Here is a 117,303-nt window from a genome sequence, read left to right as displayed (position 1 = left end):
TGAACAGAGGTATACAGTATTGTTCAAAATAATAGCAGTACAATGTGACTAACCAGAATAATCAAGGTTTTTAGTATATTTTTTATTGCTACGTGGCAAACAAGTTACCAGTAGGTTCAGTAGATTCTCAGAAAACAAATGAGACCCAGCATTCATGATATGCACGCTCTTAAGGCTGTGCAATTGGGCAATTAGTTGAAAGGGGTGTGTTCAAAAAAAATAGCAGTGTCTACCTTTGACTGTACAAACTCAAAACTATTTTGTACAAACATTTTTTTTTTTTTTTTTTGGGATTTAGCAATCCTGTGAATCACTAAACTAATATTTAGTTGTATGACCACAGTTTTTTAAAACTGCTTGACATCTGTGTGGCATGGAGTCAACCAACTTGTGGCACCTCTCAGCTGTTATTCCACTCCATGATTCTTTAACAACATTCCACAATTCATTCACATTTCTTGGTTTTGCTTCAGAAACAGCATTTTTGATATCACCCCACAAGTTCTCAATTGGATTAAGGTCTGGAGATTGGGCTGGCCACTCCATAACATTAATTTTGTTGGTTTGGAACCAAGACTTTGCCCGTTTACTAGTGTGTTTTGGGTCATTGTCTTGTTGAAACAACCATTTCAAGGGCATGTCCTCTTCAGCATAGGGCAACATGACCTCTTCAAGTTTTTTAACATATGCAAACTGATCCATGATCCCTGGTATGCGATAAATAGGCCCAACACCATAGTAGGAGAAACATGCCCATATCATGATGCTTGCACCTCCATGCTTCACTGTCTTCACTGTGTACTGTGGCTTGAATTCAGAGTTTGGGGGTCGTCTCACAAACTGCCTGTGGCCCTTGGACCCAAAAAGAACAATTTTACTCTCATCAGTCCACAAAATGTTCCTCCATTTCTCTTTAGGCCAGTTGATGTGTTCTTTGGCAAATTGTAACCTCTTCTGCACATGCCTTTTTTTTTAACAGAGGGACTCTGCGGGGGATTCTTGAAAATAGATTAGCTTCACACAGACGTCTTCTAACTGTCACAGTACTTACAGGTAACTCCAGACTGTCTTTGATCATCCTGGAGGTGATCATTGGCTGAGCCTTTGCCATTCTGGTTATTCTTCTATCCATTTTGATGGTTGTCTTCCGTTTTCTTCCACGTCTCTCAGGTTTTGCTCTCCATTTTAAGGCATTGGAGATCATTTTAGCTGAACAACCTATCATTTTTTGCACCTCTTTATAGGTTTTCCCCTCTCTAATCAACTTTTTAATCAAAGGACGCTGTTCTTCTGAACAATGTCTTGAACGACCCATTTTCCTCAGCTTTCAAATGCATGTTCAACAAGTGTTGGCTTCATCCTTAAATAGGGGCCACCTGATTCACACCTGTTTCTTCACAAAATTGATGACCTCAGTGATTGAATGCCACACTGCTATTTTTTTGAACACACCCCTTTCAACTAATTCAACTAATTGCCCAATTGCACAGCCTTAAGAGCGTGCATATCATGAATGCTGGGTCTTGTTTGTTTTCTGACAATCTACTGAACCTACTGGTAACTTGTTTGCCACGTAGCAATAAAAAAATATACGAAAAACCTTGATTATTCTGGTTAGTCACATTGTACTGCTATTATTTTGAACAATACTGTATTTTAAAATGCTAATCATTGAAAATCAGAAAAAGCTCTGTAAACACTTGCATTTTTACAACATTATAAATGTGTTGCATCAGGAAATGAACATTTTTGTGCACACTTGTGGTATTCATACTCCTGTGAAAACTTGGGCCAAATACATGAAATTCATCATGTAAGTACATAGACAAGCTCCTAGTTTCTGGGGGCTGAACACCTGAGCTCACACTGTACAAATATATATATATATATATATATATATATATATATATATATATATATATATATATATATATATATATATATATAAACCTTTTCAACTCCAAAGTTGATTAATCACATTTTATTAAAACTATTGTTTTTAATTACAAGTTTTCAGAAATGGTTTTGATAAAATATGCAAATGACCACACACAGATTCATAAGCAATTAATGCAAATAATCACGTTTATTCAAGATTGAAATATACTGATAAAGATTAAAACGCGAACGCACTGAATCCAAAAAGTTTACATTACAACATCAAACATTATAAAAGCAGTATTTAAATTAACTGCAACATGGCAGCTCAATGCAAATCATTTACAAGTCTCAAGCACAACATGGAGACAGAAAAAGGAAACACAGGATGTGACGGAGAAGCACACACACAAACACACTTTTTTATTCACTCATGCATGCCACACAGAAGGTTAGTCTCTCAGCAAAGGGAGCTGATTTCTCCTTTGCTGCAGCCCCACTTGCAGCAGGCGTTGGACAGTCCCACCACTACATCTCGTCCCTTTCTGTCCACGGTACGCAACGCTTCCAGCACCTCCTGTGAAATGAGGGAGCGCGCTGGCCTGCTGAACAAGTCACCTTCCTGTTCACCTTGTGCCAGTGATGGAAGATTTGAGTCAGGGGCATGCTGGGATGACGGGGCAGCACCATACAGAACTGAACTGTCTGCTGGAACATTACTGTCATACGAGCTGAATAAGTCCAGTATTTCATCTGTGAAATAAGACGTGTTGATTCATGTTATAGTTGTTGAACAATACACAAATCATCCAATAATCCTTGTTTTATTTACCACTACAAACAAGTATACATTACAAGTCTGTATATTTTAAAGAATCTCAAATATATAATATATTTTATGTTAAAAGGTTTTGCCGTTAATAAGATTTGTGTTTTTTTTTCATTTATGTGTTCTAAAAACTGTAATATTGTGAAATATCATTACAATTTAAAACAACTGTTTTCTGTTGTAGTGCATTTTAAAAATGTATTAATTTATTAAAATTAAACTATTAATTCCTGTGGTGTTAAAGCTGTATTTTCAGCATCATTCCTCCAGTCTTCAGTGTCACATGACCCTTCAGAAATCATTCTGACTTGCTGATTGGCTGCTCTTGTGTTGCTTCATACTTTTTGTGGAAGCTCAGATTTCTATTCAGGATTATTTGATGAATAGAAAGTTCAAAAGAATTGCATTTATTTGAGATATAATTTTCTGCAACATTATGAATGTGTGTGATCCCGCTTTTGATCAATTTACTGTAACGTGTCTTTGCTGAATAAAAGTATACATTTCTTTCTCTCAACTATTTTTTATAGTAGTGTAGATAATTCCTATACTTCCATTTTGTGTTATTTCATAATTTTAGTCCACAATTTTAAATATAACACTTTATAACACAGTAAAAACAGAGTTATGTGATAGATGGATAATCCAAATGTTTTACTAGCGTATAGGTAATATTGTTGCAACATGGAATTTTTTAATTCATTATGTTAAAATTCTGACTTTAAATGTATTTTGGTGATGAAATCTACTCTAAAATAGATATTAAATAGGTGTATCAAAAATATTTAGCTGCTACTGTATTTCGTAATATTGTTGCAACCAGAATTTTTTATTTACTATATTTTCAAATAAAAGAAAAAAACCCAGAAAGTTTTACAAACCTGCTTTTTAATACTAACCTGTGCTTGTCAAGGAGCGCTTCCATCGAGAGCCTCCGCAGGTGAAGATAACAGCTCGGATGAACTCCCGGCCGCATAATTTGACTCCGTACGAGGGGCCGTCCAGTGCCTGGACTCCAGCCAGCAGCAGACACACTGCAAGCGCGGTGGTTTTCCACATCATGCTGAGAGCAGATATTCACTGACTGCTGAAGATGATGTTCAGAAGCTGCTTTCCTGCTGGGCTCTCTTTGGTTGGGATCTAGGTGCCTGTTTGATGTTGTGTGATTTCTACCAGGTCCCTGTTTCTGCTTATAAAGAGGTGAGGGGCACACATGCAGGCAGGAGTCACAGATAACCCTGTGAGATAGTGGCAGAGACCTTTCCACTAACAAAAGCATGAGCAGGAAAGGTGGATGTGTAATTATGAGGGCATTCTTTGACACTAAACTCTCTTTCTTCATTTGAATTGATGAATCATATTTGCCGTACGACTCATGTCAGGATATTGCAGTGATTGCTCTTTACAAACAGTGATTGAATTAAGATGTCTATCTATTTTTCCATTAAAATCATTGCAGTTATTCTTTTTATTTACTTTTTTATTTTACATTGTTGCATTCAAGACATACATTTGATCATTTCTTGGGAATCAAACTTATGACCATTGGTTCTACTGTTTGAAATGCATCATTTATATAACTTAAAAAGTTACAATTGTATAGGGGATGTATTTTTATTATCACATATTTTAAGGCATGTTATGTCTAAAGTGTGTTTAATTTTAGAAATATATTTTTTGCTATATATCAAAGTTTTATTTATATTAAGATTTTTATCCAAAGCGACTTACATTGCATTTAATATATATATATATATATATATATATATATATATATATATATATAGTTTTAAGCCTACATTGCATATATTATGGTTTTATCCCAAATCTTGCATTGCATTCGAGGTACACATTTTATCAGCATTATAAACTCCCTGGGAATCGAACCCATGTCCATGGTGTTACTATCATGCTCTCTTGTTTGGGCTACAGGAATCCAATCATGTATAATAGGACTGTTAAATATTTCATCATGTGCATGCCAGGTTGTTCTGGATGGTTATTGTCACTTTGCACCTGTTTTATCATACCACATGATATACCACAAAAATTTAAGTTGAATCACATATGAAAGCAACGGCCCATCTCTCAAAAATCTGTCCTGAGTTCACCCGATTACTTGTTTTACCTTCTTTGAATTAGATTTTTTATTTACTCATTTCCCCCTTTTTTTCAGATGATGACTGTGAGGTGTGGAGGTTAAGAGAGAAAGAGGTGAAGCGAGCATGGCATTTTCAAAGTGTGATAACACAGACCATTGCACACGAGTGATCTTTGCAACCACACTGACAAAGGTCACCAATATCCAAAATGACAACAGAATAATTTCTTTTTAATGAATGTGATGATAACAATGACAACAGCATGACATTTCGAAAGACATTAAATAACCACAATATCTGACGTACATCTTTGCGTGTGGGGATGGTGGCCATGGAGAAAAAAAAAAAAACATAAAATATATCTATAGTTAAAATATTTATCATATATAGTTTAATAGCATATAATTCTTATAAAGAAGCACAAATTACAGGTCCATCACATTCATGAATGACACTCATACTTTTCTAAATGCATGCAATTAATACAAAAAATGTATAATAATTGGAATACATCTTCTATTTTGTTATATATCAAAATTGCATATATTTATTAAATGTTGCTTCATTTGGAAGAGCCGGTTGTATCGTGTGTTAAAAGCTCTCTTGGATCAGCTTTCTATCAGTTGTTCTGTAATAGCGAACGTAAACCTCACAACACGACTGATATCAGATCAGTGCCCACGATCTGAGCGCGAGCCTCTGATTGACACACGTCAGACCAATCAGGTGCGGCGCGTCACACTGGCTCCCTGGCTCCACCAATAGGAAGACGCGGCGTTATAGTTATTGTCCTCGGGCCAATCAGAGCAAAGAAAGGGGACGGGAACGCAGCGAGTGGGTAGCAACAGTTGCCTGGGTGAGGACGAAGCGCCATAGCCACGGTAGCCGTGGTGACAAGAACCCAGCAACGAGAATCAACAACAACAACCCGATTCACTGACAAAAAAACATATTAAATCAAAATACGGCTGGAAAAGTCACTCGGAATAAGAGGTGATTCCGTTTCTTATTTTTCATATGAAGCCACACTATGTAGAAAATAGAAACAGGTGCGAGGATGCTGATATTCGTCGCGTCTATCGATGTCCGATAATAATTGTTAGTGAGCGGCTTTGCTAAGCGATCGTGTCGCGCTAGATGACAGGTAACTCTCTCAGGACAGACATTATTAGCTCAAGCTGCTCGTTGTTATGACCATATACGAGATAAGACTGTACAAAATGGCGGGTGTTGTTTGCAATAATCACACACCGCTGGAGACTCGGCACCCGTCCACAGCGTGCTGCTAGCGTTGCTATGGAGCCAGCTGTTACAAACGCTGTTGGCATAGTTACACCGACGACCACGTTGATAAACCTGCAGTTAATGCTGGATAAACCAGATAACTACCCCCTGTTCTTAACCTCCATATAACCACCACCCTGTTCTTAACCTTGGCCGACCAGTCCATGCTTATGGGATATGAAATAATATGATATGTAGTATAATGCGCCGAAATCGCATTCATGTGAGTCAGTGCTTTGTATATTTGCGATGCAAAGCGGCACATTGACTGCGCAGCTCGCACGTCCATGAGTAACGTTAGATTCTTTTGTGCTTTATATATAACGTGACAGAGTAATCCTGAGTTATGTCTTTATTAGAATTATTATGCTATTATATACATATTTATATTCATTTAAGTGCGTTTTTTTGTTTATTTGAACAAGTGATGCATGACAAAACAAGAAGTGCTACAATAAATTCAGTAGATATAAGAACATAAAAGGAAGTTATATGTATACAGGCTTGATGTGGAGATTATAGCATAACTGAATCAAACATTTGACTTATACATGACATTTTGACATTGATATCGATTTTTTTTTTAAATTGGCATTGGTACTTAAAGGTTTTATTAACAATATGATTGGATAGAAAAAAAATCTATTAATTTTGTGTGTGTGTGTGTGTGTCCAAGTCCCAGTTTGTGTTCTTTACAATGGTGTGTGCCCTTATTCATTTGCAAGCAGTCATCAGGTTACTGGTAATAGGACTCCAAACGCTCTGCCCTAACTTTCCCTCCACTTCTTTTTGCAGGCCCAACAATGGTTGTAGTCTTTAGGGCTTTTCTGGAGCCATATGGCTGTGCCAAGGCAGTACTTTACAGAAGTGATTAGTGATAATAACGAAAACCCAACTAACTTTGGTAGTGTTAGCCTATTATCTATGAAAAGCACCTTAATTATTATTGGTCATACTTTTCACCCAGTTCAGATCTCGTCCTACACTATTGGTGATTTGATGGCGATGGTGATTCACTAAACCTAGCGAATGATGATACCATCTTGTGCCTCAAAATCCAAAAGTCCTTGACTGTATTGAAAATGAACTTGGAGAAACCGATTAGATTTTAAAATTGCTTCCACTCAAATCAGTGCTTCATATCAACATAGTTATTTATTTGGTGAAAATCTGTGTAATAATTGGCTTGACTGTGCATTACTACTTCAAATATGCATCTTGTTTGAATTTATTAGCTGGGAACTTTTTTATTTCACAGAAGAATTGAGCTAATAGAATCAACATTTTCGTGTCCATTTAATTAAGTCAAGTCACCTTGTAATAAGTGAGATAATACGCATTGAGCCAGTTGTTATTGCAGAAACCCCCCCCGAAATGGTGATCAGGACCCTGTCGCAAAGTCTTACTGTATATATTGACTTATATTAAAGGCACCTATTGCCGTGGCAATACATCAAAATTCACCTTCTCCAATCATACAGCTGCATTGAAATGTAGTTTTTTAAATTTTCTTTTGTTTATTATATTGTATATATTATCATATGAAGCTCTGATTAATATTGTATTCAGTCCAGGGTTAACCCAATGGCAACTCCAGCATATGTGAGGGAGCTGCAGCAGACCTCCCAGCCTCAGGGAGGCGGTATTGCTCCCACATCAGGCCAGACTTCCACCGTGACGGCAGCTCCCCAACAATTCCTGGCTGAACTTCAGACTACAGGGGCCACGTCTTCAGCGGCCCCACCCACCGGCCAGACCACGTCCCCTCCCTCGCAACCACAGAAGAGCCAGGCAATTGCCCAGGCACCGCCCACACAATCCCCGCCCACTCAGACTCAATATGTCACAGCTGAGATTCAGAGCTCACCTACGCAGTCCAGCAGTCAGAATACACCACAGTACATCGTTGTCACAGTTACAGGTAAGAGTCGGTAAACATCTAAGAATTAATGACATGATATAGTCTCTGCTCAGACAAAATCAGATAAAACATCTTTACCCCCTCTGCTCCTTCCTGTAGAGGGTTCTCTTCATTCCAGTGACTCTGTGTCAGATTCTAGTCCTCCTGCTGCTGTAGTCCAAACTGGAGTTCCCACACAGGTGGTGCAGCAGGTGCAGACTGCCCAACAGGTAACATTAACCCTAAACCCTAAAGCTGCGCTTCCACACACACAGTAAAGCTGCCCGCACCACCACTCACCTAAACAACTTAAGAGTGCAGTGCAATAGGACAAAGGGTTAAATAAAGAAATAAATGAACATTTAGACTACTGTTGTATTCAGCACGGATGCACTGGTCTGATCAAAAGTTACGGCATTATTCAGCTTTGTTATCACATGAATAGGTGTTTAAAAATATAAAAAATGCCGATATTTGAAAAATGCCAAATATCTGCCGATATATCGGCATAGGCGTTATATCGGTCTACCACTATAGAAAAAGTTTTCTGAAGTTTAACAACTGTACATCCACAGGGAGCAACTCTATGTCCAAGTGTAACGCTGAATGATTTTTTTTGTTTTTTTCTTTAACGTGGTCTAACTGATTTAGGTTTCATCAGATCAGAAGAAGTGTTGTTGAAGCTTAGAAAACTGGGAGAGGATTTTTAAACACCCGGGCCTCAGTCAGTCCACAGATGGAGGAAATTCAGATCTGCTTGTTGTTTGAGCATGTTTGAATTTTGTAGAAGAGCAGTTCTTAGAAAAAGGCTTGCCCTGCAGTCCTCAAACGAATGAAACATGATGATTGAGGGATTTTTTACCCTGTACAACACTAGCGTTAATGGGAGGTCACCACAGAGAAAACCACCGCTCTCAAAAAACGTAGGTCATTTTAAATGCGTTAAAAACAAATTGGTAGTGATTTGCTAGAATGTCCCAAAGATTCTGGTAAATATACACAGAGCTAGATAACTAGTGGTCGACCGATATTGGTTTTTTAAGAGCTGATGCCCATATTTTGGAAAGCAGGATGGCTGATGGCCGATATAAAGCTGATAATTTTATTTAATATTCAAGAAATTTGAAATAATTTGAAAATGGATTAAAAAAATAAATGTTGATTATTTTCACTTAGTCGTTTCGACTAAGTTTACAAGATTTTTAAAACTAAATGTTCATTAGTCATTCAAAGATTTGTTTAGAATAGATTATATGAATGCATATTTCCTGAATGCTGATGGCAAATGAGAAAGTGTTATAATGCTTTCCTTTGTATTACTAATAAAATAAAAGCAATCGTTATAATGCTTTTTTTGTATACATTTTAATTTCTTTGTTAACACGGGTGTCAAACTCAATTCCTGGAGGGCTGGAGCCCTGCAGAGTTTTGTTCCAACACTGCTGCAGCACACCCACCATGTAGTTTTCAAATAAGCCTGGAGGACTTGATTAGTTGGATCAGGTATGCTTAATTAGGTTGAAGCTAAACTCTGCAGGGCTGTGGCCCTCCAGAAATTGAGTTTGACACCCCTGCTTTAACAGTTCTATCTGATTATAGACAGACTTCTGTCTGAGGTATGGACAAAACTGTTAACGACGACACTGTGTGTTCAGGTGCTACCGTTCTCAGTGCCATCAAAATAAAAGTCCCGCCACTACCGCATCATTTAAAAAAGAAAAACTTATCGGCCAATGCCAATATTTGAAAAACGGCAAATATCTGGCGATATATTGCCATGGTGATATATTGGTCAACCACTATTTATCGACCGATGCCGATATTTGAAAAATGCCAAATATCTGCCGATATAATATATTATCTATAATAGATATTATCGGCCTTGGCATTATATCGGTCGACCAGTAAAGATAACCTTTTCTGCAAGTTAACAACCGGCCATCCGCAGGGAGCAACTCTATGTCCAAGAGTACTGATGCAGACCTTGTAATGATGCACATCACGCAAAGACATAAGGTTTATTTTCCTTAGATTTAAATAAATTAATTTATTCAGTAAGGATGCATTCGATTTATTAACAAAATAAAAACATATATGTATTATAAAAGATTTCTATTTCAAATGAAAATATGTTTTGAACTTTCTGTTTATCAAAGAATCTGGAAGAAAATTCATTACATTTTTCACAAAAATGGAACTAAAAATGTAGTTTGCTATCACAGGAATAAATTACAGTTTAGTAAACAATAACACATAATTTTTTTTTATTTTAAATTGTAACAATTTTGCAATTTCTACTGTATTTTTGGTCAAATAAAATAGTCTTGGTGAGCATAAGAGATTTAAAAACAGTCTTATTGACTACCGTAATTTTGGAATGGTAGTGCACCTAAAACATACTTCAGGGTTCATTTAGTATTATTGTGCTTGTGTCTTGGTAAGGACGTTTACGCTTACAAATAGCATTAGAGAGGTACCCTATTCACAGCGAGCTGTGGTTTATTTATCCTTAAAGAGAAGGTTCTGAAAACAGGAGGGTTACGGAGGTAAAGCGTATCTGCCCCAAATACATTTTATTAGGCCACTGATTTGACTGAGATGAGTCTTTCTTTTATTTTAAACACAAGTGCTATTAATTTCTTCATACTAATTTGAGTGTCTGAGAAGCTTTGTTCTGTAACTTCCATTATTCTGTGAGAAGCAGCTTGTTCGGCAAGCTAATGTTTTTCATTTTCCCTGTGATCTATTAACAGAGGTCAGTAGTTCAAGCTACATCTCAGACAACGAAAACAGAGCCGGGCACCCAGCTGAATGTCACCAGCCTACAATCTGTGCACCTGACACAGGAGGTGAGCTCTCTCACTCATTTAAATATGTGTTATCATGTTAGTAAAGACTGGCTTTGCAGTTAAATTGATGCCTATGATTTCCAAGTTCTTTCTCTCTCTCTCTAAAATGCATTTTTATGTTACTCACATTTCATTTTCTAATGTTCACAATCACGTCATCTTGAATGTAATGCATTAAAGGAATAGTTCATGCAGAAATGTGGCTTAACTATTCCTTTAATGCCAAATTCATTAAGCAGACAGTCATCTAACCCTCTGACGGTTGCTTTCAGAGCCCTTTTATCACACAGAGAGGAAGTGATGCACAGAGAGAGGGTGAACTGAAGAGAAAGAGACAGATAGACGACTGTTTGGAGCATAGGGCAGCAGTAGTACTACTAGAGAAAAGCACTAACCCGTTTGGAGACAGTTTATCTTATGCATCTATTAATGGAGGTTTGCTGGATTGCTCATCCTGTTTTGCCCCATCTCTACCTGTCACCTTTTCACCCCTCACCTTCTCAGTACCTGTCATGTCAGTGGGCTGGGAGAGAGACAGGGTCTCCTACACCTCTGTTCCTGTGCCAGATGTGCAGTCTTACCTCTATGAGATGCCCTCTGCCCATAGCGTAGGTGACTTTAGTTAAAACACAGTGTTGTAGGTAAAGCTGTGGTCAGTCAGTGAGAGTGAGTTGACTGTTAGATCATTTAGTGCAGTGATTTCCAACCAAGGGTCTGTGGGGAGTCGATATTAAAAACAGTGAATATATAAATATAATAAGCACAAACTTGTTCAAAAGATATTTATTTTATCAGTAATATATTTTTATATTAAATATAAAAGCTAAATAACCTTTTAATAAACTTTTAGCTGTTTTCATCCCATCAAAAATATCCCATCTCAACTGAATCGATATCAAATATGCAGTTTGCTGATACTTAATTTCTCAAAAGTATATTTTTCACCTATTTTTCAGTATTGATTGTTTTTAGTTAAAAAGTTATTTTCCATTATATTAATAATAATATATTTTGTATTGTGTATAAGACTAAAAGGTTGGGAAACACTGATTTAGTGTACTGAATGTTGGGTTTTCTTTTTTTCAGCTTATCTATTATTTTTTATTGCAAATGAAGTTTGTTGCAGAACTGTGATCATGTCAATTGTGCCTTCTTGATTTGTGTATGGGTGTATGTGTGCTACAGGTACAGCAGCAGCTCCAACAGGTGCCAGTCCAGCATGTGTATACTAACCAGGTGCAGTATGTGGATGGAGCAGACGCTAACTACACCACCAGCACCATGTGAGTATTTACTGGAACCAACACTCAGCCCAGGCACTGTGCACATCTGCTGCAAGGCTTTCCGTGCTATACATACTTCCTGAATTAACAGTTCGCTTTTCTTTTTTTAAACCACTGTTAACCATAGGTTAAGCAAAGCTTCACACTTGTATTTTAAGAAAGGATTCGCAATGCTTTTTACTGTAGAATATGAATATCAATTGTGTTACCAAAGATATACAGTGTGAAACAATGTTGTGCTTGTTTAGAAACAGAGAGCCAAACATAAATACATGTTATATATGATTACAATTCAGATTCCTAACCCTTTTTGATATTCCCCCAGTCGTTCCAGCAGTTTCCCATACACCGAGGCCCCTCTGTATACCCAGACCACTGCTGGACAGTACTATGAGACCACCCCTGCCTCTGGGTCTGAGGCCACGTCCCCCGGCACCCCTCTCACCGTCTCTGTGACCACTGGATCCCCCGGCGTGTCCATGTTTGTGGCGGGGACGGGGCAGATCGTGGCCAATCCTACGACGGCGGCAGGGGGCGGAGTCACAGCTGTAGTGGCAACCACTGGGACGGTGGCCAATGGTTCTGGAGACTCCGGCGGCGAGGCTAACGGTAGCAGCGGGAGCTACGTGATTCAGGGCGGCTACATGCTGACCGGTAGCGGGACCGGCAGCAGCGGAAACGGTCACGGTTATCCGCACCCCACCCGTGCCTCTCCAGCCACCGTGAGTATAAACGAAGGCGAGGACAATAGCGTGCCGTCGGCAGACAAAAAGGTATGAGGACAGCAGGGGCGGGGCTTAGTCGTCACTCATCGCCACCCCTATTCCCGCCACCCAAATGAATTTAAACGCATGGTGATCTCATCGCTCTGTTCCACATGTCAGAGAGCACAGTGATACTGCCAAGTCCAAATCATTTCCAGGTTTATTCTATGAAGAAAGCATTCCGTTTTGATGATGACACGATCCGGTTGACATGTAGCCTGTCAGTGGTGCTTGCTAAGGCTTTCACTGTGCTGTCGTATTCATTGGTGAAAACATTTAAATTCAGTCCTAACCATATTCATAATATCCATGAGAGACAGATGGCCTTGTGTTCAACATGGTCCTATATGCAGCAGCCTTCCAGATCTGCTGCACATTTTATTGCAGAATACTTTTAGTTAAGGATTGAGGCATTCATGCATACTTGTCTTGTATGCCACGGCACGCAGAAACAGCTGTCGAGAGGCACACAGAGCTGTGAAAAAATGCAATCTGTATTTTTGCAGATTTATGACAAAAACATGGATGCGTACACTTGTTTGGAGTTTGGAGTCTGTAGAGTTAAAATGTATATGTTATGTCAATTATGTTATTTTAAGAGACTTTCAAAAACATGAAAAAAAAAAACTTGGTTTTCTGCCAACCTGAACATAACTGAAACCTTGAACTCCAAACAAATGCAAGACCAGAAACGTATCATTTTACCTCTAGAATATACGCTAACACAATCTACATACAATATTAAAAAAGACCTGTTCACAGCATTGTATGTTTTCTGAGCTGTCAAAATGACAATATCCATATGTCTACACATTGCTAAATTGTGCCATTTGTTGCAAATTTGAGTACATAATTTCACATTTAAAGTCAACGCAAACCCCCATTTCAGGTCCAAAACTACTACTACTTATCCAGTCAATTCATGATAATAAAATCAAGCACTGTCCAACATAGTTTTCCACTTTTAAATGAAGTAAAATGGGTTAGTGAATGAAGTTTGCTGTTGACTTTAAATGATTTACACCATGCAAGAGTGTATAATTACAGTGTATGCATGCAAAAGCATATGCATGGGTTTGCATTTGGGTGTTTGTCTATCTTAGGGCTTCTTTTAGCTTGTACTCTCTGTCTGAGAGTGTGTGTGTGGCTGTGTGTGTGTCTTATCCCGGCAGCTGTCCTCTGGCCCTCAGGTGCAGTGGTTGTTGGATAATTATGAGACAGCGGAAGGGGTGAGTTTGCCCCGATCTACTCTCTACTGTCACTACCTGCTGCACTGTCAGGAGCAAAAGCTGGAACCCGTCAACGCGGCGTCCTTCGGAAAGCTCATCCGCTCGGTGTTCATGGGGTTAAGGACCAGACGCCTGGGCACACGGTGAGAGAAAGCAGGTCACATGACATGTACTCTCTAACTGGGATGAAATGTATTTTAGCATTTTTGTCCAAGTTAAATAGATTGTCAGATGTTTTATTGATTATATGTTCAAATCATATAGACTGAATCGTAAAATCATTTATAAAATCTTATAAAACCCCTACTGACTCCAAACTTTTGAATGGTAATGTTGAGAATCATATTCATGCATATGTGGTTAGATGCCTCCGTGATCCTCTGGTTCAGGTCACGCAGGTGCATTAAAGCTTTCGTCTGGTGTTTGTTCCAGAGGGAATTCCAAATATCACTACTATGGACTGCGGATCAAAGCGAGCTCATCTCTGCTCCGTCTGATGGAGGACCAGCAACACCTGGCCATGAGGCAGCAGCCCTTCTCCCAGAAACAGAGGTGACACACGTGCTCTCTTTCATATCTTGCTCTGTCCGTCACTCCGGTTCCTGTGTTTCTCAGTCCGTCTGGTTCCGTCTCCCTGCAGGTTGAAGCCAGTACAGAAGGTGGAGGGAATCACGAACGGCATGTCGTCCGGATCGGGACAGCAGCAGCAGCAGCAGCAGAGCTCGGGTCTGTCGGACATCAGCACCCAGGTCCAGCAGTACCAGCAGTTTCTAGGTGAGTCATGACATCAGTGTGACATGTCAGAAGCGTAACCTGAGATGCATGTTCTAAAGGAAACGCTAATGTGGACCATTCAAGTGCGCTTTGTTTGGGACCACAATGCGGGTGCACAACTTATATTATTTGCTGTTATCATTGATGTTTAGATGCGTCCCGCGCTCTCCCAGAATTCCCTGATGTTGACCTGCAGGGTAGAGCTTTACCAGAGGGCATTGAGCTGGAACATCTTAAAAGCTTTCAGTTGCTCTACAGAGAACACTGCGAAGTGAGTCTTCGGCATCACAATGAATATCTGTGTAGAAGCTAAATATCCTTTCAGGTTGATTTTTTTTTACTGGTCTTGTGTTCATCTGCAGGCCATTCTGGATGTGATGGTCAACCTTCAGTTCCCATTGGTGGAGACTCTTTGGAAAACATTTTGGAGGTTCAGTGAGAGTCAGACAGGAGACTCAACAACACTAGCTGTGTATGTTTGCTTGACAGCGCAACAAACTCCTTTAGACCAGCACTACATATCAAGGTTTTCACAGTTTTGTGCTTTCAGGAGGATTTTATTGCTTCTACTGAGCAATAGAGCATCAAGTAAACCTGTAAAGCCTGACATATGAAATAATTGTCCTATATATATTTGTATTTTTTTATTTTTTTATGTAAGAGTTAATTGAACTTCATATGAAAAATTAAGAAATCTAAAAAAGGTGTTTTTTACATAAGCCTTTTTACATAAAATGCATATCAGTATCAGTTGTGTATCAGTATATCTCCCTTAGTAAGATGATATTTAAAGGGGCCATGACGTTTTTTATTTTATTTTGTTCCCTGAGGTGTAATCATAATATTACTATTAAGTTTTTTGGATGAAAAACATTCAAATTTGAGTGATTTATGACCTTTTCCGACTCTTGTTACTCATCCGCTGACTGAAAAAAATCTGTTTTGGGTGTTTTCCCTTTAGGAGGTCAGTGTAGCCACCCACTTTTAGGATTAACATTCATTACCGCCATTACTGTTTTAGAAAAGGTCAGCCAGTATCTTACATACTGCAATTTTTTCTCAACACAGTCAATGGTGAAATGTACTGAACACACATAAATTAGGGGAAACTGAATCCTTTTTTGCAGTATCTACAAACACGAAAATACAAAATAGGCATAGCTGTCTTGCTCTAGAGGTGGTCATATGCAAAGACTGTGCCCAGGTGACATCACCTCGTCCCTCGGATGCAAAACAAGCCGCTTTCTGAGGCTTATTACATAAATGTTTTTTTATTGATGATGAGGACATTTTAAGTGATGAAACTTGCAGGATGTATAAGCAGGAAAGGCCACTTCTGTGTCAAAGGATCAAGAGAAATGTGGTTTCACATGGTTTGATCATGTTGATAAATTAGAGGCCTTATGAATTTGCTTATCAAATATGATAGAGTGGGCTTTATAGGGTTAATGAATAATAAAACAACACACTTGATCTGTTTTCTTTGGCTATCTTAGACATGATGAGTCTGAGAAGCGGCTGCCCAAGTCATGTTTGGTAGTGCTCTGTAAATATGATCCAGTGCTCCGCTGGAGTCGTGACTGCGACAACACACTGTACCAGGGCCTGGTGGAGATGCTCATCCCAGACGTGCTGAGACCTATTCCCAGTGAGTTCTCTCAATACAGATTTACTTATTACTATGCAGCAGTATGTGCCAGAGACCACTGGTGGTGATCCATCAGGCGAGTCACATGTTCCCAAGAGTGGTCTATTTTGGATGTGGGTTAACATTCAGGCTGCTGAGGTGAACCGTCCATATATTTTGCTGAAGTATCTTAATTGTTTCTCCAGGTGCCTTAACACAAGCCATCCGAAACTTTGCGAAAAGTCTTGAGAGCTGGTTGACTAACGCCATGATGAACATTCCCGAAGAGATGGTTCGCGTGAAGGTCAGTGATCGCAACAAATCATTAACGTTTAGCAACGACTGGTTCACCCCAAAATAAAAGTCTGCTGAAAATGTACTCACCCTCAGGCCATCCAAGATGTAGATGAGTTCATCAGAACAGATTTGGAAAAATGTAGCATTTCCACACTTGCTCACAAATGGATCCTCTATGGTGAATGGGTGCCGTCAGAATGAGAGTCCAAACAGCTGATAAAAACATCACAATAATCCACATCAACTGTTTCTTGAGCAGAAAATCAACATATTAGAGGACGGATCATGTGACACTAAATATCCATCACAGGAATAAATTACAATGTAAAAATAATAAAATAATTTATCATTATATATATATATATATATATATATATATATATATATATATATATATATATATATATATATATATATATATATATATATATATATATATATATATATATACAGTGGGGCTCGAAAGTTTGGGCACCCCTTGCAGAATCTGTATGAGTAATATGAAATATGAGTAATTTTCAAAAAATAAGAGAGATCATACTAAATGCATGGTATGTTTTATTTAGTATTGTCCTGAGTAAGATATTGTACATAAAAGATATTAACATTTAGTCCACAAGACAAAAAAAATTGCTGAAATTATTAAAATAACCCCCTCAAAAGTTTGGGAACCCTTGGTTCTTAATACTGTGTTCTGTTACCTGATGATCCTCGACTGTCTTTCTGTTTTGTGATGGTTGTGCATGAGTCCCTTGTTTGTTCTGAACAGTTAAACTGAGCAGCGTTCTTCAGAAAAATCTTTAAGCTCCTGCAGATTCTTCAGTTTTCCAGTATCTTTATATATTTGAACCCTTTCCAGCAGTGACTTTATGATTTTGAGATGCATCTTATCACACTGAGGACATTTGAGGGACTCAAACACAACTATTAAAAAAGATTCAAACATTCACTGATGCTCCAGAAGGAAACAAGATGCATTAAGAGCTGGAAACTTTCAGAATTTGAAGATCAAGGTAAATTGTACCTAATTTGTGTACCGGGAAACATACAAGTATCTTCTTTTGCTTACGAAGGGCAGAACTAAATGGAAAACAATTATATTTCAACAAAATAAGAAAAATTTGGCCATCTTCATCGTGTTCAAAAGTTTTCACCCCCCAGCTCTTAATGCATCTTGTTTCCTTTTGGAGCATCAGTGAATGTTTGAATCTTTTTTAATAGTTGTGTTTGAGTTCCTCAAATGTCCTCAGTGTGATAAGATGTATCTCATAAAGTCACGGCTTGTTACAGTATATTACATCATATCACTGATCAGCCACCTTGAATTCTGGTTATCTACACCATCTGCACTGCATTTTCTACATTACTCAACCACTACAGTCAATACCACAAAACTTCTGTTTTCTGAATGACTAATGATAGTTAGTGCTGACGGAAAGCTAAAAGTGTGCTCGTGACATACAGTCAGGTGCGCAGTACTCAACTAGGGGAGTTTGAGAGTGTTCATAGACTTGAAAACTTTCCCTAATTAATTTTGTTTGGGAAAATGCAAAGGTCACATCATCTGCATTAAGAAAGAAACTTTTTTTACTCCTATCTTTTAAATCAATTTTAATAGCAACACAAAATCCCTAGTTAGATGCATCTTAGAATATTAAAGATTTGAATATTTCATCTACTTCTAATTGCCTCCTTTCTCTGGTCTGTGTTTAGGTGACGTCTGCAAGTGCGTTTGCTCAGACCCTGCGCAGGTACACCTCTCTAAACCATCTGGCCCAGGCAGCTCGTGCTGTACTGCAAAACACGGCACAGATCAACCAGATGCTCAGCGACCTCAACCGAGTGGATTTTGCCAATGTGCAGGTGTGTGTGTGACTGGACGAATCCCTCACATCCCAGTCAGAACACTGCATTAACGAGGGCTGAACTAGAGCTTTCATCTGTCACCCTCTGAGATGAACTCACATTTCAGCATGCATGTAGGTGTTTGTGGTCTGTGCAGCTGTCAGGGGAACGGAAAAACATCTAAGGGTTTAGCATAACCAACAATTTGTTTCCTTGAAAGTCATTTAAAAGTCATACTCATTTATGCTGAGTATGTCAGTAGTCATTTAGTAGATGATAAAGGGGTAGTCCACCCAAAAATAAAAATTTTTTTCACCATTTACTCTCCCTCATGTTGTTCAGACATGTATGACTTTTTGCCTGCACTACATACAAATATTTTTTGAAGAATTTTGGTCCAAAACATTTCTGTTTCCATTGATTTCCCATTGAAAGTCAATTGGAACTGAAACTGTTCGGTTACCAGCATTGATTTACAATATATTTTTTTTCATTTTCCACACTAAAAAGTAATTCATACACAGGTTTGGAACAACATGGGAGTGAGTAAATAATGCTAAAATGATTTTTTCATTTTGGCTGGAATATCCCTGTTTAAAAAGGGAACAATCCTAGGTAAGGTGTCTTAGATTTGGATCAACCCTTGTGGGATTCAAAATATTTTTTGGTTACATTTTAGTCATAGCTTTAACCGCTTTGCCTAACCAAAAAGGGGCCATATTGAGCCATATCTACAGGCCAGAATATCATGAAGATATGAGAGTAATGTCTAGATTATTTTACTGTTTGTTAACCTTTATGTCGTCTTCCAAAAAAATGTTAGGTCTGGTATTGGTCTCAAACTTACTGACTTTGCTCACACGGGGTATAACAGCTTCCCCCTAAAAATGACCAATCACTTCCAAAAAGAAATACAAAACCGGTGCTAGTTGAAAGAAAACAAATGATTAAATCCGAGATTTGGTAATAATGTAGCACAAGCCATTTTTAAAAGGCTGTTGATTTTTGACTGGGGACACTTGATTAGGTAAAGGGTTCTCAGCACAGCACACAGGTTAATGGATATTTGGTTGAGTTGATGTTTGTGAATCCCCATGCACTCTCACTTTAGGAGCAGGCGTCCTGGGTGTGCCGGTGTGAGGATCGGGTGGTGCAGCGGCTGGAGCAGGACTTCAAACTGACCCTCCAGCAGCAGAACTCTCTGGAGCAGTGGGCAGCCTGGCTGGACGGCGTGGTCTCGCAGGTCTTAAAGCCGTACCAGTCTAGCACTGCCTTTCCAAAAGCAGCTAAACTCTTCCTGCTGAAATGGAGCTTTTACAGGTGAGCCTCGAAAGGTCGTACTAACACTAGGTTTGTGGACACCACATGGGATTTGTTCTCTGGGAAAGACTAGAGCATGTTGTGACACAGCAGTCTACAACATCTACTATCTACAGTTGATTCCAGTCTGATCTTAGCATGTCGCTAAGCTAACAACATGATGCATTGCACAATACTGAGTGTTTAGTTAATTTTGCTGTTTGTAACCGTCTTCACATTGCGTGCTAGGTTTTAGAAAAGTTGTAATGACTGATGGAGCCAGTAACTGTAATGTCAAAGATGGTTCTCTCTTTTACTCATCCTTTTCTGCATCTCACCCACCCCACTGCTCTCTTCGTTCTTACACTTCCTGTATCTTTTCTCTGTTCTCTCGTTAGTTCTATGGTGATCAGAGACCTGACTCTCCGCAGTGCTGCAAGCTTCGGCTCATTTCACCTAATCCGGCTGCTTTATGATGAGTACATGTACTATCTGATAGAGCACAGAGTTGCCCAGGCCAAGGGCGAAACTCCCATTGCTGTCATGGGAGAGGTACAAACACACACACACACACACACACACACACACACACACACACACACACAATTCTTTACCTAATCTCAGACACACTTCTCCTTTTAGTGAGTGAGACACACAGACGTGCATCACTCTTCTCATAACAGGATATTAAACTGAGGAACTGTGAAAGATTCTGACTGTAGCGTCTTAAACGTCATAATTCTCTCCTTTGCTCTTTAAGTTTGCAAGTCTTGGTCGGAGTTTGAATCCACTAGATCCTGATAAAGGTAAGTCATTTTGCACACAAACACCAATCACATAATAATGGTTTCTTCTTTATTCAATAAAAAAAAAAAAAAAAAAAAAACTTCCCAAGGCACCCTAGAACCCACATAGGAATGCACTAAAAACTAAGAAAACCACACACAAACAGACGAGAAACTAACCACAATTTAACCAACCAATAAAAAGTTTAAATTAAATTAAATTAAACATTTTTTTATAAATATAAGTAAAACGCATTGAATTTGTAATAATAAAATGTATATGTGTTTAAAATGAATTAATAATTATTTTCAGTAATTTTTTTACTGTAACTTTAAAATAAATAAAAAATCTGAAATGGATTATCAATATTTTTTAAAGAAGATAAAAATATTTATAAAAATACATTTAATTTATAATTTAATAATACAAAATAATAAGTGTATTTAAAATTGTGTTTTTTTTTTACAGAAATTAATAATGTAAGTTCCATTTTAATGTAATTTTAATGTAATAATAAAAAATATCAAATGTATTATCAATATAAAAAAAGATATTGTATACAAAAATACATTGATTTGGTAATAGTAATAAATATATATATTTTTGAAGTAATTATTATTTTCACTAATGTATAATGTCATTTCAAGTTAATGCTCATTTTAAAATAATAAAAAAATATCACTTGGATTATAAATGTGACCAGTGCTGGAAAATGAGTCCGATTGCGCATAGGCTTTTGAGCTACAGGCAAAAAAGTAGATTTTTTTTTACGTTTTTATTTTTATTTTAAGGTTTCTACAAAAATGAGTTCATTGAGCCCTCGTCTAGCAATCCCAATGCTCCAGATAATAATTAGATATAATTAGAATAGATTTTTAATTACCTTTATTTGTACATTTTCTCCACTCGCTCCTCAGACTGTCATCAGATGCGCGTGTGATTCCGATAAATATTCATATATACTTATATAATTTGACTATTCACGCAAACATAATCTGATACATATTAAGTGAACATTTGGGGAACTGTTGGGGAAAAACATCTGATGTGTAACATTATATTAGAAAACTTGATTTTTCTGAAAATTTACTTTGCGGACTCTATCAACTTCAAATGGATGTAGTATAAAAATTAGTTAAACAATTTTTTTTTTTGAAATTTTGCTCATTGTGACTCATTTTGCCAACACAGGTCACAAATGTTGTTTCACTACTGAGAAATCAGTATTTTGTAACCAGTGTTTGGGGTAACGCATTACAAGTAAAGTGAGTTATGTAATCAGATTACTTTTTTCAAGTATTCATTACACTTTTATATTTGCTATAAACAGAACTTCTTATATTAAAAGCAATCAAGCCCTGCTCATATTTAAAAAGTAATGCGAAAGTAACACATTACTTTATGTGTAATGTAACTAAGTAACGTAATTAGTTACTTTTTTAGGTAGTAACGCAATATTGTAATATTGTAAAAGAAACTTTCCTCTACACTGTTTATAACTGACAGTCTCTATTTGTCTCTGTGTCTCAGAAGAGGAAGAGGAGGAGGAAGAAGACAGCGACGATGAGTGTCAGGAGTTGTCTCTGCAGTCTGATGGGGGCGCTATGGGGGATGAATCTCTAGAACCGCCCGCTAAGCTGGCCCGAACCGACCAGAGAGTGCTGTTCACCACAGGAAGCATGGATAACTAAGAACTTAAATACATACACGCACATAAGCACACACACATTTGCACATACAAGCACACACTCCACATAATCCTCATCTGTCATTCATGAACTTAAACCAACACATGCATCTAAAAAACAAGTGCTGCAGCTTACATATGATCACAACATTTCAGATGTTTGTACTGTATGTACATTTCCAAGCCTGTCGACGTCTCAAATGCAGAGATACACAAGTGCTCACTGAAACACAGAGACACAAATAGAGCCGCCCTCGCCCTCACACACTCATATCATATCAAGATCTTTGACTGGGTGCTCTTGGATCTAAATCTGATTCTGTCTCTAATAGCTATTAAGAGTCGTTGGCGATGGACTGAACTCTGATTGGCTACTGAAACCTGAACGAAAATATCAGTCAAGGTTTTTTTTTTTTGACCTAAAAGGGTTGTTAGTGAGAAAAGATGGACTGTAAGTGTGTTTGTTGTGTGTTGATGTATACTTTTCTGCCTATCCGTGTGTTGTTGGTGTGATTGTGAGTGACCTTACCGTTTTTATCTGCTAGCGTGAACGCGTGTGTTTTTGTGCATGTGCGAACGACCGTCTGTGGCTCTCAAGAAGTGTTGATAGTTGTTTTCGTCAGTGGTACCTTTTTTAGTTCTTGATGCCTTCAGCGACTGCCATATCGTTAATTGTTTTAAGCATATTATAGCCCGGCTCTTTAAAACCCTTGAGTCTATAGGTGTACGCAGCTGGGTTGTGTATTGTTGATTTTTAGGGCTAGTCTATACATACCTCTGCAAATGACAGCAGTTTGCCAGAAATAAGAAGGGAGTTTTTTTCCCCAGTATGTTTTTCCTCTCTTTTTTTAAATGGTTTTTATAACATTAATTGACCTATTTTGTTGCACTTTTTCCTCCTGCCAAACGTCGTCCTGAGATTGGTACAAGACATTAAATGTTTCTGTGCTTACATACGTTTTTCTATGGTCACGAAGTGACAATCTTGATGTGTACAGCGTTGTCTCACACTGTTTAGTGTATATTTGATGGTTTGCTGTGTATTTGAGATTTGGGTCAAGATGTTTTACTAGAACCCTTCAGACAAACTTGACACCATTGCCCTTAGTAGCTAGAAGATGTAAAAGGTAGAGAGCGAAACGATCTTTCAGCCATTTCCTTCTCAAGACTCTTTGGTTGAATTAGTTACTTGTGTTTGTGGCGTATTCAATGATCAGTTTGAGAGACCTACAGTACATTAAAACTTAATATCTCAAATATAAACATATATAAACTATGATTATTTCTGCTGTATATCTGAGCATTGCACAAGATGCTGACTGATCTCAGACCAGCATGATGATTTTCTTTCCCACAGGAAACATATCAGAAGATCTGGAGATCCTCTCTTTATGACAGCCATTTTCATAACAAAATGAATTTCCCTGTTCACATTTTTTTGAAATCATTTCCATTTCCTGCTCAAAAAAAAAAAAAAAAAAAAAAAAAAGCAAAACAAAACCAAGTGTGGCAGTGTTTTGAGTAATCTGTCACGAGAATGGTTGTGCCTTTGCAGTTATCAAATAAAATCCAGATGTTTTTAATTTAAAATGAATTAATAAATTAATCATTTCTAAAATTGTGAATTGTTTCAGATATGTAGTTGGATCTAGTTGCATTTGTGTGTGTGTGTGTGTGTGTGTGTGTACTCTTGAAACCTGTGGGGTTTCACACCTCATTGTTATGAGTTGTCAGTGCCATATTAACTGCAGTTTGGTGTGTGACATCCTGTTGAAAAACATCAAAAGTGACGATGAGACAGCGCATGTGGTAATGAGAGGTTTATGCATTTACTTGCCAAGGTACTTTCCTGTCAGACTGTCACATTATGTACCTCTTAGACATTTCTGAGAAAAGCAGCACATCAGTATCGAGAAAAGGCAAAGCCTTTGTACCCTTGATGGTACAAAGAACCGACAAAAGAAAAGTGACTTCCTTTCAGAAATGAACTAAATGTATGTTTTTATATATTTATGAATTACGTATTGCATACTACTACTACTCCAAAAGTTTGGTTGCATTCATTTGATTCAAATTACAGTAAAACAGTAATATTAGGAAGTATTACAATTTAAAATAACTAAATAAAATTTATATTTATATAATATAAATATATATTATATATATTTTAAAATGTAATTTATTCCTGTGATACAAAGCTGAATTTTCAGCATCATTCCTTCAGTCTTCAGTGTGTCACATGATCCTTCAGAAATCAGTCTGATATGCTGATGTGGAGCTCAAGAAACATGATCTTATTTTAAATATTGAAAACAGTTGTGTTGCTTAATATATATATATTTTTTTTCAAGATTCATTGATGAAAAAGAACAAAGATCGAAAGAACAGCATCATCTTTATTTTTTACAGCACTTTATACAACAGAAACAGTTTCTAAGCAGCTTGATGGTATTAAAAAGGAAAGTAACAAAGATGCAACTCAGTTTTCAATGCAAAGGGACTTGTTCCCTCTAGATACCTTTGTGGTTAGCACTGCAGGAATGATTGCAGTAGAGAGAAGTTCAGAAGGTCATGTGGAAACTTTCAGTCAGACCACAAAGAGCTTGCTTTGAAAATCTGCAGTCTTCCCAAAAGTTCACCCTGGCATTAGTGGTTTCCTTCGCTGTTTGCTCGCCTGTATCTTTCCCAGGCCAATCAACTTGATTTTCTTAATAGTTGTTAGGAGGAAGGTGTTCTGAAATCTAAAAACAAATTTTTCATTCACACACGTTTATCACAGGTACTCAGGGGAGCTTCAATGTGCCATCAATAGGGGGCAGAATAATACTGCTTTTTGTTGTGTTTTCAACGTTGGCACGCACATCAACAAGTAGCAGGACATTATTATCAGACATCAGACACCACAGTGAGCTGGTGTATTTAATTTGAATTGTACACTCATAAAAATAAAGGTTCTTTATTGGGATCAATGAAGAACCTTGAACTCTTTTCATTGCACAAATCATTCTTTATAGTCGTCATTTTATTTTATTAAATATTCTTCACACTAAAGTTCCCAATTGAAGCACTATACACTATGCACTTATTCTGTACTATATGTAATCAACCGTCTAGGGTATGAATCAAGCTAAAACAGTTGACTGAAGGGTCCAACATTCCACAATTTGTTTACCCAGTTAAACCCAGGTACATTATCCAGGGATTTGAAGTGCACTTTTTCATTTTGGAATTGTGGAATGGGGATTTTTTATTTATTTATTTGACTTCACTTGGTGCAAAGTGCAACTTCTTTGCATGAGCTTGCGTTTCAGGTCTCCTGTATTCGCATGCATATGAATGCAAGTCCCTGGAATGAAAAGTGTGATGTGGCCAGCCCTTGAGAGTGTACAACAAGTTTAAATAAGTGCACAGATGAAGTATCATCTGGTCTGGCACCTTCAAACAGCTCCAGTGCTTGGCTTGCAGCTGTTCGCACAGATGTTTAATAACATAACTGATTTCTATTCCTCAGGACTGGATGAAAGTGACTGAACTTGAGAAACGTGACACTGACCAACAGTCTCTGTCACAACAGCTGCAGATGTAGATGTTATTCATCTCGAAGAGAACATTTCACCAGACAGCTTCTGAACCAGTGTCTTTAATTATAGCTGTACTTCAGGGTTATTACCAATGACTAAAACGTTAATTTAAATTAAAATGGAATATGTATATATATATATATATATATATCTCAGTATATCAATGATGCTAAAATAACACTGCTGTTCTTCTGAGTGTAATTGTGCTTCTTGCTTCCTAAAACGAACACTGTGGTCACTTTTATTCATTTTCATATGCACCTGTTAACCTGGACGAAAAGTGGTACTGTAGATGCAGCTCAAGAAATGTAAAATGTTGAGGAAAAACAAAGATGATTTGCAGAATAGAGGAAGAGGGCATCGGAGAGAGGAAGGGGCAGGTTTGAGGACGTAAACTGAGCTGCTGTTCAATACTCAGAGACTTCTGCCTATATTTGGACGTCTCCCCTGAGATCTGGTCCGTGCCAAGTTCTCTTCCCCCCTCCTTTTCTCGTTTTCCGTCAATCCCTGACTAATAATACACAAACGAGTTACTAGGAGTGCTACTTGGGTATTGAGAGATGTATTCCTCTGGTGCTCGTCAGCTAGGAGATACAAAATGTTTCCCAAATAAACAATAGTTCTGAAGCACTCACAAGGAATATAAATTAAAAAGCCTTTATTTAAACTTGGCTATCCATTAAAAACATGCCAACAAGGCTCTGTGGCCATCTTCATGGCAAATTCTAAATGGCAGTCTGTAGACTGCATGCTATACAGGTGCTGGTCATATAATTAGAAAAAAAGTTGATTTATTTATTTTAATTTTGATGTTTATAACTGACAACTAATGAAAATCCCAAATTCGGTATCTCAGAAAATTTGAATATTGTGAAAAGGTTCAATATTGAAGACACCTGGTGACACACTCTAATCAGATAATTAACTCAAAACACCTGCAAAGGCCTTTAAATGGTCTCTCAGTCTAGTTCTGTAGGCTACACAATCATGGGAAAGACTGCTGACTTGACAGTTGTCCAAAAGACGAACATTGACACCTTGCACAAGGAGAGCAAGACACAAAAGGTCATTGCAAAAGAGGCTGGCTGTTCACAGAGCTCTGTGTCCAAGCACATTAATAGAGAGGTGAAGGGAAGGAAAAGATGAGGTAGAAAAAAGTGTACAAGCAATAGAGATAACCGCACCCTGGAGAGGATTGTGAAACAAAACCCATTCAAAAATGTGGGGGAGATTCACAAAGAGTGGATTGCAGCTGGAGTCAGAGCTTCAAGAACCACTACACACAGACGTATGCAAGACATGGGTTTCAGCTTCACATTCCTTGTGTCAAGCCACTCTTGAAAAACAGACAGCGTCAGAAGCGTCTCGCTTCAAAAAGGACTGGAGTGCTGTTGAGTTGTCCACTGTTATGTTCTCTGATGAAATTTTGCATTTCCTTTGGAAATCAGGGTCCCAGGGTCTGGGGGAAGAGAGGAGAGGCACACAATCCACGTTGCTTGAGGTCCAGTGTAAAGTTTCCACAGTCAGTGATGGTTTGGGGTGCCATGTCATCTGCTGGTGTTGGTCCACTGTGTTTTCTGAGGTAAAGGTCAACACAGCCGTATACCAGGAAGTTTTAGAGCACTTCATGCTTCCTGCTGCTGACCAACTTTATGGAGATGCAGATTTAATTTTCCAACAGGACTTGGCACCTGCACACAGTGTCAAAGCTACCAGTACCTGGTTTAAGGACCATGGTATCCCTCTTCTTAATTGGCCAGAAACTCGCCTGACCTTAACCCTATAGAAAATCTATGGGGTATTGTGAACAGGAAGATGCGATATGCCAGACCCAACAATGCAGAAGAGCTGAAGGCCACTATCTCTCACAGCCGCCTGGGCTCTCATAACACCTGAGCAGTGCCACAGACTGATCGACTCCATGCCACGCCGCATTGCTGCAGTAATTCAGGCAAAAGGAGCCCCAACTAAGTATTGAGTGCTGTACATGCTCATACTTTTCATTTTTATACTTTTTAGTTGGCCAAGATTTCTAAAAATCCTTTCTTTGTATTGGTCTTAAGTTATATTGTAATTTTCTGAGATACTGAATTTGGGATTTTCCTTAGTTGTCAGTTATAAACATCAAAATTAAAAGAAATAAACATTTGAAATATTAGTCTGTGTGTAATGAATGACTATAATATGCAAGTTTCACTTTTTAATTGGAATTACTGAAACTTTTTGATGATATTCTAATTGTATGTCCAGCACCTGTATATCTGCATGACCTAGAAGCACGGTTGTTCGTCTTCACAGGTATCACCTGACAAAGAGCAATTACAACAAGTTACTTTAGATAAGACAAGTCACATTTTCAATATATTACCAACTTTTCCACATGACGCGGAAGAACACGCGCTTTTCGTGTGCGGATTTCACGTGCACGTGCCTCTCTGCCTCCTCTTGATCTTTCTCCTGTTGGTCCTGTGGGCCCTTCGGTGTTCTGGCATGTGAAACACCTCGGCCAAGTCGTGGAGAGAGAGAGCATATGGCCATCTCTGCCTCTCTCTCTCATTCTCTCATCCCGACATGTGTGTCCTCCTCCGCCCAGCGGCCACCTGCGACTGTGAGTCTTCAAAAAAAATAAAAAAACTGGGTGGTTTTCAGGCGGCAAGGAAGTTGACCGGAAGTTGAAGTCGGCCGGGTGCCGCCATCTTGTAGCAGAACTTCACTTGTGTTAGCATCCCATTGACCGCCCATTCATTTTTGCGTCACTTTGACAGTGAATACCTTTACATCTGAGGCATTTAAAGACTCCATTTGGCCATTATTTATTTCTAAAGATACACGACAATGTATAAAGGGCATAATTACATTATGGCCCCGTAGAAACAGTTTTGTAAAAATAGGCTAACCATTGCATCATAACCACGCGACTCTCTGTCGCATTACCGTACATACAGGAGGAGAAGCTCGCAAGCAATTAACTTAATATGGCGTACTGGCGTTACATTTTAAAATACTATACAAAATAATTAATCAGAATACTTACTCCTGCTCACTCACGACAAAGAACTCCCCGCTCAAGCTCGCCGTCTCTGCAAGATTAACGATGGCAGTGAGGTACTGAAGCAGAGTGCGAATCAGCGTGAAAAACACGAAAGTCGTGGAACAATATTTGATGACTGTTTTACAATTAAAATGTTAAACGGACAGCAGTAATAGCCATGCAAATTTTGCTTACTTAGTAGACTGTGTGTATATATATATATATATATATATATATATATATATATATATATATATATATATATATATATATATATATATACACACAGTCTACTAAATTATCAAAATATATATAAATTAATTATATATATAAATTAAATTAAATTGATGCATTTAGCAGAAGCTTTTATCCAAAGCGACTTACAGTGCATTCAGGCTAACATTTTTTTTTTTTACAGAACATGTGTTCCCTGGGAATTGAACCCACAACCTTGTGCTGCTAACGTAATGATCTACCGCTTGAGCTACAAGAAAAAATTGATATACATATAGCTTGAAAAACAAATAAATAAATATATATATATATATATATATATATATATATATTTTTTTTTTTTTTTCAAGGTTCTTATTGGATATGTCTGCAAAATGCTTATATGTCCAAAATAAGACTTTGCCAGGACTCTATAGTAACAATCCTATAATGGAAAATACATTTAGACATTTAGAAGATATAGTATTCTCTATGGCCATGTTTACTTTATGGGCTTGTATAATTAGGACAGCAAAGTCAGAAGCTGTAGTGAGACAGAGAGGAAGATGAGGACATGAGCCAGGCCTCACAACTGGATCCCATGAACCAACAGACTTTACTGTCCACACCAACAGACGTGATTTTTTTAAAAGGTCTTTTTAGGCCTATATATATATATTTATAGTGTGAAAATATTGTGACAAACAATGTATATTGGCAGTTTAAGCAGTACTATATTTTTGAATTCCATCACTGAATGGTGTGCATTAATTGAGTTTTCTGATTGGTTCAAAACATTTTTTTGTCATAGGACCTTAAATTTGTACATTATGAAAGTTGGTCATGTAACATCAAAAAACCAGTGAGATTTGACCTTAGCTGATGTTTAGAATTTTTGGATCAATTTCATGCTATACTTGTGTCCTTTTTGGAGCTTGATTGTTTTGTACAAAATGTACTTTCGCAATATGGACAAAAGCAGCAGAAACATTCTTCAGAATAACTCCTTTTGTGTTTCTCAGAAGAAAATAAGTCATACAGGTTTTGAATGACATGTGGGTGAGTAAATGATGATATTTTTAATTTAAATTTTTTAATGAATTCTCCATTTAAAGAAAAAAATATGCAATCTTTTTATGCAAGTGTAAATAAGTTATAAAGATATACTTTCTAGGGTATTACAGCTTCAGTAATTCAGTTCAACAACTCAATGAATTGAATTCTACATCCAGGACCAGAATAATGCATGGATGGATGATGTTTGCTTGTACTTATGTGTGTGTGTGTGTGTGTGTGTGTGTGTGTTCATTTGCATAATTCAAAGATGTACGAGCTCTTCTGCCTCTCAACTGTTTGTTTAATACACATTTTTGACCATTATAAAAAGTGAGTCCAACTAGATAAATCCACCCCCTGACCTTTAGCACTGAGAGAAACTCCTATTAGGCTACAGCATTTGAGCTATTGGTAGTAAAACCCAACCTAGATGCTGTACACACAAGTATACGGTCGTAAACAAGATTATAAAGTAAAATTGGTGTCAATGCCAAAAGTATGCAGTTGCATTCGCAGACTATGAAATTGCTATCAATATTATGTCTGGACTTCAAAGAATGGGAGTGGAAATAACCAATCACAGAAAGCCATCTGTTTAAGAAGAGTTATTTAAAGAGAGAGAGAGAAGATGGTCTACTCTAGAGGAAGGGAGAAGGGAGGGAGGAGGGTTAGAGAGAGAGAGAGAGAGTTAGAATAAATCCTTACCACATAATGATTACAGCTCACAAGTCCTGCCTCTGATATGGAGTGCAGAAGGAGCCGGGATTACAACTACAGTAATCTGAGAACCGCAACTGCACTCCACAGCATCAGACGAACACACATCAAACATCAGGGGTCAGGGGAAACAGAAATGAGGAACTTTTGAACAGGATCTTGCTTTACAACTACAGGAGACAAAAATAGTTACAAACTCCAGGGAATAAGAAGCTAAAATATCTGTTGGCTAGCAATCAACAGCCTATCGGCCTGTGCCACCTGTGTGCCCTTCTAACTGCCAGTGTTTTTGGAGTAATCCATTGTGTCTTTTACTGGAGTCAGGACTACACTTGAAGAACGTGTTGCAAATAAGTTAGCAAGGTAAACAAAATCTGTTCTTTGGACTGAAAAGAACTCGGAATGCACCGAAAACTCCATTTCCTGTTTGTTTATTTTGACATGGAACAGCAGAACATTCTAAATTCTATTCCATTCCTGATCTGATTTGGACGCACTGAGATTTTGACCCGTCCAAGGAATGCTGAGACACATGCGGCCCGTAACCTGTGACCATCCTGGACGAGGAGCTCTATGTGCATCTGCACCAGGACACTTGTGGACAGCCGTCTCCTGCGTCTCATTTCTCCTCTAGCATTCGCTCTTCCTCCATCTCTCCACGCCACCTCCTATTTCCACCCCCCTCCCTCCATCCGTCCCCCCCTCCCCTCACGAAGATGATGTGACCTTCTGCCAAACTGCTAGAGACCATGCTACTGTCACAGTGGGCTGTTCTGTCTACACTGAAATAGAATCAAACAAGAGCCACGAGAGAGAGAGAGAGAGAAGAAGGGGGGACGAGGGAAAAAAAAGAAGAAGAAAAAAAATCAGGACGAGTCACGAAGGAGAAAATGTGCTGTCGGGTGTCCGGGCTGGATGTGGTTTGCCAAAGCAGGTAACTGATCACCTTCACTTCTGGCAGGGATGTTGCTGGCACACATACATGCAGATGCACTTTAAACCGTTTTTTTGAACTTGCGCACCTTAACCACGTTAATTTGTGATTTTAGTGAACTGGCAATTCCATTTATGATCTGTGCAGTGTGAAATGAATGCTAGGTGTGTTTGGGTTATGAATCATCTGGAAAGTGCCTTACTGTGGTCGGACAGGGCTGCGAAACTCTCATCTCCAGCCGGTGCACCCACAGGTTGGATGCTTGTTGAAATAATAAAGTTTTCATTCATGTGTGATGGACACCAGAAAACAAACCTGTAGGTTAATGCATGTTGTTGCTGTAGTGTGTCACTCTGAGGTTCCTGGCTTGCAGGTACACCAAAGATCAATCACTTCTCACAGCAGATGGAGCGCGTTTCCCGTTAAAGTCGTTGTCCTGGAATGTTAAAGCGGCATAAATTGAATTCCGTTGAGGGGTGAACTGAGAGATCTTGGAATTGAAGCAATGACAGCTTCCAGTAATTACTGTTGGGAGCAGTTATTATGGAGCACACAGTGACGCATTTGGGATTCGTCCCGCTGAAGCTGTGATAATGTGCCACTTTCGTATTGGGAAGAGGGTGCTTCATAACAACAAGGTGGATAATGGGAAGAGGTGTATGGGATGGCTAGAAAGAGACAAATGCTAGTCTATCAGATCCAATCACAGGTAATCTTGTACAAAATGTTCAGGGAAAGTTATTAAGAAATCAAAGTGGTGGGTGACAGTTTCAAAATTAGAAAGAGCCCAGTTAAATATATACTCCAGGGCAAATTGAGAAACATAATCAATCATAATTATATCTCTTCAGTTTCCAATAATATCAATATGATTTTTGGGAGAACATTTATAATTAGTAAAACAGGAGATGATTAGTAAAAATCAACTGTTGTTTTCAAATATTTTTGTGGAATATAGATAGAAATGTAATTTATGTGAAAAACTGAAAGATTTTGTAGATGACCTGATTGCCCTTGCCTCCTTGTACTCCTCCAGAGCAGTGCTTTCAGAGTAATACCTTTTTTTTTCCTTTTTTTTTTTTAGATATGACCTGATATGATTTTCCTTTTAATAATAAGAATAAATACTCCCCTTGCAGGAATAACGTTTATATTTAAGCTCATTCGATGACGAGTTTCATATGTTGTAGTTATAAACAAACGTAGACAGGATTTAGATGTCTCTGTTAGCATATTTGCTGAGAAATGTAAGGAAGGTCTGTGTAGGGCTGGCACTGCATGTGTAGTGTGTACTATGAAGGACACAGTGTGCGCTCTAGGAGTGTAGGACAGTTACGTCAAAACTACGAGGTGTTCTATCTTCACTCAATTTGTATAGCATTCAAGGGTGAGCCTGTATAGATCAGTTGAGAAATCATGTCTCATTTTTCAGTTTGTCCTTCAACCAATTAAGAAGCACTTATAGGTTACTAGATTTCTCAAGGTTGACCTGGAACCTAGAAGATAACTTTCCAAGTAACAAGCTAAATATACAATTGTCCCCCCTTTCTTTCTTTTTTGAGAGTCATGTTTGATACATCTGGCTTTTATGTAGTATGATATCAATGAGATCTTTATAAGTGTGTATCAGAAAACTTAGAATGCATACAAATATCACTTGTCGCTCTATATCTCCCAATAATGTGCCAGATGATATTTAAATGCTTAGTTTTATCATTTTATTAGTAAGTTTTAGCTCTGCAGTTTTTTTTTTGTGTGTGTGAGGCAAACCATATGAAAATACATGTAATATTGATACAGTAATATTTAAGAAACAAACAAATAAACATTTCTCAAAAGCATCACTTTTGAACATGAAGAAGAAAAAAAAAAAGATTGTATGGATCATTTCAACTGTTTTCAATCCAATAAGTGTTCATCTTAAAATGGCTAACAATATAAAAGAGCCACAACCTGGATTTTTTTTTAAGGAATGACACTAAAAGGCATTTTATTTGCTAAAAAAAAAGTATAAGCCATCAATCAGATGATAGAAGGCATTTAGTAGATGGTGAATAACAAGGTTTTCAGCAAAGTTTTGATCATGCTGATCATACAGAGGCCTTGGAAATCTGTGTATCAAATATTATACAGTAGGCTTCATAATGGTTAAGTATCAGCAATAGTAACAGATAGACACAGATACAAAATAAAATTGTTCTTCCCAAATATGAGTGATGATGAACAGAAGAAGAGATTGGGAAAGTTGAGCCAAGTCATGGAGAGGGTGAGTGTGTGCTGGTTGTCAAATGCCTGTGTGCTCATCTATGTAAGTGTGTGTGTGTGTGTGTGTGTGTGTGTCCACTCTGTTGTGTGGTGAACAAGTCAGTGCAATGTGGAGCCAGCAAACCCTGGGATCAATGCATCTGTTCTCTGCTTACACAGAACACAACCAGCAGAGCTCGCCTTCACCTTATCTGTCAACACTCAATACTCGCAACACAACAGTAATCACATCAGATTCTGTACGCAAAACAAGACTTCATCTGATCACTGATCATACCCTTTCTTACCAAGCTGTTTAATGAGACATACAGTACGTCTGTCTGGTGTGAGAATGTTTTTATTTTATTTTATATGTAAACAATTTGAATTCAGTTTGTATTGAGGTGGCAAACCTGATGCAGAATTCACATTTTCCATTTAAATGTACAATTCACATTTCAAACATTTCAAAACAATTCACATTTAAATGTAAGGAAGTAGAATCTAAATTAATTGAAATTCAAAGAACTTCATGTCACTGATGTTTTTAACTAGAAAAGCATACTTTGTCAAGACAAACATTTCGTTTTTTAAGTTTCATATTAAATGTCAAAAGCCTAGCAATGACTTACAATGAGGGTTATTAACTAAAGCCATAAAGACTTGCATTAAAATTGCTTTAAATTAAATAGGGAGGGATTTTTTCAATGTATTGTAACTATGTATTAAAACTAAAATAAAAAATAAAAAACAGACATAAAAATAATATTTGAATTAATAAAACATTACTAAAATAGCCCTGCTTACACATTAGCATCAAGGTGGCAACGTTTGCATGAATAAGCACCACTTTTTTTTCTTCATAAATTTGTATTTCACATGTAAGATTTGTTTTCAATGCAGCATGGTGTCGACTAGTGCAAATGGGTCAAACTCACATGACTAAACAGATGCAGTCTTAATCCATACTACAGCCAAACATGCACCACATATCCACACCAAACACACACAATATATTATATTCCTCACATTATATATGCACAAAATGTGTTTATTTACATAAAAATGCACCACAGGTGAAAAAACAAAACATATCAACAGTTGATGTGAGGAATTACACTGAACAACAACAACAACAACAACAACGACAATAACAAAAAAACGCAACACTATTGTTTTTGCCTCCATATCTCTCAAGTATTGTTCACAAATCTGTCTAAATCTGTGTTAGTGAGCACTTCTCCTTTGCCGAGATAATCCATCCACCCCACAGGTGTGGCGTATCAGGATGCTGATTAGACAGCTGGCCACAATAAAAGGCCACTCTAATATGTGCAGTTTTATCAGATTTATCAGATTATCTCGGCAAAGGAGAAGTGCTCACTAACACAGATTAGATTGTTGCATTTATAATTTTGTTCAGTGTACATTACATTCATTATGTTGTCTGATATCACCCAGCGCCACAGAACGACGTTCAATCTTTGCACAGAGACACATGGAGTGAATAAATTAGACCGGAGCAGCAATGCTGTTCTTACTGGCAGTTAAATGAATAGACGTGGTTTTATGAAGACGATGCTGAAAGCCATAATGACAGTGCAGTAAATTCAATGACCCCAAATTGCAGGTCTGTCCTCATTTACTCACTCTCATGTAGTTTTAAACCCTTAAGACTTTCTCTCAACTCAATAGGAGATGTTTTACAGAATGTTCACGCTGCTCTTGAGTCTACGCGACTTTATTCAACATATTCCAAATTCATACAATAGCTTTGTTCGAGGAACCAACCGAAACATTCCACAAGAAATAGTGTTCTCAAAGTGTGGATAAAAAGCCATACAGGCTTGGAACGACATGAGGCTGAGTAAATGATGATGTTTTATTTTTAGGTGCGCCGTTCCTTTAAGACTGCTCTTATTGTCCAGTATTTTAGATGAGTGACTGGCACTGCTCACACCGCTTAATGAGATCTATCTCCCAGAAACAACATCCAGCGCTGCATCACACCATACAGGACAATGCCTCGTCAGCAAGTTGGCACATTACGTGTCGCCCAGAGCTGATCGGTTTAATGAAATGTGTGAATGACTTATAGATAGATAGATAGATAGATGAGAGTAGAGAGGTTAATGATGCAAATGAGTTCAACCCAACAATATTACATGACAAGCGTGACACAGCCACTGTGGGACAGATTGCAGGATTGCTCCAAGGTCATATAGGGGAAATTGTACATTTTTTAAGCAACAAGCTCCCATGGCCACATAATTGGAAACGAACATTTCTCCTTTGACTGCAGGTGGAAATATGTTAACGCATGTGTCTTTCTCTCTCTCTCTCTCTCTCTCAAACACACAAAGCTTCGGTAGTGGGGAAGCTCCATTGGCGCGCTCAGGTGTTACTGTCAACAAAACACGTGTTTGCATTTGTATTCAGAATGCAATCCAAGTGCACCTTGGTCACTATAATGTCCTCTGCCAAAGAAGAAGACAGAGCGCTGTAGGATGCAAGGAAAACAACGGCGAACACCAAAGCAAGAATCTCCTCCCCTGCATTGTAGCATAACACTCTTTAAGGGAATATTACGTCTCTAATATGAAATATTTAGGCCATTTTTAAAAATGGATGCCTTTGTAAATGTATTTTTTTACTCTACATATTACAAATGGTTGTTTATTGTTCATACTTGGACAGACCCTAAGTAGCTTGTTGAGAATAGGTCTTCTATTACTTTTAAAAGTGATCAAAATTACTATATTCTCCTAAAAAAAAAAAAAAAAAAAAAATCTATAGCAGGAAATATTTTTTGACTTTAAGTTAATTAATTTAGTGTTACCATATGAAACATTATTTGGTTCAAACATATTCGTAAGCACTCACCTACCAACAATTTTTAACACCTTGGCAACATCACAGTAATGCCCTGGCCACCACCGACATGTATATTTTTACTTTGATGATGATTAAGATGATTAACTTTTTATTTATTTAAGTAATTAATTAATTCTGATTAATTACTAAGTACTGAAGTGATAGTTTAAGAAATTTCTTTCATCATTTACTCACTGTCATGATGTTCCAAACCTGTATGTGTTTCTTTCTTCTGAATATATTTTTATGAAATTTTGGAGAATGTTTTACCTGTCTTTGTCTATATGATGAAAGTCAGATTTTTTTTACCCATTAGCATACACTATTGTTTATAGTTTTAGTATTAATTTTATTTTTAGCAACAATGTCAACACAAGTCAATACCACTGGATCCCAACGATTCACAAAACGGCACAAAAAAAGAAAAGAAACAGAATTTATTTTTGTTCCACAAAAGAAAGTCACACAGGGTTGCATTTCCCAAATGGAACTAAGTGCTGTCACTTACCAGTGAGTAAATCATGGCAGATGTTTTGCTTTTAGGCAAGCTACCACATCATGTATAGTCGTATACAAGTATTTTTGTAAAATCAAGTATTTTTCACACTACAGATGTGACTGTGACAAAGCTGCTTCCCTTCCTTGTGCGGAAGGTCACTGAAAGTTACTACATTTTTCAACACATGGGAGACCGAGGGGCGAATGGGTGTCGATCCACAAGCCAGATTACAAACAAAGTGGTATGTTTATATCCGGATTACTCTGTGAGTGGGTTGGTGGCAGTGCGAGTTAGAAAAAAGCAAGTGTCGTGCGTGAGCAGAGGGAAGCAGATACTCTGCTGTTAAAGCAGCGTAGTGACATCTGGATGAGCGGAGATTCTGTGATGGATGCCACAACCTCAGCTTAAGGCCGTCTTATCATGATCCCGCACTCCAAATAGCCCACACACACATATACATATCTATCCATACATGAAAACCCAGTGGATGCTTTTGCTATGCACCATAACCCAACATGTACTGGAGTTTAGTGTTACCAGCAGTGCCATATATGATATACGGAGTCTACAGCTACATGTGTCAAGTAAAATGTATCATTGCCCCAGCACCACATTTTCAATTCCAATGTAATCTGCTGCCTTTCTGATGTAATTACAGTTAAACAGCCTGGAAACAAATCCTCACTCTCACGCAAAAACATACCAAAAAAAGAAAAAAAAAAAGAAAATCAGCTTGCTGTGCTAAGAAGGCTGACAGTGAGTGAGAAATGTGTTTGGGGGGAAAGATCTTGATGGATGGACTCTTTGCATTCTTTTAGGACTTTTAGGACTGGGTTAATAGAGATCTTTACAGAATGTCCCAGGTGCTAGTACAGGACCAGATCCACGTCCTTTCTAATGGTCAATATTAATGCTGATGAGAGAAAAGCCATGTGAAGAAGGTTATTACCTTGGGTTCCTAAAATGAGAGTTTTGGATAAAATGTATGTATAAGGGGCAAGTTTTAATGGAGTTTTTTCATTCTTTAATATTCAAGATGATAACTTGTGTGAATATATATATTCACACACCTTCTCATTCAAAGAGTTTTCTCTATTTTCATGACTATGAAAATTGGAGAGTCACACTGAACCTTGAACTTGACCTCTTTTTGTAGGGATGCACCAATTTTTTAGCCAATAATCGGTATCTTCAGATAAAAACAATTATTTCCACTCTCAGCCATGGAATGATTTTTTAAAAACAGCTGATGATCAGGGCCAGTTATTTTTTGTCAGTCAAAAGGCAGCGAGATAAAAAAAACATGTCAGACAGACTTGCATTAAAAAAAGAGCCTCTTGTGTTGAATTTAGTGCTGTCCAGGTTTACGCAATAATAATGTATTAACGCAGCACCGTTAACACAGGTCATATTTGACCCTATAGCTCAAGCCAGGGATGCAAGGTCCGAGATTTTCCCTTCACAAAACATTATTTGTGATGAGACTCCAATCCAATTACTTCAAAAAGCTTTGTGGTTTGGTTTGGAAAGGACATGTGGCCAAGTATGGTGTCCCATACTCGGAATTTGAGAACTCTGTCTCAAATCTATTTATATCTTTATATAAATTATAATGGTACATAATAATAGTAACACATTTTTCTTTTACATTTTTTGGTTACTTTTTTTGCATTGTGCAGTTCACTAAATGGTCCTGCGGTGTGACAAATTAATGTTTAAGAGTTCAAATATTCCATGTGGTCTTTCAGTTTACATGAGGTCATAAAAATGCATGCATAATAATTTGAAAATGTTGTTCAGATAGAGTGTAGCATGTAACAACACAGGACAATTCTGTGAATGTCATGTCAAAGTACCCACATAGGAATGAACCAATGATTTATTATTTATTAACCACCCACAATACCTTAGCACTGTGTCTGCATGCACATGCACACAACATACAAATTATGTTAAGATGATGTAAACATTTAGTTGCAGTTACATTTACATACATATCAAGGTCAAACTTCTATTTTAATCAGGATTTATGTGATTGCTGCTGACAAAAGACCTCAGGTTTCTATAAAATAAGAAAGACTGAAAGACTTTAATTTTTATGCATTCAAATGCAGTAAGATTTGGACATGGGAAAGTACTTGAAGGCTGTATAATGTTATAGTCACCTTGTGAGGCGTTTATACCTGCAGCAGCTCTCAGAATCAGTCAGTGTCATGTTAAGCCAGCACGGCTGCTGCATGACTGTGCTGTAATGAGTCTTAATGGCCCTTTAATGGCTCGTTAAGCCACAGTCATGCAGCAGCTTTAATGAGCGCCTTATGAGGAGGTGCACATGCTAAAATACACTGTCAAACACAATACCACAGAGAGAGTCAGCACAACTCTCCAGGCCAGTCATGTGTTGTGGACATTTTGATCTGTGTTTCATTGTTTGTGATCTATCTTGGGTTAGTAATTTACACATGGATCTTTGGGCACCTCAATTTAGGTTTAGCACAGCTAAAGCGTCATATCCCAGGGTTCAAAGTAGCCTTAACCTAGTGTTAAGCATAGTGTGATAAGCTTATAAGAAGATGTAGGGCAACTAGAGAAACCCTTGATATTGAGAGCAATGGTAGTTTGCTGCAATTTTGTTGTTAATTGTTTGTGGATTGAATTAAGGTGGTCATGGTTTGGCAGATTAGCATGGACAGATACCCACTGCCAGTAGATAACTGTAGCTGTGTCTTCACTCTTCTGCATGTAAGAAGCATCTATCTATCTGTCCGTCTGCCCGTATATCCATCTGTCTGTCAGTCCGTGTTTCTGTCTGTCTGTCTGTGCTTCTGTCAGTCTTTCTGTTCATCAGTCTGTCTGTCAGTCTGTCAGTCTGTCTGTTCGTCTATCCAGCTGTCTGTTTGTCAGTCCATGTTTATGTCAGTCTGTCTGTTCGTCTATCCAGCTTTCTGTCAGTATGTGTTTCTGTCTGTTCGTCTATCCGTCTGTCTGTCTTTCTGTCTGTCTGTCTGTCTGTCAGTCCGTGTTTCCGTCAGTCTGTCTGTTCTTCTATCCATCTGTCTGTCAGTCTGTGTTCCTGTCAGTCTGTCTGTTCATCTATCCATCTGTCTGTCAGTCCGTGTTTCTGTCAGTCTGTATGTTCATCTATCTATCTGTCTGTCAGTCCGTGTTTCTGTCAGTCTGTCTGTTCATCTATCCATCAGTCTGTCAGTCTGTGTTCCTGTCAGTCTGTCTGTTCATCTATCCATCTGTCTGTCAGTCTGTGTTCCTGTCAGTCTGTCTGTTCATCTATCCATCTGTCTGTCAGTCCGTGTTTCTGTCAGTCTGTCTGTTCATCTATCCATCAGTCTGTCAGTCTGTGTTCCTGTCAGTCTGTCTGTTCATCTATCCATCTGTCTGTCAGTCTGTGTTTCTGTCAGTCGGTCTGTTCATCTATCCATCTGTCTGTCAGTCCGTGTTTCTGTCAGTCTGTCTGTTCATCTATCCATCTGTCTGTCAGTCTGTGTTTCTGTCAGTCTGTCTGTTCATCTATCCATCTGTCTGTCAGTCTGTGTTTCCATCAGTCTGTCTGTTCATCTATCCATCTGTCTGTCAGTCCGTGTTTCTGTCAGTCTGTCTGTTCTTCTATCCATCTGTCTGTCAGTCCGTGTTTCCGTCAGTCTGTCTGTTCTTCTATCCATCTGTCTGTCAGTCCGTGTTTCCGTCAGTCTGTCTGTTTTTCTATCCATCTATCCATCTCTCTGTCAGTCTGTGTTCCTGTCAGTCTGTCTGTTCATATATCCATCTGTCTGTCAGTCCGTGTTTCTGTCAGTCTGTCTGTTCGTCTATCCATCTGTCTGTCAGTCCGTGTTTCTGTCTGTCTGTCTGTGCTTCTGTCAGTCTTTCTGTTCATCAGTCTGTCTGTCAGTCTGTCAGTCTGTCTGTTCGTCTATCCAGCTGTCTGTTTGTCAGTCCATGTTTATGTCAGTCTGTCTGTTCGTCTATCCAGCTTTCTGTCAGTATGTGTTTCTGTCTGTTCGTCTATCCGTCTGTCTGTCTTTCTGTCTGTCTGTCTGTCTGTCAGTCCGTGTTTCCGTCAGTCTGTCTGTTCTTCTATCCATCTGTCTGTCAGTCTGTGTTCCTGTCAGTCTGTCTGTTCATCTATCCATCTGTCTGTCAGTCCGTGTTTCTGTCAGTCTGTATGTTCATCTATCCATCTGTCTGTCAGTCCGTGTTTCTGTCAGTCTGTCTGTTCTTCTATCCATCTGTCTGTCAGTCTGTGTTCCTGTCAGTCTGTCTGTTCATCTATCCATCTGTCTGTCAGTCCGTGTTTCTGTCAGTCTGTATGTTCATCTATCCATCTGTCTGTCAGTCCGTGTTTCTGTCAGTCTGTCTGTTCATCTATCCATCAGTCTGTCAGTCTGTGTTTCTGTCAGTCTGTCTGTTCTTCTATCCATCTGTCTGTCAGTCCGTGTTTCCGTCAGTCTGTCTGTTTTTCTATCCATCTATCCATCTGTCTGTCAGTCTGTGTTCCTGTCAGTCTGTCTGTTCATATATCCATCTGTCTGTCAGTCCGTGTTTCTGTCAGTCTGTCTGTTCGTCTATCCATCTGTCTGTCAGTCCGTGTTTCTGTCAGTCTGTCTGTTCGTCTATCCATCTGTCTGTCAGTCTGTGTTTCCGTCAGTCTGTCTGTTCTTCTATCCATCTATCCATCTGTCTGTCAGTCCGTGTTTCTGTCAGTCTGTCTGTTCGTCTGTCCAGCTGTCTGTCAGTATGTGTTTCTGTCAGTCTGTCTGTTCTTCTATCTATCTGTCTGTCTGTCTGTCAGGCTGTGTTTCTGTCAGTCTGTCTGTTCTTCTATCTATCTGTCTGTCTGTCTGTCAGTCCGTGTTTCTGTTCGTCTATCCACCTGTCTGTCTGTCTGTCTGTCAGTATGTTTTTCTGTCAGTCTGTCTGTTCATCTATCCGTCTGTGTTTCTGTCAGTCTGTCTGTTCTTCTATCCAGCTGTCTGTCTGTCTGTGTTTCTGTCAGTCTGTCTGTTCTTCTATCCACCTGTCTGTCAGTCCGTGTTTCCGTCAGTCTGTCTGTTCTTCTATCAAGCTGTCTGTCAGTATGTGTTTCTGTCAGTCTGTCTGTTCTTCTATCTATCTGTCTGTCTGTCTGTCAGTCTGTGTTTCTGTCAGTCTGTCTGTCAGTATGTTTTTCTGTCAGTCTGTCTGTTCATCTATCCGTCTGTGTTTCTGTCAGTCTGTCTGTTCTTCTATCCAGCTGTCTGTCAGTCTGTGTTTCTGTCAGTCTGTCTGTTCTTCTATCCAGCTGTCTGTCAGTCCGTGTTTCTGTCAGTCGGTCTGTTCGTCTATCCATCTGTCTGTCTGTCTGTCTGTCAGTCTGTGTTTCTGTCAGTCTGTCTGTTCGTCTATCCAGCTGTCTGTCAGTATGTGTTTCTGTCAGTCTGTCTGTTCTTCTATCCATCTGTCTGTCTGTCTGTCAGTATGTGTTTCTGTCAGTCTGTCTGTTCTTCTATCCATCTGTCTGTCTGTCAGTCTGTGTTTCTGTCAGTCTGTCTGTTCGTCTATCCAGCTTTCTGTCAGTCTGTCTGTTCGTCTATCCGCCTGTCTGTCTGTCTGTCAGTATGTTTCTCTGTCAGTCTGTCTGTTCATCTATCCAGCTGTCAGTCTGTGTTTCTTTCAGTCTGTTTGCTCGTCTATCCGTCTGTCTGTCTGTCTGTATGTGTTTCTGTCAGTCTGTCTGTCCATCTATCCGTCTGTCTTTCTGTCTGTCAGTCTGTGTTGCTGTTAGTCTGTCAGTCTGTCTGTTCGTCTAGTCAGCTGCCTGTAACCTGGAAGCATAATGTGGAGCATGAGAATCGTGATGAATGGCTGCGGGCAGAACAGAGAGGAAAGTATATCTGCGTATTAATGTGACAGCTTGTTACTGATGTTTATCACGAGGCCATAATGACAGGCATCATTTAATCAAGACAACATGAGTAAATATAAACCTGGAGCTTGTCAGGGCCGATGACAGACAGACAGATGTTGACTCACGATAGCTAAGAGGTGAAATCTGATGGCAGGCTGAATGAATGCTGCAGTTTAAACATTCGTCAGCACCACAGTCATGAAGATTCATATTAAAATGGAGTGCTGACCTTGATCTGATGTGACAATAAACGCGCCTGTTTATTGACTAGACTGTTTGTCCAAAAATGAGATCAGTGAAGGTGCGTCTGATTTAATATCCCTTCACATTCACTACAAGTCCATGGGCATTTTATGGGATCAGATTGCTTAGCAAGTTGTGCTGTTTAACCTTATTTTACCCAAACACTTAAACAGGTTTTTTTTTTTTTTTAGGTTATTCAAAGGGTTTTAAAAAATTGTATATGGCAAAGTACCATATTATTATTATTATTATTATTATTATTATTATTATTATTACATTCTTAAATTTTTCTATTTATTTATTTATAAATACTTTATGAAAATTTATGAAGTCACTGAAGTCTTGTGGAAGGCAGATAATGTCATTTATTTCTACTTTATTCAAAGCATTGTAAGTAAATGTAAAAATGCTAAAACATGTATTGTTATATTGTAATATTATAAAGTGTTGATTGTTAGATTAAACTTAATTTATATGTATAACATTTTTTAGAATTTCCAAAGTATTTTATATAAGACTTAACATGGTAGAGCACCATATTATTATTATTATTATTATTTTTATATGCTTATTTTCTATGTACTTATAAATACTGTATAATGTAAACAATATATACTTTTTGCATTACAGTAATGGTAGTGAGTAAGTGGAGTGGTTATTTGACATGAAAATTATTTAATATTTACTATATTATATTATTATAGTATATTTACTTTTTAAATTAAAAATGATGTAAACTGTATAGGCCTATAGTGATTATAATATGTAAAGCTACACAAGAGTCTTTTGGCTCTTGCTTGTAATTTTGCCAGTATGCTGTAATTCTTGTGCAATATTCAGTTTTATCTCATCTGAGCGGTCAAGCAGGAGGAGGAGCTTTTTATTATGTCATAGTATTTCCTTTTTCTTTTAAAGTTTCAATCAAAGCCTGGTTATGTACCTTGGTTATGTTGGGGGTTATGTAAAGGATTGCATCTTTAAATGTCATTGTACCACTATGAGGAATTTTCCAAGGTCAGAGTGTGATGGAACTGAAGTTGGAATGTGATTCCCTTGACATATCAAAGGTTCGGAATGTGATGATTGAATGGGAAAAATTAGCTCAGGGATGGATGGAAATACTTTCCAACAACTATACTTTTTTTTTTTTCAAAATTTGTGAGGACCTCAACTCAGAAACGGGTTGAGCTTACAGTTTTATGTTGGTACTCTTGTTAAAACTGATGAATGGTATCAATAGCAATCAATAAGTACATTGTGATTGTAGCTTTTCCTCTCTCTTTCGTCCACTAGAGGGTGTTGAACACTTCTTTGAGGTTTGAAGCACTGTATTAAGTTCCTGCTGCTAGAGATTTGATCAGACCTGCAAAATACACTCTTAATCTCCAAATATTTTTAACTCAAGACATTGTACAAATGTAAAAAAAAAGAAGAAGAAAAAAAAAGAAAAAGAAAACGAAGAGTGCTGGCAGATAAGGAGCAGAATATGGGAGGAGGATGGTGGGGCGCTTCATGCCAGGCTGGATCTGCAAGCGCTACTTTGATCTAATCTGGTCTGTGTTCTCAGAGGCAGCACTGATTTACACAGAGCCAAATTAGAGAGGTCACTAATCTAAGCAGAGACAAACTTTCTACTGATAGCAGCTCGGGACAATCAAGGACAGTGACACATATTAAATCCATGCAGGAAGTGAGAGAATAAATAGTGTGTGTGTGAGAGAAGAGGGGAAATTAAGTATTAACTATAGACTTGTAGATTGGTAGACTGGATTACAACTCCTAAAGGTGAAGTGTTTTATTAATGTGCCTCTAGAGTCACCAAGGGGAATTGGAAAATAATGACGCTTGTTTATGGATAGTTTATTATCAATTATCTATTTATTTCTATAAATCCTTTAAATATGATATGATTTTGGAAATATTCTATAATTTAAACCTATCTTTTTTTTCATCACAGCAAATACAATAAGAAAGTCAAGTAGTTATTTGTCATTAAAAATAATAACTTATATTTACCTTATTCAAATCTTTTTAAATAAGCTTAAACACTACAAAGCAGTTACCATATTGTTAAATTAATTTTTTTTAAATATAAGCTATTTTTACATTACTCAAAACATTTTAACTAAGATTAGACATGCTAAAACACTGTATTATTATTACATACTTATTTTATATTTATTTAATCATTTATAAATACTGTATAAATAATATAAACTATTACCTTTTACATTTCAGTAATGGCACTTTATATTATATTATATTATATTATATTATATTATATTATATTATATTATATTATATTATATTATATTATATTATATTATATTATATTATATTATATTATAATCTAGCCATGGGGGTCACATTCCAGTGACTTCTGGTCCCAAGCCCGGATAAATAGAGAGGGTTTCGGCAGGAAGGGCATCCGGCATTAAACATTGCCAAATTTAACCATGCGAATCATCAGTACGAATTGCATACCGGATCGGTCGAGGCCCGGGTTAACAACGGCCACCATCGGCGCCGTTGACCTACAGGGTGCTGGTGGAAATTGGGCTACTGTTGGTCGAAAAAGTAGAGGAGGAAGGAGAGTGCATAGACAGAGAGAGAAGAGGAAAGGTAAGAGTGTAAGACTGAGAATAGGAACTCTGAATGTTGGTACAATGACAGGGAAAGGTAGAGAGCTGACTGATATGATGGAGAGAAGGAAGGTGGATATACTGTGTGTACAGGAGATCAGGTGGAAGGGTAGCAAGGTTCGTAGTATAGGAGCAGGATTCAAGCTGTTTTATTATGATGTGGATAGTAAGAGAAATGGGGTAGGTGTGGTCCTTAAGAAGGAGTTTGTGAGGAATTTCCTGGAGGTGAAGAGAGTTTCAGATAGAGTGATGAGTCTGAAGTAAGAGATTGAAGGGTTGAATGTTGTTAGTGGTTATGCCCCACAGGTAGGTTGTGAGTTAGAGGAGAAAGAGAGATTCTGGAATGAATTAGATGAGGTGATGGAGAGTATTCCCACGGGTGAGAGAGTGGTGCTAGGAGAGGATTTTAATGGACATGTTGGTGAGGGGAACAGAGGTGATGGGCAAGTTTGTAGTTAAGGAAAGGAACCTTGAAGGACAGATGGCAGTGGACTTTGCTAAGAGGATGGACATGGCTGTGGTTAACACTTATTTTCAGAAGAGGGAGGAGCATAGAGTCACTTACAAGAGTGGAGCTAGGAGGACACAGGTAGACTACATCCTATGTAGAAGAGGCAATCTAAAAGAGATTAGTGACTGTAAAGTGATAGTGGGAGAGAGTGTAGCCAGACAGCATAGGACGGTGGTGTGTAAGATGACTTTGTTGGTCTGTAAGAAGAGGAGGTCAAAAATAGAGAAGAAAACCAAGTGGTGGAAGCTGAAAAAGGAGGAATGTTGTGAGGAATTTAGACAGAATTTGAGACAGGCTCTGGGTGGTCAAGTAGTGCTGCCAGATGACTGGGAAACTACAACAGAAGTAATCAGGGACATAGGGAGAAAGGTGCAGGGTGTGTCATCTGGAAGGAGGAAAGAAGATAAGGAGACTTGGTGGTGGAATGAAGAAGTTCAGGATAGTACCAGAGGAAGAGGTTAGCCAAGAAGAAGTGGGACATGGACAGGACTGAAGAGAATAGACAGGAATACAAGGAGTTACAGCGCAGAGTGAAGAGGGAGGTGTCTAAGGCCAAGCAGAACGAATATGTACAGGTTAGCAAGGCAGAGGGATCGAGATGGGAAGGATGTGCAGCAAGTTAGAGTTATTAAGGATAGAGATGGAAGGGTGCTCACAAGTGCGGAAAGTGTACAGAGGAGATGGAAGGAGTACTTACAAAAAAAGAGTAGAAGGGGTGAACTCTGTGGAACAGAAAGTAGATAAGATTAGAAGGGATGAAGTCAGGAAGGGTTTGAAGAGGATGAAAAGTGGAAAGGCAGTTGGTCCTGACGTCATCCCGGTGGAGGTCTGGAAGTGACTAGGACAGGTAGCTGTGGAATTTTTGACTAGTTTGTTCAACAGGGTTTTAGAGAGTGAGAGGAATGGAGAAGAAGTGTGTTAGTGCCGATAATTAAGAATAGGGGTGATGTGCAGAGTTGCAGCAACTATAGGAGGATAAAGTTGATGAGCCATACAATGAAGCTATGGGAAAGAGTAGTGGATGCTAGGTTAAGGAAAGTAGTGGAAATTTGTGAGAAGCAGTATGGCTTCATGCCCAGAAAAAGCACAACAGATGCAATTTTTGCTCTGAGAATTTTGATGGAGAAGTATAGGGATGGTCAGAGGGAGTTGCACTGTGTGCTTGTAGACTTGGAGAAAGCGTATGACAGGGTGCCAAGAGAAGAGCTGTGATACTGTATGAGAAAGTCAGGAATAGTAAAGAAGAATGTCAGAGTGGTGCAGAACATGTATGAGAGGAGCAGGACAGTGGTTAGGTGTGCTGTAGGTCAGACAGAGGAGTTCAAAGTGGAGGTGGGACTGCATAAGGGATCTGCTCTGAGCCCCTTCCTGTTTGCTATAGTGATGGACCAGTTGTCAAAGGAGGTCAGTCAGGAGTCTCCTTGGACAGTGATGTTTGCAGATGACATTGTGATCTGTAAGACTGTAAGACTGAGTACATGTGTGTGAATGAAAGGGAGGGAAGTGGAACAGTAAGGTTACAGGGTGAAGAGGTGAAGAAGGTACAGGAATTTAAATACTTGGGGTCAACAGTCCAGAGTAATGGAGAGTGTGCGAAAGAGGTAAAGAAGCGAGTGCAGGCAGGTTGGAATGGGTGGAGAAAGGTGTCGGGAGTTCTGTGTGATAGGAAAATATCAGCGAGAATCAAGGGGAAGGTGTACAGGACAGTGGTGAGACCAGCTATGCTTAGAGACAGTGGCACTGAGGAAGAGACAGGAATCAAAGCTAGAGATAGCGGAGCTGAAAATGTTGAGGTTCTCTTTGGGAGTGACAAGATTGGACAGGTTTAGGAACGAGTACATCAGAGGGACATCTCATGTTGGACAGCTCATGTTTTGGACGTTTGCGGGACAAAGTTAGGGAGGCCAGATTAAGATGGTTTGGACATTAGAGGTAGTGAAGTGCACAACAGATACCACAAAAAGGAACACAAACAGAACAGCTAGGGAAGGCTTCAGGAAACAACTAGCAGAATACTTGGGTAACAGAGAGGGCAGCAAGACCAGGCTGATAGAGAAGGCCACACAAAGCACCACAGAGCAGAGCTCAGAAACTTTTTTACCACGGACCCTGGAGATAGACCAGATGCCTAGCTGGAAGAACCAGGGCAGGACACATGGGGACAGGCCAGGAACTCGAACACAAGGCTAGACCAGACAAAGCTCCATAAAAACACAAGTTAAAATCAGAGATAAAGAATATAAAACAATTAACTAACAAAACTAAAAAAAAAAAAAAAACTATTTAATCAACTTAAGAGAATGATCAAACAAAACCAAGAATCAAGACTAGAAAAACTAAATTACAAATGAAAGAAAAGGGCAAAAACAAACAAATTATTAAAACAAGGAGTAAGACAAGAACATAGAATCACAAGGACCAGACAAAACAAAGGCCCGACACAGACACCGACACCGACACCGACACCGACCGACACCGACACCGACACCGACACCGACACAGACACAGACACAGACACAGACACAGACACAGACACAGACACAGACACCGACACAGACACAGACACAGACACAGACACAGACACAGACACCGACACCGACACCGACACAGACACAGACACAGACACAGACACAGACACCGACACCGACACCGACACCGACACCGACAGTGGTGATGAGAATGACCACGGACCAGCAAACAAAAAGGGTAAGGTGCACTATAAATAGGGAGGAAAGTACATGAGGGACAGGTGAGCACAATTAGATCAACTAGGGTAACAAGAGGGTGTGGTAAAGAGGAAACAAGGAGGAGGGGCTAAAGGAGCACTAGACAGGCCATGTGCTGACACTAGACACAAGAAACAAACATAAAACAGAGTGACAGTGCAAAACCCTGACAGCTCATTATTTGCTCATAAACATTAATCAAGACGTGATGTTTAAAAACCGCTTGATTCTAAACCCTATTAACTCATGTTCTTCACAATTCGCTGTTCGTATGGACTTATGAATAATGCACCGCACCGTCTGCATTCTCATCAGTTACAGTACCAATTTATATTAATAAATTGCTGAACATTCCTCACAGCTGTTATAGCGAACAAGCAAACGCAATCATTCAACCGAGCGGACAAGCTTGTGCATGGAAATTAGCGTGTAGCCAGTGAATTCCAGAGCTATTGGTGAAAAATTAGATTGTGCCTTTTTACTTTTTGGTCCTCTTGATGGATATTTGTGTAAGGGTAACAAGGCCATGCGGACTGTGTGTCGCACGTCTCTTTCCTCTGAGTAAGCATGCATGTGCAATCTGCCAACTGCTGTGTTGAAATCTGTCATTGTCACTGTATAAAATTATCCACATTGCTTTAGATCGCATTTACCAGTAATGTGCTTTAATCAAATTCACCACATGTTTTAATACGGTTCATTTATCTGTTTGACATATACCTGAATTAAATGGCATTATCGACAAAAGAAATGCATTTGATTAGGTCACTGATGAGCCATTTGGCCAATCTGTTACATTTTGCACTTTTCCATATATCAATAATTGCTTGTGCAGCAGAACTTGATTTATATCCCTCACATTTGGTACAGCAAATGTTTTTAAACCGATAGTTAACCTAAAAACAGAATGTTCTGCCATCATTCACAGAAGAAAGAAAGTCATACAGGTTTAAGACAACATGAGGGCGAGTAAATGAAGTACAGTATATATGTATAATACATAAAAACATAAAATGAAAACAAGCAAATAAAAATAATAGAGAACGCTAGAGTTAGAGGGTATTTTTTTAAAATATATGTTTCTTATATTACATTCAGTTTATTAATCTGAACATATTTCTGTTTGTAATAAATGCTGTTCTTTTGAACTTTGTTTTTATCAAAGAATAACAAAATCAAGGTTTCCACATAAATATTAGCTAGCACAACTGTTTTCAACATTGATAATAATAACAAATGTTTATTGAGCATCAAATCAGCATATTAGAATGATTTCTGAAGGATCATGTGACACTGTAGACTGGAGAAATGAGGAAGGTTGGTGCAGGAATATAGTCTTCTCTGCCACACGAGACCGTCGGATGAGGTGATACCATCAGGCCGTGAAGCATGACATGCTAGGGGGGATTACGGAGGATTACATGGTGTCTGGCTCATGAGACACAGTAAATTTGTTCAGCATGTTCAAAGTGGCATCTCCGCAGCACTCGCCTGCAGGCGGCCGGACGGCTAAAGCCATTCAAAGACCCGAATCCCCTTAAAAACAGCGCTGAGTCTGACGGATAACCCCACGTGTCCATACGGATGTTGTTTAAGGATCACTGCTTTGATATTACTGGATATGAGTTTCAGAGCGTGAAAGGAAGATTGGGCGAGTTATAAACGGAAGATGATAAATGAAAGCTGAATTTAACCTCGTTTTATATCTGAGGTTTTTATATCCATATTGGCGGCCTAAAACAATCTTTAAAAGCCAATAATATAACTCAATGTTTGCCTATTGACTTTTTTTTATTTATTGCAGGGATTATGTTAAACACCCTGTAAATAAAAGAAATTAGGGGTAATAAATCCCCATGTTCTGTTTTTTTTTTTTTTTTTTTTTTTTTACGGTGGCCACCATCTGTTGGATGTGGTTTGAGAGTAGGACAGCATCTGGACAACCCAGTGACTCCCGAGCTCTAACTCTAAACGTGCAATCTCTGCATGCAACTCTAATGGCCTTTAGCATTTAATACGGGAATAGTTCTAAATGGTTTGCTGTTAACGCTGACTGGCAACAGAATGAGTCTGAAGTCTGGATTATGAAGTATTATGGCAGTGTTGTGTCATGGATGAAACTGATCTGTTTACAATAGCACACCTTTTTCTCTGTGTGTGCACAACCCTCTGCAGTGTTATAGCCACTGATCTATAATATAGAGATCAGTGGTTTTAGCCATTGGACATTTATTAGATCATGAAATGTGTTAAAAGGTAGAATGAAGAGTAGAGACTTGGAAGTTTTCTTGTTTTAATAAATGATTACAAAGACAAGTGTTTTGTGTACCAGTGAATCATTCACAATTTTTTTATTTTTATTAAATAAGATACTTTTAATATTTAATCACAATGTTAATGTTATCTTTAAGCAGTTGCAGTAGCTGATTTTTTCATTCCTCAACATCATACAGTATATAGAGGCAAATAGTTACTGATTAACTTTTTCTCTGCCATCGACAACAAAGTTTCTATGGATCAATTCTGTGTTAGAAACGTTGCCAAATAATTCATTTTGAAGTCAAACTCCCACATTTGAAACGCTGTTTAAAAATGTTGCTCACAGTAGATATGTTTGCCTGCACAAATTTTCAGCAATCCAAATAAATCCAATCCAAATTCAGATCCTGTTTAAATTAACCCAAAAATTGCAGTCCAATTACATTTTTTATTTAAATGAACAGTTTGTAAGACATAAATAAACATGAATGTACGTAAAACTAAAACATACTATGTGTAAACAGTTATATGAAATACAAAAGGTCTCAGCTAAACCTATGCATCACGGCACTGTGCATGTGCGCAAAAATCTTTTTTCATCCAATAAAAATAGCCAAATTCAAGTGTTTACATGCTTAGATTTATCCTATTGATCAGATCAATTTAAAATGAGTTGTTGTTAAAAAGTTGTTTGAGCCACAATATGATTGCTAATGTATTATTCCGGTGCATGTAAACGTAGTTAATGTCTTGACTTCTATTTTAGGCATTAATTATATGGCTCATCCACCCTTAAACCCCACCATCCCCTCTTACTGACCCCTGGTTGTGTTCTCTTCCATCCAGGCAGTAGGCGACTGAGATGGGCGTTCATCTAGGCTGTCTCAGCGACACACTGTGGCTGCCGTTGCTGCTGCTGCTGTCCGTCTGCTCTGCCCCCCGCTGCCAGTGCCGCCCGTTCGGGATGATTGAGCCCACCGTGAACGTGGCAGTGGTGTTCAGCGGCTCCGCCTACCAGATGGAGATCAAGGGGCGACTGAGCCGGGAGAACTTCCTGGACCTACCGCTGGAGGTGAACCCCATCACTGTGCTGGTGAACAACACCAATCCACGCTCTCTACTGACACGCATCTGCGACACGCTGGCTGCTAACAGGGTGCACGGGGTGGTCTTTGAAGATAACATTGGGTCCGAGGCAGTGGCGCAGATCCTAGACTTCATCTCCACGCAGACGGCCGTGCCCATAGTGGGCATCAGCGGGGGATCCGCCGTCGTCCTGCCTCACAAGGTCAGAGTCAAACGCTGTGCCAGTTTCAAATGTTGCTTGACCTGAATAGTTAAACTCTGATTTTCTGGGTGTTCATGCTGAGATGAGACTCCCACAGAGTTCTTTCACGGTTTGCATCAAAGACTTGTAAGGGATAATGTACACTCAGCAGCACAAATAAACCCTGACAGAGTCATCCGGACCCTGATGAGAAGTAGAGAGGTCCTGAATCTCCCTTATGGGGTTTATTTTTGGTTGACCGAACATTAAATGGCTAATTATGCAAATGCTTACCAATTAAATAAATAAATTGACATGAAATATCGATTTAATGTGAAATAATGTTGTTATGTGGAAATAGAGTGCAAACATGAGAAACATGAAACTAGGAAAGCTATAGGAAACTAATGAAGGCAGTCTGGTTTACAGTTGTAATTGATCTGTGATTTATAATTTAAGTGTAATTATACTAAAATATTTGAACCCGGAATGTAGATCCCCGGACCTCACACTGGCCAACCAAGAATCAAGCATTTACACTAGTATTCATTGCGGCATACACTGTAAAAAAAGACATCAGTAAAATAACAGAAAAGCTACTGCTAGCTCATTACATTATTCATAAATTTTACAGACATTTCCGTTAATGCTAAAACACAGTTCAATCAAGTAAATATTTCAAAATACTGGTGAAACACCTGTAAATAAATACAAAAAAATCCTTGAAATTAAAGGGTCATGAATTAAGAAATCAAAATTTCCTTGATGTTTTGCAATGTAGAGATCATTGTACTATAAAAACTCTCAATCCTCACATGTGAGATAGTTCAAAACCTCCCCATTAGTCCAAAAACAGATTTTATACTATAATACACGATCACTAAAACTAACATGACCTTGCAAAGGATCCTATATGCTAGATCATATCCTAGGAAAGTGAATATTTATTTTTTAACTATGTGTATGTCTAAGTAGAGCATTATTTGATTGTTCAGTTCATTCTTTGGTAAATCAGGTGCAGTTTCGGCACAGGCATGTTTCTTACTTTTTACATTCCAGTAGTTCAAAACAGTAGAGCAAATGTCCTGGGTTTAATTCCCATGGAATGCATGAACTTATAAAATTAAAACCCTGAATAATGTATGTTGCTAAAAAAGTTCATAAAATGCATAAATGTAACTTTAGGCATGAAAGGAGCTGTTGTGGACTAATGTATAGCTTGATTGCAATGTAAGTCGCTTTAGAAAAACTATCTATCAGATGCAAAAATGTAAAAGTTATTTAATGAATACTAGTAACGAACTGTTGGGATTTTCTGTTATTGAAATGTTGTTGCACACGACAGAAAACACTGTTGTGTAAACCTCTCTCTCGACGGTCTCACAGATTCGGGTCCACACCAAAAGCTCTAGTGTGACAGCAGTATTAATTGGGGAATCTGGTTGATTTAATTGTCCATTATGAATTTTCCTGTTCCATAAAAAGCTTTTTAAGTGGGGCTTTGTTAATACGATACGCGTATGACTGAGCAGTATGAGTCCCTGATGAAAAGTAATGAAAAAGTCAAATTAGGCACAAGCAGCAGTCTCTCAGTGCTGAAATATCTTGGGACACAGCATTGAGTTCAGTGTTCATTTCCAGAAACCCTTGTATTTCGGCACAGCACTGGGGAAATAATGGCTAATTAAAGAATCATCATTCATCATTATTTACAAGCTCTATTGATTTTCCCAGCCTGAATATAGTTTACCACTGGATTGGTTTTCCATACTTTTGATGCGCAGTAAACATCATTAGGCATTAATTTGCATCATCTTTTGTGATGTTTAGGGGTGGATGAATATGAAATTGGTAACACATTTTAGACCAGATAGATTGGAAATAAACATTGTTTGTGTGTTTAAGCAACATCATACAGGCAGTCCATAATATAAAATTGCTGTGAACATGTACTAAGAAAATACATACATACAACTTCACTGTATTGTAACCTTAAAGTAATTTTGTAACATAAAGTCTCAACTTGGTGGTATTGCCGGAGTTATTTGTGAAAGAGCCTGGAAATGGATGGGTCATTTAAGAACTATTGTACATGGACAGTATTAACGAAGGCCAGTCTTTCTCTAGATGTGCATCACTGTGTTGTTCAGGCTGCTGAATTGAAGCAGAGATCAGCTGACCTTTGCTTTAGCTCAAAATGGAGCTGCGAGGAACAATAGATTCCTCTCTGTTTTATTGCTATGCAAATCACAATGAACAATGACATACAGCACAATATATTTATTCCACAAATAAATATAGAAAATATGTTTATTTAGAGCACAATATAAAAAGCACAATATGAAAGCTGAAAGGGATTCTGTAGCAGTATTTCAGCATCTGACTGTATTTATATTCAAAACACTCACTCCACTAGAGCAGAATATTTCTTTTCTAATGCTAAATCCATATATCTGGCTATGAAAATCTTTATTTATAATAAGCTGCAGCATGGGAGGATATTGCAGGTTCAGCTTGTGCTATTGCATTTTACAGATGTTCTTTACGATAGATAGATAGATAGATAGATAGATAGATAGATAGATAGATAGATAGATAGATAGATAGATAGATAGATAGATAGATAGATAGATAGATAGATTATCACAGTTTATTCACTATAGTTTAGAAAATGGTAATAAAATATGATAAGAACTCAGAGTTAAACTGTGTCAGAACAAATTAAAATTTATAATGTCAGATGACACTTAAGCAAAACATGGTCAGCTCAAAGTGTCTCGATAATTTTTGGTCCCAATTTTGGTCACAGTTTACTTTATTTTGTTATCCTCACTTACATTAATGAACTATAGTGTCCTGCAGCCACTAGTAAAAACCAATATTAAAATGTATTATTAAAATCTGGTGTCTGAATAGTTTTTTGTGTTGGACTGCAGTGATTGTCAGGATCTAAGGATTACAAAATACTGTAATAAATTCAGAATTTCTGTCAGAGTGAATATGCCACTTGAACCTGGAAACATACCTTAGAAAGTCTTTAATTGTTTCTGAGGTGTTACTTTTGTGCATAATCATCTCAAACTTCATGCACAAAAAGTTGTTAAATAAACAGAGGAAATGGAGCAGAAAGTTTATTTACGGTTGTGATCATCTTTGCTGTTGACGAACAGCAATATTCCGTTTAGAGAGCTTATTGAGATGAATGTGTATGATTTCAAAAAATTCTCTCAATATCTTTAATATTTGTACCACTTTTTTTGTGTGTGTAAAAGATTTTCTACATTGCCAGTTGTTTTGTCTGTGATGTGTTATTAACTTTAGTCTTGTACACTGTCACAGTCATGACAGTGTCGTATTTTTATCATCTTAATGGGATAATCCAACCCAAAATTAAAAGGTTGCCATTAATCACTTACCCCCATGTTATTTCAAACCCCTAAAAGCTTCATTAATCTTCGGAACACAATTTAAGATCTTTTGCATGAAAACCAGGAGGTTTGAGACTGTCCCATAGACTGCCAAGTAAATAACAGTGTCAAGGTCCAGGAAAAGTATGAAAGACATTGTCAGAATAGTTCATCTGCCATCAGTGATTCAACTGTAACGTTATGAAGCAACGAGAATACTTTTTGTATGCGAATAAGTATCCCTTTAAGTCATGCCTATATAAAAACATTAAAAATACATTTTAGAATTTAGTACAACAGACTAGGAAATGCAATAGAATTACATGTGTAATGTGTATTTATTTATTTCTGTAGACATATTGCCCTAGTATGTATAATATGAATCTCAGTATGAGAGTTTTAAAGAAACAGTTCACTCCAAAAAATGAACATTTGCTGAAAATGTACTCACCCTCGGGCCATCCCAGAATATAGGTGAGTTTGTTTCTTTATCAGAATGGATTTGGAGAAATTTGCATTATATCACTTGTTCACCAGTGCATCCAGAGTCCAGACTCATTCTGATGGCACCCATTCACTGCAGAGGGTCCATTGGTGAACAAGTGATGGAATGCTAAATTTCTCCAAATCTGTTCTGAACTATTATTTCATAACTCTTTTAAGTTTTAGGCCCTCATTGGCAGGCTGGTACAGCTGTACCCAGTAGACTTTTGACAGGCATCTCAAGTTGTGACTGATGAATGCCACCGTTACGCCAGATGCCACCCTGCTGCCCACCTTTCCTGCATATACAGTAGTACGACAGAGAAATTGTTGTTTTTGCAGTAGATAATATTTATATGAGGCAAGCGATTCAAATTTCCCTTTTGATATTATTTAAAATGTATTCTCAAAATATTACGATTTTAACTATTCTTGCCATTTTAACGTAATAATTGAACTTAAAGAAAGACTTTTGTATTACGATGATTTCTATCATGATTGGCTAGCATCTTCTTGAAAGTCACTGCCTAAGATGAGTCAGAATCACAAGTGTCATTTGCATTAATTAGTTTATAGATTAGGTCATATTTAATAGTCTGTATGAATAATTTGCAGGGTGTCCACTAAAATAAAGTTCCAAAACAAAAGAATCACATTTAAAACAATTAAACCCAGGATCCAATCAAACAAAACCATTGGCGGGACTGAAAGCACTCAAAACTGCAGGACAAGGTCACAATGAGTATGTTATGTATAAAAGTATGTATAATCAGTGGCTGATTAACAGAAATTAGCTGGTGTTTGTAGCCATAGTAGCCTAAAATACTGCTGTGATAGTGTGGCCAACTTAGGCACAGATACATGAAAATGTACCACTATATACAATATCCATTTCCTGTTACACATCTGCTCCAGCAATAAAACATGGAGGGATATTAGTGTGGAAACTAACTTTGCTCTGAGAGTTTTATAAATTAAAATTATAAATTTATGCATTTAGCAGATGCTAAGCAACTTACAGTGCATTCAGGCTATCAGTTTTTAACTATCATATGTTCCCGGGGAATCGAACCCCCAACCTCTACCAATTGAGCTAAAGGCACACGATTATTTATTTCACTATTAATGCAACACTCTTAAAAATAAAGGTTTAAAAGTTGTTGTTTATTTTCTTCACAGTAATGCCATAGAAGAACCATTCAAGAGTGAATTACATTTAAAACATCTAAAGAAACTTCTCCACTATAAAGAAGCCTTTGTGCTATGGAAGGTTTCTTTGTTTTTAAGAGTGTACATGACAATTCGTCCCCTTGGAATTATAAGGTTCTATCTGCGTTCTGAGTAGTTTTGAGATATTGAGCTTTAAAGTTTTTGTGTTCCATAGACTTCTGTAGATAGAACCTTATTGTTTTTTCAATAAAAAATCCCAAAATGTACACAACTTAAAATAAAACATCACATAATGTAAATAAATTGTCACAGAATAAGAATATGTGAATAACTCAATTTTGACAAAAATGCCAGATAGAACCTTATAATTCCAAGGGGACGAATTGCTGCATGTAAAACTCTTCTGTATTTTATCCAAACATGATCATATGGCTATTTCGGTCATCTGTTACTTAAAAAAACGAAATCAAAAAACCTAAAGACATTCATGGCCATGCCCTTGATCCTACACAATAACAAGAATCCAATTTAGTCAACAAAAATTCATTTATTTGGTCTGTGTTGTTCTTGCGGCCCACGTACAGAATCTAATCTTGTAGGAAGCGAGCGTTCATGCCTCAACCGTACGATGAGAATGAAATCATTGTGTGTTTCCTCTCAGCAGTCAATCGTGGATCAATGTGGCGTTCATGCTGCTTTCGGCTGCGCGAGCGGCACAGACACGAGGAGATCCGGCAGACACCGTTAACTGTTTTTCAGGCATAAGGAAATAGAACAGCAAATGAACACATCCTTCGCCAATATACCCTTATGATTTCTTCTTATTGGATTTCATTGATATTTGCTTTGCCTAGAAGCTCCTCGGAGACACCGAGCAAGAGATTTGCTTTATCTGGCCGAGCACAGAGCCACAGGTCTTTGTGAGTTGAACACATTGGACTCTCTCTCAATCACACATATGGAGAGACACACAGAGAGAAGTTTACTGTGGAGATTAAGCGTATGTAAGCAGCTAAGCCATTATATTGATCTTTTTACTGGACACCTACGTAATGAGCAATATCAAGAGAAAAAAGGATGAAAAGTAAGCATGTATGTGATTCCGGTTTAAAATCATCAATTGCACAATCACTTTTTGCCTTGTGTATTTTGAGAAATTAAACGTCCCTAAAACGCATTCACTAAAAACCACAAACTTTTCACATTCCAACTAGTTTAATTTGTCCGCTAGTGGCTTTTTTTATTTATCTGGCTAAGGATAATATATTTCATGTATCATAAATATGCTCAGTTAAATAATACTTGATAATCTTATAAATAGTGATAAAATAACAATATTATTTGATAATTAAATTTGACAAAATATGATTAGATTACACATAATATATGTATATTGTTGATTTGTATTTTTTTTTGTTTTCCTCACATTACATATACAATTTTTCACAATTTTTTACTGATATCGCTGTCTTTGCTGTTCTTTAGTAAAAAAATATTGCTGATATTGCTGTTCTTTAGTAAAAAAAAAAATTGGGACAGAATTGCTGTATAGGTGTGAATTACACGGGATGGACAGAAATAATTTATTTTCTTTTTTTTATGGATTTCCATAGTTTTACATTATATGTCTGGGTCTAGAATAAGACTAAAATGCTTAAAATAAAATAAAAAAAATGCATTAAATAAATGAAGACACTGTAAAAAAAAAAAAAAAAAAAAAAATTCCAGATTACATAAGGAATTTCTGTTTTGGAAATTTTCCAAAGTAACATCACAAGAATGATCAAAGCAATGCATTTCTGAAGTAATATGAGTGCTGTTGCATGCTAAAGATGTCTTCATGGCTCTAGGATGTTGTGGGTGCTTGCCAGGGTATTACTATGTGCTTGCTAACATAGCTGGAGCTCATTATCATGTGTATTTGGGTAGGTGTTCAACATCTCTTTAGTATTCTGGTCTGTAGATGTAACTTAGGAACCTTCTTCAGTGTGTAAGTCTATTTTTTGCCCCTTTTAAACTCCAACAAATGGAAATTGTAGATCTGAAGTCTTAGAAAAGTACACCTCTTCTTAACAATCCACATGCTGCAAATTGACAAGCTACTTCAACTGCATGTAGAAGTAGTATTCATCCTCATTCAGACCGACATTGTCATGTTCACAGATAATGTGGATAACATAACATTTAAGGTTTGCTGCGTAACGGCATGCAGAAAAAATATATGAACACATTACCATGGTGCAGGATCTTTCGGTGAATTCATCAGTGTTTCTCTGCAGTGTCTGTAATCTTTGAGGGTGGTAATCCTTTCCAAAGCTTTGCATTTAGATACGGCTTGTGATGTCAGCAAAACGAAGCAGAGTCAGTGGTCACCAAGTTTTTGAGTTACAAGCAGTATTTTAAAAAAAAATGCATGCTCACGCTCTTAGCCAATTACACTGCATATGGGTGAGAGCAGAGAGACAGAAAGATTACTTTTAAGATGACATAAGCTTGACATAATCTCCACTGGCAATGCATAATCATCACTACGCAATACATGGTTCCATTGCAGTCTGTTCTCCATTCAGAGGTCCTTTACATAAGAGCGATTGGGAGTGTTGGGTAAATAGTCTTTTGGTAAATAGTAACATGGCATTCATGTTTTTTAACACAAAATGATCTGAGGACATATATTACAGCATCCAGCGCCAAAGCATGAGTGTTTAAGGCTTGCTTCTTGTGTGGATCACCTTTATCCATCCATCCTTTCCTCCATTGTTTTATCTACATGTTTTAAAGTGTTATACGAAGAAATTTGCATGAAATGTTTCTCATCATTTTTTCTCTTTTATGCATCTAACATTATATTCTTTATGCTGTCAATGTTTTATAAAGTACGTTTTCAAATTACAACAGCAATATCACTGTAAAAAATATTGAGTTAAAACATCAAAGATTATTTGAATACGTTTTACAGGAAAATAATATTTCATTCAGTCTTCAGTTAATTGTTAGTTTTACTACCAATTTTTTAGTGATTTCTTTTCCTGCACCAATTTATTTTAGTGAAAAAGGTAGATTTTTAATTTAGCAAACAATGTTTGTTTTCCTTTTTGTGGTTCTTGATACATGAAAACCCCTTGTCATGGTATTATACCTACACAAATCAGACAACTTAATGCAAAAGTGATACATCGAACCTTAAACAATCTGACAGCTTTGGTTGTTTGGCATGCTGCAGGTTTCTTCGATTGAAATGAGCCATATTTGTACCAAGGAGCTTAATTGAGGCGATTTAAAAGTCTTTAAAACAGTATTCAAAAAGCTTATAAATATCTAACCCATTATATTGCTCTAACAGTGCTTGGTCTCACACCTTGTACTTTTTTAAATGCAATACACGTTCAATGAACCCAGCAATCAAGCACTGTGATTTTTAGAGCAGTTAAAGAGGTCAGCGAACAGGTGGAATAGACGGGAACTTCTCCCGTTCCCAGCCTAATAAACAGGCTTACCCTACTTTCCCTGTGTTTTTGTCTGAAGGACATCACTGTAACGCTGAAAGTATCTCTCAGGAAGCTTTTTCAATTTGAAATCCTCTCTTGGTAGCAGTTGGCCTACATCTACAAAATAAAATCTGGGGAGCATACACACAAACAATAGTATTTTGTCATACAATAATGATTAAATTACACGCAATTGATGTTTTTGGTTTTAACAGCTAGAAGCAATATGGAGAAATGATGTCAAGTTCTCACTTTGCTGTCTCTCTGGCAGGGTGACGGTTCTACCTTCCTTCAGCTGGGCTCTTCCATCGAGCAGCAGATCAATGGGATGTTCAAGATGATGGAGGAGTACAACTGGGACAGTTTTGTGGTTGTGACCAGCCTGTACCCGGGCTATGACACCTATGTGGACAAAATCCGCTCCGTTATCGATACGTCTTACTTCCTCTGGGAGTTGCAGGACATCTTGACGTTTGACATGTCAGCCGACGGCATGAACGACTTCCGTGCCCGCCGGTTACTTCAGCAGATCGACGCGCAGGTGCTGCTGGTGTACTGCTCACACGACGAGGCCCAGTACCTCTTCACCATGGCCAGGGAAGTGGGTTTGGTGGGTCCGGGGTACATCTGGCTTATCCCCAGCCTTGCAGTCGGAAACCCCAATATGCCTCCTCCAGACAGCTTCCCCGTGGGATTGATCAGCATTATCACAGATCGCTGGAAGATGAGCTTGAGAAACAGGGTCAGGGATGGTGTAGCCATCGTGGTGAAAGGAGTGGAGAACTTCCGCAAACAGAGAGGGTTTATTCCTGATGGACACATGGACTGTCAGAGTCTGGTGCGGCCATCCACCAATGACACTCTCTACAGGTGGGTTCTGAGGGGTTTCTTTTATTGTGCCACTAGTGGTTGAAAGATGGCTAACATCTATTAAAATAATTAATATATATATTAGTGAGCTTTGGAAGATGGCTGTGGTAATCAGAAATAACGGATACCTATACATTAAAATTTTTAGATTTGGCCAGATAATCAATTTGGTAAAGATATATTGTGTATCCCTATTAAAAACAACTGTAGGGGCTTTGTCCTCACATTCGTTGGTATTTTTGGCATAACAAAGTCCTTTACTGTAATGCAAGGGGTTGTAAGCAATATACTTAAAGTCTATCAGAAATAGGTAATAGAAATTAAGTAATAATACTTCATCAGAAATAAAATGAAATGACATTTCAACAGACTTTGATTTGGGATGCGCTTATCCTAATACCACTTAATATATATTTGGGAAATGTATTGGATGCTGGTTTTGGACAACAGATGGAGGATATTTTAGGAAATCCAATATACAAATGTGCTATGGTATGAAATTTATGATAAGGTTACAAAAACTCCCAAGAACCTTTGAATTTACCTCACCCAACAGGGTCACCTAAGCAAAATGAAGGTGGATGGATATAAAGTGACAGGAAAGTTTGAACTTCTGCCAGCAGTTTTCTGAAGCAGGGCCAAAAACCAGGGTGCTCATTTGCTGCACATTGCCCAGTCTGTGCCATCCAGATTTAGATACAAGGATCAGAGCAAAGATATAACATGTGATGTGCTCCTTCTTGCCAGGGCTGCCCAAAAGAGCAATCTGGTGCCATCTGTGCCAGGGAACACAACAAATCCTATTTCGTCAGAAAATGTTTTAATCATCCATAGGGGAGCAGAGTTTGAGCGGCCGAGGTAGAGAGAGGTGCTCTGGGTTTGGTGCAGCCCAAGGTCACTGGGTTGTAAATCATGTGGAAAATCTGTAAATGTGTGTGTGTGTGTGTGTGTGTGTGTGTGTGTGTGTGTGTGTGCATTGCTCTAAAATACCACAAGTGGTTTTTATACCATTATCAAAAGAGATTATGCTTCCTCATTTTATTCCCAACATGTATACTGTCAACACATACAAATAATTTTAGTATAATCTTTACACAACACTTTTCATTAAAAGTTCATACACATCCAATTTGTTCTAAATATTTTTGTTTCATTTTCCAGTTAAAATATTTAATTGAAACAATATAAATGTGCGCAAGATAATGGTTCAGTCTCTACATGACGGTTAGCATATAGTCTAAGAAAGCTGTTGCCTTAATAGGCAGTGAGGCAGCTCACTAAGTTTTGGAACAGAACTGAACACATTCACATTCCCTTAGTAGCATGACTTTTTGACAATATAATCTTGCTTTTGAAGGGATTTAGTTTCTCATTTCTCATTCAGTTTTGAGATAAAATGCCACTGAAATGATCTCGATCCAGAAGAATCACCCTCATTATTGATGGGCCGTTTTTAATTAAGTATGCGATTAAATCATTTTACCTGTTAATGAGATTACAGCAGATTATCAGTTTATGCTGTCTTTTCACACAGATGACACTCAAGTGTGCCCATAATACTCAGGGGGCTTTCATCACCTCCGCTGGGACGCTGTATGTGTGAGAGAGGTGTATAGATGAGACAAGGCTGTCCAATATCCCACCCACAGCGAGATCAAATTATGCTGCATGATGAATCATGTGGCTGCAGTTATCAGATTTTTTTTAATGCTTTGAGCATAAGATTATACCTTTTCAATAAAATTAGACATGATGCAATGTTCAGTATCAAAAGTGTATCTGACTTTCAAAGCACTAATTGAGTTTGTTCTGACGATGTATTCCACTTGATCTTAAAGGGTTATTTCACCCAATATTCAAAAGTATGTCATTAATAACTCACCCTCATGTCGTTCCCAACCCATAAGACCTCAGTTCATCTTCAGAACACAGTTTAAGATATTTTAGATTTAGTCCGAGAGCTCTCAGTACCTCCATTGAAGCTGTGTGTACGGTCTACTGTCCATGTCCAGAAAGGTAAGAAAACATCAAAGTAGTCCATGTGACATCAGAGGGTATTGTCAATAATCTGACGATACGATACGTATCATGATACAGGGGTTGCGATACGATAAGTTGCGATACATTGCGATACTTCTTATTTTAGGAATAGTATATATTGTAAGGAAAGCTGTCATTAAGAACACCACCATACGCAAACCTTAGCAATAAATAAATAAATAAAAATTGTCTAACCAGAACACAGTGGGATCTGCATTTGCAATAATCAGTCCCTGTAACATTCAACGTTATTGAACCCCTTTTTGTGCAGTACGAGTAAACGGGGATAAATTAAACTGCTTGAAGGATCCTTTAATAAAATAAAACAATATAAAAACAATAAAAGCATAATCTAAAAAACCAAGCCTTGTGCATTATAAAGAATAACATAGTTATTATATCACAGTTGGTTTGATACTTTTATCTCTAACGGTGTCAGAGTTTAATTAATTTAAGTGGGTACAGTTTATAAAACATTTGAAAAATATGGATTCAGTACTGTATATAACAACAATAAAGGCATAATCTGAAAAACTAAGCCTTGTGCATTATACTGAATACTATTCTGTGTATTTTACAGTTGGTTTGATACCTTTAGATCAAATGGTGTTGTCGTTTAATAGATTTATATTAAAGTTGTAAAATTATTATAAAACACATAAAACAGTAAGATGGAACTTTGTGCAATAACATTTATATATTTTAATATATTCTATGTTATTGTTAACAGAAAACTACAAACAACCTAGAACATCAGTGGTTGCTAGGGTGTTCAGGTTGGTTTTTAAGTATGTTTTTAGTATGTTGCAATGTGTTATTTTGGGCGGTTCTCAGTTGCTAGGGTGCTTCAGGTGGTTACTAGTGTGTTGCTTAATGACCACCAACAATATGTATAAAAAGTAAAACCTGAAATGTCTTGTTTTCATTCTTTTATTGTTTTCACAGGCACATGCTGAATGTATCCTGGGAGAACACTGACTTTTCCTTCAACAGTGATGGATATCTGGTCAACCCTTCCATGATCATAATCACCCTGGACCGCGGTAGACTGTGGGATAAGGTACAAATGTTTTTTTGCCTGTAAAACTTTGTAACATTTCATTTTCTTCTGACGTATTCTATTCAAAATGTTGCAACTCCAATAGCATCATAAATTTTAATGCACCTCCACAGGTTTCATTGCCTTCAGGCTAGTTGTGAGTCAAAATGCCATAGATAAATAGCACGTACACCTTATCGTTATTAGTTTGAAAAGCATCAACTTTCACTTTTTATGTTTAGAGAATGGAAATTGGAAACATCCTATTAAACATTTATGTTTTTCCCAGAGCTAAATGACATCATCTGTGTACTGTCTAGTTTCATGAGCAAACCATTCTCAGAAGCACTGCATTTTTATAGTGGTCACCATGAATGATAGCACATTCACACGGTCCATCTTCACACATCAGAGATAGCAGATGATACAAATTGAAACAGGCTGCCTTAATTCATTCATGGAAATGTGCACAAAAAACATTTCCGTGACTACTTTCATGCAACCCCAACACTGTTTACACGGCCAGTGGGAAAGGTGCAAATAAAGACTGTTTTGGTTCAGAGCCTCAAAAAACTGTGTCCAGCAGTCTTTAAGCTATTACTCGCTATTGGTATTTTCTTCATTTTGGACTCGGTTCATTATTGGGTGTGGAATCTTGCCCAAAGCATCCTGGCAGAGGCCACACTTTTTTTTTTTTTTTTTACCTCCAGGTGGAGTGAAGTTATATCAGGAACTGAGAGTGATGCAATGCTGGTCTGGATCACCACTGAGAGAGAAAGCCATAAAAAAATGGAACAAAGCTCAAATGAGGCCATTCCAGTTTGGTGTCTGACCCAGCACAGTCACCACTCTCTGTTGAACACACACAGACTGCTGTAATCTGATGTTTTCTAGTATTTAAAACAAGATGGAATCTCCTCACATTGGGATTCTATTACTTTTTACACTGATAAGAAGTTGATACAGAGCTAGCTAGAGCATGTTTTTCACAACATCAATAATATGTATTTTGGTTTAATTGGTGTACATACACCATTAAATAACATCCTACCAGTGGAAAATTGGAAAGCCTGCTCTTTCATAGCTCAGGAGACTTAGTGAACTTCATACATCAACCTTATATTGAGCATAAGGTCTCACAATTGTGTGATATAAAATCACAATTGCAAGAAAAAAGTCAGAATTTGTGAGTTTATATCATGCAATTGCAAGAAAAAGTCAGTTATTTTTATTCAGCAGCAGTCACGAGCTTCCATACAGAGGCTTCTCAATAGAGATGAAATATTATCTTAGAATAGATCTGAGACATTACAAGAATTTGATGAGGAATATTAGATGTTGCTTTCCATTTAATCTCACTGCTCTCTAGCTCTTTGAAGTGACAGTACACCCAAAAATAAAAACTGTCATTATTTACGCACCTTCATGTCAATCCAAATCCTTATTACTTAATAGTAACACTTTATTTTAAGGACCAATTCTCACTGTTAACTAGTTGATTATTAGCATGCCTATTACTAGCATATTAGCCTTTCATTATTACTTATGAAGCACATATATAATAATGCCTATTAGGACTGTCTAATTGGCAATAGTTAAAAAAAACTAATTGAATTTAGAATATTCGCCGAATTTAAAATAAAAATCCACATCTTCAGAGATTTAATGTCTTTGATTTGCAATTGATTTTACCACAGGCTCAATTGTCAGTTATTTCATTATTTCATAAAGATTATTTTATTTTCTTGATTTTAGGACAAACACAGTGTCTGGAAATTACATTGAAATAACATGACTCTAAATCTAATGCATCCTGAGAGTGTTGATTTGGTCCATAAAACAGTATAAGTTATGCCTAAATGAACCTTAAATCATGATGAAAATATGTCAACTGACCACTTTTGAACTGGTTCGTCTAAATCGGACGTACGGAGCACATAAAAAAAAGACGTCAAAAATGTCATTCTGGCTCCTCAGTGGACGTTTTTTCAATGTCAGCAAAGACATAAAAAAGACGTCCACTGGACGTAACTTTGCCCAGTGGGTATGCCCCCAATTACCATTACAAAAATCTCAATCTTAAACATTTGCTCATTCTGTGTATTTGTGTCGTTAAAGGAAGCTTGATTTCAAATTTTATTACTAACTGAATTGAATTTACAAAAAAATAATAATAATAATAAAAAAATACAAGTACACAGTCAGTAATAAATTTATAAAACAAATGACCTCAATTCACTTTGAGGTATTCAAAAAATATGACCACACTGAATTTTTACAAGCAAAGATTTAAGAGCCATGTACAATATGTTAGGTAAATGGAACATCAGATGGCTTTGACCTGTAATGACTGTGAAATGTAGTGTGCAGACAGTAGACAGGATAATTATATGTGCAAATCAGACAAATATCCCATTGCAAAACATTTCTATCATAAATTTACATTATAAATAAATTAAAGTTCCATTTTTGATTGTTGAAAGACTTTCTTCTGTGGAAAATGAGTAATAGAACCGTGTCAGATATTTCAGTATCGGTATCAAAATATAGATATGTATGATAACACTACCATGTAGTTTATTTCTCCAAGCTCTGAGACATAAATGACGCTGAGCTCCACCTCTGTCTGATCAACTCTTCACCCGCTGCAGCGGTTCAGATATCAGCGATTTGATTGGTCCGTTTATGATCGGATATTTTTATTGGCTACTAAAGTGCTTCAGAAATTTGAATATCAATTCAAATTGTGGGTGTACTCAGTAATGATTTAAAGTAACGAAGTAGATTATTCTGCTTAATTAAACATACAGCTTTAAAAATATACTGAAAAAAGTAAAAGTACCCGAAAAAATTACTTAATTACAAGTGAGTAGTTGTAGTTGTAGTGTAGTGTAGTCATGTAGCCTATTCTAATGCTTTGAATAAACATGCATTAGTAATATTTTGCTCAATGCACCTTCTTGTGGACTCATGAGAGAAGCCAAAAGCTTTTCATCACCCTAACTGAAATTATGCATTTTAAATTTGAATATTATTTGAATATTGATAACATACTGTAGAAGTAAAAAATGTGAATTTAGTTTTTTATCCATTGCCTTATTCTGCAAGGCCACATTTTAGATCCTTTAATCCTACCCCATACATAAACTTAACAAATACCTAACTATAATAATAAGCAGCAAATTAATTAAATTCAAATTTATTTATATAGTGTTTTTCACAGAAAATGAATGTGTCTACATTACAATTTAGAGTGATCTGTTATTTTAGGACTTTAAGACTAAAATTAGGACCTCTTTGAGGGCAAAAGTTGGAGAATTGGTCTCCAAACTAAAGTGTGACCTACTTTTGTTTGTGAAACACAAAAGGAAAAATATTGTAGACTGGGCCATTCACTCATTTCTATTGTGGAACGATCCTTCAAAAAAGGATCATAATTTAGCATGAGGTGTCATTAAAGTAGACTATATGATATGATATGATCAACTGAGACTTTGAAAAAACTATCTTAAAAGAATGATTTGTTCACGTTTTCAGTAAATGATGTTCTTTTTCACACAAAGCTATCATGTGGCTTTAGAAGATATTAGAACTTGTGTGGACAACTTTAATGATCATTTAATGAAGCATTTCCATTTTCATTTTCTGGTTTCCTGTTGCAAGTTCAAGAACATGAGTCTTTTTCCTTTTTGTTGCATTTGGAAGAAAATAAAGTCAAATGGGGTCAGAATGACATGAAGGTGAGAAAATGATGACAGAGTTTTCATTTGTCTGTGAACTCTTCCTTAAACAGATATTTCTCCCTTTGTGTCGCAGTCACTCTGACTTTGTTATCTACTTTCTTTGAGCCTGATAAACAAAAAGTGTGATTTTTTACTTTCTTCAAAGAATGAGGCCTCTTTTATCCTGCTCATGTATTCACAAGTAGTCTTGGTGCATGATGACAGCAGGCATGATGAACTTCTTTTGATGAAATGGATCGTCTCGCTGTGTTGTGCACATGACTCTCTCTGCTCTCATTGACAATCTGTCTCTCACCATTGTCCCTTGCCTCAGGTGGGAAATATACAACTCTTATCTATGGCTGTTTTGAACATCTTTTTCAGTGCCGGGCTGAAAGAGTGCTTTTCCATTCCAGGCCTCTTTGCTTTTCTGATGTAATGTACTGTGCAGGTAATTTATTAGGCAGAAGATTATACTTTTCAAACACAGTGAGGCTGAAAGCCAGTGATAACTCTTTTCTTATGACTTCACTATTGTCATCTTCCAATGACACATTTTTGTCAGAAGCTGCTAAGGTGCCCTTAGGTGGGAGAGGAGAACATTAAGGAGCAGACATCAAAGGTTGGCCTTGCTTCAGTTGCTGAACTGTGATACAGAGTAAAGAATATGCAAATTACATATTATAAAGCAAAGATAAATTGATTGCTCGATCTTCATAGTAAATAAGTTTATGTAATGAATCCCACTTGAGGCGAGTTATAGATGAACCCAAGTGAGGCTTTATTCAATTTAACGAGAAAAAACTAAACTAAACCATGTGAGACTGTGGAGCAGAGGTTCGTGGAGCAGAGTTGGACCTTCATCGTAGAATCGTGGTGGACCTGGACTATGGAGCAGTAACAAGCCTGGTCTATGGAGCAGTGGAGGACCTGGACTCTGGAGCAATGATGGAGCCCATGAACCGTGGAGCAATGGCAGGCCTGGAAGCCAGGGCAGAGCCAAAGATCACCACATGTCAGGAAGCCATGGAGGAGCAGAGGCATGGGCAGATCACCTGGCCTTGATAGAACAGCACAGTAACTTAACAGTTTCAGTGGCAGTAACATGAAAGGCAGAGAGTTTATGAATGTTGGATCAAGGCTCTGGCTGTGATGATCACGACCCAGTGAGACACAGGGAGAGAGAGATCCAAGTGTAGGTATGTTTTTATTAGGGTAATCCAAAACAAGCCAGGGTCAAAACCAGAAAACAGTCCAAACAAACAAACAAAGAAGGAGCAGGAAGGGAACAGGAACAGGAACTCGGAGAGCGAGGAACTCGGGAGACGAGAAGACTGGGTAAGACATGAAATGGAAGGTAAGGACTCCATCAAGACAACAGGAAAAGACTGGTAGTGCCTGCGGGGAAGTGAGACCACTAGTGGACACCCAGGGAAACAAAGACCAGACAGCGTGACATTACCCCTTCCTCCACGGAGCAGCTACCAGATGCTCAACCCGAAACCAAGAAGAGACCAAGGAACACAGAGACAAAGAGATGGGTCTTTAATCTAGATTTAAACTGGAGTGTGTCTGCCTCCCGAACAATGTTAGGTAGGTTATTCCAGAGTTTAGGCGCCAAATAGGAAAAGGATCTGCCGCCCGAAGTTGATTTTGATATTCTAGGTATTATCAAATTGCCTGAGTTTTGAGAACGTAGCGGACGTAGAGTATTATAATGTAAAAGGAGCTCATTCAAATACTGAGGTGCTAAACCATTCAGGGCTTTATAAGTAATAAGCAATATTTTAAAATCTATATGATGTTTGATAGGGAGCCAGTGCAGTGTTGACAGGACCGGGCTAATATGGTCATACTTCCTGTTTCTAGTAAGAACTCTTGCTGCTGCATTTTGGACTAGCTGTAGTTTGTTTACTAAGCGTGCAGAACAACTACCCAATAAAGCATTACAATAATCTAACCTTGAGGTCATAAATGCATGGATTAACATTTCTGCATTTGACATTGAGAGCATAGGCCGTAATTTAGATATATTTTTGAGATGGAAAAATGCAGTTTTACAAATGCTACAAACGTGGCTTTCTAAGGAAAGATTGCAATCAAATAGCACACCTAGGTTCCTAACTGATGACGAAGAATTGACAGAGCAACCATCAAGTCTTAGACAGTGTTCTAGGTTATTACAAGCAGAGTTTTTAGGTCCTATAATTAACACAGTTTTTTCAGAATTTAGCAGTAAGAAATTACTCGTCATCCAGTTTTTTATATCGACTATGCATGTTTCACCAGGCCGAAAAGAAATATAGAGCTGAGTATCATCAGCATAGCAGTGAAAGCTAACACCATGTTTCCTGATGATATCTCCTAAGGGTAACATATAAAGCGTGAAGAGTAGCAGCCCTAGTACTGAGCCTTGAGGTACTCCATACTGCACTTGTGATCGATATGATACATCTTCATTCACTGCTACGAACTGATGGCGGTCATATAAGTACGATTTAAACCATGGCAATGCCCTTCCATTAATGCCAACAAAGTGTTCAAGTCTATGCAAAAGAATGTTGTGGTCAATTGTGTCAAACGCAGCACTAAGATCCAAAAAAACTAATAGAGAGATACAACCACGATCAGATGATAAAAGCAGATCATTTGTAACTCTAAGGAGAGCAGTCTCAGTACTATGATACGGTCTAAATCCTGACTGGAAATCCTAAACATATACCATTTTTCTCTAAGAAGGAATATAATTGTAAGGATACCACCTTTTCTATTATCTTGGACAGAAAAGGGAGATTCGAGATTGGTCTATAATTATCTAGTTCTTTGGGGTCAAGTTGTGTTTTTTTGATGAGAGGCTTAATAACAGCCAGTTTGAAGGTTTTGGGTACATATCCTTATGACAATGAGGAATTAATAATAGTCAGAAGAGGATCTAGGACTTCTGGAAGCACCTCTTTTAGGAGTTTAGATGGTTTAGGGTCTAACATACATGTTGTTGGTTTAGATGATTTAACAAGATTATACAATTCTTCATCTCCTATAGTAGAGAATGAGTGGAACTGTTCCTCAGGGGGTCTATAGTGCACTGTCTGATGTGATACTGTAGCTGACGGCTGAATGGTTGCAATTTATCTCTAATAGTATCGATTTTAGAAGTAAATCGAGAAGTAGTTCATAAAGTCATTACTGCTGTGGTGTTGGGAAATGTCAACACTTGTTGAGGCTTTATTTTTCGTTACCATACTTGTAACAAGAAGTAGAATTTACAATTTTGTCTATATGAAGTTTGCACAAAACTAAATAATGATCTGAGATATAATCACTTGGCTGCATAATTTTAACAATATCAACATCAATTCCATGTGACAGTATTAAATCTAGAGTATGATTTCGACAATGAGTAGGTCCTGAAACGTGATATCTAACCCCAATAGAGTTCAGAATGTCTATAAATGCTTCAAATGAGTTATACTTGAAGCCTGCCCTCTGAGAAATCCTGAAAACGTTGTTATAAATTGAAGCAACACCTCCTCCTTTGCCTTTTAGACGCAGCTCATGTTTATAACAGTAATCTTGGGGGATGGACTCATTTAAAATAATGTAATCATCAGGTTTTAGCCAGGTTTCTGTAAAACGGAGCACATCTAGATCATGATCAGTGATCATATTATTTACAAAAAGTGTTTTCGTAGAAAGGGATCTGATATTCAATAAGCCAAGCTTTATCATTTGTTTATCCATATTGCATCTGTTTTTTATTTGTTGAACCTCAATTAAATTGGTCATCTTAACTTGCTATGGACGTTTTTTTTTGTATTTTCTAGTTCAGGGAACAGACACAGTCTCTATAGTGTGATATCTAGGTTAAAGAGTCTCTATGTGCTGATAATTAGCTGACCTATGTGAAGTGAGGCAGCTAGCAGACGGTCGGTTTAGCCAGTCTGTCTGCTTCCTGACCTGGGCCCCAGTTAGTCAAGTATAAACACTAAGACTAAACCATATTTAACCATAATACTACTACTAATTCTACTACTATCCTAACAAAATACAATGAATTATGGATTGATGAGCTGCTGGGTTCATGAATATTAATCACGTTGTCTGCGTTCGGTCAAACTGATTTGCTGAAATCAAAACAGGGACGGTAATAGAGCATCACAGTCCCGCCCACAGCTGGTGCCGGAAGTAAAAATTCAATGCAATTTCTGCATTGACATTTGGGGTATAAGCCATAAAAACATAACCATACATGGTAGACTTAAAACCAGCTACGGCTGTACTAAGCGATAGTATATGCTCATATAAAGGTAAAAGGATCACGGGGCACTAACCTTGTTTTGATATAAATGCCTTTTATTCGCGATATCTTGGCTAAGTACTTCATTACCCACAATCCTGAGCAATCCCACAATCCCACTGTGTTGCATCTGATTGGTGGAGCCATAGACAGTAGGTGGAGCTCGTGTAACCGTCTGGTTAAACCCCGGGAAGGTCCGTGAAGACTGAAGATCATTAATAAAAAAATAAAATAAAATAAAAACCTGTGTTGCGTTTTTTGCAAGGTAGACTTATCAGTGCAATCATGATCTCCTTGGCTGCCATGAGAGTTTTGCAGGGAGGTTGGTAAGCTGTAGCCTTCATATGGTATGAGTCATATCAAGCATTTTATAATGCCACTGTCAAAACAATATTTAGCCTAGGCATACCTTTTTGTGTATTTACTGAACATTTGTGTAATGGCAACGACATGTGTTGACGACTGAGCGGTGATTGCAGTCAGGTACAAAGCACTGCACCATGTTGCTGACGTTATTGTTAACCACTTTCACACACGCACACAATATGTAAAATACACGATGATAAATATAAAAATCAAAACACAATACCTATATAAAACACTTTATTTAGACGATTGTAAATTCACTACATTCACTATATAAAATAAAATTCACTGGAGGAAAAAGTGATCAGCCGTCATCAGATTTGGAAGTCGCTCAAAAGGCTCGTTGCCTCGTTCGCGGTTGTGGCTTCAGTCGAATTCAATGGGGCGCGGTGGTTTATGGGATGAGTAGTTCCTGCGCTCGAAATGAAAATATGTACACAGTCTTGTACCTTTGACTTTTTTGGGATTTTCTCTTAATTATTTCACTCGAAATTATATGTTATATGCTTATGAGTTCAGCCGTAGCTGGTTATCTTCACACATGCTCTAAAACTCTTTAGATACGGATTTTCCGAAAGTCAATGGGAGAAATGAATGGGAAATTTACTTCCGGCACCAGAGCCCTCTCGGGCTGTGGGCGGGACTGTGATGCTCTATAGATGAGCGCATTAGATTTGCTTATTAGCTCCGCCCACTACCGGAGAAATCGGCATATCTTCTGCTTGTTCTAAAAAATTGAATAAATGAACACCATTCTTTTGACAGGAAAATAAAACAAATAATATAGTTAACATGTAGCGCTTCTATTCAGTGTGGTAAGACTCTCACTCTCTCTCTTTGCATGTGTGAGAAACAGCGCTATCAGTAAAGCGATGATGAATCGTGCGCCTTCAAAGAGTTTACACTTTGACAAATACAGGTGCGCTGTGCTTTACAGATCGCTTGATAGAGAGTGAAACTCTGAAGTGCTCAGTCAGTGTTCAGCGAGGGAAATATATCTGTGCTAATATTATAATAGCCTCGAACACACACACTGGCGAGTAAAATCTAAGAATTTATTAGCAAATGGCTAACGATAGACATCATTTAGTCGCCCAGAGTAAGATTTAGTCGCATATGCGAGTGATTTACTCGCAATGTAGAGGTTTGCCATGATGTAAAAAAGGCTTTGGCTTGGCAGGCATGACGTGAGCAGACTCTGGCGTGGCGGTCGTGGTATTAATAAATCCTGACATGATGGTCGGGGTTTTGTAACACTCTGATGTGGTGGTTACTGTAGGATTGCAGGGTTTCACGTCTGCAATTCCTACAGTAAAATAGTGCAAGGTCAATATATTGAGCCATAGTCCATTGTCAACAGAAAACATGAAATAAAGTGCATGCATCTGTAATAAAACATCCCTTACATGGCTCCGTGGGGTGACTAAAGGCCCCACTGTAGTAAATCCATGCATTTTTGAAAGATAAATATCCAGATTTTAAACATAATAAACACTTTTTTTCTCACATCTGCTGATGCCGAAGGGCCCCTGGAGCCGTGTGAGGGATGTTTTTTTACAGATGCTCGCACTTTATTTCACGTCTTGACTGTTGACAACTAACACCCGCTTACCCCCATCGAAAGGCTTGGACGAGCAAGGACAATTTTTTATATAACGGTGATTGGATTATTCTAAAAGAAGAAAGTCATTTACACCTACTGTAGGATGCTTCGAGGATGAGTAGAAGATGGACAAATTTTCATTCTCGGGTGAACTAACCCTTTAAAACTGCTGCTGTCACTCCCATATTAAAAAAGCAAAATAGTGATTCAAACAATCTCAGTAACTTCCATCCAATTTCTCATCTTCCATTTATTGCTAAAATGGTGGGTGTTGTGTTGTCTTAATTACACAACCATTTAACGGTAAATTTTGAGTCTGAGCCCCTTCAGTCTGGGTTTAGGAAACTGCACAGCACTGAAACAGCCTTGGTTAAAGTTGTTAATGACTTATTCTTAGTTTCTGATTCTAGCGCTCTCTCGGTTCTCATCTTACTCGATTTTAGTTCAGCCTTCGACAATGTTGACCACATACTTTTACTTAATCGACTGGAAACTGACTTTTGAGTATCTAGGACTGTCCTAGATTGGTTTAGGTCATATTTTATGGGTCGCAGTCAATTCGTTTTTATGGATGGTTTCAGATATGGAAGCGTCAGCGCAAGTTCTACTATGAAGACTTAATGCCACGTCACATAACAATTAGATCTAGCCAATCGGCACTCAACATGAGGAATACAAAAGCCCTCTACTCACCCTTCACTGTTTGCAGATACTGCCACTGTCATTTTTCCTCCATCCTCCACACCACCACTAGGTCGGCCCCTTCCATGTGGGGGTAGGCTTCGCGCTGCCTTCGTCTTCGGAATGAATAGCTTCACCTCCTCTTTTGGTACAACTGATGTGGATCCTGTTTGTAGTGGTGTCCCACAGGGTTCAGTTCTTGGTCCCCAGCTTTTTAGCATTAATATTTATCATGTTGGTCAGCTATTAAGATCCCTTGACCTTTGCTACCATTTCTAGCTGATGATTCTCAGATTTATATACATTCTCAACCTGGTCAATTTGTGGATGTCCCTCATCTTTCCAACTGTAAGATTTCTGAGATTAAGTTGTGGATGTCTAAAAATGTTCAGTGTCTGAATAGCTCTAAAACTGAAAAAATTTTGGTTCTTTAGATCTATAAGTTGATGGTGTTGCCCTAGAGCTACAGAGTAAACTAAAAAATCTTGGTGTTATCTTTGACGACACCCTTTCATTCAAGCCTTTTTTTTTTATCTTAGAAATATCACGTATTCGGTCCATGTTGCCCTTTTCTGTTGCTGAAAAATTTATTAATTCTTTTGTTTTCTCACAAATTGATTTATTGCAATGATTTCCTTGTTGGAGTGTCCAAATCCTCTCTTAGCAAATTGCAATACTTGCAGAATTCAGCAGCTAAGATTTTAACTGGGGTTAGGGTTAGTGACCATATAACTCCTGTTTTGAAGACGTTACACTGGCTCCCTGTTAAATACCATATAGATTTTAAAATCCTAATGCTTACATACAAGTCTCTGCATGGTCTTGCTACACAGTATCTGGCAGATCTTTTAACATCTTATATGGCAGTTCTCTTAGTTGTTCCCAAAACACGGTTGCGATCCAGGGGTAAAGAGGGCCTTTTTAACATATGCTCCAAAACTATGGAAATGACTCCCAATTGACGCTAATTCTTTAACTGTTTTTAAAACTTTTCTCAAAACATTCTTTTTCAGAAATGCTTTATTTTATTAGTTTTTATTATATTGTTTTGTGATTTATGTTTTATGTAAGCTTTCATGCACAGAGCCTTGAGAAAGCAACTTTAAGGCGCTAGATAATATAAATTTATTATTATCATTATCATTATTAAGTATTGTATTGTTGACCAAAACTATGTTTGGATATAAGAACTTTAATTTTGCAAAGATTCATGAAGAGCTGTACATTATTTAACTGCTTTTATGAGTTATTTTATGAGTAAGCACACAGTAAGAAAAAAACACACAGATGGGATTCCAGTCAGGGACCGATTTCACACTAGACGAGTAAGTCTGGACAGTCTTTTGCTTAATAAAAACAGAAATTAGTTTCACTCTGTGGTCTTGTGTTTTCCCTGATGAAAGGAGCTAGCCGATATATTACAATTTGTCTATATTGCTAAGCACCATAAAATCTAATTAATATAATTATCACACAGAGATTTGCATCGTCATTTAAATACAGCCTTGCTTTCATTTCCTTGATTAGGTTGAAACAGAAGTCCTCATCATATATATTATATGGCATTTTTTCTCATGGGTCTTGTCTTTGCTTTAACAGGAATAATAATGATCTGTGTTAAACCCGTTTGAGAGGAAATTGACAAAAGCCTCAAATTCTGCACACTGAATACATAACAACCCAAGTGTAAACGGAAAACAGAGAAAAATTAAGATAAATAACAGTCCCTCAAGTCTCTTATTTTGCACATTTGGATACTTAGAATGCTGAAAATATAGGGGAAAAAAATGTTTTATGACAAAGTTTTGGATATCTGCCTTAGCTTTATGAGTGTAAGTTATTTTATTGTAAAACCCCAGGACTAAATTCAACTGCGTTAAACTTTAAGCACGTTAGCATCTCTCTTTCACAGGTGGGGAATTACGAGTCGGGTATCCTTCAGATGAGATACCCTGTCTGGCCACGTTATGGGACCTTCCTGGAGCCTGTGTCTGATAACCGTCACTTGACAGTGGCCACACTGGAGGAAAGGCCTTTTGTGATTGTAGAAGCTGTGGATCCTGTTACTGGCACCTGTCTCAGTAACACCGTCCCCTGCAGACGGCAGTCAAACAAGACTGAAACGTAAGTAATCATGTTTTGGTCTGCTTAAAGAAATTCTGTCATCATTTACTCACCCTCATGTTGTGCCAAACCTGTATAGACTTTATATTTTGAATAATGTTGTGGTCCAAACAAAATGAGATGAAAACATGAATTAAAAAAGTGTGAATTTGCAGAATTACAATTAGATCATACACTAATTGCATCAGATTGCCATTTGCACATTGTTTTTTGCAGTGTAGAGCATTATAACCAATTGCCCATATTTCTGTTGAGCTTATGAATGAAATGTCTAATCAGAAGCATTTAGATTAGTCAGTGCTAAAAAACTGTTTGATTGAGTGCACACATTTACTGACTGAATTATGCATGCTCACAAATTCTCTCAACATAAACAAATGCAGAAAATATGTAATTAAGAAATTAATTTTGCAGCTTCAATGATTATAAAGGGGAGTTTTTGTGTAACATGCACTAAACTACTCAAAACACAACCAAATACAAAAACTGAACGGGCAACACGTGTTGTCAAACTGATGAATGCATTCTTGCAGAATAAACATTAATTTCTTACATATACAGTATATATACCAGTGCTAAGCTGCAGCTGTCATTATCACCCAACTACACAGCACAGTAAACTTCTGACAGCCCTGGATAATTAAGAAGACCGGGGCTAGTCTTAAGAGACAGAGTCTTTATCATATTACTTGCACAATGAGAAAATGTGACTGTATTAACTGTTTTGTTGCTCTTCTGTTGGATATAATTCTGGCTTCAGATGGTCAGGTGTTGCTGTTAATTTGAGATGCCAGATTTTTGCAATAATGAATTAGATAAAACAATGTTAGACAGATGTCAACATGAAAAAAAACAAACAGAAAACAAACAAACAAAGGAAGCAAAAAAGGGGCACTGGTAGCAGGAATGTGTAGCAAATGGTCTTCTATGGCCAGGTTAAAGTAACCACACTCTTCATGGAGTACAGTTAGGGAGTAATAGAAGTACAGATGCTACTTTTGTTTTTCAGTATGTAGCATTGGGAAGTCTGATTAATTTGAGTGAGTAATCATAAAATTATTCATTTTAATTAAAATATATCATGTTATTGGAGCAATCTGAGAATTAAATTATATTGTATTATATTATATTACTGTATAATATTATTGACTTCTAAAACCTATTTTAGTTATGCTTTATTCATCTGCCACAAAAATTTATTTTTGCTACTTTATATTTTCTGCCCCCTCTCACCTTTTTAGCAAAGATTGATATAGTACCAAAAAAAAAAAAAAAAAAAAAAACGGCAACAAAAGGTTTTAAGGCAGTTTTTTTTTTTGCTGTGGTGTGTCAGTAGGAAATATCAGTTTAGATTTAAAAACATTTTTTCATTAACTGTAATAATCCAGTGAGATTTTTGTGTGCAGAAGGAGTCTGACAACAGCTAGTGCTCCACATAGAGATCTTTTCTCATCATAATCTAGTTTATCTGAAACAAAGATTTAGAAAAACTGAGACAACATCTCCAACATGCTTGAAGAAACATTCCTACAAACCTTCAGTATCTGAAAAACTATGCACAAGTGCACCTAGGACAAAAATGTAATAAATAAATAAAATCTGTTTATGAAATTATTTTTGAAAGCATCCTCACTTTACAGCATTTTTTTTATTAAAGTGCCTAAAACTTTTCACATCACTGTAGCCTTGCTGGTAGGTTTCTTCAAGTGTCTTGTAGACGTTGCCACAGTTCTTCTGGACTTATTTTTTATTCATTGACAGCTATCGTTGTAAAGCATTATAATCTGTTGTCTGTTTTTGGTCCTTCACAACCTGGGAACTGCTTGTGTTCAGCTCTTGATGAGGATAGCTGGATAACTCAGAGAACGGAGTGGTAATTAGCAGAGCTTATTAAAGCTGCTCTGGACTCAAACCCCTCACGCTCTGCCTCCCCTCTCCAAACACTCACACAGTGTTGTGGTAGGCCCATTAACATGTTATTTAAGAATCATTCCCTCAGGATGTTCTACTCATTACTTTGAGGCCAAACCACAAGAGCTCCTGGAAACAGATGAACAAAACAAAGCAAATTAACATGGATGGGAAATACTTACTGTAACGGCATACAAACTCCATAATCATGGGAAGAAGGAGGCAGGAACCGGCGAACATTCAAATCAAAACTTTAATAATCAAATAAACATAAAACAGCGCAACAGCCGTGCACAAACAAAACTAAAACACAAAATAAAACCCAGGACTGGTCCTCTCTCGTCCTTCGCTGTAGTCGCTCCTTTTTTGTATCCTTCCAATCTCCTCCGTAGGACTCGAGACCGGTGAGTGGAGCAGGTGTCGCTCATTTCAGGGACAGACAGAAGGCTGTTTAAATGTTGTGATCTTTCCCAATCATTTTAATACAAGAATGTTTTCATAACAACATGAGCCGCTTAAAATGATTAAAGTTATTAACATTACAGATATTCAAAATGGTAAGCAAGAGCTGCTTTGTTTACAACTCGTATATCAGTCCCTCCAGAAAAATGTGATTATGCGATCGCCTGATTTAATGCATAATCAGCAAAAGGCCGCATATTTATGCGGGGTCGCATTTTTTTTTTATATGACGCTCTTTTGCCGCATAAATTGACGATTTCAGAAAGCAAAATATGCGGGGCTAGCATGATTTCATAATTTTCCCCCTATTGCCATGGGAACCTTATGAAGTGACGTAATTACGTGACGTGAACATCATCTGCAAACCCCGCGGTGAAACCAGGGTGAAACTTGAAGCGCGCAAATTATTCTTATTTGCCAACAAAAATAAGCGCAAAAGAACGCGCGAAGCAGTTTTCCGATTTGTTACATGACAGTGGAGCCAAATTATATTGTGAGAACTTGCGGAAACTGCAGTTTGATGAAATAGAGAAAAAAAAGGTGATTCCCCCAACACCCCCTTCTCACTAGGCTACTAACACTGTTGTGGTTTCATTCAGAAGTTGATGCACCTCTACAGTTGTAAGATTGCACTTTTTTGTTACAGAACAGTACCAAAAACTTACAGTTGTAATTATATTAGTAGTATGTAAAATAATTTACGTTGCAGTAAGAGATTGCAACTTAAATATTCTGTGATTTAGCATGCTCACGTATGCGTATAGGAAGTAATAGGAAATTACTCTTTACATTAAGGTAGTAGTAGTAGTAGTCTAGTGTTGGGGGAATCACCTTTTTTTCTCTTTTTCATCAAACCGCAGTTTTTGCAAGTTCACGCAATTTCATCGCATAAAATTGCAAAAATATCCTGCATATTCCATCGCATTTTTTAAAGAAAACGTGCCACAAAATCAAGGATTTTTGCCCGCAACAATCACAAAACAAATCTGCGTTTTTCTGGAGGGACTGGTATAACTGCGTTTATCTTGTATATCTTTGTTTTGGGTTCTTCTTTTGAATGATGAATATATACTATTAATAGCTGCTGATATGAACAGCTCATTCCTCTCAGGCATGCACAGAATGCACGTGTTAGTTTGCTGTCGGCTGCAGTCTGTTCGGTGTCTTCCATCGCAGCTTTTTGGTCCAACGTTGCCGACACGAGGTGACAACACCGTCGGCTTTCGTTGCTGCTAGTTCTTTAAAGTCGGCTTGATGTGTCCCAGCCTAAAACAATAGTTGTTGTGGTTTATAGTGATGATTGTGCTATCATGTGGGTGGGAGTTTATTGTGACTCATTGCCTCTAATCTCCTTTATGCCACACACCATTAGTCAAGAGGTTACATGAAAGGTTAGAGAGCGTAGAGTGTCATTAGAGCACTCTGCATTTTGCATCTCTCTTCCACACTTTTCTTTTTTTCTCTCCTTTATTCATGCTTTTTCCATCTTTATTTATACTGCTTTCTAAGGCATGTGTTTGAACAAAGTCATAAACTTTGGTTTGCACTACAAAGATTAATGTTACCTGAAACGGTTCAGAAATTGACACGATGTAACTTCTTTTGAGAAATGACTTTTGAGGATAGTCTGCGCGGTGGCGCAATAGCTGTCTGGTTTAGGGGTGGGTTTTGTTTCAAAGGGGAGGGCACAGTGGCACAAATGTGTGAATGTTCCCTGAAAAAGAATGTTATCTGTGGGCTACTTACCATGGCAACAAATGGATGATGCACTGAATACCTCAGTAACATACATACGAATTGGTACATATCTGGCTGTAAATGGACCCATGGTAATTCCTGTGTATGGTTAGTTATTCTCCCAGATTGCTCCAAAAATCTGTTGTGTGTACAGGAGTTTACTGGTCCGTATACACCTCTTTTCATGCAGTAATAATACAGGCTAATTTAAAGCAAAAGTAAAAGTATATTTGGGTACACGTAGCCGACCTCTCTCATTCACCACAGATCCAAATGTTTCCATATTCGCAGTGTATTTGAACCAAGGCTAAACTAGGATTTGTACTTCATGCTATTCAAATGTACCACCGTGGTCCTGTGCATACATTGAATGGAACGGATTGTAAAACAGACTATTTAAATTTACTAGTGTAACTTTTTTTTATTTTGATTATTTTATTTTGATAATGAACAGGCTGTGCTGTTTGCATTGAATATACAGTGTGCACATGAGGTGCAACAGCTGAAACATAAAACCTAGCAATCAGAACACTCTAGCAACCACCTAGCAATGCCTTTGCAATCACTCGCATTTTCTTCAAGAAATGTGTTAATCCAGCTCTATACTGCTTATTTTACAAAAACACACACACACCGAAACACACACAGGAGCGTTCATGCTTGCTTTATTGCCTGCAGTCCATGTTAAACCAATATGGAGGCCTGCTATTGTTTTCCAGGGTTGTAATTATAGTTGGCTGAAGGCTGTACTCTTTATTTTTCCTTGGGCACTGTGAAATGAACTGGAGCTCTGAAAACAAATAATGCTCTAGTGTAGAAAGCTGAACCAAAATAATGCTCCTAAAAGCTCACATTTTAGCTCAAATCACAAATGCTCGGGAAACATTTAAAGCGTATCGATTGAATTTCTCTGAGTAAGTGAACCTATTGATGTAGCAGTGAAAGTGTTTTGGATGGCTGTTCTGCCACACGTCTCACTAATGTGAACTGGATGGACATTTCTACTACTTTGTTAATGCATTAACCCACTCCCTGAAACTGATGCTCTTCCTCACTACAACAGCAAGAATCTGCACTTAATATTGATCTTTCTGTAATTACTTTCTGCTTCTTAGAGGGAGGACAGGAAGGGGATGGGATTGGGAAATGTAGGTGTCCGACTCAACTTATGCATTGCTCTCATGAGCACCACAGATCAGAGCACCTGCACATAGAATTTATTCTAGTATCAACATCAGGTTGATCCTGGAATAACATTACTGTCAACCAATAATGTTGTACAGTTTTCTTGTGGGGATGTTTTTTTCCCCCCATGAAACAATGTTTTCTAAAAACAATTCTGCTGTTGCTTGTAATAGCGATACAAATAATATTTGATTTTTAAATACATTCAGCTGCCATCTTGCAGATTGTAGACTTGCACACACCCTTTTAAATAATGAAATAATCGTCGAAATACAGCACTTTCATACACAATGTTTGTAGACTGTGGATAAAATGTTTTGATAAAGTATCTGTGATTAACTGTACATCAATAAATGACACCAATCCCGTGCTATGAACAATGTCATTAATTTTTTTTAATGTGTCTTAATGACATAACATCTCATTATTATGAGAAAATATGTTGTTTAAATGACATAACATCTCATTATAATAACATTGCTTAAGGAAATGAAGCACGTTTTTATTGTATCTCTGAGAAGAGCTGAATGTTCAGAAATGTTTTGATGTCATTTTCTATTCCTCTTACCTCCATATAATGCATATTAAAGTAAGCTGCATCCCAAATTACGTACTATACACTATGTACTCATACTCTATGCACTCAAATATGAACTATGTACTCAACCCTGTAGTGTATGAATTATATAAAGTTATTTTGTCATTCATAATCGGAGTCTGATAGCCCCTCCCCCTTCGATATGTAATTAAATCTGTGACAGTTCAGTCAAGTGTCCAACATTCAATAAATATTTTTTTTTTTAGGTTAAGTGCATCATCTGGGTGTTCAAAGTTCACTTTTTCTTTTTGGAATTTTCAGTGTGAACATTCTACTCACACTATTTTTACTAATAAAAACGTCATAAAATAGTGCATAACATGACTTGGGACGCACTTTCACAGAAGTGTTTTAGTCCGTCTGCTGTTTTTGTTTTGTGCAGGTGTCTTACGTGGTATATTTTCCGAAATCTTAAGTCAGACCATTCTGTTCTTGCTTTAAATCTTGAAATTATACAATCTACACTGTAAAAAGAATCAGTGACATTTACAGTAAAATACCATACTGTGATTTCCAGAAGTTCACCGTAAAAAATATGGTAGCAACATTTTAGGTTTTACAGACTTAAATTCACATACCATATTTCATTAACTGGTTTAATGTTAATAAACCAACATACTGAAGTGTTAATATCTGTTTTGAACCATTGTAATGCACTGATAACCACCAAAAATGGGTGGTGATGAGAAAGTCACATGATGAACCAAAGCTCATGACAAACAGCTTTTCTATGAGCTGAGGAGGCCAATACTTATATATAGAAGGTGCACAGTGTCATTCACACAAACACTAAACCCCATCATGGTGACACACGATACTGAAATAATGCAATAAACATTAATTTAACAACTTCAGATGTAAGATTAAACTATAATGTACAAAACTGATAAGAAAAAAATATGAAGTGTCATTCAGGGAATTCTGGGAGTGTCAATTTATGGTTTTTCACTGTAAGTTATACAATGACTTCCAAAAAAATGTATTTTTAATAGTATTTTACTGTAAAATGTAAAATGTAATTACATTTATTCACCGAATATAGTATGTAAACTTACTGTTAACCAGTTAACAGGTTTTTACTGTAGGATTTTTACAGTATTTTACTGGTAAAATCTTTTTTTTTTTCAACTGTTCATGCTACATGTTGTCTGTTCAACATAAATTAAAAAATACATTTCCTGTTGTACTGAAATCATATCGAACCATGACCCCAAAACCGAGGTATGTACCCAACTGTGACTATTATTGTGTGAAACACTCATTTGTCTATTTGTATTTATATACTTGATTTTATTCTTATTTATTGAATTTATTGTATTATTTTTTATTTACATCGTATGTCACTGTTATGCCTGCAGGTAAATGAAATCCTCTTGTTGCAGCACCTGATCTAATGCGATTGTATTAACAAATTATGTAAATACTATGTGAAATCTGATTTGATCATTCGGACTGAGAAAAAAATTACATAAATCTTAATTGAACAAAGTATCTGAGCCCCAGTTTTATCCTGATGGCAGTATGTACAGTCTCTGTACAGTAACAGCTCTTATCTGATGTGAGCTCAGCCTAGTGATCCTACACGCCGTTTCTCTTCCATCTTTATTTGGTTGTGATTAATTTGAGTTGGATTTGTGTCCTTCCATCTGCCACAGCTACGACGAAACACTAGGACCTGTGGTGATGGCCACTACCCATCCACCCACTCATTGCTGACGTCACACGTCCTCTCACCATGTCTCATCATCAGTGCTCCTGTAATCTTCCCTTGTTTAGTTACTTGCCATTTTTAGGTTCTCCCAGAGGACACTTTCTTGTGTTGTCATGTGTACATTGATGCTATTTAGAGACTATAACCATAAAGGCTCCTTGTTACACATTCAGAATGCAGTGTTATTCCCTGTCTGGCCGTAGAAAAGCACAAACAGCCTTCGCCACTGCCGTTAAACCGTGTGAATGGATTTATTGGAGCTGTCGTTAATCACTCATGATTGGATGTAAGTTTCGACTCGACATTCATAATCGAGGAAACAGGCCAAGACTGAGGAAGCAATGTAATGTTAATGAGGCACAGCCACCACTGAAAGGTTTTTCATTTCAGATATCTGCACAGAAATGGCCCTTTTTGTATTTATTTGTTGGCGGTGGCAAATGGATTGGCACTGAACATAATTACAAAACAAGTCTGAGTAACTAATGACGGATGCAAATAGATTATATACAAGACATTGTTCTTGTATCGTGTCTGACCTATTTAAAACTTCTCACGTACAACAAGCTGCACCTAAAGACTAAACATCCATGTTTGGGTTTGGTCTTAACATTCAGAGATATTTTAAAAGCATTCAGACTGAACCATGTTCACTTACATTGTGAAATTGCCTGTTACAGCTCATGTTCATAAAACACCTCTTATTGAATTGAAACCATCAGCCTTCTTGGATATTTAACCACTAGGCCACACCAGCCAAAAAAGAAACACTTGCAGTTCTCCATCCATCCATTATTGGTGGTGCTTTTTTCACTGATTCATTTTGTGGTGGGGAGATGGTGTGTTACTTTTCAAAGAAATCAGACTTACAATTTTGTGGCGATTCATTGAGATCTGTTTACAGTGTGCTTGTGCTTCTTGAGATTTAGATTCAGATTTGTGAAATGCATCATTTACACCTCATTGACATATTTAAAGGAAGTAATCTGATTATAAAATAATTTGCAAATCGAATACTGCTATGACTGATCAGGAGAGCTTTTGTCGGATTCTTTTAGTTGCAAATATAATAAGTAAAAGTATCAAATTTCTCTTTAATATGCAGTACAGTAGAAGTCAACAGAAGTATATATACTTGAGTAAAGCACCAATATCTTCTACATCACTGGTCCTTGTAGGTTTGGATTTCAAATTCTTGTGAATACTGCCATTGAAAATTACAGTTCTATGTTAATGACGTCTAAATGCGAAGAGAAAACGTTTAACTGATTTTTTCTATTTGTACAGTTTCTGTATTTTTTTTTCAAACTTGATAAAGTTCCCGTTGTGTTCCCACAGGATAGTCGGACACACTGAGCCTTACACCAAACTATGCTGCAAAGGCTTCTGCATAGACATCCTGAAAAAGCTCTCTCGCAACATCAAGTTCTCCTACGACCTCTACCTGGTCACCAACGGCAAACATGGCAAGCTGGTACGAGGGATCTGGAACGGTATGATCGGAGAGGTGAGAAAACTTCATGAAACTAAATTCACCCAATTTACTTTCATAAAACACATGGCTGGTCTTATTTTTAAGGATTCAATGGTCTTCTGCATAATCTTACTTCAATGTCAACATTCCCCCTCCCTCTCATTTTTCAACTCCTCTCCTCCAACTAGTCATTTCAATACCAATTTTTCACCATCCAATCAATTCTTGATGGATAAAATCAAGTGCCATTTTGTTAAATAAAATACTACATTGTACATATAGTAAGTAAAATGGTTTGCAAATGCTTTAAATGTCATTTGCAGATTCTAATGCAAACTAGTTCTATAACTTATTTAGCGTCTTTGATGTCAAGCTAAACAAGAAAACCAAGTCTATATGAGAGAGACACGGTTGACTCCAGAATTTGCTCTAAAAGCTTGTTCATTCCAGCGGACGTGACTGGCATTGAAATGACACAAACAACCTTGTAAATATACATCTCCATCAAGCAAGTCGACGTTTGATGCACAGTGGCATCTAAAGAGTTTCAGACTGTGATGTGTGCTTTTGCTTTGTCCTGCATTTATTGCATTTTTTTTTCTGGGATGCAATAAAACTATTGTGCTCATTCGGGCATTATGGATGATGTGGGTTAACTAGAGAGAGAGAGCCTGGATTGTAAAACACACACACACACACACACACACTCACTCACTCCCATAGTGATTACAGGACTAGCACAGTAACAAAAAAACATGCTTACGGTTATTAAATCCACAATTCACCCAAAAATGAAAATTATGTAATCATTCCAAACCAACATGACTGACTTTCTGCTGTAGATTTGTAGACATTTTTTAATTAACCTCTTTTGGATATACAAAAATAAATAAATATGCATGGTAAAAAAGATACATTTTCACGCAGAAACTGCAATTTTACAATGAATTAAAAACAGCAAGTGACACATTCAATTATGCAGAATGCAGAACTTAAACTCAGTATATATACAGTATATATATTTGCATCTATCTTCTCAGGTGTTTTATAAGCGAGCGGACATGGCCATTGGCTCTCTGACCATAAATGAGGAGCGCTCTGAAATCATCGACTTCTCTGTGCCGTTTGTGGAGACTGGCATCAGTGTGATGGTGGCCAGGAGCAATGGAACCGTGTCTCCGTCAGCCTTCCTGGGTAAGAAATATAAAAAACTAGCACAGCTGATCATGTTTTTACAGCTAAATCATATACCAGTGGAGCATCTACAGTATAACTGAAATGCATTTTTATCCGCCATTTCCTGTGAAGAAATTATTTAGAAATCACACATTACTTAAGAATTGTGCCTAATTGTTTGATATTTTAATATTATTAATATACTATTATATATGATTATATTTATTTATATTTTAATTTTAGTGTAAATTTAGTATTTTAGCCCCCCCCCCCCCCACCCCCACCAAATTTTGTAATTTTTGTTCTTCGACAAACATATTTTAGTTACCAACACCAACATTACTTACTTTCAAGTTTTTAATCTGATATTTCTATTTGATCAGTATTAGTTAATAACAATAAACCTTGTAGTTGTTCTTAACTAACTATAAAAGTACTGGTTTCCAATGTTGACACTATATTATTTTCAGTGATGTAGTCAGTTAGTCATCCCATAAATCCTTTTGCACATTTTTCCATTATATTGCAAACAATAAACTTTCCCAGAAGCCAGAATTCATAGTAAAACACAACAGCATACTGTCATTTCATAAAACAAGATGTAGTTATAAATATTCACAGTGCAGTCTTACTCGTGTGTGTTCCTCTTGTTTAATGGCATATGAATCGTGCGGACTTTAATTTGCACCTCATTTTGCATGCATCATTTACAAATTAAAAATGGTCTCACAGTCCTACTACAATAAAAACCAAGTCGTTTGGGAATACCGTCATTTGCTTGATCTGTGTTTGTCTGTCCCTCTTTCAGAGCCCTACAGCCCAGCGGTGTGGGTGATGATGTTTGTCATGTGTCTTACAGTCGTGGCAGTGACTGTGTTCGTCTTCGAATACTTTAGTCCTGTGGGCTACAACCGCAGTCTGGTCAATGCCAAAGGTCAGTGTTCTGCAAACACTTCAGGAACTGTGACAGATGTCAGGTTTGACAGAATATAAGCAAGGGGAAAAGATAATTCATGTATGAGAGAAACGCTTTATTACTCAGATGGTTATGCTTTTATAGCTCAGGTAAATTTATTGAGCTCTAATTTATGTTTACTTAAACTAATCTTGTTTTTGTTTCATGAATTCCTTGAGTCAATACAAATGAGATAACAGACATTTCAGTATAGATAAGAGTAAGAGATAGTTTGATTTTGGAGGAGCCTGATGAGAAAAGTTTGAGTTCATATTAAGAAATCTGACTTTTGATTGCAATGCAGACTTCGGAATATAAGCACAGTTTGAGATTCTTTTAAAGGTCCCGTTTTTCTTGCTTTTTTGAAGCTTTGATTGTGTTTACAATGTGCAATATGACGTGTTCATGTTTCGCGTGTAAAAAAAAAAAAACAGTATTTTCCACACAATTCACCTATCTGTATACCGCTGTTTTCACTGTCATAAAAACGTGCTGATGACTTCCTTGTTCTATGAAGTCCCTCCTTCAGAAATGCGTAACGAGTTCTGATTGGGACAGCGGTTCCTGTGTTGTGATTCGACAGCAGCTGAGCGCGCGCTGCCCTACTAGAAACGTGATTGTGCTAGTTTTGAGAAGCATGTGGGCAGGATTTGTTTTGAAAACCTGGCAATCCTGATCTGAACCATAGAAAGTATAAGAACGCGCGTGCTGGAGATGTACTTATAATCACAGGAGCGTTTTTACTGACGAGATGCGCATGAAAATCACATTTGATTTTTTTGCACAGCCCTAACATCTAGTTAACAAAGCTAAACAGCGTTGTCCTTTGTGTAATAAGTTACAGAAACTGTTAAACGCTCCAACTTAAATAATAAAATACACTTATCGGTTGTGGTCCATAAACAATGCCTTCTCCAGACAAAGAGGGAACTGCTCCATCTTTCAGGAATAATCTTTGTGCGAATCTGGCATTAAACCGATTGAGATTGAGGTAGCTGTCCTCAGCAAAATGTGCTGCACATAGTTTTACATGTGGATTATAATTTTCGGGAACCGAGTTAAACATAAATTGTAACCATTGATCAGTCCCTCCAGAAATATGCAGATTTTTTTGTGATTGTTGCGGGCAAAAATCCTTGATTTTGCAGCAGGTTTCTTAAAAAATGCGATGGAATATGTGGGATATTTTTGCAATCTTATGCGATGAAATTGCGGGAACTTGCAAAAACTGCGGTTTGATGAAAAGAGAAAAAAAGGTGACCCCCCCCCAACACCCTGTTCTCACTAGGCTACTACCTTACTGCAATGAGTAATTTCTTATGACTTCCTATGATAAGCAAGCATACTAAATCACAGAATATTTAAGTTCTCATTCTGTTTTATTTCAGACCTTAATTAACACATGGCCCAAACTTACAAAACATTCAAACAAGTTCTCTAGCTTTACAAAAGGAATATTCAACAACTTCTGTAAAAATGAATACAAATAAAATATACACACAAATATACAAATGCTGTTTTACAGGAATTGCAAAGTGCAATCTCTTACTGCAACGTAAATTATTTTACATACTACAAATATACTTACAACTGTAAGGTTTTGGTACTATTCTTCGCCATCCTCATCCTCATCCCTCTCTCAAAATAATTTGCCCCCACTGTCATGTAACACACCGGGTAACTGCTTCGCGCGGTCTTTTGTGCTTATTTTTGTTGGGGGATGAGAATGATTTGCATCCTTCACCCTGGTTTTACCGCGGGCTTCACAGATGATGTTCACGTCACGCAATTACGTCACTTCATAAGGTTCCCATTGGGAAATAATGGCGATTTACTTGTGTGAAGTAAACGCAACATTTTTCAACTTTCTGCTAAGATATATGTGACTTTTTTGCAACGAAAATTATTACTATTATGAAATCATGCTCCGCATATTTCGCTTCCTGAAATTGGGATTTTATGCGGCGAAAGTACGGCGTATTTGAAAAAATCTCACCACTGTGTAGGTGAAGCAACTGAGATATTAAGGAGATCGTATTTGTGATTTTTCTTTCCTATGGATTGTCGCTGTCTGTCCTATCCATCTGAAAAACCAAATACATATCTCACAGATACAAGATCTCTCAAAATACAACATATCTAATTTATGTCAATGACCTCGAAAATATTCAAAATAATGTCCTATTATCATTGCAATAAATAGTTATTATTATTCAGTAATTTTAATTAATTCTAAAAATAAATGTACGAATTTATAAAGAATACATTTTATTTGAGTGTTGATTATATTATCTAAAAGAAATAGCAGAATTTCATAGTTTGAACTTTTTAATAGTTTGATGTTAATTATTACCTTTGGTATTATAGTAATGTGCAGTAATAAGTTTCCGTGTATAATTTACAATATTAACAGAGATTTTTAAAACCTTTTTTATCCTTAATTGTTTATTATTATTATTATTATTATTGAATTTATTTAAAGAAAAAATATGTTAAGTTATGTTAAGGTATGTTAAGTAAACCACTGTTCAATAAAATAAATTAATTAATTAATTAACAACCAAGAGTGATGGCAACCAACTTAAATATTCTCCATTTCAGATCCAGGTGGACCGACGTTCACCATTGGGAAGTCGGTCTGGCTGCTGTGGGGGATCGTCTTCAACAACTCAGTGCCCATTGAAAACCCCAAAGGCACCACCAGTAAGATCATGGTGCTGGTGTGGGCTTTCTTTGCCGTGATCTTCCTGGCCAGCTACACAGCCAACCTGGCAGCCTTCATGATCCAGGAGCAGTACATTGACACTGTTTCTGGACTGAGTGACAAGAAGGTAAGAGCTGCCAGCATCTCTCTTAGCCAAATGGCCATTCCAGGGCACGAGTTTTTATCAAAGCTATCACTCTATGGAACTACAAGAGGGTTTTGTGCTGATTATATATATGTACATCGTGAATATGTACACTTTAATGATGAGAGCCTGTACTATATTACTCATTTGTGTTATTTTAATAAGACGTTTATGGACAATTTGTAGCATTAAAATGGTTTTAAATGCTGGCAACATGATAAACATTGTTAATCATGTATTGTAAACTGGGTTTTGGTAAAATAATCTAAGGATTTCATTGCTTTATCACGCTGAAATGTGTCTACTAATAAATTGCATGTTAACCTAAGCTGCCTAGTTAAGTGGTCATCCTATTTAGACAACTCTGTTACACTGTTTTATCGGTTGTGTAGGGACACAACAAGGTGAAGTGATTTACAATGATACTGAAAGCTGTTACAACTGGCGAGCTTCAGAGGGAAACTGTTAAAGAGCAATTTTGAAGACAAAGTGAGACTTCATGCCAAAAGACAGTGATTAAAGAGCCACCCAGGTTGACTACCAGGGAATTAGACACTGACAGCAAGGTGTTTTTGTGATGCATTTGGATTCAGGAGTGTGTCTGAGTGTGTCATTACACGAACAAAATGCCTGAAGGGCAAAATAGCCGGAAGGCAAGAATATCATGTAGAGATGACTTGCTTTCAAACAGCGCAAACTTTGATAGCTGCAGCTTAGGGCACTTGTTTTTGTAGCAAAATTTTTTTTTTATTCATACATTACATTGTTGGCTTAATTTTAGTGTAACAAACATAAAGATGATAAAATACAATTTTAATAAAAAAATGTACTAAGAAAATAAAAAGTAAAATACAACAGAAATATTTTTGAAAGTTCTTTAAGTAACAAAACAGAATTATTTTGCATTTTTATCTTAAAATCATGAAACAAACCAAACATGCTAAATTACGTCAAAGGCTTTTTATGTATATATATATATATATATATATATATATATATATATATATATATATATATATATATATATATATATATATATATACAGTACAGACCAAAAGTTGGGACACACCTTCTAATTCAAAGAGTTTTCTTTATTTTCATGACTATGAAAATTGTAGATCCACACTGAAGGCATCAGAACTATGAATTAACACATGTGGAATTATATATGGAATTATACACATAACAAAAAAGTGTGAAACAACTGAAAATATGTCATATAGTAGGTTCTTCAAAGTAGCACCTTTTGCTTTGATTACTGCTGTGCACACTCTTGGCATTCTCTTGATGAGCTTCAAGAGGTAGTCACCTGAAATGGTCTTCCAACAGTCTGGAAGGAGTTCCCTGAGAGATGCTTAGCACTTGTTGGCCCTTTTGCCTTCTGTCTGCGGTCCAGCTCACCCCTAAACCATCTCGATTGTGTTCAGGTCCAGTGACTGTGGAGGACAGGTCATCTGGCACAGCACCCCATCACTCTCCTTCTTGCTCAAATAGCCCTTGATGCCTTCAGTGTGACTCTACAATTCTCATAGTCATGAAAATAAAGAAAACTCTTTGAATGACAAGGTGTGTCCAAACTTTTGGTCTGTACTAATATATATATATATATATATATATATATATATATATATATATATACACACATATATATATATATATGCAATTCTCTGTTCTACATTAAATTTTTTTTACATTTTGCTGACACTTTTATCCAAAGCTACTTACAATTGCTATATATACGTCAGAGGTTGCACACCTCTGGAGCAACTAGGGTTTAAGTGTCTTGCTCAGGGACACATTGGTGTCTCACAGCAGATTCGAACCCAGGTCACTCACACCAAAGGCATGTGTCTTATCCACTGCGCCAACTCCACCCCATATGTTGTTGTGCCAACACCACCCCAACATTACTTTTTCTTAGTTAGGAGCAAACTTTTTGTGTGGTCAGGGCCACAGGACAGATGAAAGACAACACTTATGCTGTCTTCTTCCATCAGACGACAGTAAACACACTTCGAAGGACGCATTCACTGGCACTGGAGTCCGTCACATGCACTCAGCCGGAATACAATCACATCCACTCGTTCCTTCGAGACTGTTCTCCTTCATTCACACCAGCAAGGTTACCTACATTACAGCACAATGATTCATGGCTTGAGTTCTGAAGTGCTGTCTTAGTGTCTTCATTACATTTATTTGATATGACATTAACAGCAGTTAATGAACATGGCCGGAATCATGTAAAAACGAAACGATGAGAAATTTAGCAAGGGGAAAAGTAATATTGAAATTCCTCAGATGTTTGGTCAGGCAGCTGAGATAATTTCTCATCTTTCTGAGGACAATCTGAGGTTCAAATGTTAGAATTTAAACAGAGGTGCGAATGAATTGACAAAGAAGGGCTTGAGACAGAAAAGAGCATTGATGACCCAGAGGTTCAGTCCAAGTTTTATCACTGCAGCCCTTTCTTCATGAGGATTAATTTCAGTCATATTCTCATTTGGAATTAGATTGTATTTAATGTGGTATTTGCAGATACAGAATCGTGAGAATCCTTGGATGAGGGCAAAGATGAAGGCTGAACCTTGAATAAATTCCCATACAGAAATCCAGCTTAAAGAAAAATCAATCACACTTTCCAGCAGCGTAGCTTTCCCAGCCAAAAGTCATTACTGGCATATCTAGCAGTCCTGGAATCTATTAAAATGCATTAATCCTTAACCAAGGAACTCATCCAGGGATCTATTTTTTCCACTTCTTTAGCACACACTTGGACTGTACGTTGTTCACAAAGTTAAATTTAAACATGCTAACTTGTTAAAATGTTGCCTTTCAGTTCCAGAAACCACAAGACCAATATCCTCCATTCCGGTTTGGGACTGTGCCCAATGGCAGCACAGAACGAAACATAAGGAGCAATTATCCTGAAATGCATTCCCACATGGTTAAGTACAACCAGAAAGGTGTAGAGGATGCGCTCAACAGCCTCAAAACTGGGTGTGCTTACTTTCATTGTCTCTTGAATCTATAAACAAATCTGTCTGCAGTGTAATATCTTTTCTGCTGACATGTATAATTTCTCTACTACTAACAGGAAGCTGGACGCCTTCATATACGATGCAGCTGTGCTTAACTACATGGCTGGTAAAGATGAAGGGTGTAAACTGGTGACAATAGGTAGTGGGAAGGTATTTGCAACAACAGGCTATGGTATCGCCCTTCAGAAAGAATCTCGCTGGAAGCGTCCCATAGACCTAGCTCTTCTCCAGTTCCTTGCTGATGGTAACTTAAACTTACTTTCGTTAGAGGAGCTCTGATTCATAAGTCTGACGGAAATGTATTATGTGTTACAGGTGAAACGCAGAAGCTCCAGACAGTGTGGCTCACTGGTATCTGTCGTAACGAGAGGAAGGAGGTGATGAGCTCCAAGCTCGACATTGACAACATGGCCGGAGTGTTTTACATGCTTTTAGTGGCTATGGGTCTCAGCCTGCTGGTCTTTGCTTGGGAACATCTACTGTACTGGAAGCTACGGCATTCTATCCGCAAGTCTGAGCGCTTGGACTTCCTGCTGGCCATTAGCAGGGTAAAGTTTGTCATAAATACTCTGAAATTAAATTCACTTTTAATCTTTGGTGTCTGTTATGCTTAGAACAAGGTTACAAATCCATAATGTAAAGTAACTCATTTGCCATTTGTATTTTTCTCTTTTTAACCAAAGCAACTTGTAAGAAAATGCAGGTAGAAAATGAGAAATTTACAAAGAAGATGTAAATGTATCTTAGCAGAGAGAAATTGTGGTGAAATTGATGTTCAGGGGAACTCCAGGATGTGAATGAGCACAAAAAGTCAAGAGAAAAGCGGTTAAAATTAAATTAGGGTCTTAGGGTTATGGACATAGCTGCCAAAGTCCAATTTAAGCACATTCTTTAGCTTTACAAACTTAAAGACCTCATTTAAAGGTGGAATATTACTAATGCACAGGCAGTCACTTTTCTATCGAATAATTAGACACTTTCAGAGATAACTATGATTGCTGATAAATAGAGAATCTTATCAGTCACTGCCAGTTCTTGAGGTAATTAACCACCCGCAAAATTAGCTAATATAATTCTGATGTATTTCAAGTGGGTGTGACTTTAATTCATCTAGGTCACTGCAGCAAAATTACATCAATTGAATTTTGTGAGACCTTTGCCATTCATTACTATACTTTGTTTTCCAGTGTTTTAAGACCTTTTCCAGTCAAAACAATAGATACAGTAGCTTTTAAGCTTCAAAATGCCAGCCTCATTTTCCCTTATTTTTTCCCTGAAGGGAATCTACAGCTGCTTCAACGGTGTGGAGGACATGGACCGTAAAGGGAACATGCAGAGCCCAGATGTCACCACCAGTTACACTCAGGCCAACATGCTGAAGATGCTCCAAACCGCAAAGGACATTGTCTCATCTGCAAGAGTTGAAAACTCACTGGACAATGCTACAAAGACCATTGAGAACTGGAGTCGACGTGATCCAGAGTCAGCCAGACCTAGTCTTCCTACCTGCCTCATAGGGACGGACTTCAGCCACAGCCGCCTGCCCTGCATTGCCAGCGTTACAGACAACCACTCACCATACCCTCAAAACATGGACAGCACCACTCAGCACTTGTTGGAGAAGACTCACATGGGAACACGGCCTACCTCACTACGCTACACTCTTCCCGCACGTACCACCCACCACCACATCTATGAACGAACGCTACCCATATCTAGCCTCAGCAGTCCCCATATTGCCATGAGAGATCCACCACCTCCTACAGCCCCGAAACCCCACGTGTACCTTGACCAGTCCTATCACCACCCTACCTCTGGCTACGTCTCTTACCATGACTTTCAGGTACCAGATATCTTTGTGGAACACCAAGAACCTTTGGGAAGCCATAAACAATACATTGCAGGTCTGGGTCGCAAAAAGAGGTCCCACAGCTACGTAGCAGCATCTCCGGAAACTAGACGAAGGGACGACTATGATGTTCCCCAGTCTTGTCTGGCTGAGCTAAAAAGCAATCGCCTTGTGGAAAACCATTCCCATACCACACCCTGCATGAGAAGCCACTTCCAGAGACCCGGCTCTAGCTGCAAATCCTGCGCAAAGCTGTATCTAGAACCGGACATGGATGACGTTCCTCTTCTGGGGAAAGATAAAATGAACCGCCGCGCCTCTTTTCTCAGGGCCACGTGGGGTGGTGACAGGATCCGACAGCTGGATGAGAAGCCCTCCACCTCTGCATCCTCTACCAGTTGCATCAACATGCCCGATCTGTTCCCTCGAGTGGTGGTGACCAATCCCAAGCCTTCGAAGATGTACGGCAACACTGGTAACAGCCTTCGCTACAACATGGCAGTGGAGCCAGCCTATCTGGACCCAGCCCACATGGGCTCCTACCCGTATAAGCCACAGAAGTTCAAGTACTCAAAGTCCATCCGCCTTCCTTCATACCGGGAGGCGATTCTAAAGAATACGGCAGCCCTTCGGCGCTCCTCTTCCACACTAGTGCATGGACACTACTCAACATACCTGAACTCTTATACAGACCTCCCAGTGTATTTGGGTCCTCTACCACAGGGACCCACTCAATTCCATGAGCATTCCAAAGACACGTGCCACCTGTTTCCTTTCGCCAACCATTGCCCGGAAAATGCCGCCTTGGTTCCCCGTTTAGGCAGCAGGCATGTATTGTACCAGAGCACTGCAATTGGAGGCTATGAGGGGCCCAGGCGTTCAAACGATGAGTCGTTGCACACTGTACCGGTTGCTTCCGTGCGCAGGGACCGCAGGCAGGTTCTAGTGGCACGGAACGTACACAGTCCCTATGCCCCACGGCCCTGGGGTAGGGTATCTAGTCTGGAGTCAGAGGTTTGAAAACCTTTTAAGATAAACTTCTAAAGACAGTCTCCCCCAAACAGTGAGGGAGAAATGCTGGGAACTGCTAAATGAAGTCAAGCTAAAAAGATGAAGGTGGACTAGAGGTGGTGATCTCAGTGCAATAATACCCTCAGACAGCAGGGATGGGACGGGGGAATGTACAAGTGATTACTGTGGAGACTTGTTTCAGTATACTTTAAAAAAATAAAATAAAATAAGAGTTATAATTAACTGTTCTTAATCTATAATCTATTGATTGTAATTTAAACTGTTTTTAAATGCCATTACACCAGTTACACTGATCCTCTGCAAACATTTGGATGTAGCATGTTTTAAGGCAGCTTTAAAACCAAAAAGGTTTGAATTGTAAATCTGATTTTCATTTATGCCAGGGCATTTTAAATCTGGAGAACCACTGGAGAATTTATATAACACAGCTACACAAAACTGTCTTCCAATAATTTTCTAAATCCGGGGGTTTGAGAAAGCCATTAATTATCCAATTATGTCACTCCACCAATGTAATTCGGATCTGATTTCAAGAATGGTAAAGAATTGATTTGACATCCGTTGTTCCACAGCAATTTCACTGTTTAATAAATGATGGGATGGCATTGAGGCCAACTGAAAATGACTACTGTCTTTGTGTCTTCTGCAAAAGAAAAAACTAAATAGAGAGAAGACCGTTCATTAAAAAGCTGCATGGTTACATCATGTCTTATATTTTAATGCACTGAACCCAACAAGTCAAATGTAAGATCAGACATCATCTTGCACAAACAATCACCGAAAAGGCCTTGTGTTACAGACTTAAGGTGCTAATCAACTGTGAAATTGGAAATATTAAAATGATTTCTAGTAAAACAAAGAAAGATTAATGTCATCAGTGCTGAATGAGCCTGTGACATGCTTTTACAAATCCTCCCTAAAAAAGAACCTTTTAAAATAAAAACTAGTCTTCAAAATGTACAACTTTCTGAAATCTCATGCATTTTGCACCGTAATTAGTTGTTGGTTACTGTTATGCAATGCTATAGACCAGGGGTGCCCAACCCTGCTCCTGGCGATCGACTGTCCTGCAGAGTTCAGCTCCAGCCCTAATCAAACACACCTGAATCAGCTAATCAAGGTCTTCAAGATCACTTGAAAAGTCAACGACCAGGTGTGCTGAAGCATGTTGGAAATAAAATTTGCAGGACAGTGGGTCCCCAGGAACAGGGTTGAAGACCAATCCTATATAGACACTCTCCTTTAATTCTCTTGCTTCTTTAACGTTCTTAGGAATATAGAGTCTTAAAAATGGTATCTACAAAATGTTGCATGCGTACAGCCACATAAATGTATCCCAAGATTATATATGACCTAGAAAAAAGAATGTTTCATGAATACAATTTCACTCTCCATTCGCTACAAGTGCATTACTGTTCATACTTGCCAAATGGAAAAACCATTACATCTGCAGATTCTGCTGTAGGTCTCATATATCAGTGCAGGGAATGCATGGACTGCATTAAAAATGCATAAAATAACACAGTATGACATTAAACAGCGGTCTTTTATTTGCTGACCTCCTGTTTTGAAGCAGCCTGTGGTGCCTGTGAAGTCAACGCATGGTGAGTAGGTCAAATGCTGACTCAGCATGGAGGTTGCTTGCTCTATTAGAGCAGTTTAATCCCTCTCACCTTCCTATGTCTTTAAGATGTGACTTGGGTTGCTAACATTCATCTTTCCTGTTGAGCACCGTTGTGGTCTTACCCTTTCTAAGGACCCCAGGAGACTGGAAGGGCTCCAGGACTCCACCTGTGAAGTGTAAAGATCAGTATAATAATGGTTGGCTTATGGGCTGATTAGCCCTGGGGAATAGTATGTTTAATCACAGCAATTTAGGATGATGAACATCTGGGCATTGAGCCAATCATCAGGGACACAATACTGAGCTATATTGTCCAGCCACCTTCATTTAGTAGCCTTTAGATGGAACAAGATGGAAAAGTGACCACAAGGACCAGGCTCTTGAATCATGAGCAGTACTCCTTTAAGCAGTCCCAGGGGTTGGTGGGTTAGTGGAGAGAGAGAGATAGCACATGTAACAGTGTCATTCAAAGCTGCTGACAGAAGAAGCTTTTCATTAAGAGAGATTTGGTCTGTGAATGAGTGCTATTCATTTTGCCGGTCATTGTTATCAGAGCAACTTTATCCGCCAACTTCCCAATCACAAGATTTGTTGTCCCATCTCAAAAAGAGAATGCAGTTGAAATACAGAAACAATCTGAGGCTTATCCTCTCATCTCCACACTCTGATCTCCGATGGTGTTTGTCTGAGCCACAACATGAATAATTGGGCATTGGCAGACACTAGTCAGATGACTTTGGGGCTCATGAATGTACATGAGTGGGAGAGAAAGGCATGATGATAACTGGGACGTGATGGATGAATCTATTTCATCAGGGCTTGCACAGCACCTCTTATGGGTGGGGTTTCAGGGAAGAAAGAGCGTGGCTGAAGATCAGGAGGTTAAGGTTTTAACAATGACCTCTGAAGAAAACAAACAACATCAATATTGAAAGTCCTTCACTGCTTTGAGATTTATCAAAGCTTGATGACAGATCTGTTCTTCGGGCGATCAAGTTTTAAGCCTATATTAGCCATCATTTTTCATAACTGCACTGAGGTGAATAATGATTTCAAGAGGCCTTATTTAATTGTATGTAATGAGAAAGGTGGGATTGTTGACATGTCAGATCATACAATGTCATTAAGGCTGTGATCAATGAATGCTGAATTCTTTTAAACAAAATGAAACAAAAGAAAGATTTTCAAATTGTATGCGGATAACGAACTGCAAAAACAAAATAAACCAAAACAAGCTAAAAACTGTGGTTTTAATATATATATATATATATATATATATATATATATATATATATATATATATATATATATATATATATATATACACACACACACCCATCTCTCATCATGTTGCCCCAAATCAGACACTTTCATTGAAAATAAATGACTTGTGGTTGATTTATCTCTGCATATCACTGTCAGTGTAAACTTGCTTTGTTGTACTATACATGTTTCTAGACTTTAAAACACAAGCAGACCATATGAGCCAGACAGACACTACTGCATTAAAGCATCAGCAATCTGCTTGGCATCCACCCAGGATCCAACAGACCCCGGCTGCAGACTATAAGCACTGCCCTTTCCTTGTGCATTGGAATGAGCCTCGATTTTGTGGGCAGATGCCATGACATCTTGGGGAGCTCATCAGTGTGCACCATGAGTAGTGAGGTGGCACATGGTCAGTAAAGCTGGTGTCAATGCTGCGAGCGGGGCAGCGGCAGATTGCGGACCATGATGACATCTGATCTTCATCATCCATTACTTTATGGGCGTGCAGATGGGTCTGGCTCCCATTGGGAGGTCCCTCACTGCTGGTCACTCAAATGGACTCTCATGGGTGGTTAGAGATGAGCTGCTCGGATAATGGATAAAATTGCTCCACAGATTACAGCATGGTACTAACTTCATTCATTTTCTGAAGAAAATCTGAATGGTGCATGCATGTGAAAAATTTGCTATGCAGTTGATTAGTTCTGAGCAGTGTTAAATTAAACGTTTATGTTTTAGTCACAGTCCTTGTCTACCTTTTAAATTTTAGTAATGGCATCATGTCATATTCAGTCATTTTAGTCAATGATAAGTTTTAAAAAGATAGTTCAGCCAAAAGTGTAAATTCTGTCGTACTCACCCTCATGTCCTTCCAAACCCGTAAGACCTTTGTTCATCTTTGGAACAGAGATTAAGATATTTTTGATGAAATATGAGCACTTTCTAACCCTGCATAGACAGCAATGCAGCAACAGTGCAAAAAAAAGTACCTTATGAAGTCTGTCCCTGTTTTAGCACTAGATAAGGGTTTCAGTTTACTGCCTTTTTCACCTTTCAGTTTTTTTTAAATGATAGACTATAATCATATGTCAATCTATTTCATTTAATGTGTAGCATATTTGTTATTCTATATAAGTAATCTAGTTTCTGGTAGTCAATCCCTAAATGAATCAATTCTGTGATTCTGAGGCATCGAATCTGGGTTTTTGTGTTCATTACTTTGATTTCCGCACTAAACATCCCAAAAGAACCTTATACTATGGAATCCCTATGGCGAAAAATATGATTATTATTATTTTATTGGGGACAATTCTTTGCTTCTATGAATAGGCAAACTGCTAAACTGCTGTCCAATGAAGCAACACCCTGTCAGATAACCAACAGTTCCACCAATTAAGCCCTTGAAGCACTCCTTTTGATGTACTGGGTTTGATAGTGCTCTTCTGTCATCTAATCACATGTTAATTTTATGATACTCCTATATGCCAAGAGCTACACTCTCTGTCTCTCTCTCACACACACACACAGTTGATATTCTTCATACAGAGAACAGCTATGAAACAGCATTCCCTGCACATCCTAGCCCTGAATAAATTACCTCACACTCCATAAATTTTCCCAGATGTTAAGAGTCACCTTGAGAATAGCTCTCCGGATCCTATCAGTAGAGGAGGAGTGTGCGAGGAAAGAGAGAAAAATGGCTTGAGGCTTGAGAGAGGCAGGACAAGTCCAGTAGACAGCACCAAATGAAGAAAACAAATATTAGAACTGCATGCTAATGAAAAACATGTGTACACACATATTCATGAGCAAGCTGCCAATCTGACGCTTTCATTTGAAACAATTTTTTATTAAAAAAATGCATTAAATCGATAAAAATAAAATGCAGATGCTCAACCTCAATAAAAAAAAAAACCTTAATCTTTGGAAGAATATAATAGTAATAAAAAAAGTATTTAAAAAGTAAAAAATCTAAATGCACAGTGTATTCTTATGAAATCTGCAGTCAGGGTGGAAACTATCTATTAAATTCTTTCATCTGCCATTATAATCAAATCTCTTTGAATTACATTTATTTTTTTTCTCAGCATTAATTTACATTCATTTGATTAATTATTCTGCACATGTATATAAATTGATGACATAATCAAATGACCGCCCTACTTCATAATACATCAGTGGAGTCAGTGAGGTCAGAGCAAAGGAGCTTTTCTAATATATCCAAAAATGCCTTCTTCATTTCATGGCAACACACTGGTACTAATATATATCATGTCTTTCAGGGTTTGAACTTTCGGCTTATCAGCCCAGACCCTTAGCCAGTGACCTCTATGCAGGCTAGAGCAATATGGACTATAGAGGGTACATTTATAGGCAATATTCATATAATTTAAAGGAGCAGCTCACTCAAAAAAATAAATAAATAAAAAGAATTGACTCAATCCACAAGTCATTCTAAACCGGGATGACTTATTATGCATTATACATTGAAAGCATATATAGTGACCAGGGCTGTACCAAAAGCACAAGAAATGCCATAAAAGCACCAAAAAAGAAGTTTATGTACCTCATGTCCTGTATGTCAAAGTCAATATAATAACAAACTGAGATCCAAGTCATTCGTACACAAGGACATTCTTCTAAAATGTTTGTAATGTCCTAGACCTCCAATTTTAAATGGTCTCAGTGACGATTATATACAAAACAGTACGACACATTAAACAGATTGTAGCTATATCCCTCACAGCTTTGTTTTTAACAATGACAAATTAAACATGGAGTCTACTCTGATTAAAGTCTATATGGAGCTTCTTTTGAAGATCCCTGCTGAGGTCAGCCTCGATTGATTTCCATTTGCATAGCATAAGCATGAGATCTAATTACTGCCTGCTGTTATCATCTCTGAAGTCCATGCTCTTGGAGCTGAAAGCATCATAGGGTGGGTTCCTGGAAACCATTAGCAGAGGGTTACAGGAAACCCTAATGTCTTTATGTGGCACTGGTGCCTAACGCTGAAGCCACCAACTGTTTCAGGTCATGTGACGGAGCCTAAAGCCAGGCGGACGTCCAGCTGCTTTAGGCCACTGGGTTTAATCCCTTGAGCATGGCAGACCATGGACACATACATACTCTACATACATACATGAGGGTGGACATGTGTATCTTCTGTTGGACTGGGGTGGACTGTAGAGAACAAATGACAGAAATCTTCCTCCCTTTCGGCTTTCTGTTCCCTTTCTTCCAAGTGACACACCAATACCCCCGTTGTGATCATCTATCATTAACTGTTTCCAAGGTTGCCACTGAGAAGAATATCATGAGTTTCTATCGCTTCTGTTTCCTGATGAATTTCTCATTCCATGTCAACATTTGGTTTGTCATTGTGGATTGCATTAGGGTTATTCCTGTTATGCAGCGCTTTTTGAAATACTAATTTGATCAAAAATTGTAGGTTTAATATTTTATATATTTTAAGACATGTTCAGAACATGATAATGTAATGCACAGTGAAAATGTGTTCAAATTCAGATCTTTTAAGTTTCTGATTGGATGCAATTATTTAAGGATTCACCTCATTCCAACAAATCCCTTGCGACTGCTAACCATGTATGAAACGTTTAAGCAGTCAGTGATAAAGTGAGTAACAAACAGCCATTCATACATGCTTCATGAATTGTGGCTCCCAGTAATTATTACAGCAGAGAGAATATGAGGCCAGATCGTTTAAATATGCAATCATTAATTACACAGAGCTGTTAGGTACGTTTTGCTTAATTTACGACCTTTGAAATATTCAAGTGTAACGAATTTAATAAAAGGAAAGACAAATACCTGAAGTGGTTCCTGGTACTCTATGCCCACTAAAACTGACCTAAGAAACATTTTTTGTTAATATTTCAGTACACTTCTATTTAGTTTTTTTAGAGGAGCCAATGAATCTCTATTTTGAGTCGGTTATTTTTAATGATTTGACCAAATGCCTTTGCACAGTGGCCAAAATCAATTCGCCACATTTGAAACTTAGTGTTGTGTCATAAAAATGGGCACTAAAAGTTTTCCTATGTGAACATGCACATGTGAAGATTTGCCAATTTACCGCATTTTGCTGGTTTCACAGTTGTTGTTTTTTTATTTTATTTTTTTTTTCAAAGGAGTGATGCGTTCTGTAGATGCTGTACGTGCCAAGTTAAAAAGTAAAAATGCATCTTGTGATGGGTTCAATCTGCAACACCTACGCATTTAACCATCTCAAAGTTGAACCGATTGCTTTGGTGGGTTTTTGCTAACAATTTCTCCAGAGAAGCACACCCTTAGGCCCGGCTTTATATAAGCTACTTCTTTACTCTGTCAGGTTTCAGTGCATGTCCTCAGATGAAAACCTGCTGAACACCTGCAGTGGTCCAACACACTCCTCCTGACTCCCATCAGTTTCACTTAGTGAACCTTTGCATGTCTTTATTTCACTCACCTTCATCAAAACTGAGCATACACGCATATCTGATCCTATTAGTCATTGATTTCTCTCGCAAGGCCAAACACAGCTGATGATGCTCGGAGGAGAAATGGCAACATTAATCTACTGTAATACACAGACCTATAGTTCCACTTCACAAAGTTTACAAGCAGCAGTGGCTGGCCTAGGGGTCGTAAAGTTTTTTTTGTAATTTAGGGGAATAAAACTGAATTTAGTGGCAAAGGGGTCCAGCAAATTCATGCTTAAACCATTATTACCTTTCAGTAATACTTCTGGATACATTTACTATTGCTCAAAGTTACAGTTAGGGAATCAAACCCCTCAACAAAGAACTGAATGTTCATTTAAACCTACCTGGTTGTTAATAACGCACTCAAAACATTTACACTACAATTATTTACACATTATTTATGGAACATTTTTTCTGAAACATTTTAGGTGGACGTTCATCTAAGATGGTTAAGAGATGGTCAAAAGTAACGATCCCATAATGTGTGCAAAATAAAAAAAATTGGAACAATCTCCTTAATGTTGTCTTTAATGTTCACATAAACAAGAAAAACTTTTTTTTTTATAATTTTTTTTAATGCTAGGAGAACATTCAAAAATATGATGTTCATAACTTTATGGGAATGTCAGAAAATTTTTCTTAGAACATATTTTTGTTAGCTGGGATCATACCTCAAATTTATATACATATAAATACGTAACAAATTGCAACATATCCAAACAGGCCACATCGCTTCCCCGACATAAACCGTATAATTATTTATTCTATTTAAGATTCAGTTTCAGCCTCCTGGACATGGTGGCATCGTAATAAAGAGGCGCTCACCTGAAGGAGGTGACCTGTGCTAAGAAGGACAACCATTCATTTTCTTGCCTTCTGGCATGATGTGAGATGAGAAGAGAGAAATCCCATTGTTTGTACTCTGGGATCAACGTGACTCCCTCTTATTGGTGTTCCACCTTTGTGCCAGGATCTGAAATGGACTAATAAAAGACGACAATGCACACAGAGAGAGAGAAGAGGAGAGAGCGGTAAGGACGGTAGAAATATGATTGGAATGAAAGGTGGGAAGGTAAGGAAGGAGCTAAAACAGGGCAAAAAGTGATTACTGGACATTTAAGAGGTCTGGGGCTTTATGTGAGTGAAAACTGCTGTTCTCATTGAGAGAAAGCTCCATTATGGCATTCATTCCTCCCCATCACTGCTAAATGATCAGACACAAATCTCCAATCCTTCCCTCATACCAGTCATTGCCACATTTGGCCTTCATCAGAAGAAACACATTTTTCCTCCTTTCACACCATAATTCATAGTCTATAGCACTTTCCAATAATTTTTTTTTTTTTTTTTTTTTTTTTTTCTAAAATCAAATTACCCATCTGTAACAGGATTCTAGTAATCCTGAAGACCTTGGTGAGCTTGTTCAGGTGTATTTGATTAGGGTTGGAGCTAAACTCTGCAGGAAAGTGGACCTTGAGGGTCAGAGTCAAAAAAAACAACAAAAACACTGATTTAACCTAAATGAATTAACTTTGATGTTTTTTTTAAAGACACAAATGATGCCCCTTTTTACAAGATGTAACATTAGTCTCAGGTGTCCCCAGAATGTGTATGTGAAATTTCAGCTCAAAATAACCCACAGATTACACCATTCTGAATATTTCCATTTTGAGTGGAAGAAAAAAACTATGTTTGCATGCATGTATCTTTAAATGCAAAAGAGCTGCTGTTCCCCACCCCCTTTTCCAGAATAGAATAGATTAGAATGTGCCGTTACAGCTCAGATACCAAAAAACATCCGTTTGGTTTTGATTATTATGGTTTTTCTGAGCAAACACATACGAAGCAATCACACAGAAAGCGGCTGTCAAACGGCATGTGAGCTCTAAAGTTGTCTGCACTTAAACTGTCAAATGCACACATGGTTATGTCAAAAACACATAATATGTATAAATAGTGCATTATGTCTGTGAAATTAAACAAATGGGAAAGAAATTGCATGTTTATATTAGATCTGTGTATTAAGTGACAGCAGCGCGTTATCCAGTACCTATACTGCTGTCTACTTGATTAATTTGAACCAGAAAAATCAATAAAAACTGAAAATCACTCACTGCTCTCGACTGAATAACTTCTGTAGCTTTAATAAGAAGACATTTCTAACTTGAATGCTGCTTTTAATGCTGTAACGCAGGGGTTCTTAACAGCTCTGGCCCTCAAGGACCACTTTCCACTAAAACAGCTCATATAATATTCAGTTTGACATCTTTTGGTCAGCCTTAAGCACCTTCTTACACTGACTTCGGTTTGTTTGAAGACGAGTGATCAATTCCAAAGAGGTTTTGACTGACAGCACAGATATTAGACATCATGTATTCTCAGATTGTTTGACATAAACAACATATTTGGTTAAAAATGGATTGCATGTCTGTCCTCTAGGCATGTCATTTTTTTCCATTGTCAGACTCAGTGACAGATTTGTCATGATGATTTTCCCAGAAAGGGACTTTTACTATTATTACCAGCTCTGTGAACAATGAGACTAGGGTTTTGGGCAATGTTTGGTTGCATTCTTTACATCAAGTTTACAAAATAAATGTAATAAATCCTGTATCATGTTTTTTTTATTTTTTTATTTTTTTCTGACATGGTGTTATATCTTTCTTTGGATGTCATATGGTGCACTGAGTAAATATAGCTGGATAAAACCAAAATGGTCTGTCCTCATTACAGGCTGCAAAGCAACTAAATGTAATTATTTTAAAGGGGGGTGATTATTTTCGATACCCACTGTGTTACAAATGCAAATACCAGTCGTCCCAGCTCCATGCAGTTTCAGCTGTAATAGTGAAGCAAACTGTCCCACAGTCCTGCATAGAGACATTGTTTCGGGGCAGTGGTTTTGTGCCGCTCCAGTCTCAGTGTTCAACAAAGAGGCTTCACACAAGCCCAATGCCCTAATTCAAATGGATGAACATGGCTTCAAACGGCATGCTATCATTTGTCAAACTCTTGCCGTGCTTTGACAAGCAAAGTAGAAATAATTGCCTTTTAGTGTAATGCTACAAATTCCAGTTAGCCAAGGTGCGCTGCGCTGGTGGCTCGAGTTGCCAGATTGTGAGTAACTAAATGTTGGCTGGCGTTTCTTTTCCGATCAGCAGCTGCTCGAAAGGCAAAGCCTGTGCCTCCTTTCTGTCCATCATAATCACGTTTAACTATTAAGATTTAATTCCTGATCATCATTTTCTCTTAATTTATCCATCAATCTGTTGCTGTTTTTATTGCCATCTCCATTCAGTGCAACATTTTTAGTCCAGGAAAACTTTTACTGTGCAGGCGCCAAAACAGCACCATCTGTCTCCTCTCCAACACTGTTGGTGGCACAGAAAGCAATATCCATCCATGCCACGTCAGGAGCCAATCAGGACCACAGAGGAGAGGAAAACATTCAGGAGAGAACATGGGTCAGGTTTTTTACAGCTACACAGAATCCAGAATCAGTGTACAACAATCTGAATTTAGCTTTAATAGCACCAAAAATGAACATTTGCTGTTCATTTACTCACCCAAATGCCATCCAAGAAGTACAGTAGAGGAATTTTTTTCTTCAGTAGAACAATAAAGAAGATTTTAAGCTAAGTACTTTTGAAAAAGAATATCCCATAAGAAATGCATCTGATCAGAGCTGATTCAATCAGACTAAATATACAGTGGCAACTAGTTGTTTAATCAAATCCTTCAGACCTTCCCAGTATTTAAGTTCAACTACAAATAAGAACAAACTGTTGACCCCAGTTGAAAACAAGACTGAGGGGTGAATTCAGGGATCCTTGATACTTACTGGCGAACAGCTGTTGGGCAGCAGGCAAGTTTCTTCCCCGTGAGCATCTGCCATTGCAAATTGATTACCCAGGGGTAGAGCAGCCTGTGCCACCGGCTCCAGACGAATCGCATCTGTTGCTTTGATTAAGAGGAGAACAAGCTCTCAGTCTGGTCCTGGACCACAGAGGGACTCAAGACTTATGTGGTCAAGAGAGAGTGAGGAAGAAAAGATGGACGGAGGAAGAGAGGGAGTGCCAGCTGGAAAAGACTGGAAGGAGAAAGGTTTCAAATTGAAAGGATGAGGAACACATTGCTAACACAGCTGTCCTAACAAACTCTGAGTTAATAGAGTTAGAGTTTATTCAGCTAAAAGTATGTTAATGTTGCTAGAAAGGTCTCTTTACTGGCCAAAGGTAAGTTACTATAATTGTGAGCTTAATTGCCTGCCATCTGGCATCACAGGTTTCATTTTTACAGATTATTACCATTGTTTGTTTTTTTGAGGGAGTTTCAGTGAGGACAGAAAATAACTTGAAGTGGGAGATGTTAAGTTGTCCTACATGCTCCTTGTCCAGGACTACTGCGGTCTTTTACCTGGATCTGCCATCAAACCTTTGCTTGAAAAGATTGACGTGATCTCCCTCTGTCTCACTTCAGTGGTCACCAGTTCCTGCTCTAATCCAATTCAGAACCGCCACTAAAAAACATACTGTAAAATGCACAGAAAATGACACTCAATACCCAACCTCTGAGCTCTTAATTTGTGGCGAGATTGAATGTTACCTGTGAAGGATCCACAAATAAGACACAGCTGTTCCCCCAAAAGCACTTAGCAATTCACCCACTTAAATCACGGAAAATAAATGCTAACACAGTCAGTCTCTAATATAAAACTGAAAGTCTTCCCCAGTTTCCCTGAAGACCTCTTCAGTTTGAGGACTGAGTCAACCTGCACCTGCCGCTTTTAAAACACTCTCAGAAAGAGACCCAAAAGGTCAAAATGAAAGAAATTGGTCTCATATGTGTTCTGAGCCGATCTCATCCTCGCTCCCTGATGAAGGCTTATTCAGTTAATCACTACATTAACTTAGCAGTAACGTGATACAGGACTGCATTTATAGATCATCTCTAGCTTAATGTCACTTCATGTACAGTTATTCATTTCTTCATGTAGTTCTTGATGAAGGCTGTTTCCTGATGCACACAGACGCTTTCCATACTGTCATTACTCTATGCTCATGTGTAAATATTGATTTTAAATGGATTTTCTGTAAACACTATGGTTTGCATGTGAAGAGAAAGCAAACACATTATGATTAACTAGCCCATTAGTGTTGTGTTTGTTTCATTAGCTAAAATGGCTCATTTCTGACGGAAAAAGGAGAAAGATGCACAGGCATTTGCACACAATTACTTTTCTAATTTAGATATTTTATGCCATGAAATGAAACAAGGTGATTATTTCACTCACACACACACACACACACACACACACACAAACAAACACAGTTGATATTCTTCATACAGAGAACAGCTAAAAGTCATACTCACTTAAAACTGCTTAAAAATACATGATCAATAAGTCATGGCAACACATGTTTTTACATTAACTCATCAAAATAATTTATCCAATTTTAACTTTTCAAATTTCTGAGCTATAAAAGACTCAACTTGCTTTTTTTTTTTGTTTTTTTTTTTTGTTGAATATATTAAGTTGAAATGGCAGCAACTTGGCTTAAGTGGATTTTTTTTTAATGTCAGAATTGATCCAATATCACTATCAAATATATCAGTATTTCTAAATGGATTCACCCATCAATAAAAGATAACATCATAATCAATCTGATGTAATTTCATGAATGACAAAGAGTTAGTGAAACAGAAAAAGATAGGCCGAAATATTACTGGAGAAAGAAATTACCACATCAGGGAAATTACATATGGCCTATAAAAGTGACTTTGACTCTAGTAGCTGAAAGACCTTTTCTCAAGCATTTATCCGACACCATAAATCCCACTTTTATGTCAGTAAAGTAGAAATGGATACTTCATTTTTTTGGGGGAAAAAGTAGCTGTTCACAAAGTTTTGTGGGTGAGTTACTGACAACTTGATTTAGCTCTATAACACACTTCTCAACACAAGTGCCAATTGTTTTTCATGTGAAAAGTGTTGCACAGCTTCACAAGAAGGTGATTTTATGAGATTGCTATGAAGGAACAGGACCCCCCCCCACCCCCCACCAATCATAATATGTATTTTAAGTCGGTTAATAGGACAGAAGAAAACATGAACATGTTTGCATATGTGCCCTGCATATTTCATCTGTTCTTGACACACACCTATGGTCTCAAATCTAATTTGATCTTATTATCAAGGGAGCTGTTTTTCATTCTGCAGACCTCTCTGTTTAGATTAAAGCCAAATTAATTCACAAGTTGAATTATCTGAGATAATACTGATAATTCTTGAATAATTGAAGACACATTTTCGTATTTTCACATCACAATTACAATGGGAATATCGACAGGGGCTTCATCGTGTATATTTCCGTTCATTCAGTCGAGCCTTAATCTATTACCGGAGTCCTAATGAACTCTTGTCTGCTCTTATTACAAGAGGAAGGCTTGCCATTTATTGATCCATGTGTGTGAGTGACAGTGGCACTAAAAAGACTTGATATGCCTTGACATTTCCTCAAGGAGAGGAAAAGGACGGAAGAAAGAAGAGAGTGGCCTCAGAAAGTGTTTAGACACTTAAGTCACACTTAAATATGCCATTGCATTATGTGACACTGAAGACTGGAGTAATGATGCTGGAAATTCAGCTTTGTATCACAGCAATAAATTACATTTTACAATATATTCAAATAGAAAAGAGTTATTTTAAGTTGCAATAATATTTCACAATATTACTATTTTTACTTTATTTTTAATCAAATAAATGCAGCCTAGGTGAGCCTAAGAGACTTCTTTAAACAATATCAAAATGATATTTTGATATTTTGACAACATTTTATATATATAAAAAAACAGTGCTTTAAGTGGGCCGGTAAGCACCTGTACTCAGTACCGCCACTTCCAAATATAGCTCTTGAGCGTACCGCCACCTCTCCGTGCGCCCAGAACGTGCTTTTAGTGTACCGGTAAAAAGCGAGTTAAAAACATTTTAAAGGGGGGGTGAAATGCTATTTCATGCATACTGAGTTTTTTACACTGTTAAAGAGTTGGATTCCCATGCTAAACATGGACAAAGTTTCAAAAATTAAGTTGTACGTTTGAAGGAGTATTTCTGTTCCAAAATACTCCTTCCAGTTTGTCACAAGTTTCGGAAAGTTTTTTTCGAGTATGGCTCTGTGTGACGTTAGATGGAGCAGAATTTCCTTATATGGGTCCTGAGGCACTTCTCCCGGAAGAGCGCATGCTCCAGGATAGCAGAGCACTGAGAGAGGCTGAGCACAGCCTGATCAGAGCGAGAGACCGAAATGTCACAATAAAAGTTTGTTTTTGGTTGCCAGGGCAAGACAACCCTGAAAAAAAAACAGCATTAAGGGACCAGTGGATGGAGTTTATTTTTACAGAGCATCAACGGAGTTGTGCAAGTGTTTTTGTTTGTTCCCTGCATTTCGAAGATGCTTGTTTTACAAACAAGGCCCAGTTTGACGACGGATTTGCGTATCGTTTATTTCTTAAGGATGATGCAATCCCAAGGAAAAAGGGTCACGATCGTGTGTTGGAACCGCAGGCGGTGAGTAAAACTGCTTCAAATATCTCTGCCTCCTTGTTAGTGCGTCCCCTCCCATCGGAGACCCGGGTTCGAGCCCCGCTCGGAGCGAGTCGTTGCTGCTGCTGCTCTCGTTCAGTTTCAGCCTCTGGATCTGATTCTGGATCATAAATAAACGGCTGAATCTGACTGTAAGCCATGGTTTGTTTTGATTGGTTTTTCCCTCACGGTAATGTCACAGCTTCCACATGCTCTCAACGCAAAAGCCTACTGGCGCTCGTGATTCTTTAGCTCCGCCCACACGTCACGCCTCCAGTCGGTCGTGTTTTTCCGGGAAAAATCGGTACAGACTATCTTTCTCTTATGAATATAATAAAAATAAAGACTTTTTGGAGTTATGAAGGATGCAGTACTAGTCTATAGGTACTCAAGATTAACAGGATATTGAGTGAAAACGAGCATTTCACCCCCCCTTTAACTTTTCAGAATGCCGCAAGCATTCGCTGCAGGTCAGACGCAAGCTAATGAAGTAATGCAGTAGCTGTTAAGGGTATTTTTCCAAAATCCTTTTGCACATTTTATTTATGTTCAGTAGCTCTTTCTAGTTCAAGCAAATCCACAAACCTTTATAAGGTCTTCTGTTGACTGCTGTATATAAAACCCCTTCAATATAGTTGTTGTTACCTCAGGGGATGAAGGGAGTCATAAAATAATAATAAATAATAAATAATAATTTATATATATTATAAATTGTACTTTTAGCTTTTGGCTAAGGCTTGCAAGTTGTATTAATTTTCAGTATTGTTGTACGTAACATTACCACAATGTACTCCTGTTCTCGCTACCGCTGACCAATCAGTATGAACCTGAGGCCAAATTTAACATGCTTGTGAGAAAATGAAGTGAGGAAATTAAGCTCCAAACATTCGGACAGGAATGTTAACTGGAACATTTTCTGTGCCCATTGATGTTGGGAAGTGTGTATGCCTTATTCATTTTAATAAGTGGATTTGAGGTGTGCTCGTGCTAACTGATCAGACTTCAAATTAAGACTATAATAGAGGAATCACATCTATTAATAATGAAAGCAAGACTTGAACCATAGCTAGACCAGAACAACAGACTCTGGCACTTTTTGCACAGACAATCACCACTCAGATTTCCTTAAAAAAAAAGTTAAAATCTCCATTGAAGAAATTAAAGCTGACACCCAACATGCAGTGTGACATTTAAAATGTAGCTCGTGTGAACAAATTAAATTAGTCAGCTTGGCTTGTGCACTAGTTCGGGTTGAGTACCTCTGCCCTACAACCTTCTTGATCAGCTTTCCTTCCGACTTGGCAACAAAATAAAGGTGACAAGAAGGTTGAAGCAAAAGCCCTGCATTAGAACTTTTCAAGAGTTTTTCCTGAGGCAGTCAGCTTTGCTGAATCAAACTTGTCCCCCGTTCCACAGTGTCCCTATGAAACTTGAGGGTAATCCATGTGATGCCAGGCTGTATTAGAAATGATTTAACCTGCATGTCCTCCACTGGCCCTGGGCACCAACACGGAGTATCAGTTTCTAAAACGGGCACGGTGCAGAGGAGAAGGGCGACATAAATCCACACTCTCCATTAAAGATGAAGTAGCAGACAAAGAAATAGAAGTAATGGATTTTCAGAAGCAAACATTTAGCATTACACCCATAAATAATGACTATAAAACAAGGCCTTGGCTCAGACTTTCAGAAGGTTCTCAACAAATCAGTTTTGCATATTATTGGTGTTGCAAGGGCACATTTTGTACACACACATAAACCAGTGTGACAAAAGTGTCTTTCTGAGAAGAAGCCACATGCAAGTCAGTTCTGGGCAGAAGAAAAGATGCTTAATGCCCACTGGGGGTGGGAATATTTAGGAACCTCACAATTCAATGGATTTCGAGCAAACTGCAAACTGATTGTTGATGCGCCTCTTGAATTTTTTTTATGTTTATGAAATTTGACATTATATAAATAAAAAAATAATATAGAAAATATATTTACAATATTGTAAAATTAATATTATATTATAAATAGTAGATTAAAAAACTTTAATACTACGTAATTTTTTAAAAATATATAATTCTTATGTCAATTAATGTTGTTCATTATCCTATATATTACATTTCCCAACAGAATCAGACATGGAACTATCCATTTCATGAAGTATAATCTAACACATCATCCAGGAGCTAAATTATACATTTAATAATATATATTGAACATTAACTTATATATTCCTAGGTTTATATAGCCCCATGCGGGTCTTTATTAAAGTGTGGATATTGAAAGCAGAAGAGAGGCCAGCAGAATGCAGGATGAATTCTCTTCTCTTTTTGTTTATTGATCATTTAATCAAGTGTCTGTTAAAGGTTATATAGCTGAAGGTCACATGATGCACCTGCACTGACCCGTCTACAGTCTCTGCTGAGACAGACAGAAAGAAAGGACCTTTTCATCCTGCACAATGAATCACTGGAACGACTCCCAACTTCACACTTCCTGTTAATTACTTCAGTCAATCAACACCTTTCCAGGCCACTTCCTCCTACAGAAAACAGACTGGTGGAGAATGCAGATACTAAGATGAATCCAAACCAGTCTCTCTCCTCCCCATTACTACGTTTTCTTAGCCTTAGGAAGCAAATCAATAGTCCGATGCATACTGCTCACTGTTCAATTTCATTAGGGTGAGTATACGTCAATTCGGATGCCTTACCATTGGAACTCAAAGGACTTGGTTATCAGGTGGGTATTTGCTGACAGGTTAAGAAAAAATCACTGCGGAGTGGCAGCCAGCAGTGATCAAATGCATTATTGATGTCCATGACCTCATGAGAATGTCAGGTAAAGCTAAACAACTGGCTGAGGGAGAAGCAAATAAACAAACCTGGGCTACTTCACAACAAACCAGCTAATCAAACTGATGAGGACAACCAGAGAGTCATTGGCCTGTTTTCTGTTTGTCAATATGACTTGGAAGACCTTTACGTACTGGCTCAGGGAAACATTATTGGACATCCATTCTCATGGTTACTATGAAAAAGAACACTGTCTCCTCATATCTTGCACTAGATAGCAAGATGTACATCTGCAAGATGTCTGTTAGAGATTGTTTCATCTGATAAGCATCTAATGTGTGCAAACATCTGAGTTTTACATACATTCTAAATCATAAATTCTTAACTTCTAAATCTTAATCTTCTAAAGCATCTATTTGACATCTGACAGGAAACATCCTATAGATGTATTGCAGATGAGCAAACTCTCTTAAAAGTATGACATCTCCATGATGCTATATGTATTTTGTCTCATAAAACATTTACTTTACTACATTCCAAAAAACATGATAAGTGACTTTTACTATTCTCTCTTCAACCTTTCAGAAGAAAATACAGTTTCTTGTTTTGAAGTGAAGAAATAGCAAACTGCTGCAAGACGAGATAGTTATGTCTGATTCAGGGACACAATGATTATTTTGAGCAGATTCTTTTTCAACACACTCATTCACAAGTCACACTGAATAATTATTTTGTGGATTCAACTGATTCAACTGGAGTAGATACTGATTCTGTGATCTCACTGGCCTTGTCCAACTCAATTTATTTAATATAATAATATAAATAATGCAACATGTATTCATGATGTATAATAAATCATTTTAAATAAAGACAGACTGAGCTCTAAACCATTTAAGATTCTATGACTCGGTATTACACTAGAGTAAAATAACCAAAAAAAGATTACTTGTAACTTAAAATACTTAAGGACATTTTTTTTTTTAAGTTTACATTTCTATACCAATTTGAAAGAATGATTAATGTCAATGTGTACCTTGCATTTGGGAAATATCAGTAAGACCTATACTGTAGGGGAAGCAGGAAGAAAAAGCACAAGTACGTGGAGATGGGCTGCAGGAATGAAAGGCCATCATTCACAGTTGATAACCAAACTCTACCATGAACA

General features: G+C 37.8%; 3 protein-coding genes across 7 annotated transcripts; 2 read left to right on the top strand and 1 right to left on the bottom strand.

Moving 5' to 3' along the window:
* Positions 1-2,086: 2,086 nt before the first annotated feature.
* Positions 2,087-3,906, bottom strand: LOC127941486 (relaxin-3-like). Its single transcript, XM_052536563.1, has 2 exons — positions 3,607-3,906; positions 2,087-2,631 (listed from the first exon to the last, which is right to left on the bottom strand). The coding sequence occupies exons 1-2, from the start codon at positions 3,767-3,769 to the stop codon at positions 2,339-2,341; spliced, it is 456 nt and encodes a 151-aa protein (XP_052392523.1). The 5' UTR covers positions 3,770-3,906; the 3' UTR covers positions 2,087-2,338.
* Positions 3,907-5,645: 1,739 nt separating this feature from the next.
* LOC127941465 (MHC class II regulatory factor RFX1) lies at positions 5,646-24,058 on the top strand. 5 transcript variants are annotated; one of them, XM_052536555.1, is made up of 18 exons: positions 5,646-5,802; positions 7,663-8,014; positions 8,114-8,223; positions 10,747-10,842; positions 12,028-12,125; positions 12,451-12,847; positions 14,080-14,261; positions 14,551-14,670; positions 14,759-14,892; positions 15,045-15,163; positions 15,255-15,364; positions 16,389-16,540; positions 16,726-16,823; positions 18,530-18,679; positions 19,773-19,981; positions 20,359-20,512; positions 20,721-20,766; positions 22,277-24,058. In XM_052536555.1, the coding sequence occupies exons 2-18, from the start codon at positions 7,678-7,680 to the stop codon at positions 22,435-22,437; spliced, it is 2,673 nt and encodes an 890-aa protein (XP_052392515.1). In that variant the 5' UTR covers positions 5,646-5,802; positions 7,663-7,677; the 3' UTR covers positions 22,438-24,058. The 5 variants fall into 5 exon arrangements, with proteins under 5 accessions (XP_052392515.1, XP_052392507.1, XP_052392499.1 ...); XM_052536547.1 differs by having other exon boundaries at positions 14,062-14,261; XM_052536539.1 differs by having other exon boundaries at positions 12,451-12,898.
* A 6,997-nt stretch (positions 24,059-31,055) lies between these two features.
* On the top strand, positions 31,056-99,021 carry LOC127941447 (glutamate receptor ionotropic, NMDA 2C-like). The gene is made up of 13 exons (XM_052536490.1): positions 31,056-31,965; positions 52,709-53,150; positions 61,949-62,547; positions 65,533-65,647; positions 78,208-78,419; positions 87,362-87,530; positions 88,538-88,691; positions 89,482-89,607; positions 92,230-92,459; positions 95,314-95,474; positions 95,572-95,759; positions 95,831-96,063; positions 96,795-99,021. Exons 2-13 carry the CDS (start codon positions 52,725-52,727, stop codon positions 98,382-98,384), a joined length of 4,203 nt encoding a protein of 1,400 aa, XP_052392450.1. The 5' UTR covers positions 31,056-31,965; positions 52,709-52,724; the 3' UTR covers positions 98,385-99,021.
* Positions 99,022-117,303: the final 18,282 nt, after the last annotated feature.

The sequence above is a fragment of the Carassius gibelio genome, chromosome A3 (assembly GCF_023724105.1).
Source record: "Carassius gibelio isolate Cgi1373 ecotype wild population from Czech Republic chromosome A3, carGib1.2-hapl.c, whole genome shotgun sequence".
Classification (NCBI taxonomy): Eukaryota; Metazoa; Chordata; class Actinopteri; order Cypriniformes; family Cyprinidae; genus Carassius; species Carassius gibelio.
This window is presented reverse-complemented; position numbering and strand designations above follow the sequence as displayed.

Excerpts from the sequence above, each read along its gene's own strand:
- LOC127941486 (XM_052536563.1), bottom strand. The coding sequence starts at position 3,769 with ATGATGTGGAAAACCACCGCGCTTGCAGTGTGTCTGCTGCTGGCTGGA. Across the intron at positions 2,632-3,606 it reads GCGCTCCTTGACAAGCACAG|ATGAAATACTGGACTTATTC; the intron begins GTTAGTATTAAA and ends CTTATTTCACAG.
- LOC127941465 (XM_052536523.1), top strand. The coding sequence starts at position 7,678 with ATGGCAACTCCAGCATATGTGAGGGAGCTGCAGCAGACCTCCCAGCCT. Across the intron at positions 12,899-14,061 it reads TGCCGTCGGCAGACAAAAAG|CTGTCCTCTGGCCCTCAGGT; the intron begins GTATGAGGACAG and ends TTATCCCGGCAG. Across the intron at positions 16,824-18,529 it reads AAGAGATGGTTCGCGTGAAG|GTGACGTCTGCAAGTGCGTT; the intron begins GTCAGTGATCGC and ends GTCTGTGTTTAG.
- LOC127941447 (XM_052536490.1), top strand. The coding sequence starts at position 52,725 with ATGGGCGTTCATCTAGGCTGTCTCAGCGACACACTGTGGCTGCCGTTG. Across the intron at positions 95,760-95,830 it reads TCTCCAGTTCCTTGCTGATG|GTGAAACGCAGAAGCTCCAG; the intron begins GTAACTTAAACT and ends TATGTGTTACAG. Across the intron at positions 96,064-96,794 it reads TCCTGCTGGCCATTAGCAGG|GGAATCTACAGCTGCTTCAA; the intron begins GTAAAGTTTGTC and ends TTTTCCCTGAAG.